The sequence below is a fragment of the Rhamphochromis sp. 'chilingali' genome (assembly GCF_963969265.1).
Source record: "Rhamphochromis sp. 'chilingali' genome assembly, chromosome: 20".
Lineage (NCBI taxonomy): Eukaryota > Metazoa > Chordata > Actinopteri > Cichliformes > Cichlidae > Rhamphochromis > Rhamphochromis sp. 'chilingali'.
In genome coordinates, this window is record NC_137947.1 from 23,562,199 (window position 1) to 23,706,377 (window position 144,179).

The 144,179-nt window shown below is 39.0% G+C and overlaps 5 protein-coding genes across 13 annotated transcripts in view; 3 read left to right on the forward strand and 2 right to left on the reverse strand.

Moving 5' to 3' along the window:
• Positions 1-9,470: 9,470 nt before the first annotated feature.
• LOC308388509 (inactive phospholipase D5-like) lies at positions 9,471-85,015 on the forward strand (the record flags this gene model as incomplete). Its single annotated transcript, XM_080869273.1, has 10 exons — positions 9,471-9,641; positions 61,045-61,181; positions 72,890-73,076; positions 76,536-76,635; positions 76,871-76,998; positions 78,729-78,926; positions 79,598-79,734; positions 79,868-80,033; positions 80,130-80,220; positions 82,083-85,015. The coding sequence occupies 10 exons, from the start codon at positions 9,471-9,473 to the stop codon at positions 82,628-82,630; spliced, it is 1,863 nt and encodes a 620-aa protein (XP_080725399.1). The 3' UTR covers positions 82,631-85,015.
• A 2,050-nt stretch (positions 85,016-87,065) lies between these two features.
• cfap36 (cilia and flagella associated protein 36) lies at positions 87,066-97,526 on the forward strand. 3 transcript variants are annotated; one of them, XM_080869421.1, is made up of 11 exons: positions 87,066-87,423; positions 87,783-87,847; positions 87,974-88,075; positions 90,032-90,146; positions 90,236-90,323; positions 92,290-92,449; positions 93,034-93,124; positions 93,418-93,599; positions 94,499-94,673; positions 95,076-95,195; positions 95,637-97,526. In XM_080869421.1, the coding sequence occupies exons 1-11, from the start codon at positions 87,318-87,320 to the stop codon at positions 95,648-95,650; spliced, it is 1,218 nt and encodes a 405-aa protein (XP_080725547.1). In that variant the 5' UTR covers positions 87,066-87,317; the 3' UTR covers positions 95,651-97,526. The 3 variants fall into 3 exon arrangements, with proteins under 3 accessions (XP_080725547.1, XP_080725546.1, XP_080725548.1); XM_080869420.1 differs by having other exon boundaries at positions 94,499-94,663; XM_080869422.1 differs by lacking the exon at positions 95,076-95,195 and having other exon boundaries at positions 87,067-87,423; positions 94,499-94,663.
• A 146-nt stretch (positions 97,527-97,672) lies between these two features.
• ppp4r3b (protein phosphatase 4, regulatory subunit 3B) lies at positions 97,673-109,229 on the reverse strand. The gene is made up of 16 exons (XM_080869419.1): positions 108,782-109,229; positions 108,197-108,252; positions 106,070-106,168; positions 105,241-105,864; positions 104,449-104,526; positions 104,100-104,216; positions 103,864-103,980; positions 103,166-103,297; positions 102,578-102,680; positions 102,455-102,496; positions 101,905-102,063; positions 101,559-101,728; positions 101,339-101,478; positions 100,906-101,051; positions 100,686-100,825; positions 97,673-100,374 (listed from the first exon to the last, which is right to left on the reverse strand). Exons 1-16 carry the CDS (start codon positions 108,921-108,923, stop codon positions 100,270-100,272), a joined length of 2,370 nt encoding a protein of 789 aa, XP_080725545.1. The 5' UTR covers positions 108,924-109,229; the 3' UTR covers positions 97,673-100,269.
• A 1,909-nt stretch (positions 109,230-111,138) lies between these two features.
• pnpt1 (polyribonucleotide nucleotidyltransferase 1) lies at positions 111,139-119,296 on the reverse strand. The gene is made up of 28 exons (XM_080869611.1): positions 119,095-119,296; positions 118,927-118,987; positions 118,379-118,453; positions 118,158-118,263; positions 117,996-118,045; positions 117,813-117,876; positions 117,665-117,712; positions 117,430-117,543; positions 116,831-117,017; positions 116,566-116,617; positions 116,412-116,469; positions 116,207-116,303; positions 116,011-116,113; positions 115,573-115,643; positions 115,038-115,074; positions 114,870-114,936; positions 114,686-114,775; positions 114,523-114,576; positions 114,216-114,325; positions 114,009-114,080; positions 113,604-113,667; positions 113,434-113,517; positions 113,251-113,334; positions 112,994-113,100; positions 112,504-112,559; positions 112,290-112,368; positions 112,153-112,200; positions 111,139-112,073 (listed from the first exon to the last, which is right to left on the reverse strand). Exons 1-28 carry the CDS (start codon positions 119,211-119,213, stop codon positions 111,918-111,920), a joined length of 2,313 nt encoding a protein of 770 aa, XP_080725737.1. The 5' UTR covers positions 119,214-119,296; the 3' UTR covers positions 111,139-111,917.
• A 12,443-nt stretch (positions 119,297-131,739) lies between these two features.
• ccdc88ab (coiled-coil domain containing 88Ab) overlaps positions 131,740-144,179 on the forward strand; it is a 63,125-nt gene continuing 50,685 nt past the window's right edge. For all 7 annotated transcript variants that reach the window (XR_013970090.1, XM_080869138.1, XM_080869143.1 and 4 more), the window contains exons 1-3: positions 131,740-132,392; positions 132,489-132,589; positions 143,157-143,265. Coding sequence is in view for 6 of the 7 variants with exons in the window: in XM_080869138.1 (XP_080725264.1) it covers positions 132,330-132,392; positions 132,489-132,589; positions 143,157-143,265 (273 nt within the window). In the remaining variant the exon portion in view is untranslated. The remainder of the gene's footprint in view (positions 132,393-132,488; positions 132,590-143,156; positions 143,266-144,179) is intronic.

Sequence of the window (144,179 nt, forward strand, 5' to 3'; positions counted from 1 at the left end):
CATGACAGCCACGGGAAGCCGACGGGTAAAGAGATCGGTTGTTATCGGATTACGTCGTTGAAGAGAAATTGTTCGAGCCATGTTTCCGAAGTAACAAAGACGCGACGGATGGCCTGGATTGCAGCCATTCAAAGACCAAATATAACGTCCCAGAACACTCCAGCTCACAGGTTAGTCTGCTCCAAGCATTTACACGAAGGTCAGTCTGCTGTTGTAGTTAATACGTCATTTTCATAACATAATTAGTGATATAGGTTACAAGCAAGTCTGGCGCTGAACAGAAATTGTCGCGCTATGCTCCTTTGTTTATTGTGCATAAATAGTGAATTGTCCTGACACAATATTGCGTTTCGCTTCTGTTATTATGGTACATTGACAAAAACATATACTTTTATTCACAGGATCAAACAGGTTTTTTGTATCACTAATTGCCCAGTACGATTACAGCATACAGTATTGTTGTCACTGCTACATTTCTGTGATGCTACCAGAAATTATTTCCACTGCTAATTAATTACCGTTGAGCTCAAAGGTCCTATTAATAAACGGTTAAGGAATGTGTATTTATGACGACGATTTGTGAGAGTGGTAAACTTATGATACGTACGATGGTCTTTACTTTCTACACGGTGCATTTCAAGGTCCTGCACCCATCCGTCGGTAAACTGTACCTGGGCTTGTTGCAGTGACCTGAAGTTACTAAACTTCATGAGTGTATGCACTCACTCCAAGAACCGTATGATTATAAATATGCATATAAATATGCTACGATGAGATAGCTGACTTCATCTAACTAGCAAATGTTGTCCAGGCTACGTTGGTGATACAGTTTTTTTTTAATATGTATGATATTTTTGTCATGCGATTTTAAAGCTGGTCCTACAACCGCATCCAAGAATGACATGCAGCTTATCTCAGAACTGTCGGTGAAAATTATTCTAGGAGCTAGGTTTAATTGAGCTGCATTTTAAAGAGGTGCAATTTCACAATTTGTGTATATTTTCTAAGTTCACTATTTTGTCATGTGTTGAGAAAAACACAGATTTAAAAATTACATGGTCTAATATTTACATTTAGCATAACTGCAACATTATTTTTTCGTTTTTGTTTTTTTTAAAGACTCGAAAGGACTTGAAATTCAAAGTTTCAGACTTGTGACTTGACTCGGACTTTTACACCAGTGACTTGAGACTCGACTCTGACTTGCCTGACATTACTTGAGACTTGACTTGAGACTTGAGGATAAAGACTTGAGACTTACTTGAGACTTGCAAAACAATGACTTGGTCCCACCTCTGGTATTTAAACATGCAGAACAGTTTGTACCCACCTCAAATGCCCCTGTCCTTAGTCTGTCTTCCACATTATAGTGAATTCACTCAAATATCTTTATTGAATTGTTATGTTATATATATATTTTTTATTTGTGCTGCCGTCTTGGGCAGATCTCTTTTGACAAAGAAGTTTTTAATTTCAATGAAACTTTTTTACCTGGATAAAAAAAAAAGCATTTATAACAGTCACTTTGACAGAACATGACTGCAACTTCTACCTTTTGACAGGAATGTTATTTCTGGCTCAAGATGACTTGATATCACCCGTGAAAGATATGTTTGAGATTTCTTGGGCAGATCATAGGCTAATAAGTCAATTACAGCAGTTTAAATACTGGCAATCATTTTTTGGGCAAATACCAGAACCCACTTTCTTCAGAATTTGTGACAGCCTGATAAGTTTCATTAAGGTGAAATACGAATAAAGGAAGCAATTAATTACCCTGCTATTTCTGATCATGCAAAAAAAAAAAAAAATAATAATAATAATGATATGCTATGTTTGAACACTGTGATAATTGGGGAGACTTCAAAAACAATTTAACCAAAACATAACTCACATGGTCACAATGGGCTCATTACTTTAATTGTCCTCTTTCATCTCTCACTCTGAAACCTCTTTAATTCCAAGTTCCAGTTTGGCTTTTGCAATGCAGAGCAGTCCCCCCCCCACCACCACACACACATTATGATGCTGAAATACTAATATAATATACTGATATAATAATATAATAGAACAGATCCAAATTATGGGAAAAATGAAAGTGAAAAGAAAATGAACAAGAGTTCAGATAAATAATTAGCTAGGCAAAGGGATAGAGGATCAGAGAAACAGAAACAGAGATGCTCATTATCTCTCATTTGTAATCATCAGTGCATCCCACAGAAGCAGGGAATAAACATTGTAGGGATAGTGCAAGATAAGTATTTTCCCATAGATGTATAACATTGAAGTCCAAGTCATTACATCAAGTGAATCGGATTTAAACCCTTGTGTGATTTATTTTTTTCTTGCTGAGAGCATGACTCCCCACAAGTGTGTCTTTCCAGAGACTGTGGAAGTGAGAGTGAATGGCAGAGCCCCGAGTCACAGGAGGTGAGAAAGAGATTGAGAAAGATGGCAAGAGAAAGCATTTAAGACCTACTAGAGAACTTGAGTTATTCCCATCTGATGTAGAGGCAAAAGGAGACAAAAAGGGCGAAACTGCAAAATGAAACTATTCATTTAAAAAGATTAATCTTGCCAAAACATAAATTTCTACTTTTTAGACGCTACTGGCTGGCTCCTTTTTGTTTCTCCGAAGGGGCTTATAGGTATTTAATCCTCATGCTCAGGCAGGACAGAGAGTCCATTAACTTTTCCTTGTTTTGGGTTATTGCAGGACCAACCTGATATGGACCACAGTATTTAATGGTCAGTTCAAGCTGGACATAACACAGTCTGCATAGTTTTGCATGAGATGAAAGACTGGCCTCGCACTCCCCTGGACTGCAGGTGTTTAAGACTTGGAAGGAGCGATGGAGGTAAGGCGTCTGTGATCTTCAGTGCTGTTGATGGTTCAGGGGGCGTATTGATTTTGGCTGAGGCATGTTTGGCTGACTAATCTTTGGACGCCTCTGTACTGGAAAGGTCACGGAAGCTTAGGGTGCAATCATTACAGAGATGAGCTTCAGGGAAATGTGTATTCATATACTGTACCACGAATATCAGGGACAGATCGTAGATTTATGTTTGAGTTATCATTTTTAGTTTAGGTAGTCATTGTAATGTCATGAGATGCAGCTCGCCCAAAATAACCTTTGAAACAGTAATAAATTTGCCTATTTTCCAACTAGAAAAAAACAATAAATAATTTGGACTTTTATAGCTTTGTGACTAAAGCTTCATTTATTATTCAACAAGCCCAGCGGAACATTTTCTCTTGCATAATGAATGTGGTTTGTGTTAATACTCCAAACAGCAATAGCATGGGTTGTTTGAGCAGATGTAGTTATTATAATTTAAAGGATGGAGAAGTAAGCCCTGCATACACTGGCTTTGAGATGTCGAGGCAGTCATTTTTTCCCCGATGTGATTAAAGAACTCATTTAAAATGTATTTTATAGTCAAAGCACTGTATGTGTTACTGTCTGTTAGTTATTTTCTTCATTGGGAATAAAGCAGGAAAACCCCAAGAAATGTTTACTCCATGATTTACTGAAACTTAATGAAGCAAATGGTTTTCATAAGCAATCTTGAGTAAATATGAGCTTCTCTGAAGGGCACATAAATTCTTTAATTTCAGAAGCTTCTTCACAGCAAATATGTGTTCCTCAAATGGGATGACATCTTCTGATAATCAGGGTATGAAATACTGTACGAGCTTCTAAAAGCATCTCTTTGGGATAACTTGCCAGCAGCATACCCTTTATGATTTATGTTTTTATTTGCTCCTTCATATCTTGTAAGTTGTTGTGTTGTTATGAAACAGGTACTCAGTGTGAATGTGGCAATATAAGGAATTGTTTCTTAGAAGAAATGTGCTTGAAACATTGAAAGTTTTATCACAGAGTGTATAAAACTCATCTCCTGCTGCTCCTTGTGTGAGGAGCACTGAGTTATGGTTTCACAACCTGAGCTCCGCTTCGAGAGTGTTATGGCTAAAGCAGCGTGGTACTGACTCTATGCTGCTTTTGCACTACCATGTTGGATGTTATCAAGGATCACAGTGCATAAATTGGTTCTTTCTATTGTGCTGCACGGCACTATACAAAAGACAGAAAAAATGTACTTAACAAGCAAAGTTTTTCGGTTAATGCTTTGTGCTTTAACCTAGTCGCAGCCTGGGATCACTTTTGATCCACTTTAATAGAAATAAAGTGTTTCATCAGTCAGACACCTTTGTAGTGTAGCAGCTAATGTGATGCTTTTCCCCCAAGGCTAAAGCCTAAAAGCCTTTCAGCAAGGTGCAGTGGTTTTGTGGGCCCCTCTTCATCCGAGTTCCCTCATTAACCTCAGTGCTCAGTATTCAGCCCGCGTCTCCACTGATGGCTCCTAGCCGAGAAAAATGTGAGTGAAGGAAACAGAGCTGCAGAGGGACTGAGACTGCTTCACAAATATTCTTGACTCAGCATAAATGCAATGAGGTGTCACAAAAAAAATTATCAGCCTTGAAAATAACACAGAATGAGTTCAAAAATAACACAGAAATGAATGGAAGCTAGGTAGTATTAGCTTTTCATGTCTAGTAAGGGCGAGTTTTCTAAACCTTTGAGAAAACAGAAGAGAAGGTCAAACTTTATTGACTGTGAGGCTGTGTGATTTAATATACACTGATTTTTTTCAGGCTGCATGTCAACATTTGTGTGGACAGCCCAGGCTCCTTGCTGTAGCAACCACCAGGATGAGGTATAAGTCAAGTCAAAGTTTATTTCTATAGCACATTTTAAACAACCTCAGTTGACCAAAGTGCTGTAAAGTTTCAGGAAATATGCAATTATATGTGTAAGAGTCACCAAATCAAACAATAAAGATACACTAAAACTCAAATAAAACAAGGAAATAAGACTGTGTTTGCATAATAAAAGCCAGAATACTCTGCTCGACTAGTCAAAAAAGCAAGCGAGAAGAAATAGTGTTTTCTAAAGTGCTTAAAATGATTGAGAGACTGGGCAGCTCTTATGTAAAGAGTTACGTTGTTCCAAAGATTAAGAGCCACCACTCAAATCACTATCGCCTCTGTTTTCAAGCCTGGATCTAGGAATGTCCGAGAGGAGCTGTTTTGTAGAACTCAGTACTCTCTTAGGATTGCAGGGTTTTAAAGTTTCTATTAAGAAAGGGGTACCAAACCACTGAGACTCCTAAAAACAACTAATCAAATTTTAGACTGGATCCTGTGTAAGGAGGCCAGTATAGGTAGAAGAGTTTACACCATTTCTTTGGATAAAGGATAATCTTGATGATTGGATTGGCGGTATAAAGTAATCCATGTATGAAATGAGCCTGATAACTTTCTATACAGCAATGTAGAAAACTGAGTATTCTTCAAAAGCAAATTTTATAATACACTTACTAAGCCAACTGTACAGCTCTGACATATGGCTTGCTGTAAGTTCTTTTTTTCCAAAAAACACTGAATCTTAATTTTAATCTTTAATTATATCTCTATGGAGTGTCTGAGGAACATTATGCAGTGCATCTAAATAACAGATGATACAATGATGTCATTATTTTTTTTTTTATTCATGAAAGGTGTGGAAGTGCTTTTTCCCCAGATCGGCAGTAATAGTAACATTAGTTCTAACCGGGACTGAAAAATGAAAGAAACTCATAACATCCATCTGGACATTGGAATTTGGGGAGTCATCAAACCTCCACTGTGTTTGGACCTTTTTAATGGAAGTATCCAACAAATATTATGACCTGTTGTGTGATACAGACTGTCCAAGACGTTTGCAACAAAACAGCACTTGTGATGGTTACTAATGATCTTCTTACGGCATCTAACAGGGGATGTGTTTCTATACTTGCTCTGCTAGGCCTCCATCCACCATTTAATACCACTGCTCATAACATAAAACTGAGATAACAATGCACTGCTTGTATTCAATTAAATTAAATGAGTCGTATCTGTCTGTTAGATTTAATAGATTCCAGTTTATTCATCCAAATGGCTCTGTGCTGTGACCAATACTTTCTTTCCTTATCCAATATTATTAGAAGACATTACAAAAAAATTAACTGCTATTCAGATAGTACTCAACTACATTTGTCTATTAAGCCAGACGACAGAAAGTAAAGTACAGGCATGTCTTCAAAACAGGCCTGGCCTGTAACTTTCTTCTCCTAAATTTGGACAAACCTGAAGTTATTGTATTCTGTGCTAAAAATGTTAAAAATGTATTGTTTAATCTGGTACACTTTGATCAGCACATATGTGCGTCAATGGACACATTAAACACATATGTAGGACTGCTCTCTGCCATCTGCACAATATTTATAAATATCCTAGAAAGAAAATTAGAAACGTCCTGTCCTGCATTTCTTTATGTTGAGGCTGGAGTATTGTAATTCATTATTAGCTTCTCTTCTATGTCTTGAAAGCTCAGACAAAATCACATCTCATCTTTAAACCATATTGTCCCAATAGAACACTTAACTCTCAGACTGCAGGCTTACTTGTGGTTCCTAGAGTTTCTAAAAGTTGAATGAGAGCCAGGCTGCAGCTATCAGGTCCATCTCCTGTGGAACCAGCTCCTAGTTTGGATTCATGAGATAGAAATCTTCTTTTTTTTAAGGCTAGGCTTAAAACTTTCCTTTCTGAGAAAGATTAAAATTAGGGCTGGATCCATGAGACCCTAAATCATCCACTAGTTGTTCTGCAATTGTATTAGGCTGCTGGGGAACATCCCATGATACACTGAGCATTTTTGCTCCACTCCCATCGTTCCCCTCCATGTGTATATATTAAAAATCACCTGTGCATGTCATTGAATTTTGTGTTCTCCATCCTAGAGTTTGCTTTTTGACCTCTCTTTCTAAGCTTTTCTTTTCTTTGTTCTCTTTCCTTTCACTCTCCACCAGTCAAGGCAGATGGCTGTCCTTCCCTGAGCCTGTTTCTGCAGGAAGTTTTTTCCTGTCGAAAGGGAGTTCTTCCTTTCCACTGTTGCCAAGTGCTTGCTCATGAAAAGCCTCTGTTTGTTGGGGTTGTCTCTCTTACACTTTAGCTTACCATGAAAAAGAAAATGACATTTTGGAGCTGTTGCTTTGAGTTGGTGCTATGTAAACAAAAATGTATTAAAATGAGCTAATTGTTTTAGTGTGTGAAATTCTAGTCTTTTAGTCTGTGAGTTAGCACTTTGTAGCAGAATTGGTAGTTAGTTCATAACTTAGCACTCTGCCCTCTTACAAAAAAACTGACATAGCAGGGCCCAAAGGTTTAAAAAAATATGGAATCAAAAACCTAATGGTTGACTTCATGGTGGCAGAATCCATCTTTTATACAATCTTTGGCTCTGACTAAGGAATTGTATCAAATCTAGACTAAACCAGTACACATTTTCTTTGACAGCACCCTGAATTCCTCCCATGCACAAAATAAAAAAAATCCGAACACCCTCACAGCCTTATATATTTCTCGCTATTTTATTATTTATTTTTAAGTGGCACCCCAATCATATTTTTGTATAATAAGCAGAGACTGCATGTGTTGTCATTCTTTGGCAGACTCCCAGCATTAACACTAACCACAGAAATGGAAGTCAGTGCATGCAATTAAAATGAACTGTTTTTATTTCAGTGAAGCAAAGTGCTCTGGCTATCCACCACTAATCACTTCAATGTGTAGATGGTGTGTGAGACAGAACTTGCATTGCTTATATTATGGGGAGCTGCCTCCCCTTTTTTGGAACAAGAAAGCAAGTTTCTGTATTGCAGCTCATTAAATTTTAGGGTGAAGACATCTATAGATTAATGGAATATAGTATAGACTTAGGGATTCATGGTAAATGGCCTGTATTTATATAGCGCTTTACTAGTCCCTAAGGACCCCAAAGCGCTTTACATATCCAGTCATCCACCCATTCACACACTGGTGATGGCAAGCTACATTGTAGCCACAGCCACCCTGGGGCGCACTGACAGAAGCGAGGCTGCCGAACACTGGCACCACCGGACCCTCTGACCACCACCAGTAGGCAACGGGTGAAGTGTCTTGCCCAAGGACACAACGACCGAGACTGTCCAAGCCGGGGCTCGAACCGGCAACCTTCCAATTACAAGGCGAACTCCCAACTCTTGAGCCACAATCGCCCCGATCAGTACTAGCACACAGGAATAACTGAAAGGAAATTAATACAAGTGAGTGCAATGTCCTGTAACTGGAAGTAGAACCGATTGTGTGTGTCTGTGTGTGTGTCAGTACAGTATGCATGAGTTTACCCAGATGCCAATTAAAGTTTTTAAGCTCTGTTGCTTCTCTGGCACAATGACACAACCAAAGGTAAAGAAAGAGAGGTACTGCAGCCTCACTGCACCACTCTGCTGTGATGCACCAAGGGGGATGTTTGTGCGTGCGTATGTCTGCATGTTTTAGTGCAGTCAGAGGTACATGTGTCATAAATCAGTGGAAAGATAAACAACTGAAAAACCTGTAAATACTCAAGTGTGTGCGGTGGGAAGAAAATGAAGAAAGACAATGCAGAACTGGAGGTGTAGGCAGCAAAAGAGTGTGACACAAGTGGAGAGAGCTGACAGGTTAAAAGAAGAAAACACTGATATTTCATAGTGTGAGGCAATTGCCAAAACAAGTGGAAAGAGAAAGGATTGAAGGGATAAAAAGAGGTTTAAGATTAAGAAAAAGGCTGAATAATGTTTATTGGATAAACACAGATGTGTCTGTTCCTCCTGTCGTCAGAGTCTATTGATAACGGCGTATGCTTTACAGAGGGGTCTTTCCTCCCTCTATGACTATGAATCAGCTTCACCTCAACTCTGTCCATCCCCTCTCTTTCTACCTCTTTCAGTGTTCTTTTCAACCCCTCCTCTTCCCCTCCCTTCTCCTGTTCCTCACACTCACGCTCTCACACGGGGGATGCCTGAATCGGTGGAAGTCCTGATCAGTGTTGTCGGAGTCCCTCGTCTGCTGAGGGCAGAGCCCAAACCCAGTCTAACCCAGATCAGAAAATACTGAAGATCTCTGCAATATCATGAGAAGGAGAAGCACTTGAAAGAGGATTTCTTGCAGCCGATGGACATTTGTCAAAAGTGTTGAAGACAGGGACAGTCTCATTTTATAACCAGAGAGGTATGGTGAGAATGAAAGCTGTTTGTTGATTATTTTGAGGAATGCAAAGCTTCAAACTGGGATTTTGTGTTTAAGTCATTAAAGACACTGACAGAAGAGGATCCACCAGAGCGGAATATTTATAGCAAACCACATTGGAAGAAAAAAAAAACTCACATTTTTATAATTGCAGAGAAATAAGTGTATTTATTTTTCAGCATGTGCAAATTGAGTTAAAATTTGAGTGTACGGGATGCAGCTGAATTAAGAGTTGTTTTAACCTATTGGCTGAGGATCAACAAGCTAATTGATTTTTTTTTTTTTTTTTGGCAAGAGTGGAAGACCACTGAACCAGTTGCCCAACCAACTAGCCATGGAGTTACGAGGAATACGCGGGATAGTAGGTGGCCAGGACACAAAGTGTCAGGGGTTAGGTTTTGGCTATCCAGTCACCGGGATTCCAACCAGCTCCGTAATAACAGCCGTGCAGCAGCAGGACTACTCAGCCAGCGTCTGGCTTCGCAGGAGGGATAAACTGGAGCATGTAAGTTCTGATACTGGAGATGAGGTATTAGACACAGCTGAAAGAAGAGTGAAGTCTTAAGTAGAATTTAAGAATAGTTAAAAACATGTTGTGTTTTTCATATCCACTGGGACATGTTCTCACCCTCTGACCCTTGGTTAAGCCTTTCAGAACATGTAATTTCAAAAATGGGATAAAATGGAAGAGAAGAATTTTAACATATGAATGTCTTTTAGTGTTCAACTATTACAGACTGATAGAATGAGGGTGGTGTCACTAAATTATGATAATATTTGAGTGGAAACTGTTTCCTATGAATGCACACCCAGATTGTAGGGTGTGGGCTGGAGTGTTAACAAGAAGAGGCTGCTGTGGAGACTGGACAGAAAAATATCTATTTATATAAATCTGAAATAAAATGTTGAGACAGTGGACTGTTTGGTGGCCATAATGCAGAGACAAAATTCAGAATACAATGCAAAGCTGAAACACTAAATAATTAATTTATTGATGGAATTCGAATTATCTGGATAAGTGCAGCTCCTTATGTCTGATTAATAGAAATCTAAATTAAATTAATTACTTTGTTTTTTGTTATTAGCAACAAAAGGAATTTAAGTTAAGCAGAGGGAAAATTGATTGTTTATTATAAGGAAATGCTCATAATGAAAACATATATAGACCTGCTGTACGTTCATAAAATATTTGTCATGTCACATTTAAATTGTGTTGAGTAACTTCTTTTTTTGTTAACCATGCCCTCTTTCAGTACTGTAGGTTACAATGATCTACATTAAAATGTATCCTTATAGCAAATGTAAATTTGTGTAAAAACGAATACAGAAAAGGGTCTGATATTAATGAATCTGCTGAGCAACTTCAACTGTAAACTACTGCTTCTATAACACATCAACTTAAGTTTCTAAATTTTGCATGCTGAGGGGAATTTTGTGTTGTAAGTGAAGGAATAAGCTGAATTTTGCTTTATATGCAGCAACGCTTTTCTTTTATACCTTTGTGATGTTCAACAGTTACTTTTGTTTTCTATTAGAAAGGAGTTTCTATTAGAAACATCCTCAGGAGACTCGCTGCTCCGACGTAAACTGAATCAACATTCTGTGAAGGCCTTCCAGGTGTAGAGATTTAGCGTCAAGGAAAGGAATGGAAGAGGTGTGTGTGCTGAATATTTGATGCTGGAGGGGAACAGTGCCACGTCCAGAGAACTGCTGCTAAGTCTGTCTGCATAACTAACTAGAATGATGAAGCAGCCTGTCCCCTTTCTGCACACCCACACACATCTACAGAGGCACTGAATCACACAGATACATGCACACGCATGCTGTAAGTCTGTTTTTACAGGCCGACAGAGCACACACAAAAGCACTCAGAGGCCAGCAAGTTGGCCGTCAAGCCTGAAAACAGAAAAGACATTTTGCATTTTAATAAACTACCAAGCAGACATGCAGATAAACACACACTCATTCACTCTATGCATTATTCAAAACAAATTATAGCTTGAAGGACAAAAGCAAACTTTACAGTGTACAGTGATTTTATTTTCTGTAATTGCATAACATTAAGTCTGCCTCTTTCTATCTACATCTAATGTAAACGATGTGTTGGCAACATTTGACAGATATGATTTCTCATTCGAGTCGAGAACAAACCCGTTATTGTTTTATAATGAGATTTTCTTTAACTGATGGAGCTTGACTTTACATTTAAGAGCAAGAGTTTTCCTGCTGACAGCGATGACAAATGTGGTGTAAGTTCAAGGAGAGATAAGAAGTTGGATACTGAGAGCCTTAGGGACACAGAGTGCCAGTCACAGTGATGTGATTCAAGTCACATCTTTAGCATATTTTCAAACTCCAAGAAGGTTTTTTTACTCATTCCAAGTGAAGTCATCAATCTACGAAATCAAAGACTGATTACAGCCTCATGTTTTCACCTGGTCACGTTGTAACTTGGAATATGAATATTCTGCAGTTGTCCAAAAGTCCACTTAAAACATATACAAAAACTGAAATCTGTGAACATTTTGGCACGATCCTCAAAACAGCACGGATCAGTTCAGTATGTATGGTAAAATTTCATTCCTTGCTACGTTTTGAAAGTATGATAGTGCTGCATTTGGATTAAACATCATCTTCTGTCCTTATTTGACCAATCTCATGCAATTCATTGAACATATTTTACTGCTCATCCGAGCGCATCACCTTGCTCTTAGTTATTACTTGGTAGCTATGCATATGTGTTTTCTCTTACACTACTCTTTTCCTCTTGTCTGTGCTGAGTCATTGATTTTGTAACAGATGAGTTTGCTGCGGTTGCTTTCATTAAATTATGCAAGTTTAAAGAGTACATTACTAAAGATGGGATCTTGATATAGTACGCAGTGGAGCTACTTTTGCTTCTCATCCTGATGTAGTTTAATTTCTAACATTGCCAAACAAAATACAAATCATGCAAATAAACAAATCATTCAGCAAATAATCTGAATGATTATCAGCTGAAGAAGGTGCTTGGTGCTCTATCCAGCTTTCTGCTTTGTAGATCCTCTATTGTTTGTTGATTGACTACATGCATTTTTTCACGAGTACATAGAATTTCAGAATCATAGACTAAGTAGTTGAAAAATATCTTTTTTGTTTCTTGTTGTAGTAGACAGGTGTGGCTGTTCTGCACCTTGTAGTCACACTCATTCGTCTATCTGGTTTCAGGTGCACATCCCTGCACCTAGGGAGGTGAAATGCCATTTAAAGTTTCTCTTACAGCAGTTACTGGATCTTCTGTGTTCACTGTGTGCTCATAAGACAGTCTTAAAGAAGATGAATCAGCAGCTGAGAGCCAGGGCAGGAGGCTAACTGTGAATGAAAGATAGCCAAACCTCCAGGAGGAATTTTAAGAATTGGCAGCTGAAAGTACAGCTGGCTCCACACGCTGATTGCATTTTCAATTTCATAGTGGCAGTGCTGATGTATAGACCCATATCTGTGGTGTTATTGGTCAAACTATATGGGGCCTAGGGGACTTCTAGCCTCTTATGTAAGTTTATTTGTTATTGTTCTTGGCTGGTGACCCAGCGTTCTGTGTTTTGGACTTTTGAATCTTAGTATTAATCTTAGGCTACGTTCCCACTGCAGGTCTTAATGCTCAAATCCGATTTTTTTTGTCTGCTTGTTCACACTACAAATAAAATGTGATAGCAAACGCGCTCTAGTGTGAACCCTCAAAGCGGCCCGCATGTGCAAAAGAAGACGCTCTGTTTAGACCCAGACCAAACGGTATTGTTTGACTGATGGCCCTTAATATAAAGACTTGTTTTGGACTGTATATTTCCCAATTTAGCTTTAAGTTGTAAAGTTATTTTGTTATTTACATACAGTCTAATAATTGTTCTTATTGCTGTTTTAGAGAGGAGCGGTGCTTCAAAGGATAGTTGCAGATTTCTGTCAGAATCTGCAGATTATACAGTGCAAATAAAATGTTCACGTTTCTCCAACGCTGTCTTCCAAACAGCTTCACTGACATCTACAGTGGATGGCCAGGAAGCGTTCACGATGTCTTCTCGGGCGCTTCTCCGGCGCTGATAATTGGCGTATGTCTTGTGTCAGTGACGTAAAAGCCGGATTTAATGCGACATGACCGTTCAAACAGCAGTCGCTTTCTAAAACGTCAGATATGTATCGGATTCAGTACCACATACGAAAGTGACCCAGATCGGATTGGAAAATATCGGATTTGTGCCGTTCACACTGTCATACCGTGATCGGATATGGGTCACATAGGGTCAAAAAAGTCGGATTTGATGCGCTTTCGCCTGCAGTGTGAACGTAGCCTTAGAATATTAAGCTGATTTCTGGATGTTATTATGTTGGGTTTTCCTGTTTAGTCACTTTAGGGTCATCAGCTTATTGTCCCGTTTTCTTAGTCTTGTCACTGTGTTTCGTTCTTTAGTGTTCTCCTCCTGTGTTCTTACACTCACCTTTATGTTTTGTCCTTAGCGTTGTCCATGTTAGGTCTGCCATGTTTCCATGTTTGTTGCCCTCTGTGTCTCTCGCCCTCTCTTTTTTATCCCAGTCATGCCTCTGTGTTCTGTCTGTGTGTTCATCCTTGTCTCCCCTGTCTGTCATGCGCTCCCATGTTTGTTTATCCCCATCCTGGTGTCAAGCCATGTCCTTGTCTGAGTCTTGGTATGTGTGCTACTTGTCTCATGTGCATTGTGTTCAGTTTTGCTCTCCCTGTCTCGTTATGTGGAAATTTGTTCCTGCGGTGTTTCCATGTGTTTCCACTTCCCTCATCATCCCTCGGTGTCTATATTGTCTCTGTTTTCCTCCATCCTTTGCCAAAGCCCCTCTTCACCTACCCCTGTGTTTCCATGTTCCTACTTTTCCAGGCTTTCATGATTAATTCCTCATTCATTTTGGTTTTCTTATTTCGTTCTGTTTTGACAATCAGGCTGAATAAATGGCTCGCCTTTTGTTAAAGTTCATTGCTGCCTACGTTGTCTGCATTTGGGTCCTCACTCTCCGCTCCACACGGTCTGCTGCCTGCAGATTGTGACATTATTATGTTTATTTCTTTTTTTTTTCCCCTATCCCTCTCATTTGCTATTTTTGTGGGCTGGGCGAGTGAAGATGATGAAACTCAGGGAAAATATTTATTTGCCTCAAATGAATAAGAAAGTTGGATTGATTTCTCAGTGCACATTAGTCAAAGTATGAAATATTATTAGACATATATCTTATGAACTTTTTTATCTGGAAGTGATGAATGATGCTGTTAATCGGTTGAAGAATGAGGGGTAGGAAGATTACACTCAGGTTTTGACACGTCCATCTGTAACACAAGTTCACCCTGGAAGTGGGAAATGTAGATGTAGTGACAAGGTAGAAATATTTTTAGCTGTGTGAAAATTTCTGGAAATCAATTTGAGAAGCTGTCTATGAAGTGAATAACAACTTATGATTATTTATGATAAACCTCCAGATTTAATACATAATAAATAAAGTTATATATGTGAAACATTTATACTGCTTAACTAATTTATTAGACCACCACCCAGTGTAATGATCTGCCACAGCTGTTCTAAATCACCAATATTTTTAATTACCAAAAATCACTTTTACATTTTTATTTCATTTGTTTATTAAGATGCCAAATTACACTTACTTGCATGTCACTAACAGGAAAAAAAATGTTTTAATAGTTAAAACTTATGCTTGATCTGACTTCTTAGAGAGTCCAGAGTCCAGGCTCAAATTTGAGTATAAAAATGAGAATTCAGCAACTTTTAGTTTATGTAATTTTGTAATTTTAAAATGTAATTTGAAGTTTAGTCTTTTAGTTAAAGATGTTTTGACTCATTTTTTAAAACATTTGTATTTTCTTGTTCTTAAGAACGGTGTTCTAATACATTTATTTTAAGCACTTGAAGGAAACCAGAGTAAAACCTATTATTTCCATTGCCTTGCAAGGTGGAACTGTTTATATACATTTCAGATACTAAATGCAGAGACACTAAACCTGTGGTCAAAAATGAGGAGAATTAACTTTTTAAAAAAAAATATGATTAATTTAAAAGAAATAATAATCTTGGTGTATAAAACTGAGCATAATGTTAGTTCAAGCATGTCACAGAATCAAGCTCACCTGGAAGTCCTGTTGGGAAACATTTTACATTTGTACTGCTGCTTCAGCAAGCTGCTTTGCAACCCACCCTCCACACCAGCTCTTCTGTTTCATGCTATTTCTGACCCAATCAATGTCCGTTGTCATTTCCTACTGCTCAGTAATGGTGTATTGCTAAATTCTACAGCACCTTCTTTTTAAACAAAAACTTGTGCTTTAGAAACTGTTAGCAATTTATGTAACAGACATTAATACATTCACAAAAACACAGTAATGAATCATTAGGACACAGGAGCACATCTGCCTCCTTTAGGCGATCCTAAAAGATTTCTTGTCATCACTTTCAGTCCTTAACCACGCTCAGATAAAAGGTTGCTCTCCGTGGAGAAAGTGCAGCCTCATTAATGCTGTTGTCTCATGCGTTCATCCCCATTACTTGGTGATGACCTCGGGCAATTGTCTCTGCCTTCAAAGCAGTGAGACCTTACTTTTTCAGTTCGAGATGGACATGTTTTCAGAATTCTGGATTCCTTTTATTTTTAATTGGTGAGTTTTGTCTGACAGCAGGGGAAAAGACTCATCTTGAAGTTTGTGCTGAAACTGTTTCTTTGCGGTTCAAATTCAACCATGAAGCAGCCTCTTCATAATGCTGCTCGAAGGCTTTGATCTTTCAGTAAGATGTTCCAGTCTAATTGTTTACTCTTAAACAACAACAACAAAAAAATCACCAATCCATTTCCCCCCTGTCAAGCAGCCACATTACATTTTAAGTAAAAATGTTGACCGGTTGATTAAAGGTGTTTGATTATAGACAGAATACTCTCATTATGTAGTGGATGGAAGATAAACAGCAAAGAGAAGCCAATGAAATAAAAGACAACACATTTGAACTGCTGCAAGTGCTGATCAAAGTTAAGGAAGATTTACATTGGGATTATTTTCCTACCTAAAGATCAGCAGAAATGAAGGCAAGAAGACAGATGTCTTTATATCTGTGAGAGTTGTTGTTGTATTCAAACTTTATGTAGATACCTTTGGCCAGAAGCTTACTATCATCAATCACCAACACTCTTCACTGTGTTCAATACCCAGTACCAATTAAAATTGATGCTCGGGGTTCTTGGCTCCTTTTTAACAGCTTGGCATGAGTTCATCCTGATTTCACTTCAGCATCAACTTGACCTTGTGTGGAGGCTTCATGCTTAGTTAAAGTTTACCTCTTGCCTGTTTACAGCTAAACTGTATAAGGCTGCAACTACTGTATAAACATAACTGACACAACATAGTTCTATATAGTCCATAATTAAATTTGAGATGCTATCATAACAAACCTTGAAAGAAATTCAATTAAAGCTACTTTCAGCTGCTCCTATGCACAAGAGGTCAGCACAGTGGGTAGATCCACAGTAGATTTCTTGCATGTTAATCACTTCTACATTATAAAGTAGGTGTTTCTAGGAACTAGATATTTATTTTCCTAAACGGGTAGCATTCCTTGTTTACTTTGGTTGTGTTGATGGCTGGTTGTATTTCAGTGGTTTCTCTGTATTTAAACAAGCTATTTAAGGTATGTAAACAATAATTATCCCAAATTAAAACAATAATTTACTACCTATAATTGCTCATTCGCACTCTTTCATGAGTGGTTGAATTAACACAAATCTGGCTGGGTACACATACACACACACATTTATACACTCACACACGTATACCCTTAATTCACTATTCTGTCGTATAGTCCTGCCTTGTTCATTTAGTTTACTTCGACTGCTTTCTGATTGGATAGATGCTTATTTGATTTTCTTTGTGAATCACATGACTTTTGTATTTGCTGTTGATTTCTTTTCTTAACCCTTTAAATTAAATTTTGATCCTTAGTGATGCTGCGAGTTCTGGCATAGTTTGTAGCCTACAGGAACAGTAGGGGGAGCTATCACCCAATATGAAAACTTCATTGTGTAAATTGATGTAGATTTTTAATTCAAAGGATTGGAGCTATAACATTTTGGCCCACTGCATGCATCAGACTGTCAGTTTCCAGGTGTGTGATCTATATACTGCACCATGATAATGAATACCATCTGTTTCAATTCTAATTAATTAAACATCTCTTCAGGACCTGACAGTTTGAGGCATGCTGGCTGTCAGTTTTCTACATGTGAGCTTTAAATCTCCTTTAGTTTAACTAGCTTTCTTATTTTCATTCCTTTTTTATCTTTGTTTTATGGCATCTCAAAATTCAGCGTGTTTCCTCTTTCTCTTTAATCACAAAATTGACTCAGACTCTGATTGCTTTGAAATATAATTGGTTAATAAATACACATTACATCAAAATTTTTAATACATAAGATTTTTTCTCAACTTTGTAATACTGCAAAAAGACCTTCAGTATTTATAATGATATATGTTATATATTTAGGATTTACTGCTGAATCAATTCAGGCCTTGAATAATGTGATAGTGCACTCAGGGACATCATAAAAAAGATTTTGCCGTCTTCAAAGTCAGAAGAGGTCTTTTGAGGTCTTTGCCTGTTGTTATTCTTTGTTTGACAAACTGCCCTTGGCACAGACAATGGAGTGCATATCTGTGAAGGGGAAGTGACTGACTAAATTAGTAAATAAGTAAATCAATAGCATTCCTTATCATGGAAAAAAGGTTGTATAATTTATTTTTTCCCCAGATTTGAAAGATGGAAAGAATCTCTAACAAGATTACTAAAATCAAATTTGATGGTAATCTGGTTAGATGATTTACTTATGATTTTGTAATCTGAATACATAATCCCGGTTACATGTATGTTAGCCATTTTTGCCCAACCCTGTTACACATACACAACTACCCCCTCACAACCACCTGCCGAGACAGAGTAATGGGGAAGATACACTGGAAGCCATAATCATGCTTTTTCATGAATTGAACTAATTAGGCAATTAGCTGAAACTCATTAGACTCTGTTTCTGTACCACAAAGCTAAATTATTTCAGCTGTGAAAGTGTTACATGAGTACAGAGCCCTCACTGAATTGTGAAATCCACATTATCTTAAACGTCCAGAAGGATTTAAGCCTTCTATGAAACCTTTGTGCCATCATCTCTAGATCTCTTAAGAGAGAAGCTCTGCTGGTCTGTTGTAGCTCACAATGTAGATTTAAAAAGAAAGCTTTCATGTTGACATTTCATAATCTAATTTGATGCTCTTTTTATCCCCCTCGACTCCACTGATTTCTAGAAATGTTTTCTGTTTAATTTCACTGGCAAACACTTCATAGCTCTTATAGTTCAAATGCCGGAGGCTCAGTAAACTCTCATGCTTCAGGAAATTTCAATACAGCAGAGCAGAGATAAAAAGTTACAGCTCATGAAACTACTCAAGTGCAATATCTTTGTATATGCTAGAAGGGATTCGTTTATTGGATGCTTGCTTTGACTACACTGATAATAAAGAGATTCTTAGTGTTGGAGTAACAGAACTGCTGCTCGTGTTATATTCCAGCTTTAGAACTTTTCTTCTCATCAAAACTATGGTAAATGTATACCTGCAACCCTGCAAATTTGTTCAAAACATGAATGTATGGAGTGCATTAGGTCTGTGTGTTATTCACTTTCTTGATAATTCTTTGATTTATCTGAAATTCTGAGTTTTCAAACCTCCTCGGGCTATATATCTTCTTTTTTTTTTTAATCCAGTCCCACTTGGAGCTGTGTGTTATTTAAATTTTTATGTTGCCTGCAACAAATACAGTAAGCTACTGTTTATATTAATGTAACAAATCTTTTAAAAAGTTTTAGGGTTTTGCACACATTTAGATAATTAATCAATCAAAATAATACAACCGCACATTAATGTGCATAAGAGAGATGAACTGTCTATGGCCACATCTATAATTTTTAAAAACACAGACTGCATATAAATGATGGAAGCAGCTTCTAATAGCTTGCAAATATGCATAGAAAGATCAATGCACTAAGTAATTCTTTTCAGGTACGTTTATTGCCTCAAGAATTTCAAGTTTTATTAAACAAAACTTGAAAAAAAATGACTAGCGTAAGAAAAGCTGTTAGATATGCTTTAGTAATGATGATGAATGAAACTGTGCATTAAAATTGCATTAAAGTCGTGTAGTCGTGGCAACTTATGTTCCTTTGCTGATGAAATTCATGTTGACCTTATTTCTGAGTTGCTGTAAAGTGACTGCCCCCTGCTGGAATTTCTGTCATGTGTTCCTAATTTGTGGGACAGTGCCAGATCTAATTGCACTACTTGAGTATCACGTTTACGTGGTACTCAAGTAGTGGTCAGAGGGCTTGGTGGCGCCAGTGTCCGGCAGCCTCGCCTCTGTCAGTGTGCCCCAGGGTGGCTGTGGCTACACCATCACCAGTGTGTGAATGGGTAGATGACTGGTTGTGTAAAGCGCTTTGGGGTCCTTAGGGACTAGAAAAGCGCTATACAAATACAGGCCATTTTACCATTTCATATCAGAGTGCAGCTGTGATATACCAGCAATATATAGGAGAGTAGTGAGTGATAAAACCAATGCAGCAGCTTCCTCTTGCTGCACACGCAGCCGGCATCACATTGTCAGCTAGCTGACACTAACAAGAGAGACGCAACTTGACCTCTTCATGGAGTGTGGCAAAGGAAATCCGGAGCTGATACCGAAAGGCTGGATGTGAAATGACCTGAATCTGACATAAAACTGTCAATCTAGACAAAGCCAAACAAAGTCTCCCTTGATTTTTTTGTTGTGCGCAGTGCCAAGTCAGCTTGAAACTCACAGTTCTGCAGTGCATCCAAAACACAAAAACACACCAACTTCAGCAGATGGATGGCACCGCTGAGTGCTGATACTGCATCAGTGATGCTTGTGACAGATGCTCTAATTATTTTTGTGTGTGAAGAAAAACTGACAGATCCTGAAACTGTGAGAATGTATTTAATGGAACACGGATCAGCATTTCTATAACTATTGTGTCGTTAAAATATTGTTTAAGGTGTGCTTTGCTGCTGTGATGACCCCCTTTGAGATTAATATGTTCCTGCTGTGGAACACAAAGACACATATAGACATTTCAGAGGCAAGTAAAGCTACTGTTATACAGTACTATTGAAACATTTGGAAAACTGATCAACTACAGATTACATATCTTTTAGAGCTTCCAAACAGCACATGCATCCTTTATCCTGCAGAAGGGCAGATGAGGTAAATGCTTTATATCTGAGATTGGTTGCACTTCAGTGGTTTCTCTGTATTTAAACAACAATTATCCCAAATTAAACAATAATTTGCCACCTATAATTGCACATTCTCAGTCTTTCATAAGTGGTTGAATCTGAGAGTTTACGTCAAACAAGTTCTCGGTCATTTCCTCCAAGAAACACTTATTTTTGGTTTAGTCAAGAAGGCTGCCTGGATACAGAGGACAGGAAGCAGGAAACTAAAAACACCTAATTTGCTGCTTTTAAAAGACGTAAAGGCTTGTGCAAATAAACTTTCTCATGCTTCTTTATATGTGCTACAGTTACACTGTACGCTGACTAGTCATAAACAAGTGTTTAATTGATTTTCTCCTGGTTAAAAAAAAAAAAAAATAATCTGGAGTGATGTTGCACTTGCTGCCATTCGGGTCATTGTACTGTTTTTATACTTAAGACAAGGAATCTTATAAAAGTGACTTTATCATGCAAATACCATTTGAGGCAACATGAATATTGACCATAGGTGTGAACATGAGTGTGAGTGGGTGTCTCTCTGTGTGGACTGTGACTGAGTGGGTTCCCTCTGGGTAATCTGGATTGCTCCTACAGTCCAAAGGTATGCAGTTTGTAGGTTTAACTGGTTATACTAAAATGCCCACAGATGTGAATGTGAATGTGAATCATTGTCTGCGTAAGCCCTGCAGCAGACTGGCAGCCTTTCCTATGCCCTGCTTCAGCCCTGTGGCAGCTGGGGTAGACTCTAGCCCCACACAACTCTGAGTTGGATAAGCAGAGGAGAATGGATTGATGGATGGATACTCCTGAGGGGGAGATTATATGGGGTCCAATTGTAGTGCTGAAGAGCTATTGTCAGTGCAAGTTATTATAGCATATGGGTGGTTGGGTGGGGAGAAAAGCTGTTCCTTAGTCTGTTTGCATGAGTATTGTATTCATCTGTATCATCGGCCTGATGGCAAAAGTTGAAACAAAGGGTAACGGGGGTGTGACGTGTCTGAAATGATGCTGCTCGTCTACTTCCTCAGAAGAGTGGTGTAGACATCTTCCAGTTGTAGGAGCTCGTTTAGTATGCAATCTTCACCACACGGTGTAGGTCATCCGCTCGGCTGCTTTAGCAGCTTTAGTACCGCGTCATGATCATGTTTGTGAGGATGCTCTCGGTGATGGTTCTGTAGCAATTCAGCACCAGTCCCTGGGGGAGATGTGCTTGAAATACTACACTCGAACAGAAAGAGTCTTGAATGACTGTAGTGAATGATATGGTTTTTATCACCTTTGTAGGCACTCGATCAAAAAGGAATAAATATTGCTTGTCCGTCTAACAAATAACAGTTTCAGTGGGCTGTAGTCACTACGCAGGTAGCTTCCATTTCCTAGGGAAGAACTGTCCTTGTTGTTTGTTTGTTTTTTGACCAGGTTTGAGGACTGAAAGTCCATGTCAGGTGGCTGGACATGGTAAGTCCAACAAATTTTAATCTCTGCATACTCTCTGCTGCTTAATATACTGTTGGGATTTGTGCTGTGTTTACTTTTTATATGACTCTCAAGTCTTGTCATCTTCCATTTAAATAATCAAGAACATGTCTAATAATACGGATTTTAAGCTTTTATGAGTTTCAGCTAACGATCATCATTGTAGCCTTTCACAAGACTGGGTACTGTAACAGTGTTTTTTTATGGGCAGTAAAGCTATCGGATAGCTAGCTGCAGGTGGACCATAAAAGACACAAAGGTATTTGTAAGGGCTTTAACAAAGAAAAATTGACTCTAGTGTTTTCTGCTCCATTCTCTGCTGGTCTGTTCTCATTGTTTTAAAAATGGTTTCACATACCTTCCGACTGTTTGGCCATTTTCTTGTTTGTTTGTTTTTATTTCAGTCTATGGTAAGTTTAACAATTGATGTCTGATAGATTCTAGACCTTAAAATATATACTCCCATCTATCGCAGGAAAAATCCCAGAAATGTGAGCTGTTACTAAGGGGGGATAAGCAGGAAAGGAAGAAGAGGAGGAGAGCCTGATCATCTATTTATTGTTTAATCCTCCATCTATATGGCAGAGACAGAAACTGTCTGATCTTCTATTTAGCTCTAATCACAAAGCCCTGTTTCTCTTTGTCTCTTATTTTCTTATGCCTACTGCACTGCGATGATCGCCAACTTAAAAAGCGTACTAGCACCCCCTGTTGGCTTTTTTCTGTCAGCACACAGCTGCAGGGCAGACAGACTTTAAAAGATTTACTATCTATACCCTGCATCTGAACAGGATCTGCTCTGCATTACAATGTGCTGCCGATGTATTGCTTTTGCATACTAAGAAGTGTAAAATAGCATTACTTTGCCATATCTCTGCTTGCAGTCAATGAACTAAACTGCACTGAGATGTATTGAATCAATGCAATTCAGTTACATTGGCTGTGTTTCACTAGGCTCACTGCCTGCACTTTGTTTCATGCTGTGCCTCTGCAATTCCATCATGTATTGCAATTCTGTTTTAATATCTGAACAAACTGGATTAGTATTAAAATCAATAGACCTGAAAAATCAGATTAATCACAGAAAAGAAAAAGTGGAGGAGCTCACTATTGCAATAATGCAGGGTAAGGTGAGACAATATAAGCAGGAGAGGCAAGTGGATGTACAGTGAAAAGAGAGGAGAGTCCGAACATCTATTTATTCTCTATTACCTCCCTGTTTTGTGGGTCTGTATGGAAGAGTGGAGAAATTTGAGCTTTCTATTAGAGAGAGAGAGGGTGGTGAGACAGCGCAGGGGAGGGAGCGGGAGAGTGAGAAGGAGGTGAGCAAACATGCGATATGGTGGGATGAGAGGAGGAAAGGATAGAGAAAGAAAAGTGAAGAAGGAAGCTAGAAGACAGATAGCTCAACAGATAGATAGATCTATATATAGATAGACAGATAGAGGTGTGTCCTTTTATGTTTTCATTCATGCAGTTGTAGGAGAGGATAGGAGGAGCAGCGCTTTCCCTCTCTTTCATTCTCTTTCACACACATATGCACGTGCACTTACAAACGCCAACACATACATTTTCTCTGCCGAGAGGGATGGACTCTCCTCCCCTGTGACTCCCAGGGAAGAGAGGAAGCAGCGGATTTTGCAGCTCACACACACGGACACATACTCTTTCTGTCTCTTTCGTCTCGCACATCCGGAAGAGCACATGTGTTTCCGAGTGGACTAACAAACAGAGGGATGCGTCATGAAGGTGGGCTCTCTACTATAAAATTTGTTTAATCTAAGCAGGAGTGAGTGAGCGAGTGAGTGGTTCTATCTATCTATCTATCTGGTGCAACCTGTGTGCTGCATGAGAAAGTCATATGTCTCTTTGTTAGTGTCAAGTGCTCTGATTGTTCTTTGGCTGCAAGTGTTTTTTTCTGTTTTTTGTTTTCTTAGAGTGTGAAGATCAAGTCTTGAATATAGGGTGTAGCCATCAAGGATAGTGGTGCTGTGGGATATTGTACTTTGCCTTTACTTTATACTCTTCTCTGATCTTTGTTTATAGGAAGTAGGTCAGAAAATATCTTGAAATATTGCATGTAATGTGAAGTCATCCATGCTTTGGAACTGTGCATACTCATTCACACTTAGACCTAGATACAAGGTGCTGTATTGACTTGGTCTTGTGACTATTTTATCCACTGCTGTCTTTGGCAATCAGTGGAAAATGGGTTTATAAGTGTCTTTCATTACTTTATCCATAAAGTCAATGTGATTTTCTGCATTTCTCTGTTATTCTTTATACGAATCTTATTATATTTTGAGGCAAATCTGTGTACGGTCATCCATGTCACGGTAGTCTTTGGGTTCAGAAATATAAAGAAGTCCTGTTGCCTTCTTTTCAAGCACTGGAGATTTTGAGGTAACAAGGTGGGCTTTTGTAGGTGCATTCATACTGAGTGGATGGTGATGATGCAGTAAAAACAAAATGTGGTTAAAAAAAAGAAAAAAGAAAAGAAAAATGTTTTAACCCTGTATATTAGGACGCTTTCACATTTTTTCTCTCATGCCTAATTAGAATCACAGAAAGTAATTGATGTATTTTTTATATACATACAATTTTTAGGTCAGTTGGATGATAAGATTAGCCCTCATTTAGCTACAGCTACAAAGCTACAGGACTACATTCACAATTGTATTGCCTGGCACATAAACTAATAATAAAAACACACACAATGACATTACTCAATGCCAACGAATGTTTTTTGATCTGCATATTAATTTTGCATGCATTATGACTCATTATGACTCATGACATCTATGTATTAGAAAATATTGCTAATGGAATGCTTATGAATTCAGATTATAATACTGGCTATAAATGTAGCGATTTACAATTATTTGTTTATGGGAAATAGTTATTAGTCGATATTGTGGGACATACTTAATTTATTATTAACAGGCTTACAGTAAATGCTGGCAGACAGTTGTGCTGAATATTTCTTTTTTTTTTAACATGCATTAACATAAAAATGTTTGTTAATGTTTGTTTTTTTAAATATTTTTTACATTGTTAGCATTTAGTGTACAATAAGGTTATCTTTTATTATGTCTCAGACCTCAGTTATGGGTAGCCTATTAAAGTGACTCTCCAACAAAAGTCAGCAGGTAAAGCATCCAGTAGAAACCCTGATACATAATAACACCGTTCCCTAAACATCAAAATATCCTGTTTACTGAATACACAAGTTTGAATTACAAAGCAGATTTCATCACAGTGCAAATAAAATCAAAGAATGCTGGAGGAGGACAGCCAGACTAATCTTGTCCAGGCTTACCTCACTGCTGGTCAGCTCTCACTGGCCGTGATTCACTGATTAGCGCACAGAGCATGACTCAGACCCATACAGATATCAGGCTGTCCTCTTTTTGTGGTTTACTGAAATTTTATATCATGTGTGTGAACCTTTGACAACTATAAATTCTCCCAGGATCTTTATAGGAATGTTCTATACCAGTACTCTATGTCCCTGATCCTTCCTCTCTATCTCTGTTTCTCTTTGTCTCCTGGTGCCATCAGTCTTTCAGCCTGGGTACACATAGCACAGGCTGACAAGTGGGCTGCTGGGCCAAATTGGACTGGCCAAGTCTGGCCTACTACACTCTGTATATATCTATGGGGGGGGAAGAAGAAGAAGAAGAAGAAGAAGAAGGGTGGTGATGGCAAAGGAGGGCAGGGGGGGAAAATGAGAAGAGAAGAGGAAAATATGATTACAGAAATAAATGCGCCATGAAAAGAAAAAAAAATTAATTCTGCTCACAGACAGCATCAATATGCTGGATACACAGACACACATTCACAGGGACTCATACAAACAGACCCAGAAGCCATCAGACCATGGTGTACAAAGCACCAACAGACAGTAGAGCCCTCAAACACCTGAACTGGTATCCATGGCAACCAAACTACTACCTCCTGAATTCTAGCCAAAACAGAACAGCCAGTGATTTATCTGTGAGTGATATCTCTACAAAGACAGGTCAGTCTGGCCTGATCTCATTTTGTGAAGAAGAATGTGTCCATTAAAGGTTAGAGGTTCGATTAGTCGTACTTCAGGATTAAAGCGGTCTGATTTACTGCATTTTGCCTGCGCGCAGTCTTCCCCTCTCTGGCAATACGTGTTGCGATTGTCAGTGAGAAACAGTAATTGGTAGATCTAGCTAACAAGGTGCACACTACTACTAAAAAGTCAGATTAATACTCTCTCTACATAAAGAAGGATTTTTCTGGAACAACTGTGGCAAAGGAAGTGGGGTAGGCTTCAGTCTAGAAATGCTGTATGCATTATTGGGATAATGAAACAACATAGTTATGCTATGTATGCATTTAGTACATCTAACTGTAATTTCTGTCACAGTCAATATATGAATAGCATCCTTATTTGGACTGTTGTAACCTTGCTTCTCTGTCCTCATGCTGCAGTATCCTCAGTGTCAGTGAGTTCAGTTCAAAACCATGGTTACCTCAAGAAAGAAAAACTATAAGAAATTGGAAAATGATCTTTCCATCAGTTTCTTATTCTTAGTTATTTTGTTCTAATTGTTAAAAAGATAGAATAAAGCAGTTCGTATACATACTGTAAATGTTTCTTTGTTAGAAAACCAGTCAATATTATATCATCTGGGCAAGCTCTCATAATGCTTCAAGCATTTTCTGTTACTGAATTAATGTCACATATTTAGCACTATGCACTCTCAGAGTGGTTATTCTGTTGCAGTTAATTGGGATAATGAACACGTTTAGTATTGTAGAGGCGTAAGTGTGGAGAACACGCGTGAATAGATTAATGAATCTCGTTCTAATATGATGTCTCTTCTGCAGATGTCACCTTAGGACAGCCCTGAGGTTGCTACCTGCATACTGAGTACGCTTAGTTGATTATATAATCGCAGATGGAATAAAAAGGATAAAAAGCTGAAAAAATAAAACTGCAGAAGATGCCTATAGAGCTACAGTTTGTGGTGTCTTCACTATTCATTCTTAAGCCCTTTTAAAGTAATTTAGCATCAGTTTCATCAGTAGACAGACCTGCATGACTTATTACTTCAATACTAGTGTGAATAGCGTGAAAGGGGATTTGATTTTCGGGTTGTTTGTAGAGATTTTTCTTTCCTTGTTTTCTAATTTTGGGTTGACATTGTTCTCATTTGACAAAAAATCTTTTTGTGGGTGGGTTTATTTTTTTTTCCTTTTAGACTAAACTGTGCTTTTAGTAATTTTAAATATCCATCCATATTTTTTTGCTTATTTGGGGCTGGGTCGTAGGGGCAGCAGCCTAAGCAGAGAAGCCCACACCTCCCTCTCCCCAGCCACCTCCTCCAGCTTGTCCGGAGGAACACCAAGGCGTTCCCAGGCCAGCCGAGAGATATAATCTCTCCAGTGTGTCCTGGGTCTGCCCCGGGGCCTCCTCCATGTGGGACATGCCCGGAACACCTCACCCAGGAGGTTCCAAGGAGGCATCCTTGTCAGATGCCTGAACCACCTCAACTGGCTCCCTTTGATGTGGAGGCGCAGCGGCTCTACTCTGAGCCCCGCCTGGATGGCCAACCTTCTCACCCTACCTCTAAGGGAGAGGCCAGCCCATTTCTGCCGCTTGTATCCTCAATCTCATTCTAATTTTAAATATAATTTTTCTTTTTTCTGCATAAGGTCTAATTAATTTTTTTGGTTTCTGTTATGATTTTTGGCAGGGTTGCATTCCTCAAACAATTTGTTAGCCTTTGCCATTTCAAAGCTACATTTCTGCTTTAAAAGCTACATTTTGAAATGTCATATTGATATACTCAGTAACCTTGTTTGCACCACCTCTGGTACAGATAGATGGATTTTAGTTGTATAGAGTTGAAAGCTGTCTGAGACTTGTCCGTAAGACGATTTAAATCCCCTGTTTTGTGTCAATCATTTCCCCTAGGAGTTGAAAGAAGACTTTCATTTAGTTGTGTATGAAAAGGTGGATTGCTATCTAACAGTAATGCACTGATATAAAGCATGATCTACACTAGACCACATTATTAAGGAGTTGGCCTGTGTAGCTCTACCTACTGAATCCCCTTTAAAACTACAGCTGGCTCTGCACAAGTTTACAGTGTCGCACCCACTTTAATTTATTTCAGATTCAAGGTTGTTCTGAAGGGTTGGTGGTATGTGTGGTAATCAGGGGAGGATGACCAAATTCATGGTGTTGGCCTTGTGGGTTGACAACATCAGGTCCCCTCACTTCTGCCCTTCACTGATTTTGATTGACACATCATTCATCACTAACCCTGCACTAACAAGGGTTTAACAAGACAAAGCATATAACACCTCTTAGAACATTACAAGATCTTGTCAGAGAGAAAGAGAAAATGAGATTTAACAAACCATTAATAATGAATGAACCTGGAGGAGAGGAGAGGACGCTGACTCTTTGTTTCATATATTTACATTTCTGCGCCCTGCTGTTTTTATAAATTGGTACATTGTTACAGTATTAATTCATTACATAGCTTAGAGGAAAATGTAATCCAGATTAAATTTCACTAAAGTAATAATACAACAGCATTTTGTGTGTTTATTCACTGCTCCTACGTGCAGTCACTACCCGCACTTTGTCCTTGATTTGTCTAAGACAGTCCAGTTGTGGAAACCCATCTATTTCACAGGTGACACAGTTAGTCTGCATTAGTTCTCATTAAGTTCCTGTCACTACTTCACTTCAGTCAACTAAGGGTGACACAGCCTGCAGAGGGATGATCAATTTGTTAAAGAAGATGTGTTCTTTTCGTGCACCTATCGAAGAGTATGGATTTTTTTAAGTCTTTAATGGGTCTAACTTGCTTGCCTTTTTCCTCAAATGATAAAAAGAGAAAAATGAACATGGCATTAGCATGATGAAGTTAAAATTACAGTCAGGTGAGTGTTTGAGGAAGTCCCTTTTCAGTGCTGTTATTCTTTTTCTTCTTAAAAAATACTAAGGGGGGACTTATATTAGCCCCTCTTAGCTACTGCTACCCAGAGCTAGTGAAACTTTAGCTGAAGTTGATATATCCCTGTTGGACTGTTGCATAGTGAATAAACTCTCATATGATTTTAGAATGAAATTCTAAAGGAAAACGAGCAACCAAAACTCCAAATAACTTTCATGTTCAAAAAGGAGCAGAAAGAAGCATAAGCATATTAGGCTACGTTCACACTGCAGGCAAAAGCGCATCCAATCCGATTTTTTTGACCCTATGCGACCCATATCCGATCATGGTATGACAGTGTGAACAGCACAAATCCGATATTTTCAAATCCGATCTGGGTCACTTTCGTATGTTGTACTGAATCCGATACATATCTGACGTTTTAGAAAGCGACTGCTGTTTGAACGGTCATGTCGCATTAAATCCGTCTTTTACGTCAATGACACAAGACAGACGCTAATTATTAGCACCGGAGAAGCGCCCGAGAAGACATCGCGAACGCTTCCTGGCCATCCGGTGAAACTGCTGGGAAGACAACGTTGGAGAAACGTTAACATTTTATTTGTACTGTATAATCTGCAGATTCTGACAGAAATCTGCAACTATCCTTTGAAGCACCGCTCCTCTCTAAAACAGCAATAAGGATAAATATTAGGTTATCTACATTATTATGTAAATAACAAAATAACTTAAAGCAAAAATTGGGAAACGTGAATTCCGAAGTCTTTATATTAAGGGCCATCAGTCAAACAATATTGTTTGCTCTGGGTCTAAACAGAGCGCGTTGTGTGTGACATCTTCTTTTCCGCATGCGGGCCGCTTTGAGCGTTCACACTAGAGCGCGTTTGCTGTCGCATTTTATTTGTAGTGTGAACGAGCAGACAAAAAAATCGGATTTGATCAAAAAATCGGAATTGAGCATTAAGACCTGCAGTGTGAACGTAGCCTAAATTCCAGATTCAAGACCCTTAACCTCTAACCCAAACTGTTTATATGAGGGAAAGTATTATTTTTAGGACACTTGAACCTAACATTAGTAGTGGCATAATGTTAGCTTAAAACCAGATGTTGCTGTTTAGCCAGCAGTTTGTAGGCTGTTCGGAGATTGGAGGTCTGCATGTCTAATCTGCTTGCAATAAGTAACTGCGATAATATCAAGAATAAATAAGCATGCCAATGCACAATTTCATGTGTTAGAGCCCTGACTTCAGTTCAGGAGATGAGGCTTGAGGTGAAGAGGAAAAGGATGACATTTTATCAAGATGCTGGTTGTTTTGGTCTTTTTGCGTTGCATATTCGCTTCTTTGTTAAAAGGGACCCCTTGTCAGATGATAATACACAGGTATGAGCCTTCATATCTTGAGTCAGAAAGTTTAGAAATAGATGAAAATTTGCTTGCACAGCAGGCAAATGCCTAAGAGTTCCCTTCTCCTCAACCTTTGGCATACAAAGTATGCAGCCAGTCTCTAGCCACACACATAAAATGCAATTAGACAAAAAGCACCATGTTCAAGGTGGCGGGGAAACATGGGAGCTTCCACAAACCGGTGCCCTAAGTTAATGAATTCATTAAAAAACTAATGCATTAGTTTGGCAAAATATTTAAATACACACTATTTAATCTATATTCATAAGTAAAATATTCTTTATATTATATTCTAATCTCAAAAAATTACTAATCGCACCTTTGAATGTTTGTAAGTGTTATTGCTGGGTTCAAATGTACTAAGTAGCAGGGGCTTTTCTGTGTATAATTTCCATTTTTCTCCATGTACTGGAGTTTTCTCAAAATAATCCTCCCACAGTCCAAAGACATGCATGGCAGGTTAAATGGTTATTCTAAATTGGCTGAAGCTGTGAGTGTAGCTGTCAGTCTCTCTCTTGGAAGACCCTATCATTCAAATATTGCAGCATAAATCAACATTTTTCAATCTTGTGTTGTTCAGTAGGTGTAGATTGAAGTGTCCCAAATAAAGTAGTCATTGAACATATAGTATCCATATATAGACAGAAATATACAGGTAGGGAAAAAAGTGACTTACCACCACCTCCAGTCAACCAGTGTTCATCATTTAGCACCATCTAGCTCTAGTTTCAATCGTCTTGCTCACCTGATGTAAAGAAAAAAGAAAATCATCATAATCATAACCATTACCTTCATGTGCAAGAGAGAGAGCGGTTTAACTCAACATGATCTAATGGCCAGATCTGAATAGGCCACAGCAGGAGTGCAGATGATGTACAGTAGGTATGGTTTATTGTGACAGTGTTATTAACAGTGCAAAAAAAAAGTGTAGACTCAGTGATTTTAAAGTTAGCTCCCTGTCCTGGAGTTAAATCTGCCACTAAACTTCTTGATGTGTTGGCTCATTACTCTGAGCATCAGCATCCCTGGGGCTTGCAAGAGGGCTCGAAGGCCGGAGAAGGAGAAGGCTGGGAGACTGTCAAGGCCATACGTATAATAAAATTGCTGTCACAAACTTTGCTCCAAGTAAAATAGTGGCAGACAAAAAAAATTGTGTCAAACACCACAGAGTCCTCTACATCATAAGATAGACAGGCAGCAATGGCAATTTTATCGATTTTTCTCACTGGGGTGCCCAAACATATTTAAGAAGCCAAAACGTTGATAAACTAATATGTTTGTGTAAAGAATGAAAGGACCATAAAATCTAATGATGGTTTAGCCAATCCTGTGCGATAAGAAGTGGGATACTGTGGAGGTATTGTACAGACGATACAGGAGCTGTAACTTTCCATTCCGACTTTATTCATCTCCAAACTACAACCCCAGCAGAACCCCTCCTCCCGACCTGGGTGTGAGTGAAGCCCTCTGGTGGCCACCCTAGCCACCTAGCCTAGCCACCTGTGTCATCAACCGCCTTACTGAAATACCTCTTCACCTTTAAAAGTTATGAAAAGATAAATTAGCTACAAAGTCAAAAACCTGATTATTTCTGTTGTTAAATTTGGTATTTTTCCTGTAGGACACCTTGTAGGAGACATTAAATTGTTAAAGTTGATTTGGAGCCAGCTTTAACTAGAAATTAAAATTCTTTTTTGCTGAGATATTTCTTTATGGACTAAAAAATTACGCTGAAATTGTGAATCCTGCAGACATCCTGGAAGTGTGGAGAGAAGGTTCAATACCAAGTCTTCTGTAGAACTAAACAGCGATGATGACTTTTAAAATAAAACATTTCTGTTATTGAAAGTAATTGAAGACTAATTAGCTAAAGAGTCAAACATCTCTGTCCTTTAACACACCTATACAAACGCTTCACATCATACTTACTTAGCTTAATTTCCTGAAGATTTACACTGCCTCTACTTGTCAAACCCTGAGCTAAGCTATTTATATCTAAATTAAATGCTATGGACAGTCACACTCACAGAACTGATAGTCTGACAGCATAGCACGGACACCCAGACATATAATCCACTCACACCAGAGACTAATAAACGCTCACACGTGTTGTTCCTGTTAAATGACACTTTGTCACAGAGCTGCTACTTATTCATTTATTATAATTACAAATACACTGACACAAGCGCTCAAAGCCCAAATGCAAATAGTGCCGCACTCTAAGGTTATGTGCATTGTCAAATGTTGTGGTCATTACAAATCTCTGAAAAAGGTCATGGTGCACTGCAGATATAGCACCCAAGCCCCTTTTGTGGGGCAGATCATCTCTCTGTCCCCAAGGTGATCACATTACTCAAGCTAGGAAGAAAAAAAAGTTGCAGCACTGAATTGAGTTCAATCAACAGAGTTTAATGGCTAATTCAATCCATGTGTAATTTGTGGATAAATTTGCATGAAAAGTTTATGTTATCACAGAAAAAAAGGTCTTCAGCTTTCATAATCTTATCATTTCCTAAAAGTTTAAACATGATATTACTTTGCTCGTTGTTTGGCTGCTATCCCATTTCTAAAGCTCAAAGGTCCAGATAATTATTTTTTTTTAAAGAGTGCACAGAGAGATGAGCCCTTATTGTGAATCAATTCATGAAGCTCACTCTTTCAGTGCTCCCTTTTTGTTCCCTGCCATCGTTGTACTTTAGCCTAGGCCTGTGACTTGTCAGGGGATCGTGCCCAAGCAGCTCTACTGGCAGATCTTTAATGAAACACTTTGGTGCACAAAGCATGTGAGTGCTTCAGTGGATATGTGTGTGTATGGGTAGTCATAAACCATTCTCTGTGTCTGTATACACCAGCTGAGCCAGTGTAATTTAACATCCTGCTGATTCCACCACAGACACATGGAGTCACAAACACATGCACAAACAGTGAAGTGCGGTGGTATGACCAGTGGCAATAGGATACATTTGCTATTAAAGATATGCAGGAAAGTCAGGAAATGCCGTTTGGATGGTCGGAAATGTGGAGAAAAATGCAGTGGTATGCAAAACATCTGCTTTTTAGTAAGATGAGAGCACCGTCGTGGTAGCTTTAGTACTATAGTCAACAAAAACATACAGTATATCGCTTGTATTGCTACACCAGCAGCAGCGTATTGCAAGTGTGATTTTGTGGATTGCTTATGTTTAGAAGTTCTTATGTGTGTCTGTGTGTGAGAAGGAGGCAATGAGGGCAGTGTCTTTCTTTCTGGACAGTAATTGTAATGCGAATGTAAGAGGAATAATAAGACATGTGGGTAATAAAATGGTGTTAAAAGTAGATAGAATATCAGTTATTCAAAGCGGTTTTCTTATTAAACACTGTAAGAGAGTGTGGTGGAGCAGCTATGCTGGAGAGTCTACTCTGCAGAAAGCTAATAGTACAACTTATAAATATGGTATAACACAATGCAGTTTGATTCACATGCAGGCGCTGAGTGGAAACTGTCTTGCATTGGGTTGGACTGAATCCATTGAACTACACATTTGCAAAAATGACTTAGAAAGCAACGTTGCGGTTATTTATAAATTCAAAAAAATATTAATTCGTTCAACATGTGAGACATTTACACCTTCAACAATTACCATATGTATAAATAATTAAATATCAATGCATCACCAGATTTACAGACAACACAGCAAGTCCAGATGAAAACAAGCCATACAGAAGATTCAGAACAGCATGTCCATCAAAGAAAGCAATGTGTCTTATCAAAGCTTCTATTAGATTTTTTAATAGAAAATATTAATTCCATTATGAAATGAGTCACTTGCAACGAAGGCCCCTATTCAAATTAATGTCTGACTGCAGCTTCTTTTATAATGTGTTTAAGTTCAGGTTAGAAAAGATTCAAAGGAGAGAAGACAGTGATTACTGGATTTAATGTTGCTTTGTGACTGCTGGCAGTCAAAAATCAACATCTGTTTACTAATGAGTTTGCCACAAATTGCCACATCACATTAGAAAGAATAGCCATTGTTTCGTTCACGACTTGTTTCTGCCTAAAATCACCCCTCCTCCCATCATGACCGCCACCCCCACCACACACACTTCAAAACAAAAACAGAGAAATTAAGAAATTAAGAAAATTCCTGATATCAACAATCATATGTGTGTTTTTGGTTTCCCAAATTTAGCACATTTCTTTGAAATACAAAGAGATGAACAAAAGTGCACGCTCTTTGAATATAATTAAGTTTCACAGTGAACAGTAAGAAGAAACAAAGATGATAAAGTCCTAGCACTTTCTGCTGAACCAGCAAAAAGCATACAGCCCTTACAGTCTGTGCTAAACAACCAACTGCTCCTAGCTGACTGGATAAAAGCTGATTAAATGAACAACTGAGCGCTGAGTGGGTGGGTCAACAGTGGACTCAAGTCTCATCACGGTCAGCAGGGTTCTTATGTCATTTTAACAGGACTGCGGATGACTTATTGATTTTGATAACACAGGTGGTATGAATGGACACAGGCACTTTGCAAGAGAAGGAGGCATGAAGGGAAAGTGTGAGCGAAAGTAGATTGAGTGCATGATTGTGGTAGATGTGAAATGTTTAAATGTGATAACCTCTTATTAGTCAAGGCGAAAACAAGTGTCCAGAACATGTCTGCAAACAGACTATATGAATTACAACAGTATATAACACTTTGCATCTTCAAGTCCTTCCTGGTCATGTTTCTTCTTCTCTATGAATCAAAATGATTTCTCTGTCTTCTACAGCTTATACAAAGATGCACAAAGACAGACATTTAGAAGTGTACATCATCATTTGCAGGTCAGCTTCAAGGCCAATGCTGACTTTTGTTATCAGAGATTGACAACGACCTCTGTCTGTCAAGGAAGAGGTCCGCTGAAAGCTTTGCTCAGAGAGAGACAGACTGCGTTGCCTCACCTGCCTGACCTTTAAAAGATGATGCATATAGATGCATATTCAAGACATAGTTTGGTCTTAAACTTTTCTCTGAAGTGTAGGACTCTGAACACCAAAAATAATTTATTTGCATTTTCCATGACGACAATGACACAAACAGATGAATGTAGATAAATGTAAGTTATAACTAGACCAACAAAGAGTTTAAAACCTACCCACCACTTAGGACTGGTGAAGGGTTTACCATCCACCATTCCCAAGACACATCCAACCAGTAGCAGTAGGTGCAGAAACCAGTCCGTTTTAGTGTTTTAAGGACAGAAAGCTGCATCAGTCACAGTTGCTGTTGTATTTCATCCCCTCACATCCCCACATGCACTCTCAGGTTCAAACTGTCAGCATGGATACATGCTGCAATCTGTTTGCTCCAAATGAAACCGTAAAATATGTTTTTCTTCACAAAACCCTTTTTTATACAAAGTGCACAGCATCTGAAGACGTGACACTGTGGATTAAACTGGATGATGGATCGTTTCAGAAGGCCTGAACAACACAAAATGTGCTAACCTTCAACCTTAAGAAGGAATCGAGGACTAGAGATAGAACAAGCAAATTGAGAAATAGCAGCACAGTTCCCTGCTGAGCGGGAATTGATGAGATTTTTTACCGAGTTTAGGTATGAAGGTTCAAGACTGTCAGAGTAAATCTGGGGAAGAATGGAGCTGCTGGGACTGTCTACCTCTCTAGCTCCTTTCATTCCCAGACTTTCTTTAGAAGTGATGGATGGGCTTGCTCCAGTGTTGCAAACGGAAACAGAAACGATTCAATTTAGAGCGACTGATGAAAAGTTTTGTGTACTTATAAAGTCGTTTGTCATAGAAATTAAATCAGGGAACACAAAGTGACATGAAGAAATGGGATAAGACACTTCATGTGTCTCAGTAGCTTTGCAAGCATCTGCCTTTTTTATTGTCACCCCACAGAAATTGAATCAGTGTATATAGGCTACAGAATTTTTTCAGTTAGTTTTTTCTCTGTGCAATTTGTGCAATATGTTCAGAAAATTACACATTTAATATGTTATTGTAGTTTAAAGGCTCTTTTGGAAGGTTCTGCTAAAAGAATCACACAGAAAACTAGTAATTTTCATCCATCAGAAAATAAACAAGTTGTTGTCAAGGCAAGCTGCTTTTTGAACCAATCCCATTCAGATAGTGATCCGAGACTGAACTGCGTGACTTCAGGATAATTCTCTCTCCAATGTTACCACACCATGTCTCACCATCTGTATACCAGTTTCTAGGAGAAGTGCAAATATTGAACAGAGGAAGCTACTGTAACAGCAAAGGGCCAGAAAGATGGAGCTAACAGCGTTTCGTTGTATGTTTCCAATAGTTTTTCATTTAACTGTTCTTCAGTGAGATGAAAAAAACAAAACTTTCCATTTAGGTTTCTGGTAACACTTTAAAATACGACCTGAGAATAAGGCACAAATACCCTGTACTTTCTGGGGCAAGGGTCATGTTATGGAGTGACTAAGGCGCAACTATCCTGTACTTACCTGCAATTTGCAGGTAACAAGTCAGGTTTTTGCAGGAAACAATGAAACAAGTATATTGTAAGTACACTGTACTTTCTGGGGCAAGGGTCGTGTCATTGGGTGAAACTACAGGGTACATAAGATGTAAGATGAGGAAATATTGTTTGTTTTCTGGTATTTACCATGAAATAATCCAGTTCTTAAAATTGCTTAATTAAATTTTATGTTATTATTTTATTGTTTCCAGTAAAAAACAACAACAACAACAACAAAATTACACGTAATTACAGAGACTTGTGCCTTAGTCGCGGGTGCTACAGTGTAATTGTTTCATTGTTTCGTGGGTCTTGCAAGTGACGCATAATATGGCTTGCATTTCATAAAGTACAGGGTACTTACAGTGTAATTGTTCCATAGTTTCTTGCAAAACCTGCCTGCAAAATGCACATAAGTACAGGGTACTTGCGCGTCATTCGCGGGTTGTGTTATAAAGTGTTACCAGGTTTCCCTATGTCTAATTTTTATATTAGATTTGACACTTGTTTGTACATTTTTATTGCTCTCAGAATAACATGTGATGAATGACATCGTGTTAAACACAACTCGTTAATGAGGCGCATCATGTCTGCTCTGCTCTATGTGAGAGAAGTTATAAAGAAAGGAGAAACTGGTGTAACCAAAGATAACAGCCCTTCTCAGCAGGAAAAGCTGAAGCTGAAAAAAGATTATTATTTAACTACTAAATGTTAATTCAGTAATTCATGCATTTTATTCAGCAGAATTTAAGTCAGATCTTATCTTATGCATTAAAGCATGATTCCCAGTCTCTTCTACAGAGTGAGGAATAAAAAAATTGTGAAACTCTAATTACTACGGTCTATATTTATATATTGTAGTTAAATAACCTCTAGCTGCTGTGTGAATAAGTGGATGTAAAATGTGTCTGATGTTTTCAATTTTAGATTAAATGAAATACACTCTGTTAACCTAAAAGATATACAGTATAACATGTGAAGTGATTCCATTAAACCCCAAACATAAGCTTTTCCTAAAAGAAGGTTTTAGCTAGTTTATGTGACAAAACACTGAACAAAAACAAAGTAAAAAGTAACTAAGAGTGGGGGGCGACCGTGGCTCAGGGGGTTGGGAAGCGTATCTGTAACCGGAAGGTCGCCGGTTCGATCCCCGGGCTCTCTGTCCTGGTCGTTGTGTCCTTGGGCAAGACACTTTACCCTACTGCCTACTGGTGTTGGCCAGAGGGGCCGATGGCGCGATATGGCAGCCTCGCTTCTGTCAGTCTGCCCCAGGGCAACTGTGGCTACAACCGTAGCTTGCCTCCACCAGTGTATGAATGTGAGAGCATTGTAAAGCGCTTTGGGTGCCTTGAAAAGCGCTATATAAATCCAATCCATTATTATTATTATATAAAAATGGTCATAGATGAAGTAGATGAGACTCATACTACTGTCAAAATCCCTTTACTTGACTCTTTTAAAGCATAGACATTCCTATTTGCGTACATGGGTCATTTTTAGGCAGAAGGAACAAACTACTGACAAATAAATTGACCTTCCGCTACCTGAAAACATTTAGCACATCATGAAAAATATAAGAAAGAAGACCAAACTCCAGCAGCTGGTTTCCTCAGTGCCCATTTAAAGACTGTTGTTATATGGCGTTATTTTTGTGCCTCTATTTTGAACACATGTAAATAAGAAGTACAAGTGTTGCATTTTGAGGAGAGAATGATTTTGAGTGAAGAAAAGCTTAATTAGACCGAACAAAATTCATTGCTGCATGCAAGAAATGTATTTCAGTGTTTGCTATTATCCATATACACACACAATGACTCTCGCTAAGTTGTTGGCATTTGCTCTAGCTCAGACCTCTGCTCTGTGTTCTGACAGAGATCTGAGGACCTGCTCCCAGTGTGTCGCTCCGCTCTCAACATCTATGCTCAACTCTTCCTGTACACCGTTATAGATGTGCCACAAAACCACCCAATCACAGACTTGGATGCAAAAATTCTAATTGGCTGTTTTGTTCTCCAATCAGCTCGCTAGCTGCGTTCTGGAAACGCTGTCCAAAATGTAGCTAAATCCAGTGGAGTGGTTTGGGTTAGAGTAGATTAAAACCAACAATGGCCTTAAAAAAGTATATATTTTAAAATAAAATAATTAAACATACTAACCTAAAATGGGTTTAGCTAAATTTTGGACAGTGTTTCCAGAATGTAGTACCTAGCAAGCCTATTTGGGTTTATCAAATTTGCAAATCATTACATTTACTTTTTAAACTGTGAACCAAACTTTTTGGAATTAGGGTTGTAGATGTTTTTTTGTGGTTTGACTAGAAAGTTTTCTCTCTTTACTTGTCCCTCCAGCTTTCAGTGAATGTAAAATGCATAATGAGTTCATTTATGTGGTTCATGGTAGCACTGAGCAGCAGCTGAGTGTACAACAGTGGTTTCATTACGACTTCTTATTCAGAACAAAGTGAAAATGCATTACTGAAGTTTAATTGCCCTCATAGATTTATAACTGTACTTTAATGGGTGTACTTTAATGCATGTGTTTCATTAAACTACTTTATGTTTCATTAAAATATTTTTTGGCCTCCCGTCCACACTGAGATGGCGTTTTCACTCATGGAAAACGCTCTCGAAAACGCAGACATTTAAAAACGGTGCTTTCGCGTCACAGTGTGGACAGCGAAAACGCAGACTTTCTAAAACGATGAAGCATGTCAGTCATATGATGTAGGCATGTGACCAATTAAACTAAGATAGCAATTAAACTAAGATAGCAAAGGGTATTATACAGCAGTTGTTTTGTGTGCTCTCTATTTTTACAGCCCTATTAAAGATTAATATCACTTTGTACATGCTCCAGATAGCTTTTCTTCAAATTCTTTAACTCTCACTCGCTTTTGCAACTTTGTATTTTTGTGTTACTCGCAGCAACAGCTCCACCCCATTGTTAGTCCATTTTAAAAACTTGGTGCTTTTCCTCAACATTTTGCTGCAACATTTCAAATACCCGGAAAGTAAATAAGCGGCAGACAGAAATGAGGCAGGTAGAATCTTCTTGCGTTTCACGCATGCGCAGTACTGGAACGTAATAGTTTTCAATGTGGACACGCAACTCTGTGACAACGACTAAAAAAGCTAGTGTGGATGCGGAGCATTTTCAGACGAAAACGCAGTTTTCAAATCTATCCGGGCTAGTGCGGCTGTAGCCTTTGTGCTTTAATGAAACAAATGCAACTGCAAACCAAATGGAAGAAAGGAACAACGTGGCCATTTTTCTGCCAGAAATGAGCCAAATATGCCTCTACTGCTTAGCCTTTAAATACTGTAGCTACAAATCACAGCTATTCTTCACATTATAAATGCTTCAAGCAGTTCTTCATTCTGTTAGAGTAGAAAATTAGATTTGAGAATTGTGACCCTGTTGCTTTAGCTGAAATATTAAGGTGAAATTTAACTGTTGCTCTGCCCACTTTGTATTCCAGAGCATACTCTTGTCCTGTGTGTGTACCTGCCTTAAAGATGGATGATGTTCCTCTTCTATTGATTGGCCCCAGTGATGGATTCAGGCTGAAAGTGAAAGAGACATAAGTTGGCATTAAGCCAGGCCCTCTTACTGTTAGCACAACCAAAAACAAAAATGAATATGTGCGGCTGTACAGAGGCAGAAAGACAGAGGAAAATAATGGTGCGATGATATCTTTATTCCAGTATTTATTTACTTAAGATGTATTTAAAGCGCACCATAGGTCATTGACCAAAACATGCATCTCCTGCCAAAAAGCTATAAGAGTAAAAAAAATAAAAATCCCATCATCCATTTTTATGCTATGTGTGCATAAGGCCATCGGGACTCTTGGGTGCACCACAGTGATTTTTAGTCACATCTGAGCTGGCAGGATCAAAAAGCAGCAACATAGCATGACACAGTTTGTAATTACCATATAGAAAGGCAACGCAGTAACAGAGGCACAATGACGGGACATGCGACATCGAGTGATTATCATAACAAATGCAGAGCAGAGCACTCATATGTTGTGGTCTCTACAATCCCCACAGCTCTGTTATTATTGTTGTTCCTGTTACTTTGAGTTTGACAGAGCCAGCCTAGCAGTTTCAGCTCACTTTTCTCCTTCCCACAGACACGGAGTGATATTGATCGTCACATGTAACTCTCAGCAGGAAAGCAAATGAGCATATTTCCCAAAATGTCAAGCTGTTTGGATGAACATTATGACACAGTCTGTTTGACCTGCTCCCCTCAGGCAGGAGGCTCCGGTCCATTCGCACCAGAACCTCTCGCCATAAGAACAGTTTCTTCCCCTCTGCTGTTGGACACATGAACAGTGGCCATGTGACTGTTCCCGCTACTAACACATGACCCTGCGCTGTGTTCACTGCATCATTCCATGATTGGCACTGATCACCACCTGCACTCATGTATATATCTTTCAACGTAGCACTCTTGATTCTTATTCTCATGTATATATCTCATGTATAGCTCATGCACATATCTTTCTACGTAGCACTTTTAATTCTTATCCCTACTTTTATTTTTTCATGTCTATTTAAGTGCTATTTATGACACTATGTTTGCACTGAAGCACCGCAGCAATTTCCTAATGTTGTAAACCTGCTCAACATTTGGCAATAAACCCCTTTCTGATTCTGATTCTGATCTGAATGAATCATGTTTGCAACTCAGTATAGCCAAAAAAAAAAAGACTTCAAAAGAACAATGGCATTTCCAGTGAAACAGTAAATTATGTGTGTTTTTCTTATTACAGTACCTGAGAGGCTCAGCAGCTTTTTTTTTTTTCTTTCTTGTTGACATGAATTAACTTTAATAAGATTACATAAAAGATTTATGTACTAAAATGGGGTACAGTGGTATAGCGGTTACCACTATCATCTTACAACAAGATGGTTTGGGGTTTGAACCTGTACTACCAGTACTAAGAAGCAACTGCAACATTTCAGTAAGGAGAGATGGTGTTGAAGAACTGAACGTAATTTACTGAGACACAGAATTCAATGAAGCTATTAGACTGATGACCCACCATGACAGAACAGAATCCCAGTGGTGGTAGGAATTAGGACCAGTCCACCCTAGTTTAGACACTGAAGATGAAGATGGAAGCTTGGATGGGTTTTTGCTTTGAAGCACACAGAATGGAGGCCGATTGGCTCAGAGAATGCAGGTGTGAAAGTGATTGGACTAGAGCAATGGACAGCAGGCAAATGAGTGATCTTCCCCTCTGAACTTATGCAGTTTCATAATCATTCATAATCTTCTTCTTACTTGGATAAGTAGTTGCATGTATATGGTTATCAACCCAGAGATTCCCATTGAATTAAGATGATGTTCAGTTGAAAGTGGAGCAGTGGCAGCATATATCCCATCACAAACATGGACAGATAGAGCAAGTTATAATAGAATGATGTCTTGTTTTGTTTTTTAGAAGTCTGTTCTTGAATCAGTTTTAGCATTTTCCACTATTGCCTGGTTTGGCAATGTTAAAACCTAGGGACTGCATAAACTTGAAAAAGTTGTGAGGGCAGCCAAAAATGTATTAGGTCTCCCACAGTCACCGTAACTTGCTGTATATGAGCAGCAAGTATTGCGAAAGGTCTGAGCTATTGTGGAGAGCTAGAAACACGCGTGGCATAGAGAATTTCAACTGCTTCCTTCAGGCTTCAGGTACAAAACATCAAAAGTGTGTAATAGAACCAAAATCAGTCTGTGATGTTTGTACCTTACCTTACACCATTTTAGTTTTATTTAAATATATTTTAGCAATATTTCTCTTTTTTTTTCTTCATGTTTGTTTGATTATGTCTTGTGATTTTGTATGTTTGGTTTATTTTGGACGTGAATTTAAGTTTTAGTGCATTATTGTAGTTGTTTCAATGATAAACAACAAAAATGGATAAGCTGTACCAAAAATAAGTAGCACCACCTAACAGCTGCAGGAGATGTTTAATTGTAAAGGAAAAAATAGTGCAGTGGTTAACATGTGTGATGGCTGCACTTACAGCCACACAGTGGTAATACCCACCATGTTAGTATAGCTTATAAGTAACATTGCATTCACATGTCTTTCTTTAAATATAGGAATTAATTTACAGGACAATAAATAACTGGTTTTGGTTTAGAGTTAATTCACATATCCACATAACACTGCATTCTAAAATAAGTGCGCACATTTTAGTTTACACTGTTATGTATGATTAATCTTTTGTTTTCTGAGTTACCTTAGCTGCAGCTGTTCCAGTCCCTTGATTAAGGAGCCAAGAGGTGGAAAAGGGGCGGAGCGAGCTTTAAAGGAAGACTGCAAATTGGTTCATGCCATAACTCGGGACCATGGGGGGGAATTGGAGTTCATTATGTTTGTTTTACCCCTTCTCCTGTTTTTGTGGGCTGATCAGCCACTATTTAAGTTTCCCCTTTGTCTCATTAAGTTAGGTCAGTTTGGTTGAGTTAGCAGTTGTGTTGTCAACTTTGAGTAGAGTTTTGTTATTTTGACCTCTTTTATGGGCCCAAGATTTTGATTCTTTTTGCATGAGTTAACCAATTATGTTTTTTGGGTTAAATAAAAAATCTTTTTTTTTTGGACTTTAACCTGTGCCTAAGTTTCCTTCACTGCTCAGTCCATCACAACATGTTTGCCTAACCCAATAAATTCTAGTAAATCTAGTTTGAGACCAGGAAGAGACACAAATCCCTGGGTGGGGTTTTTCAGGAACCTTTGTAAAAGGTCTATGCCAAATCAAATATGTGGTTCCATCTGCTGTGGCAATCCCTTATGAGTAAGAGGGTAGCTTACAGAAGCTTTTATAAATGAAATAAAATGTTATGTAACTACAATAAGCCCAAAGCTTAAGATATTATTGTTATATGAAGGCTCATAGAAAATATAAAATTCCTTGTAGCTATAGGGTCAAAAAAAGCAAGTTATAAAGTTCTTATTTAAGCACCAAATCCTGCTTCATAGTACAGGCTTCAAATTGGCTGAGACCTCTCTGCGTTGAGTTGTATCCTCTCGTGCATCTCCAGTATGTGGATTTCCTCCAGGTGCTCCAGTTTTCTCTCACAGTAGAAGCATCTTCTTGCCAGATTAATTGAAGACACAAAACTAGCTGAAGGTGTTGATGTAAGAGTGTGTAGTTGTCTCTCTGTGTTTGGCTGTAATGGACCGTCAGTGTGTCCAGGATTTACAACACCTTTTTTGCCTGTTGTCAGCTGGAATATGCTCTTCTTTTAAAAACAACAGTCTACAGGCAAATTAACATCTTACAGTCAAATAAGAATTTAGTGGCCACATATTTAAACAACACAGATGCGCTTACAGGTATTTTTTAGGATTCCTGTAGGCAGATTGGTCCAAATATTATCTGATATAAGGCTTCTACTGCTTCATTTAATTCCAACGTCCTTGATAGGGTTGAGGGGCACATCATCTGTTGCAGGACTCTTGTAAAATAATAACTCTTTAAGACAGTGGCTGTTTGGTTGGGATCACTGTCAAAATGCAAAATGAGTTCAGTGCCGATGATGTCCTGCTTTTATTGTGTGGTGTGGAAAAAATGTAAACATCTTTAGTGTCCAAAAACCTTTGCATATGACTGCATATGTATGGCTTACGTCTCACCATTTAAATTCATTAAAGCGAGAAGTGTTTCTAAGAACAGTTCCTGCTCCACAAACATTAACACGAATGAGAGAAAATCCATACATGCACAAGACTTGACAGAGCAGTCAAACAGAGTGATAGTGGAAAATCTTCAAAGACATGTAGCCCCTGGTCTTCCAGCCATTACAGAACAAGAGCCAAGAATCTCGTCATCCATTCCTTTCTTTTATTTGACTAAAGGTGTCAAGCTGAGGCGATCACTCCTTTTTTAAATTGAACAGATATGGAAAAAAGGCTCTCAGCCAACCGGCTACTGCACTCTTTAATAAAGTTAACTCAATTTACTCTGTGCTCTTGAAGATATTTCCTGCTCTGGCTTTATGGTTAGTTCTTTAAAACTGTTTCCAACTTTGCACAGCATGGCCTGGTGCATTTCTCTTATTCAAACACCTAGACAACAAGAGAGCTTCATAATAATAATGGATTGGATGTATATAGCGCTTTACAATGCCACTATTCATTCACTCTCACATTCACACACTGGTGGAGGCAAGCTACGGTTGTAGCCACAGCTGCCCTGGGGCAGACTGACAGAAGCGAGGCTGCCATATCACGCCATCGGCCCCTCTGGCCAACACCAGTAGGCAAGTAGGGTAAAGTGTCTTGCCCACGGACACAACGACCAGGACAGAGAGCCCAGGGATCGAACCGGCGACCTTCCGGTTACAGATACGCTTCCCAACCCCCTGAGCCACGGTCGCTGTCATTATGGAATAACATCTTTAGAAAGCTTCTGTGGTTGTGCTTCACTAAAGGCAGAACTGTTTCACTACTCATCCAGCTGGCACTTTGAGCTCTTGGTTCACTCCAGGGACCAGAGCAGACAGTCTCTAACAACACTCAGTCTCCCAAGAGAGGAGCACTTGATGTCACTTTCCAAAAGGCAGGAGCAGGCAACAGCTCAGAGGTGAAAACTGTGGCAGCAGGATTGAAGGAAAGCACTCGTTTTTTGATAGAAAATCTGATTAATTATGTTGCTTCTCTGACTTTTTCCTCAGTCTTGCTAAAGGAAAAAAAAACAAAGTATGGTCTAATATTAAATAATCTTAGCTGACAAAGAGCTCCAAGGACATATTAACTACCTACAATAAAGTAACAACAAACAGGTGTTTAATTTCACCAAGAAAACTGCTAGTTGTCTACCTTAACACCTTTTACCACATGCAACAGACAAAAACGGACCATAAATGGATCCGTATAAGCCAGTGGATTTTATCCAGATAGACACATTTTCAGTTCACTGACAGCTTGGGGCAATCATGCTAATCACAGATCTCTATTAGTACATTGCGATAGCCTTGAGTCGCCCAAAATTTCCATTGCCATTGTTAAAATGGTGTTGAGCAGCAATTCTCCAGGTTTTCTGAAGATCTATCAAAAATGTTCTATGGACATTTTTTAAGTATAAAAAGCATAAAAATACACTTAACTCAAAGGGTAAACCAGTATTTTGTCCACACTTGAATTTGCAACAAAAACTATTTTATCTTGTAACAAGGCATTTTTACTAGCAGCCTGTTACAAAGGCATAGTTTGCCACTTACCATTTCTTGAATCTATAAACAATTCCAAAGATAACGTAAAAAAAAAAAATTTCAAGTACCAAAATCCCAAGGTGATTCTCAGAGAGCCATTAGCCCAAAACGTGCCATTTTTCGGCATCCTGTGCAATGTGTCCTTTTAGGAAACTGGACAAGTAGAGGACAACGAAAGAAAATCCTAAAAATATCTACAGCAGATAAACAGTATCTGAACTTCAAGTCACTGGAGTGATAAACTAAATTTAAAGTTATTTGCTCAAATCATCTTCAGTCTGTACAGATGAGATCAGGCGAGCGGTACAACTGTGTCTACAGCCATTAGTTCTGTCATGGTTTGGTGTTGTATTTAAATCAGTGTTGTTGGGGATCTGGTCACAACTGATGCAATTATGAATGCAGAAAAGTACCAGTATCAGATTTTCATCCACCATTTGGATCCCATCTGGAAACAATTTCACTGGCAACACCTTCATTTTTCAGTATTATAATAATCCCAAACACACTGCCAGTGCAGTAAAAGCATGCCTGATTAGAAAAAAACACACAATGGAACAATATCAGTCATTGATTGGCCTCTCAGAGCCCAAACCGAACATTACTGAAGTAGTGTTGGATCAGCTTGACACAGAACAGAACAAAAGCAACCAGCATCCAAAAAAGAGCTTTGAATGTCTTTAAGAAGCCCGGAGAACTCTTCCTGAAAAATGTTTAAAGAAATTACCACAAGGCATGCCCAAGACATGCCTTTCAGCTAACCTTTTAACTGTGTCTGCTGCAATCCCTGTTAGAGGGAATACACATTTTAGTTTTGAAATGTAGCTTTTAGTAAACTATTCCTTACATTATGCTGCGATGTTCATCACGAATATTCAGTTAAATTGCTTCTTGTCTCACACTCGCGTTATATTTGTTTGTTTATTAAGGAACTCTATGAATGCATGCTAGAGGAGTGTGCATACGGACTTTCAGAAATGCTGATCATGTTGTGCACCAAAGTCCATTTTAGCTGTCACTGCCTTGTCAGTTTGCGTTCCTTTCTATGTCTGTCTTCTATGTGCATGCCCAGCTTTTCAAAAGCAACATCAGTAAAACATCAGCATATCTCCTGAATGTTGCTCAGTCTTTCAATTTGAACCTGAATGTTTTTCTAAATGTGTAAATATTTCCACTATTCTTACACAGAAAGCTGACTTTGAGCATTACTTCAGAAGGGTTTTTTCAGCTTTGATAAATTTCCATCATCTCATAAAGTAATACATTGCTGTCACCTTGAGCACAGACCAGTAAAAAGACTTATTGCACTCATGAAGACAGACAGCCTCCTAAAAATGAAGCATAAAATCATCCAGCGTTGCCTCTGAACAGAATTCCTTCATATACTGACCAAATTGCAGCACAGACAAATGGATTATCTGCTAATAAATGCAAGCAGCACTTTGTGGCAGAGTCAAGAGCACAGTTAGAATCACCAGCACTCCACACTCCCTAGCAGATCATTACATGGAGAAACCTTTGGAATGCAAGCATGCTGATCCACACAGGTATGCACACATGGGTATTCACAGACGCGGACTAAAGCTTTCTTGGCTGCTGCCTCAAAGCACACTGTGCGCTGTCTATCTTGCGTGCTGCACAATATCGTTTATTATTTAGTAAATATTGATATCTATGACTAGCTAGTTTATTGTGATGGTGCTTTGTTTTCTCTATTATTATGTTGCTCTTTGTTGTTTGCTGTCTCCTCTGTTTGTTTTTTTTGTTTTTTGTTTTTTTTTTCTCCATACAGGTGACCCAGGAGTTCTTTTTTTTTTCTCTCTCTCTTCCCCCCCCTTCTCACCGTCTCTTCTCCCCTTTGGTTTTCTTTCTTTCTCTCCCCCTCTTTCTCTCATTCATTCCCCCTGTCCTATTTATTAAAAAAAAAAAAAAAAAAAAAAAAAAAAAGAGTCTCCAACTCAAGACAAAACAACACAAAGACGTCGGCTATTTTTGGTGCATGTATAAACTGTCAGGCCTCAAACTGTTCTAAACACTGTGTTTCAGGCAGTTTGTTCTACTCTTGGCTCTGTATGATGTCACTGAGAATAAATATCTAATAACTAACATGGTTATTTAAACAACACTTCCTCTTCTCGTCTTACCTCTGGGTGTGCTGGAGTTGGGTCTGACAGAGTCCACTCCCCCACTGGTATTGCCACTCCCTTCCAGTGTCTCCTCCATCGTGTGCATTAGCAGTCTCCGTTTGACCTTGGACACCCCTCCCTGACCGTCACTGCCACTCTGTGGGGTCAGATGCTTTTCTTGCTCAGGATGACCTTGTGACCCTGATCTTTCAGTGAACCACAGGCCAGACGGTGTGTCCACATCATATGACTGATTTAGAGATGGTGAGTGGGTGGAGTTGTGACCTTCTAGGGCCAATTCTTTCCTTCTTTCAACAAGGTGTTTACTGTTATCTGAAGGCACTGAGATGTAACTCCGAAAAGGAGGATCAGATGGAACATTTCGGAAAACATCGGGAATGCGCATCTGCTGAGCCACAGAAAGGATGCATTTACCAGGTGGCTGCTGCTTTCCGCAATCTCCAGGCTGTGCAGAACTCCCGGTTAGTGCTTCTCTGCTCACTTTTTTCCAACTTTCTCTCTCTGCAGATAAGGTTTTGATCAATTTGCGCTCGCTAAAATCACAGAGCTCATCCCCGTTCTCCTTAACTGTGAGGGGAACATCATCTGTGTCACTGACAGTCGCTTCCGGAACTAAGTCTCCATGCATGTTTCTGTAATTGTTATATAACTGTCTGCTCGACCACTTCCTGTACTCTGCATCACTGCTATTATCACCATGAGCTCTCTGCTTGTCCTCCCAATAATCACTTTTTATTTGCTCATTTGTCATACCCTTAAAACTTAACTCACTTTGCAGGCTGCTCTCAGCTTGGCTGTGACTGTCTTCTTTCAAGTTTTCTTTCACCGTTGACTCAAGATCTGTGATCAGAACCTTAAGACTGGACAGGTCTGACTCCAACTGATCCATGTGCTGTGAACTCTCAGTTAAAATGCTTGTTACTTCCCCTTCAACTGTGAGATTCACTCCGGGAGGACCCACTATAGGACTGTTTTGATGACCTGGATTAACTTCTTCAGAATTGTGATGGTCTTTCAAACCAGTACCAACCTCAAGTTTCCCCTTTGAGGTCTCCTCCACATCAACCTTTTGTCCACTTTTTCTTTTGTAGTGAACAGGGCTCCTGCAGAAGCTAGGGGCTGGGACTGTGCGATATTTCCCTGCTCCTTTAAAAAAAGCTGGAGGATCTTTAACAAGGGAAGTTTCTAATGGCTGTTGCTGGATGAAGGCACTGAATTGTTTTGGCTTTATTAAGACCTCCTGTGAACTGTTCAGCCTATTACTTATGATGATTGTTTCTTCATCAACACTAGTCATTTCCTTATTATCTCCATCTCCTGTTAAATGTGTCATATTTTTCCCAGAGAGTTCACTTTCAATCATCCGCTCATTCTCATAGGATTTCTTTAACGAAGTTTCCAAAAAAAAAAGAAAAAAAAAAAAAAAAAAAAAAGAATCACCAGCACTCACCGACTAACCAGAAAAACAGGTATTTGAGACAGAAATAAGTATGGTCATGTATTAGTATATTCTGTTACAGACAGTTACTTGATAATAATAAATACTAAGTACCCCAACCCGTTGTGGCAGATAGCTGCCCCTCCCTGAGCCTGGTTCTGTCTGAGGTTTCTTCCTGTTAAAAGGGAGTTTTTCCTCCCCACTGTCGCCAAAGTGCTTGCTCATAGGGGGTCATATAATTGTTAGGTTTTTCTCTATATGTATTATTGTAGGGTCTATCCTACAATATGAAGCGCCTTGAGGTAAATGTTGTTGTGATATGGCGCTATTCAATAAAACGGAATCGAATTAATAAGTTACTTTAACTTTTAAGTGTGTAAAGAAAAGTACAGGAATTAAGTTTAACCAAAAAGCAAAAACACAAGAGGAAAAAAACTGAAGACATGAGGAGGCAGAAGATACACCAGGAAAAGCAATCACCAAAATAAAGAAAGAAATGACTATAAATGAGACATGAGAAGGCTAACAGAGTAACAAATAGGACAAATACAACAGACACCAAGCTCCATGACAGTGTTGCGTTTAAATAAAGATAAGCATGAGTAGGGGACAGCCGGGATGTTTGGCACACCTTGTCTTTTGTGTTATCATTTCTGTCATGCAGTAATTTAGAATACTCCAACCAGCCTCAAATGAAAGATTTAGGTAAAGTCGTTTTGTGTTGTGCCAGCAGTTCTACAAAACAGCTGTTATAGAGTAAAATGTTGAGAGTTAAATAACAAATGTAAGTAATAAAAGCTTTTTGTTCACACCAGAAACAGAGAATGTACACATTAAACCAGGTTTATGCATATTTTGACCAAATAACAGTTTGTATGGGTGGTCTGTATATGTGAGTGTGTGTGCTCAAACCCTCGCCTCAGCACTCTGTGTGCATAAACGGCTGTGATAATGTCAAGTAGGCAAGCAATTTGATATTAGATTTCTATGGCCATACCCTTTTAATTGCCTGTATAATAAATGAGTGCCAGCCAGCCTGTGTCGCTGGTGATGCTGTCCTGCTCATCTAACTCTCCATCAGAAAGCACATTTAAATCTGTCAAATGTTCTTTTTTTTTTTTTTTTTTTTTTTTTTTTGGCCTGTCCTGTTTGGCTCTTTTGCCATCAGAATTGTTGTCTAAAGGCAAAGAAAGATGCCCAACGGATTTACTTTACCAAACTGACCATCCCAGCCTTGCCGTAATGGTCCATTTGATTCACCTTTTATTGTTTATTTTATTTTCACTTACTGAATACGGGACAGACTTGACTGGGGGAAAGAAGGGGAGAAAGAAAGAGGGAAAGAGAAACAGCTGAGAAGAGGGATGGGGGAGAAGGGCAAAAGACAAATCTGTCAAATTTTCACTTTTAGCTCAACAAGAAAATGTCACAGTTTTTTCTCTTGTTTCTTTTTTTCCCCTGATAATTGGAAAGATAAAGTTAAAGATAGATGAATACACTGAAAAGAAGAAAGAGAAACAGAGCTCAAAATAGAGCCGACAGCACAGAAAAAGATACCAAGTCAGACTCTATACAACTAGAGTGATAACCTGACTTATCTCAACACACAGAGCCAAAAAAGAAGCAAGTAAAAGAGAGAGGAAGCACATAGGTGACTGGAAATGAACTGCACTCCCAGCATTTTGCTCACAGCTCCAAGACACACACAGAAACACACGATCATAATAAAAATTCACCCACTCAGCACTTACTTGGAGAGCATGGCAGTACACCGTCTGATATTATTTTTTCTTTACAGTCAGTCCCTGTGCAGCTCTAGCTTTCAAAAGCCACTGTACAAAATACACACATCATCACACAAACACATAAAGCTGCTGACTACGTGTTTGTGTGCAGAAATGTTGATCCTGGATTCACATTTCAGAGATAGACAGGTTATTTTTGTTGTTGTTGCTACTGTTTTATTTATCTGAACATTTTGCAAGACAGAGAAATAATTAAAGACAAAGACATTTAAAGTAGATTTCAGACTAGTGGTAAACACAGGATACAAGAAATTATTTAAAGGTTATAGAAAAAATTATAATTGAATATAAAAGCTTAAATGTGTTTTTCAGCGCTGAAATTTCACATGGCTTTCTCCTATATTTATGACGTCTGAAGGGCTGGAAGAAAAATTAATATGACTATATTAAAAAATATATTTTGGTACAGAAGGAATCGCTGCTTGAAGGTGAGCCTGATAAAAATGTTGTAAAGCTTAGACTTTTCATATGTCATAACTTGTTTTGATTAGTGGCCTATCAGACATGCAGTTTTTGAAGACTCTGTGTGTGGGTGTAAAACTGATTTGGTTGCAGTTTTTAGTGGCTTTCTCCTGTACTTATGAAATTTTGAAAGAAAAAAGTGAAAATAAGGTAACACTTTATACTACAGGGAAATACATGCAGACCTTCTTCCTCTATCACAGCACGATGACACTGGTGTTCACATTATGACGTCTAACACAGTTAAGCTTTCGTGCCACAAAATAATAAACTGTTTTTAAGAATTCATGAATTGTTTTCATACCTGTCAGCAAAAAAATACAAAAAAAGGTTAAAAAAAAAACACAATAGTGAGAGGTTTTTTTGTATATTGCGTGAATACTGTTAGCATGTGAAGTTATTGAATTTCCAGCCGCTGTGTGAACCATCTGCTTTCGCCTGAGGCATGAGCCTGAAGCACAACAGCTTTTTCCCCACTTAAGACAGTTGTTTCATCACAAATGTGATTACTAGATTCATCCATTATGGTGTAATGTGGAGAAAGCGGTGTTAGAGTGATGGAAAAGTACCAAAAATATGTTTCGATCATACAGAGACCATAGTGTCAGTGTTTGTTTGTTTATTTGTTTGTTTGTTTTTGTTTTGGGGAGTTAGATGACCATTATGAATATGCATTACTACTAAAATGGTATTTTCTCACATTTGTATTTCAAGCAGCTTGGCATGTTAAAATTTATGGCTACGTTGATTAAACTGAAGTTCTGTCTCAAAGTCTAGTACATGTGGACTCATTCATTAGGCTACCTAAGAGGTTGCTCAGAGGTTCTCATCAGGACCTCCATCGTGAACTTAAAGTCAGACACTTTAGAGCAGGGGTCCCCAACTCCAGGCCTCAAGGGCCAGTGTCCTGCAGGTTTTAGATCTCACCCTGGGTCATCACACCTGAATCAAATGATTAGTTCATTACCAGCCCTGGAGAACAGCAAGGCATGTTGAGGAGGTAATTTAGCCATTTGAATCAGCTTTGTTGGATCACATCTAAAAACTGCAGGACACTGGCCCTCGAGGCCTGGAGTTGAGGACCCCTGCTTTAGAGGATTGTGGGAATTTAACCAATGCATAGGCCTCAAAGACACACTCTGCATCGGCTGATGATTGCTTTAAAAGTTATCTTGAAGACGAAAGAGAAAATGCACGAGAAGCACAGACAATGGCTGCAGTGGACACTTGTCATCATTTCGCTCCTCAAAAAACTAACATATTTTTAAATTTTATATTTTATCACTAATTATTGGCTCCACAGTCTAGTGGTTTTCTTATTCGCCTACCAAGTGACAGAAAGACTTGAATAACAGGCCCCATCATGTCTTAAAGTTTCCAAAAGTAGAATGAGATGCAGACCCCCAGCTGTCAGGCCTCCTCCTGTGCAGCTCTAATTTCAGTTAAGACACCTTCACTACTTTAAAAATTATGCTTAAAACTATCCTTTTGGGTAAAGTATATAGTTTGGGCTGAATCAGGTGGCCCAGAACCATCCATCTCTTAGTTCTGCTGCTATAGGCACAGACTGCTGCAGGACTTTTCATGATGCAAGCAGCACTTCGCTCCCCATTTCATTTCTCATGTGCTTATATGCCACTACTGTATGTCATTCATTTTGCATACTTTTTTCCAGTAGTGTTTTATCCTGTTTTGTTTTCTCTCTGTGCTGCTCCCAGCTGGTCACCATAGATGTCTCAGATCATTGGGGTTCTCTCTCTAGGATTGCAGGGTCTTCACCTTGCCAACTGATGGCATATAAATAAAACTGAATTGAAGTGGATAAAAACATAACTGCACATCCTTTGAAATACGTCTGCAGGCTTGTGATGAGCTTTGACTTCTCCCTCCTAACATCCCCACGACATCTGCGGCACTCCAAGCGCTCATTAGACAAATTATACCAGGATTTGTTGTTGATAGCTTTCCCATATTTCTGTTGCAATGGTTTGTATGGTGTAAACTTATCTTCCCCTCTAAGCCACATGGCTCCTTCCTGTCCCCTTCCCTTGACAACAAGGAAACAGTCCTAAGAGGATAATTGGGCCCCTCAAACTTTTCTCTGGCTGTACTGTGGAGAAACTCATTCTGCTTCTCTGTAGGCGCACTTTAAGATTTCCTTAAATGTGCTTCCAAAGCCGCAGGGATCATATGCCTTCACAAACTGTCAGCTTGCTGCATATTTCTAGCGTCTTTCTGCTTTTCTTCAGCATACTATAGTGTGACACTGCAGTACAAAAAAAGTAGGACTTAAGAAAGATAGTGTCTACTTTAGATAACCCCCACACTTTAGTAAAGCTTTTTTTACAGCAGAGTTTTTAAAGGTTATAAGATGACTAGAATAAGCCAGTTTTTCAAAAGATAGAAAAGGGCAAACTATAAACAACTAAGAAGAGCTTTGGCAGATAGTTGCAGGGGGAAAGGACAGGCAGTTTTGTTTAAAACATCTGCCTCTGATCTGCACTTATAAACATCCACCTTCTCTGGCCTTTACTTCTGTGTCTGCATGTGTGTTTGTGCATTCAAAAAGCAGGCAAGGAGACAGTATGAGGTGTAGAGTGTGTTTGTTTTTGTGTGTAGTCTGGCACTGTGCCATCCACCTTGCACGGGCTTTTTTTAGATGGACTCAGGGGAGCTTTTTAAAACATCCAGCGAGCAATTTCATTAAATCATCTTATTTATGATTTTTTTCCCCCTCAGTCTCTCAAGGCTATCTTTGCTTCTGGTATAAGATTGGAATTTTTAAGCCACAAAAACCATCACTGTAAACAGCCAAAAAGCTTCTTGAAATCGATGACAGAAAAAAAGTCTGTATATTTTAGCTGGAAATTTTGTTTGTGGGATTCGTCTGTTTACAGTTATTGTTTTAGAGATGATACTGGCAGTGTCGGCGCTCAGTTTTCAGTGAAACGGCAATGTGGGAAGTATAGAACAGTGTTTTATCATCAGCTGCTAAATTAACCCGTTTAATCCCACCGGCAACGATTGTTGCCGTTTTAACCCCCTATTACATTAACGAAATTAAGCATATTGTGTGTAGGGGAAGTCTGAGGAGTAAAATGCATGCACTTATTTTGCAGGGAAATTGGGGATTAAATGGGAACCATAAAAATCTTTCCATATTTCACCAGGATTGGATTGCCAGACATTGCTACAGTAAATAGTGTCTGTACCCTGCCTCCCTCTCTGCTTGTTATTTTGTTGCAGATCTATGATGGATATCAATCAGCAGCACGTGTAACACCTGGGGCCAGGTCTGCCTTTAATGTCTTTATAGTTGGTTTGCAGCCACAGCTGCGGTGATGTGGACGCTGTACCAGTCTGTCCTGGTGAAGAGAAAGCTGAGAAGCAAAGTTGTTGAGTTACCGCTCGATGTATGTCGCTACCCTCACCTATGGTCACAAGCTTTGAGTAGTAACCGAAAGAACAAGACCAAAGATATAAGCAGTGGAAATGAGTTTTCTCCAAAGGGTGGCTGACTTCTTCCTTAGAGATAAGCGCTATTTTTAAATAAAATGTATTATTATTATTATTATTATTATTATTATAAGGTGAAGACTCCAGTCATTTGAGAATGACCCAGATAAAACCACTACTTCTCTACATTGAAAGGAGCCAGTTGAAGTTGCTTGGCACTCTGACTAGGATGCTTCCTAGGTTGGATGTTCTGGGCATGTCTTACCGAGAAGAGGCCCCGGTGACCCACAACATAAGTGGAGAGATTATATCTCTCGACTGTGTGGCCTGGTAACCCCTCAGCGTTGCCCTGGATAAGCTGGAGGACGTGGCTGGAGAGAAAGAGGTCTGAGGTCTTGTTTGCTGTGGAGGGTTTGTGACATAAATGTTAAAAATAATAAAGGAAATATGTAAAAGTAGGATGTACCCTCACTCTTTTTGAACTCCACATTTTGAGGCCATAAAGGTACAGTAAGCAATTTTAGGGGGTTGCTTAAAACAAAACAAGAATGTTGTGCTTATAAATAAGTACATTGATTAGTGTGTATTTGTGTCTTCCAACAAAATTACTGTGTTCTCAGGAACTATTAAAGCGTAAATCTATTAAAGATCCATAAGAGCAAGCACCAGTTTGTGAATCTGTCATGTTGCCCGGCATCCTGAATACAGGGAGTGCAGAATTATTAGGCAAATGAGTATTTTGTCCACATCATCCTCTTCATGCATGTTGTCTTACTCCAAGCTGTATAGGCTCGAAAGCCTACTACCAATTAAGCATATTAGGTGATGTGCATCTCTGTAATGAGAAGGGGTGTGGTCTAATGACATCAACACCCTATATCAGGTGTGCATAATTATTAGGCAACGTCCTTTCCTTTGGCAAAATGGGTCAAAAGAAGGACTTGACAGGCTCAGAAAAGTCAAAAATAGTGAGATATCTTGCAGAGGGATGCAGCAGTCTCAAAATTGCAAAGCTTCTGAAGCGTGATCATCGAACAATCAAGCGTTTCATTCAAAATAGTCAACAGGGTCGCAAGAAGCGTGTGGAAAAACCAAGGCACAAAATAACTGCCCATGAACTGAGAAAAGTCAAGCGTGCAGCTGCCAAGATGCCACTTGCCACCAGTTTGGCCATATTTCAGAGCTGCAACATCACTGGAGTGCCCAAAAGCACAAGGTGTGCAATACTCAGAGACATGGCCAAGGTAAGAAAGGCTGAAAGACGACCACCACTGAACAAGACACACAAGCTGAAACGTCAAGACTGGGCCAAGAAATATCTCAAGACTGATTTTTCTAAGGTTTTATGGACTGATGAAATGAGAGTGAGTCTTGATGGGCCAGATGGATGGGCCCGTGGCTGGATTGGTAAAGGGCAGAGAGCTCCAGTCCGACTCAGACGCCAGCAAGGTGGAGGTGGAGTACTGGTTTGGGCTGGTATCATCAAAGATGAGCTTGTGGGGCCTTTTCGGGTTGAGGATGGAGTCAAGCTCAACTCCCAGTCCTACTGCCAGTTTCTGGAAGACACCTTCTTCAAGCAGTGGTACAGGAAGAAGTCTGCATCCTTCACGAAAAACATGATTTTCATGCAGGACAATGCTCCATCACACGCGTCCAAGTACTCCACAGCGTGGCTGGCAAGAAAGGGTATAAAAGAAGAAAAACTAATGACATGGCCACCTTGTTCACCTGATCTGAACCCCATTGAGAACCTGTGGTCCATCATCAAATGTGAGATTTACAAGGAGGGAAAACAGTACACCTCTCTGAACAGTGTCTGGGAGGCTGTGGTTGCTGCTGCACGCAATGTTGATGGTGAACAGATCAAAACACTGACAGAATCCATGGATGGCAGGCTTTTGAGTGTCCTTGCAAAGAAAGGTGGCTATATTGGTCGCTGATTTGTTTTTGTTTTGTTTTTGAATGTCAGAAATGTATATTTGTGAATGTGGAGATGTTATATTGGTTTCACTGGTAAAAATAAATAATTGAAATGGGTATATATTTGTTTTTTGTTAAGTTGCCCAATAATTATGCACAGTAATAGTCACCTGCACACACAGATATCCCCCTAAAATAGCTAAAACTAAAAACAAACTAAAAACTACTTCCAAAAACATTCAGCTTTGATATTAATGAGTTTTTTGGGTTCATTGAGAACATGGTTGTTGTTCAATAATAAAATTATTCCTCAAAAATACAACTTGCCTAATAATTCTGCACTCCCTGTACAGTAGTTGAGATGAATTATGTATTTGAACTGATCGGATTCAGTTGACTGAAATCTGCAATTTACTGACATCTAGTGGTGAGATTTTACACACTGTACCTTTAATGTTAGTATTTTGGCAGTCACCATTGCCTTAGTGTTGGGACAGAAGTTATATTTAGACCAGAATATGGACTGCTAATGTTTTTGCTATTGCCGCTCCTAGACTCTGGAATAACCTCCCGGATGATGTCCATACCTCTGAATCTATTCAAGCATTTAAATCGCGCTTAAAAACCCACCTGTTTAATTTAGCCTTTGAAGCACATTAGTTTGACTGTCACCTGGCTTGCACTACACTATGTTATTGTCATTATAATTGTAATTGTACTATTTGTCCCTTGTTTCTGCCTACATTGCGGTTATATTGTGAAGCAATTTGATGTACATTGGGCTTTTAAAATGTGCTATAGAAATAAATTTGATTTGATGATTTGATTTGATTCCATTAAGGATTGTTTAGTGAGCTGCATCCCAAAGACATAGATACAAGCTGATTAGTACTAAGTATCAGACTAATACTACTAACACTGCACTCACAAATTGAAGCACAAACTAGCAATTATTTTGTTCACATTTTTTGATAATTGCATTAAAGTTTTCTTTATTTGTCTAGCTAATGCTGCTACTTCCTATGATTTAAGGAGCACTGACTTCTAGCTGTGCTCCAGTGCCAGGTAACATGGTCCCTTGTGAGCACTAACGTGACCTTTTCATATCACTGCTATCAGGCACAAACACAACCAATCACATGTGATTGGAGGTTCAGCAATTAAGTTAATCTCCTTGCTTCATCTTCTTTGTCCGGTCAGTCTAAGATGTAAACTGATTGCATTATGGTTTAAATGGAACATGTACGGTGTAATATATCTCATCCACCAGTGGAAAACGCCATTCCTATGGCAGACATCAGCGCAGACAGATAGTTGTGTGAGAATGAGAGTGTGAAGCTGAATATCCCAGCTAGTGTGTCTTTGCTTCTCTGGGAATGCTCCATTGACTGGCTCAACGATTAATTTAATTCCCACATTGAGGACCTGTGGGCATTCATCTCTCTAGCTACAATAAACACACTACAGCAACCAAAGCTATGTGTTTGTGTGGCTCGCAGAGGTTGATGGTCTGTGATATAACATTTCTCTTTGTAGACAGAGAGTTTAGCTGACTGTGCTAGTGATCTGCTGTGCAAGTGTTCAAGGGTAATTAATTTGGGCTCTTCTGGCTGGTTTCTCGGAATCAGGATGCATTTATTATTATTTTACAAATAACTATGGCAGTTCTCTGTAAATGAGTCAGTACCTTGAGACTACAATAGAAACATAATGTCCCATTTACTGCTTGTTGGTTGTAAAGTTGATTAAAATCTTTAACATACTGATATAAATATTTGAATATTTTTTCTTCACTGACTAGTAGAGCGTTGTAATATGATTTCAAGCAAAAATCAATACAGTTCTATATTTCATTTTTGTATCGTGAATTATTTTCTTCAATATCACTAAAACTTTTACAGAGTTACACACTATAAGAAGTTGGAAACATGTACAGTATGCCTACTAGCCACATGATTACATATGTATCTCTAGACATCTATAGTCAAGTTTTTATAGGAATCTATGCAGGTTAAGCGGCATAGATATAAATGAGTGCACCCCTGTTGTTTCATTAGGAATTAAGGGGCTAAACAGCAGCAGTGGTGCTAATCAGTTGCACTTAATTAACTGATTATCAGCAGATGTGACCCCCAGCGCCGGTCGTTGCTGGAGGTTTGCTTATAAAGGCAAACATTTAGGCAGGTTGTTGGTCTGAACCATTCGGGTGTGTGTCAACACCATCTTCCCAGGGACGTCCCAGTAAATTCACCCTAAGCTCAGACCGTGCAATGATCAGAGAAATTGCAGAAACCCAAGAGCTCAGAGTCCACAAGCCTCAATTAGCATGTTAAATGTTAAAGTTTATAAAAATACATTTAGAAAAAGAATGAACAAGTATGGCTTGTTTGGAGGGGTCCCCGGGACCTCTTCTCTCTAGCATCCAAAGTGGATACTAAACGTTTTGCTAAAATCCACAGCACAGTTGTTATGCATTTGCTTTTTTGTTTAGTTTTGTTCTATTTTTTGAGGAGAAAAAAGAAACTTGAACCACCTTCAGCAGGTTTTTGAAAAACAAACAAACAAACAAACAAACAAAGGCTTAAGAAGACAGCAAATGAACGTGATGTAGGAACTTTTGAGCCGATATAGAAAACTACGTGTATGTTGACTACAACTATTGTATTTTACATATGTGTCATATTTAATTTCATTTCACTGGTCTGAAATGGTCTTAAAGGTCTTTTCTATTATCATTTTTTAAGCTTGTGCAATATTTGGCCTAAATAGTTTTCTTCTATAGATCCATCATAATCACCAGAACCACACGCATTTCTAAGTCATCTTGGCTTTCACTGCACGTTAAATGCAGAGGTGACATCGTATTTAATATGATGCTGTGAAAATGTGTTGAATTAAACAAAAATGCTTTGTGGCATATAAAGACACAAAATACAAGATACGTTTACCATGACCTCTGAGCTGGTACTATGTAATTTCCTCTACTTCCTGGGGGTCATGCAATTTTAGATCTTGTATGTATAATTAAACAACAGCAAATGGAACAAATCTGGTTATAATTATTTATACATTTTATCCCATTTCTGGTGTGTTTATCTTCAGGAGGTAAACAGAAAACTGTACAGTTATTTTGCTACTGCCGGGTCTTTCAAAGGTCGACAAATCCCCAAGGAAATATTCTTAGTAAGAAACTTTTCCTCCTCCTGTCAACAATAATGGATAGTGTTCTTTTTTCAGAGTAGATTTGCACCCAGAGGGGCTGTTTGGCTGATGAGGTAGAGATATTGCATTTCCTTTCACACTGTAATTGGTCAGCAATGCATGGGACAAAATTACATTTTGGCTTTGTGATTTCTCCAAAGGGCTGATTAATATTAACAAGCAAAACAGATTCTTTGATGTCAAACTTCATATTTGCATGTTGCACAGTTCAGGTGACCTTTATTTTCTTCTGAGTTATATCGGATGTTGAAATTCATGAGACCATAAATATTACCAAAAAGAAATTAAAAAAATTAGAGACAGCGAGAGAAACAAAACCACCTCCTTGTATATCTTTTGTTCTTTTCTTCTCATTCCTGTTTCTCGATTATATGAAAGTCAGAACTTCCGAGGTCATACTTCTTACATGTTGGTGTTCAATTCTCCTCTATCATCCAGTGACCCGCTGAGCTGGGCATTAAATCACTTCTGTCAGCCAGACGGCTAATAGGAGCCAAGGTTGAAGAACTTTGGCTGTGTTTCTGCAGTAGCGATGAAGAGCAGAAAATGTGCCTTTATAATTTAAGTGTTGTTGTTTTTTATTCTTTCTTGCAGTCTCAGCAGAAGTGCATTGTGATCTTTGCCTTGGTGTGCTGCTTTGCTGTATTGGTGGCCTTGATTTTCTCTGCCGTGGACATCTGGGGTGAAGACGAGGACGGGATCACAGAGGAGAACTGTAGCAAGGATTGCAGGTGAACACTGCTGATCTGTAAACACACAGCTGTAGAACACCCAGAGTGGTTTCCAAACTTTCTGCCTCATCACAAGTTAAAAGCTAAAGCTGATTTTTTTTTTTCTTTATTAGAATTGCAAGAAAATTATTTGCAAGAGGTCTGAAAAATTGGAGAAACTAAAAAAAAATTAGGCTGAGAAACACTGCATTCTTTTATGTTGTGAATTATATCAGTAGTTTTTCATAATTATCACATTTTGACCCTTTTGACTTTTTGTCATAAGACCTTCAAGCATTTTTCCTTTCGCCTGTACTTCTCATTGTGTTTGTTCTATTGTATTACATTTCCCATTAGTCAATTATAATGGAAATCTGGTTTAAATTGATAATAAATAGATTTACAGAATTTAAAAGTTACATCAGTTTCCAATGTTTCCACTGATATCTATCTGTGCTGCATCAGCAAGGGTATAGATATCATAGTCGGGAAGTTTATTTATGTTTTAAAATTCAGTATGTGCACTGTTGACAGCATTGTAAGGTCACAGGATCTACAGTGAGCTCACAAATCAGGAATAAAGGCTTGCTGCAGCAAGTCCTACAGCCCTGAAATGACGTAGCATTTTTCACTTGTGATTCCCTCATCACAGAGTCAACAGGTTTTTAGGGTTGGGGTTCTAATTTTTTAAGGGCTTTTGATTGGATGCCTGAAACGAGCTCTGTATTTACACAAGCTTCAGAAAGATTAAAAAACAAACAAACAAACAAACATCTGCAACAAAACACAAAAGTAAATGCCGCTCTCCTGAACTTTGAAGCTTTTATGATATTTGGTAACAAGTAACTAAACAAGTCAACAGAAGTCAAGGACGTGGTCCAGGCTATTCAAAGCATCATGCCAAACACAGAAGTTTAGTGGTGGAGATCAAATTAAATCAATTAAAACATTTTATGATGATCATCAAAAAATGTAAACGTGGCATTTTTGTTTATTTCCCACTGAGCTTATTTTCTGATGTAGTCAAGGCGACTTACAAATTAGCATTTGAAATCAAATAAAAAGTAATATAAAAATAATACAATAAAATAAAAATCCCTGTGACATTCTACGCTGATATCACCAGGTGGCAGATGGAAATAACACACACAAAAAGAAACCTCAGAGCTGAATAAAATTTAACAAGCTGTAGTTTGAAAATGAGACATACAGTGATTCCTCTGTTTTTACAGGGTTTAATGTGGATAGCACCAAAATGCTGTACACTGCAGGCAGACTTTCAAACTAAAGAAGCATCAAAATCAAAAGTATCAAAATGGTCAATAGAAGTTTAACGAGACAAATGTGAAGACAACTGGAGGGAGACAAACAGCAAGCAAAACTAACACCGGACAAAATGAAACAAGAAATACAGACATTAATACTAACACTTAACAAGTAGGAGACAAGCGAATCCAAAGGAAAAATACTGAACATGGGTTCAAGAAGACTCATGAAGACAAAAAAAGACAAGACCAAAGAAGAAACAGATGGAGGATGAGTGAAGGAACTTCAGCTACTAATAACAGAAACAAAGCCATGAAGCAAAACAGGAATGAAATCATCCAAGATGGCACGGGAATTAAAAATAATAAATAAATGGAATAAATAAATAAATAAATAAATAAATAATACAAATCAAAGCTCCAAACACCTGGAAATCAAAACCCAAGCAGCAGCTGAGACTCAAATAAGTAAGTGATTCAAAACTAGAGATCACTGAGATGTTTAGATGCAAGTAGACGTGCGAGATATAAGAAGAAGCAGTTAAGTACAACAAAGGAGCGAAGCATTTACTAAGAAATGAATATCTTTTGAGACTTCGGTTGACATGAGTTAAGTAGCTTCTCTTTTGCTTGTCTGGGCCTTGGCAACTGTAATAACCAACTGTCTGGAATTGTTTGCATTATAAGTGAGTTGACTGTTGCCTAAAGCACCAGAACATAACAAATGTCTATTCACTCCCCCACGGGTGTGAAATGATGACCAGGCTGTGCCTACAGTTAATTTAAACCAGACTTTAGCAAGTTTCTACAGTCTGTTCCAAGTTTTAAGATTATAGATCCCTAGACAAAAAAAGTGTAAAAGCCACTGCAGCACATCCTTGTAGTCCAGAGTAAAAATGGCTGATCAGCAGGCATCCAGCTGATACAGCAGTCCTTTTCTCCTGCTCGCCACTTCGTACTGGTTCCTCTCCATTAAACTCTTATTATTCAATTTAACATTCAGTCTTGAATTACTTCCTTCTTCTCTCTTTAAGTCTGTGTCCATTTACTCTCTCCCTCCTCTTCCTCCAATCAGCTATTAACAAGCCTTTAGAGAACTCTATCGGGCATCTATCTCTTCCACTCAAGGCTGAAAGTGTAGTCCCAACTTGTAAAGACAAATTGGACTCCCCTTCTCCTCTGAAGGGCCCCTAAAGCTAGTGGGTAGAATGAGAGATAAATATAAGGCCAGTGCAATGATTGAGGGACGGTGATCCAGGTGGAGGGAGAAAAAGAAAAAGTTATCAGGGTAGACTTGGAGCTTGAATCAGTGAGACACGAACAGATGTTGTTTGCTTGGCAGGCAAATTCCAGAAATGTGTGCTGTCAGACTTCTACGCGTGCACTGTTATTCACTTTGCATGAGCTTAGCGATGACGCTTTGACTGTGACATGCATCATTTTAAAGGACTACGAGATGTAATTAATGATTTCATAAAGCGATTTGCTCAAAGCAAGTCCCAATGCAAGGTCTGAAACATGATAAATCACTGTGAGTTTGACACATTCGTAATGGGGTTGCGGTGAGATTTGCTCATGCAAGCCCTTTACATTTCTAAAGCGAATTCATCAAAGCAAATGCATCTACGGCTCATACTTGCATGTCTTATATGGAAGGTTCACACTCTGAAAACGATCTAGTGATTAACTTAAAAAATGAAACTACTGAACAATCGAACAGAGCCAGGCAACCTCGATGCTGTGTAGCCATTACTCTCCTTTAACTAAAAACCCCCTTTGAGCTTCCAAATAACATGTCAGCAGCTTTTATTTGTGATGTTGTAATTTTGACTTGTCAGTTGTTTGTTTTGTTATGTAGATTTCCTTTTAATCTGCTTTGGCCTCCATCATGAATGATGCTAATTCTTGCATCCAAAGAACAGGGTGGGATGAGATGGGAGTTGCTGCCACTCTGTGTCCTCGCTGACGCAGATAGTTGCTTCATGTTTTCCTGGCAGTATAATCAAACACATAATTAATTTGATTTATACTACCTCTTCCGATGATAAACAGTGTAATCTACAACTGCACTGAAGCTTGAAGCCTCTTAGGTATACAACAATGTGCACGTGTGTTGCTTTGTTGTTGGAACAAAGTGGGAGCATTAATTTTCCTCTCATCTCATCGCATCCAAATGCGGGTCTGATCCATCCCTGGTGTACGTCTATAATTGCTTCACGTAAGACAGCTAATAAGGAGGTTAGTATTGATCCATCAGCTACTGTGGAAATGCAGAAAGTACGCTTGAAGAACCACGCTTGCCTCATCCCTAAAATCAGACGCGTTTCAGATATCATTTACAGATAATCTGAATATGATGTATGGATCTAACAACATGGCATCGCCCATTGGTTTGAGGAGAGGACTAACACTTTTTTAGCTAAGGCTCTCAGGCTCGGTTAGCCATAAACTGTACTATAAATGCAATTCACAAAATCAAAATCATCTGTACTAAAGTTGTTATGAAGATAGAAACTACCCATAGAGGCCAAAAACATTTTGTACCTTACTAAAAACACAGTTTTCAAAACGTGCCATTTTAACATCAGAGTCTGTGGGGACTGACTCACTTTGAGACAGCCTCAAGCAGCCATGAGAATAAGTGTAACTTTCGGCATTTCCACACTGGCTTCATATTTCAAACCTCTCTGAAATATGAAGCCTTGAACAGACAAAGATTAAAAAGGTCACCATGAAGACAGATTAAATGGTGCATCATGGTGTGTAAAGGAGTACATCATATAGATCTCGTTTAAAGTTCATATATTGCAAACTGCTTAAAAGTTAATTAATTAAAAGTTTATTAATATAAATAAAAAATACATTTAAAATTCATTACTAAATGGAATCAGCTCAGTTTTAATTTCTTTTTAAAGTCCATGTCTAAGTTCTTAAATAAGCTGATTTAATGAATTTGAGAATTGGCATGCTCAAGCAACATCAAGTCCACAAAGTCTTGGTTTTAGCATGAAGTCTTTCAAGTCTGCTAGTTTCTATATCTCAATGCAACTGCCTCTAAAGTAGCTGCTGTCCAAACAACTAATTATTTGGGACTTTGGGAAAGTTAAATAGCGTGTACTTTCTGTGCACAGGAAAACTGTGAGTAACCATTTGAAACAATGGCAGATATACTGCCAATATACCGGTATATGGATATCCATTTTCAATTGGATCAGATTGGCTACTGTGATTGTTAATGTTAAGAAAACAGAGGAAAGCTCACTGGAAGCATCTTGGCAGCTGGGTTTCAGGTAGTAGGTTGAGTTGTCTACAAATCAAAGATTTGACTTGTCATGAAGTGCAGTTTGCAGATGTACATACAGCCTTCTTAGACCAAGACAACAGGGACACAGGAAGTAAAATGAGGCTCTAAATAGACATGGGAGGTAATCGGGGAGAGTGGAAACAACCTGTTAACAGAGCACAGAAGAAACTAATTAAGATAATAACTGAAAACTACTGACAAGGCACCAGAAATAGAGGACTAACAAAATAAAACAGGAAATAAAAGCAAGACACCCTAACAAGATGCTAGAGAGAATAAAACTCCCCAAAATAACATTAAAACCGACAGATCGTGACATGATGGTAAACGTAGCTATCAAGTCAGCACAGAAAGGAACACTCAGGGTTTGTGGGTCACTGACTTACTAGTTTGAGGTAAAAATAAGAGGGGAGCAATTTATTGTTACCTGCTGACAATTCCTGACATGACCCAAACCATTAAAACACTTCAGATTTCCCTCTGGGCAAAGCTGGAAGAGGATGCAGTGAACCACGCAAAAGAGATGTAGAGCAGCAAGACAGAAAACTGATAAAAAATATAAGCTATTTTGTTTTCATTTCTTGTGCCACACATACTATACTATTTACCAAAGACATTAGCATCCATTTTAATTAAAATGTACACCAGAATAAAGAGTTTCAAGTATCATGTCCACTTTATCATTGCAAAGTCTTATCAGTTAAACACTAGCAAGCAAGCAACTTGTATTTAATTGGTGTTGCTATTTAGTATATAACAATATAAGAGGCAGTTTGTGTTGTGTGGCTTAATCGAGTGAAAACTGAATGATAACCTTTTTCAGCTCAAACCAGATTACGTTTAAACTTTCAGTGCTGCTCCTGCCTCCAGGGCACAAAATGCAGCGCTCAGCACAAATGGATTATCAGACATCAAAAACCTTAAATAGACCCTCGTCCCCAAAAATGAAAGGCTGAGCTAATTAAAAAATTACCTGAACCAATCAGCAACCAGTATCTGAAACACACAGGTATAAAATAAAGCTAGGTAGTAATTAGGCCAAACTGGCAATCAGTCCAGATCATTTTAGGTATGAAAAAGCATTTACTTTGTTTGTCTTTTTATTTTTTATTTTTTGCACATTTATCACACTTATGTTTCAGGTCATCAAACAAATGTTAATACTAGACAAATATACCACAAATAAATTCAAAATGCAGTTTTAAAATTATTATTTAATATTTAAAGTCTATCCAAACTTTTCTAGCCCTGTGTAAAAAATAAAAGTAATTGAACGTAATAACTGGTTGTGCCACCAAGTTTTTGTAATAACTGGGAATGAGTCTTTCAACATCTCTGCCAAGAACATTTAGCTCACTCCTCTTCGCAGCATTGTTTTAATTCATCCACACTGCAGGGTTTTTGAATATGAATAGTCTGTTTAAGGTCACACCAAAGCAAGTCAATACGATTTCATCCCAGACTTTGACTAGACCATTCCAAAACCTTCATTTTGTTTTGTTTTTTAGCCATTTGGGGATGGGTTTACTGGTATGTTTTGGATCATTGTCTTGCTGCATAAACCAAGTGAGCTTGAGCTTCAGGGCACAAACTAATGGCCCAAAAATGTCCTTCAGGATTTTCTGGTAGAGAACAAAATTCATCCATCAGTCAAACAAATCATTCAGGTCCTGAAGCAGCAAAGCGTCCCCAGGTCTGGCTGTAATCCGGCCTGTGTGTGGTTAATGAAATTGAACTCTGTTTTCCAAAAAATTGGATTAATCACAGTTAATTCATGATTTAACAAGGGGGACAATTACTTGGGGTAGAAGCAGGTTTGGATAACTTTTTTCTTTTAATAAAGTAATTCATCATTTAAAAAGGGTGTTTTGTATTTACTTGGCTTATCTTGTATAATATTAGAAAAACATTAACATGTAAACTTGTTAGTGTGACAAAAAAAACAACTAAGAAATCAGGAAGGGAGCACTGTAAATTTAAATAAACATCCTAGCTGTGTTTACTGTGACAGGAGCGCTTTGGTTGTACCTGGTGAAAATAAAATGAACATCATGCAGGGAGCAGAGCAGCAGCAGCAGCTTCTGTGATACCCATATTAATGTCCTCGCTGCTGTGCACCCACTGCTCAGGGCAGCTCGTGAGAGGGTGGATAATTTATATCAGATGTCAGGAATGACTCGGGCACACTGAGGTATATCAACATGCTCTTACTATAGGTGTGGATCAGCGGGCGCCTGCTGATAAAAGCATTTGCATGTAACAGATTTTATTACATACATTATGCCGACGTACGATGTATCCACTTTTTACTGTGCTGTATCTTTAACATGTGAAGATGCCAGTCTCAGCTCTGGCAGCCCTGTAACAGTGTGAAATGTATTCTTATGTTCAGCCCTTGTGGAGGAAAACATCGGGAAGGAGAGCATAATTTTAAGAGAATACGTTTTAGTGATCTAACTGCTCTCGCTTACAGCACTGAAACTGGAAATCCATTATCATTCAGAGTGTGAGATTTTACATTCAGACACCCTCGTTCTTCTTTCTGTGTCACTGCCTCGTGTATGCACACACACACTGTGAAGTTTACACCACTTAGGTATTGGCTGCTTGAGCTGAATCACACTCACAAGTGCACAGATGGGTAACAAAGGAGGGAACCAGCCGTGGACAACACAGACTGCATAAATCAATGAATCCTCTGCCAGAAGACACAACCGCTGCCTCTCTGCTTCCCTCACTTTTAATACCAAATCCTGTCTCGTTGTTTAAACTGGTCAGAGTGATTATTCATCATATCTCACAGCCACTAAAGTGGACTGAGAGGATTCCTTTCAGAATGAGATTACCCCTGTTCTTCCTCAATCTGTTTTCCTATCCATCTTTGTTTTCCTCATTGTGAGGTGTTTACTGCAGCTGTCCTAGTTTTTGCTGTCAATTTAGGACAAAGAGGGATACTCTACGTACACTGCGAGGTGCAACGCTGTATAATTTAATCACAGTTCCCTATATTCCTTTTCCAGTTCACTCACTCTCAGTGTCGAGTCCTCGAGCTCCGTGCATGGCAGAGCACAGAATACACATCGAATTAAATCCCTCAAAAGAAACTCAGCAAGTGCCACTGGTGTTGCTCTGCTTTATTAAACATTAACAGTTTTTCTCCATGTGGTGATATCAGCATGTCGAGGGAACGAATCCTACTGTTTGACCACTGTCAACTTTCCAAAACCCTGACTTTGTTTTATTTTAGCCAGGAATACATTTTCAAGCTGTGAACTGCAAACTGGCCTCTCGGTGTGATGCCACTACATTATCACCTGCAGCTCATACTCCCACCAGCATGCCCTTGAGTCCAGCTCCCGAGCTGTCACTTTTTTGCTGACCCTGTGTTCTGACTACTCTACATGCAGGCAGACATTTGAAAAACAAAAAGGTTAAATTAGGCTTTAACAGAACAAATGATCGCGAATGGACAGGGAAACAATAATTAACTTTATCTGCTACAGTCCAAAATGAAACTAGATGAATGTAAATATGGAAAAGAGCAATAGTGATCTTTTATTTAATATTGCTGTTAGTGATTCTTTACATTCTACAGTTTTAAAAATATGTAGCCTATAAACGAACTAATTTTAAAAATATATATATATTTCCACAGTTAAAATGTATCCATTTGGCATGAATTAGATTAATTTACACAAATACAGGTAAGAGTGAAAGTGGCGACTTAGCTTCAGGTACTCAAAGTAGGTCTATGTATACTAATCAGTTTGTTTTTCTGCACTTTGCATTGTTGGTTAGTAGAAATAATCTGAAAAGGTGAATAGCTTTTCATTTTGTAATTCTGTAATAATAAATGCAATACAAACAATGCTACAAAAACTTTGCATGTCAATAATAAAGTGTTACTCTAATGAAATGCAAAGTATTAGATACTCAGAGATTACTGCAGAGTCGTGTATTATATTACAGCATTACATCATTACAATATATTATTTACATCCTCTTAGTAATATTGATAAGCTGGTTTATACTTAATATTCGGCTTCACCTTTATTATAAAGCTTATACAGATGTTTTTTGTGTAATAATCACTCAAAAACAGCAACCTTTATTATCACACATTCTTTTTGAGTCACAAGTCACTGTATTCTATTTTAAACCATTCTGCTCCGCTCTAATAACCCTGTTCCACCAGTGCCAGCGCTCAATCTACAGCCGATTTCATGCATTTCCACTCAAAAAAGACTGGTAGCTGTGATGAAAAGCTTGTAACATCAAGGCGACACCAAACTGCCAGACCCAACCACTCACAGTTGCTCTGGGAAAGACTACCATAAGAAATTTACCAATGATTGGCACATGCACCACATAGTAACAGTACATAACAACTGGTATTAAAAACTAGCAAAAATGTGGGTTGTTTGTCAAAAGGCAGAAAAGCAAAACTGGCTTTGCAGCATTAGTGGATAGAAGGTGCAACAATTAGCCTAAAATAAAACAGTCAAACAAAAAAAGGAAGAAATTTCTTATCTTGCCCAAAATAAAACGAATCAATAAATGTGTCATTAATGTTAATCTTTTCCTTCCATCAACCTTTTCATGAGAGAATAGAGATAAAGCTCTGCACTCGTTTTAAATGTTTACAGTTTTGTTGTTGTTGTTCTTTTTACCAGCAAATGTGCTACTTTTAAATTCCACTACACCACTTTTCAGGATACACTGTATGTCATATGAGCTTTTATCATGTTATTTTACTCAAAGGAGCAAAGAAAAGCGTCTGGACTTCTTTAAGTTACTTGAAGACGTTTCACCTCTCATCCGAGAAGCTTCTTCAGTTCTAAGGTCAAATGGTGGAGAGTCCCAGATATAAACCTAGTGGGAGTGACCCCCCACAGAGGGGCAAAAGGACCCCCTGATGATCCTCTAATCGCCTGAGCCAAGGTGTGAAACTGGGTGTGGGACCCAATCAGCCAGAGTTTCGGGTGAGTTCATTGTGAAACCTGGCCCCACCTTATCATGCGAATTCCTGAGGTCAGATGGCCCAGGATGTGAGTGGGCGTTAAGGCGTCTGGGAAGGGATCTCAAAACTGGATTATAGATGGCAGACAGTTGGTGTGGTAAACCACCGCCTCTGTTCAAAGACGGTCGCTCACAGTGGACATAGATGGCTTCTTTCACTCCTCTTTCAAACCATCTGTCCTCTCTGTCCAAAATGTGAACATTGGCATCCTCGAAAGAGTGTCCTTTGACCTTTAGATGCAGATGGACTGCTGAGTCTTGTCCTGTGGCGGTGGTTCTTCTGTGTTGTGCCATGCGCTTGTGAAGTGGCTGTTTGGTCTCTCCAATGTAGAGGTCTGGGCATTCCTCGCTGCACTGTACAGCGTACACCACATTGTTAAGTCGTGTTTTGGCGTTTTGTCTTTCGGGTGAACCAGTTTTTGTCTGAGCGTGTTGCTGGGTCTGAAATGCTGGATGTCGTGCTTGGAGAAAACTCTCCTGAGTTTTTCTGATACACCGGCTACATAGGGGATGACAATGTTGTTGCGTCTGTCCTTCTTATCCTCCCTCGCTGGTGTCTGATCAGACACAGTTGAAGATCAGACACACCCAGTTTCACACCTTGGCTCAGGCGATTAGAGGATCATCAGGGGGTCCTTTTACCCCTCTGTGGGGGGATACTCCCACTAGGTTTATATCTGGGACTCTCCACCATTTGACCTTTGAACTGAAGAAGCTTCTCGGATGAGAGGTGAAACGTCTTCAAGTAACTTAAAGAAGTCCAGACGCTTTTCTTTGCAAGCTCCTTTGACTACGATGACCTGGATGACTGAGAACCTTCACAGACATCATGTTATTTTACACTTTTCTGTTTCCACTGTGAATGGAGGCACTCATAAAAATAACAAGATTGGCATTGGTGCCTTAGAGAGTAGAGGAATTGTTTCTCAGCTGCAGTGTCAGCAGTTTGAGCCCTGGTCCTGGCCTCTGTGGTTATTGACTTCCTGTAATTTCCGGCATTTAATCACCCCCCTGGATAAACCACCAAAGTAATCAACAGTATATTTACCTTACAAATTCTTACTTTAATCCATTTTCTCACTTAAGTGCATAAAGGTCGTGTGCAGAAGTGGTTCTGCTAGCTTCCTGGACAACATTTATTTCATAGACTTAATCAACCTAGGTGCAGCCGAATTGATAGCTAAGCTGTTTACCCTCGAGGAAAATAGCCGCTCCCCCTCTTTGTATTTCCCTCTTTTGAAATCCAATTGTCATAAATCGATGTCTGCCTTTAAAGAAACGCAGAGAGAAAGTAGTGGAGCTTGGTAATGGCTTGGTTCCGAGTGGCTGCAGATCTAGGCCTGGCTTCCACAGCTAATTCAGTCTGTTTACTCCAGTGCTAATGCCTTTATTATTTTTGTCAGGATATCTGAAAATGACAACTGCTGAGTCACTGGATGATATATACAAAAGAAAAACACAATCACAGAGTACATTTTCCCCATCATTCAACTTTGTGCTAAGGGTTTACAAGAAAAGGAAATAACCTGGTGCCACTCAATCAGATCATTTAAAGGATGAATTGCCTCTGTACATGACATCATTATACATTCTGTTTGCTGTAGCTATAGTATGCAGTCTAACCCCAGACTGCTGATCTTTACATTAAATGCACCATGTGACCACACAGGGAGTAGTGTATAATAGAAACCACTGACAATACAGCAAAAAATGTCATTTTTCCCTGACTAGCTGTAATTGAATCTACATATCTGACAACTCTGCATATCAGCCTTCAATTATTCTCAACCCCTGCCAGAGGCAACCTGTACACAATTTAATGAAGCTTAATAGAATCTAAGGGGCCTGTGTAGTCTCAAAATCTTTCTCTCATTAAGCTAACGATCCAGAGAGAGGAAGAAGGCTGAAGTAAGCTAATTTGTCACAGAGAAGGAGTATAACCTTATTTCACTACCACAAGATCTCCCATTGATGTGCACCCATAATTGCTTTGTGAAAGAGCATAAGCCCCGCATTAATTTCACATCCATTTTCCCATTAACAGGGTTCTGTGACCATCCAAATGATGCTTTTGTGACTTTGTGCGTCTGTTATCAAGCAGTTCCTACATAAATATGTATGTTTTTCTTTCCATTTCACAGAGTCGTGCTCGTGGAGAACATCCCAGAAGACATTTCCTTCTTAAACAACAGCACGTCCCACCTCCCCCTCTCCATAGGGCTGTACAACCTACTGAACCAAGCTATCCGGGTCGTAGAGATAGTTTCCCCGCAGTGGCTCCTTAACTCCTCTGATAATGAATCCAGTTTCCAGCCTGCTGCCCGACAGGTAAAAATAGAGCAAATCAACAGGGATTTAATTCTGCAAGAGTAGTATTTACATTTTATGCCTGTGACGTTTTCTCTCTCTCTCTCTGTGTTAGTCTGTATAAACTGGTGAAAGACAAAGTTGGTTCCTTAAATACATTAAAGGTTCAATAAAATCAAGATCCTGATTTTAAACCTCATAAGTAAAAGGACATTTACACAGAGAAAAATGCTACTGTAAATTATATGTTATCCAAATCTGATAACATCAGATTTTATGCTTATAAGAGTTGATCAGCGAGCTTATTTTTACTACTTTACATGTACTCAGTCCGTTTTACATTTTTAAATTTAAGCAGATGACTGTGTTTATAATCTTGTGGGTTATTGAATAATTTGACTGTTTGGCCTTTTTAAACACTTGCATTGCTAAATACATTTACTGGATACATTTTCTTTAAAAAGAAAAATTCTTTCAGAAAACAAGATGATTACAAAGAAATGTTTTTTAATATTTTTCTGTGCTTTTTGTAAAACAGAATTTGATATTCAAGTATAACAACAATAATTATATTTTAGCATTAAACATATCATTTTGATTAAAGAGATTGTGCTTACTGATAGATTAACAAAATGTCCTAAGCATAACATGTAAAGGGTGTCAACCAAAAAACTTCTGTTTTGTAGGGGTGATGATAGAATATATCTTTATTATTAATCATTGTATTTGTTCTTTGTGCAACATTTATTTAAATTTATGGGCTTTAATCTATGTTTGTGCGTCTTTCAAAAATGTTACTGATGTTATTTTGCTTTTTATCCAACTCCCATTACTCCTAGAGTCACTCTGTGTTTATGCAGTTGGTGCTAATCAGCTGCTCTGATGCTCTGTTCTGTGAATCATCCTGTTGAACTGGAAGTGTAGCTTTATGCAATATCCATCCATCCATGTTCCTAACCACTTTTAGGAGGCTAGAACTTGTCCGCACTGACACTGGGTGAGAGATGGGAGTACCAGTCCATCACAGGGCTGACACACACAGGCAAACACATCTTATTTAGAATCACCACTTAACCTAGCATCAGCCATGTGTTTGGACTGTTACAGAAAGTGTGTTTGATAAACATTTACAAGTAAAACAGTAAATCAAATCATGAAAAAGTACAATATTTCCTGCTGATAATTACACATTCATATTGGACTGGGTGAATGTTATTGACCATCGTGTGTGTGTGTGTGTGTGTGTGTGTGTGTGTGTGTGTGTGTGTGTGTGTGTGTGTGTGTGTGTGTGTGTGTGTGTGTGTGTACAGCCTGGCAAAACACATGGTTCATAAAAAATTGAATATGTCAGAATTAATGAAACCCTGAGGCTGATGGTCAGAAACGGATTGCACCTTTCAGTCCCCTCAGGCCAGAGAGGAGCTAATGCTCTTTCAGTCTGCACCAACCTAAAAATTTTACAACATGTTCAATTAAAAATTGAACATGCTGTATATGAAATTTAAAATGTAATGTTCTGTAAAAGGGCAAGCTTCACTGCATGCAGGTGGAAGTGCTCTGCTTTCTTCTTCAAATTGTGAACATCTGTGTGGCTACAACAGGCATAAAGCTAATAATCCTGGAGACACAGTGTGGGTATTTACAAACCATCACTGAAAAGAATATCTGTCAGTCCTTCAAACAGGGTGCGAACCAATAGCTTATAGATTTTGAGCTAGAAAGCATTCTGTACCTGGATCCTTAGTTTGTCTCCCGTCTGTCTGATCCGTTTGATTATATTAGTACATATTTCCTGTCTGTCTACAATGCACTAAATCCCAGAAATAAAGTTAAGTCAAAAGAAATAGATTTTTAAGAGCCATCCACTTAATTTTCTTCCCCTTATCCAATTCAAGGTTGCGGTTGGGGGGTTGCATTTGGACCAGTCTGTTGTAGGGGTGACATAGATAACCATTTTTAAAACCAATCCTTAAAATTGAAAATTGGAAAATATTGCATTTATCTACCTTTTTCCACTACACTCTTGGCAAACATCTTTAAATCTCTGTGTCAGTATAGTGGTACGAGGTCACTTACACATTACAAGAGCTACTCGGCAAACAGAGCCCATGTCACGAAGCTCCCAGTGCACAGTTTTGTGCTGATGTTAATGCCAAAGTAGGTTAGGAACTTTGCAGGTATTGAGTCAGCAGAGCATTGGTGACTTTTAAACCCTACGCACCACCGATTTAACTTTACTTAGTGCCCCATTTTATGGCTCTGCTGTGTTGTTCCTAAATACTTCCACTTTGCAATAATTTCACTTACAGTTGATTGCAAATTATATGGCAGAGAAGAAATTTCACAGACTGATTTGCTGCAATTGTAGCACCCTATTATCAGTATCATACTTGAATTCAGTGAGCTCTTTAGGATAAACCCATTTTTAAGAATGTTTCTAAGTCATACTGTGTTTCTGAGGAGACCTGAATTCAAAGATTGAGAGGTGTGGCCCAATAATTTTGTCCATATAGTGTGATATGGAACATACATTTTCTAGCAAAAATGTGAACTTCCCAAACTCAAACTGATAAAGACACCATTGAACAGACTGAAAATAATCCTCTGGAGCCATAGAAGGTGTTATAATGTTGTTTTTAAAGCCTGGGCAGTACTCGATGTAATGCATTAACAGGGCTTAAAGTGTAAAATCAAATATGTCTCATTTAAATTGTAAAACACAGTTTTAATACATCGTGAAATAACAACTTCCCTAGTGTACATCAGGATCTGAGTGTAGAAATGGAGCCAAATTGACCAAATTTGCATCTCAACTGTAGCTTTTAGCTCTTATTTAAAATGCTCCTGTCTTCATTTGTGTCCTGTAATGTGTGTTCAGTGATCACTAAAGAGAAACTAATGAAGGATGAGTAATTTTCCTTGTATCACCAAAGGTACTTAATGAAAGGAGTCCCTCACAGTATCTTGTACTCTGGGTGGATTTCAGGTCGGTTTTATGAAGGAAAACTTCATGAAACTGGAAATTAATCTTCATATCAAGTGTAATATATTGTTAGTTTGCTCGTTTCTAAATGACATGAGATGAATGCATGTAAATTATGTCAAACAGGTTGCTTTTTATTTTGTGTTACAGCAATAACATGCATCGTTTGTGGGTTTGTAAAATTTGTGCTTCTAAATATGCACAGAAGGTTACATGTTTTTGGATAGTTACAGTGATCAGAGGTAGTCATCACTGGAAAACCATAAGAGGCATATAAATATTTTTCTAAATAAGACTCCAAAAGAAAAATAGAGATTACAGTAGCTGCCTGCAGACGAGTGCTTTGAAAAAAATGAATGGGACACAAATAGCACATTTATCACTTATGATAGTACTTGAATGTAAAAAATGTAAGCACTTAGTCTGAACTCTGTGTATCTGATTATACTGCATGGATTTCATGTAACAGTCTTGCTTTGCTGGTTTGTTTCCTCTAGGGCAGGGCTCTGCTGTCCAGCCTGCAGGGACTGAAAGCAAGAGGAATTCAGCTGAAAATCTCAACTGGAATAGCTAACTCAACTGAGCTCACTAAACTCAGTAATCACACCTAGCTCTTACTTTCATTGCTTTATATGTTATGACATAACACATAAGATGTTATGTTGTGTTTAGATCTGACTGTTCAGCCCTTTGCTCCCCCTGGTCACATTTTCAGTCTTTCAGTCTCTCACCATCTTTCCTATCCCCTGTCTCTATTTGTATGGCTTCTGGCAGATTTGTCTTTATCCTCCTCCATGTCTCACATGTAACTCCCTTTTCTCTCCATCTCTAGATGCTGAGGTTCACTATATTAACATGGCAGCTCTGACCAAAGGCAACCTTCACTCCTCCTTCTGGGTGGTCGACAGGAAACATTTCTACATCGGCAGTGCCAGCATGGACTGGAGATCTCTGGCCACCGTACTGCCACCATACTTTACAATACCCACAGAAATACTTACAGAGACTTTGGAGAAAAATCAACCAAATTTTACTTCTGTGATTTCTGAGGCAGGATAGTAACACAAATTATTGAAATTTGGTATTGTTAATGTAAAGTTCTCGTAATGATCTATTGGATCGAACTTTACATTTCGCAAGGTATGAGCCAGTATAGCTTAAAAACAGCATTGTTGACGAAACAAGAATATTCAGATTTAATGTATTTGTAGAGTGCTGTGCAAATATTATAGGCACCAAGAGGGAAGCTAGAATGTTTTTTAATGAATACACAAATAGTTTTATTCGTCTAACTGTACACAAATTCATTCTGTTCAATTTTATTTATATTGCATCGACTCACGCCACCAGTTGCCTCAATGCAGGAATTAGAAAGAAATACTGAATCATACCAACATTTAGTGTGAAAACTCTTAAGTTCTTTTAGAACTTAAACACCTAAAACATTTTGAAAGTGCTGTATATACACTCACCAGGCACTTCATTATGTACACTTTCTTAACTGTTTGTTACTGCAGCCAATCACATGGCAGCTACCCAGTGCGTTTAGGCATGTAGATAAGATCAAGACAACCTGCTGAAGTTCGAGCCGCTCTGCGATGTCGATATAGAATAAGAGGAATGAAGAATCCTTCCACAGTCTTGCTGAATCTGTGCCACAAAGAACTAAAGCAACTGTTGAAGGCAAAAGGGGGTTCAACTATATCTGTGTAGATGTTTCTGTAGGTCCAAGCGTTACTAGCAAAGTGTACCTAACAGAGAACAATAGTTAGCACACAGTCAGTTTATATCTGTGTATATGTTTTTGTGAGCGCAGGAGGTGGCGTCCAAAAATAGAGAATCCAGAATCTTTCATCTGTTTTTCAAAGGTAGACAGCTCATTAAAGTGTGAGACCGTTTGTTAGTGAGGGCCTTAATTTAGGAAGATGAACTGCAAGGAGCACAAGGTAACTATTCAAAAGTATTTGTCAGGTCAGCATGTTTGATGCATTCTCAGCCAGGCTTATATTGATGCTACATTGTATTTAAATTAGACCACAAAACAAACAGACTGACATTGTTCTTTTCCTTCCTTATTTCTGTAGATATCTATGAAAATAGGTTATGGACTAGATTTTTAGTCTATTGAGGAGTGCATATATTCGCGTTTTTTTTTAAAAAGACAATGGCAAGAGTTTAGTAACACATGAGCTGCAAGAGAAGAATTTATTAGAAATGCTTTACTCATATGAACACTGCTGGGTTGTGTAGAATGACAGAAAGAAAAGGTGACTCCAAGAACTGCATGGTGAGAATCAAAAAAATGACAAGTGCCACTTTGAAATGGTACTGAGAGCAAAAAAGAAGATCAGGAACAGAAAGGCTCACTGCGGCATATTTACATTCCCTGCTGTTTTTGTCAGGATAGACTAAGGCTTGGAATTGAATTAGGCATGCGGACAATATGGCCTGACGTGGAAATATCAGAGAAATGTGTGTGTATGTAGATGAATGCATAAAAGTGTTAAAACAGTAAAACAGGTTAATATTAGTTGGAAGGTAAATGTTGATGGAGATGATAGGCAAAGGCTGATTCAAATAACTAAAGGCAAAAATGAAGATATACATCTTTAATTATGTAAATGCTGCCGGTTTCAATTGTTGTTTTGCTCTACAAAATGTGTTTGTTTATTTTTTTGTTTGTTTTTTAGAGGAAGGAGCTGGGTGTGTTGGTGTACAACTGCAGCTGTCTGGCTCTGGACCTCCACAAAGTGTTCAGTCTCTACTGGGGTCTCCAGTATAAAGACTTTATTCCCTCCTTCTGGTCCAAGCGCCTATTTGCTGTATCCAACAGAGACACGCCACTGAATCTCACAATCAATGGCACAAAAGCCTTGGCCTATGTTTCTGTAAGTAACATTTAAAGTATTAGTTTGCATTATAAATGAATTAATTCATTGGTTCATGTAGCAAACACACACTTTTTGGAGTCCAAAACCCCAACTTTTGGTAAATTACAATACATATTTGCTGAAATTAGACATAAATATAAGTGCGTGCAGTACACATTAGTGTAAAAGCTGCCTGCAGTGGTGGCGACAGCTTAGGAGAGGGAACGTTAATTTTTCATAGAGTCCTCTGCAGGATGCTGTGTCTTTCAGTGTCCTTATCTTCTTGGACAAGAGTGATGGTGATCCAGCAGAAAAAAAATGTTGATTCGGCTAAGCTGTCCATTTCAGTAATATTAAAATGAACACAAAAAGCACACTCAAGCACACACTCTGAGTTAATCATTCATAGGGTACAGTGCCTGTCAGCAAGGAAGTTAAAACTGAAACTTTAATCCTCTCTTATTCACACAACGAGAAACCCTGATGCTCATTTACAATGATAATAACGAGAAAAGCTCAGTCAGTTATTATGATTATAACAGCTTTAATGATCACAGTGGCAACTCTGTAGTTTACGAAGATTCCTGTGGTAATAATTATCTGTTTACACAATGCTCTTGTGATCACTGTTGTGTGTATCTTTAAAGAGGAGTACGCAACACCAACATTCCCTAATTCTCTGTTGACAGAGCTCACCGGATGTTTTCATTCCCAAACATCGCAGCAGTGATCTGGAAGCTATTGCCAGGGTCATCCAAGAAGCCAACCATTTCATATATATCTCCATTACTGATTACCTGCCCCTCATCGGCAGAAACACCAGCAGGTTAGAGCAAATATGCTGCCGCACAGTGACTTGGCAGGCATTTATCACCAGTGGCTTGAGTGCAGTGTTTAAACTGCGTATGTGCCGGACCAGCTGCATGCCTAATTCTGCGTGTATTTGTATCCGTGCCAAGGTACTGGTCGCGTATCGACAGCCTTATAAGAGAGGCTCTGATCCTGAGGAATGTACGAGTCCGTCTGCTGATAAGTTGCTCGGAAAAGACTCATCCGCTAACTTTCAACTTCATCTGGTCCCTGAGGAGTCTGTGCATGGAGCAGGCCAACTGCTCACTAGAAGCTGTAAGTTCAGGGCCAATATGCACTATTTTCATCTCTACAGATACTCTTTATCAAAGCTCACTGCATAACTGTGCATGTGTGTGTACGTGTGTGCAGAAATTCTTCAACCCCAGGGGCCAGAGGGATGTCAGTCTCGAAGGAATAAACCACAACAGGTTTATGGTTACAGACAGAGCCATTTATTTAGGTGAGCTCATCGACTAGACTTTATGACTGTGGCCTATATGTCTGCTCACTTTATGCCTATGACCTATTTTTAGTGGACCTAAAGGAATACTTCCTCTTTTGTTTTCTTTCTGACAGTGAGAATAAAAGATCAATATGATGAGGAAATTTGCCTAACACAGATGAAAAAAATATACAAGGGGAAATGACTGTACTGGCACTCTAAGGTCAAAAACACTATAATCAGATGTTCAGAGGTTAATTATATGTGTGCTTCATTTGTTTAAGCTTTATCACTAACCAGGAAAACAACCCTAAATACAAATTAAAATAATTTAGTGATAATGAAGCAACAAGCTAGGCCAGACACTGTGATTTGGGGAAAGCCTCGCTGAGGATCTGCTGCATCTCGTAACCCTGGCAAGTTCACCTGATACCTTTGCTAGAGGCAGGAGGGAGGGTGTTGCACAAAACTAGAGCAAATGTACGTATGGTGCAAGTATGAACAGTGTTTGAGGCATGTGGTCCAGTCTCTGAAATTCAGCTAAATCATCTCCAAAATCTGGATGTTGATCCATTTTTATGGAAAACAATAACCAGACAGTGAGCATCCGAGACAGGAAAGTCCGTGGCACCCATCGACTGAATATAAAAACCTAATGTAGCCACTGTATCATCAACAAAATTGATTTGTGTAGTCCTGTTTTGAACTCTCGACTTGAGTGTTTTGACCATCACCATACTGGTAACCAAACTTAGCGAAGATTATCCTGCTTTGCTGCCTGTTCTACTTACTACGGGAGCACACGTTACAAAATGAACAACCTTTTCTTTGAGATGCTCCCTTTAGTGGTCACCACTGCCGCCATCTCACCCTATCCCTACCATCCTCTTCTATCGCTCCAGCCCTCTGCATGTCCTCCTTCACCACATCCATGAACCTCCTGTGTGGTCTTCCTCTTTTCCTCCTGCCTGGCAGCTCCATCTTCAGCATCCTTTCTCTAGTATATTCACTATCACTCTTCTGCACTATACAAATCATCTCAACCTTGCCTCCCTAACTTCCCTCTGATAAGTATAAAAATAAGAATAACTTTTTTGATCCAAGAGGGAAATTCATGTCTGACATAGCTCATCTGCTATTTGTATAAGAACTGAAAAGCCTGACGGATGTTTTTTTGTTCCATAAAGATTTTATAATGTAGGTGCTCAGAGTTGTTCAGGATGGCTTCTAACATCTTTAGTGTGTATCCTTCCTCCACCTCCTTCAGCATGTCCAGTCTGGCTCCAATAACAGAGCCAGCTTTCCTCCAGCCTTCTTGCCTCCTTGTTCCTGATGCTGCCTCACCAGCAGGCTGCAGCACAGAACAGCACACTTGCCACCACAGACTGATAGAACATCTGCAGCATTGTACTAAAGATGCAGTTTTCTTAACAAAAAGAGGTGACTTTGCCCCTTTGCAAATTAGACTCTTCCCTATTCAGGGAAGTGTCTAATTTGTTGTCTAGGTGATGTACTCATTTCTAATCTTTTGCCTCCTGCCTTTTTATTTGTGCCACTCTCTTCAAACTATAGCAGTTCTCACTACTGCTATGTAAACCTTCCTTTACCTTACCCTCATGCTGCTCCTGTCACATATCACCCCACTCAAGGAGACTCTCCCTGCTGGAAAGTGAAGAGAATGCAGGTTGAATATACAGACCTAAAACCCACAAGTTATATCAATCATCACTGTCCGGTTGCAAATGAGTTCATCGTACAATTTCCACTTTGATTTACAATCTATAAACTCAGATATGCTTTTCAGTTCTTCAGTTCCATCTACAAGTTACCCAAAACTGCGATGTCATTTGTGTTTCTCACTGTGGTCTATTTCCTGACAGGTAATCTTGACTGGGAGGGGGATGAGTTTACCTTTAATGCAGGAGCAGGCCTTGTGATCAGTAAGCTAGAAGATATCGACGACAGGAACTTCACCGTCGTGGAGCAGTTACAGGCTGCGTTTGAGCGGGACTGGTTTTCACACTACACCATCCCCCTGCAGGCTAATAAATTCCTGGTTTGCAACAAGCACCAGATCAAACCAATGGTGTTACTCAAAGCCAGCCAGCTACGCAATGGACCACTGCCTATTCAGAAAGGGCAGCATAATAAAGGATCTATACTACCAAGAAATCATCACAAAGTTGTTGGACAGACACCGGACGAAACAAGGCACCGTAACGACAGACTGAGCAAACTTACTCGACAAGGCACTGCTAGTGGGTTAGTGCCAGTTATGGACAACTACCAAGAGAGGAGTCAAATGAAAATGAGTCGCTTTGACCAAAAACAGGTAGAAATAAAAGGTAACGGCGACAATCCAATGGAAGTACCCAGTCAGTCTGCTGAGAGCAGTGGTGGCAGAGAGATCGCCAATGGATTTGTGTGACCACAAAAATCATGTTTGAAGAACTTCTTTCCTCCAGTGGCATTGGACTTCCAACACTGGGTCTTTGTAGCAGTTTATTATTGTGATTTTATAGAAAGACACTTTTCAAATTTAGGTATCTGGTTTGCAGGACTTGATAAAAGGAAGAACTCAGGAAGGAAAGTAAATGCTCCACAGCAGGCTGGCACTTTTGATTCTTTACAAATGAAACCAAATCATTTTGGTTTAGAATTCTGATTAATAGGCTAATAATATTTTACAACCTTACAACTTATATATTATTTTTTGTCCTTGTTTAGATCTCCCAGGAAAGGAAATAAATTGCACTGATTGCCTAAATATTGTATGTCACTTAAGCTAACATTCATAATTAATCACCCTTTAAAAGGAGGGATAACAGCTGCATGTGAAGAGGCAGGAGGCACGTTAGCATATGTAGCTACAGTCGCTACATCTGGCATTCAGAATTCACCACACACAGGTTACCACACACCTTAAGCTGTTGCAGATCTCTAACTGCCTCTGTGCTCTCAATGGTCTTGAATATGTTAGCCTAAAGTAAACAGGTTTATGCTTTTCCCATAGTATTCACTCACACCAGAACATTATTTAAATTGCAAAATTCTTAAAAACAACAATTAAGCAGAGACTGAAATAAAAGTTTAATCGGCTTCCTGGAAACAAACAGCTTCATGTGGCTGAGCCAAGTAATGTATTGATCTCTAATTGTAAGCATTAGTTGTTTTAGAAAAAAAAGCTGATGAAGTGGGCCTTTTAAGGGATTGCTCAAACCATGTCCACCATGTTTTATTTCCATTTCCAGAAGTATGAATATGGGTGCATTGTTCCACTGCATGACTGAATTAGATGATGCATTTGATGGCTTAGCATCCTCCATCAGCCACTACTTTCAATAAAGCAAGCTGTGGTTTTTTATGGTGGAAGGAGGGGGAGCTAATGATCCAGAAGGGTCTTAAAAGATCATTATCGATAACCATAAACAAATCCTGGGATTAGAGGTGGATTGCATGGATATCTGTAGTATCCTTTCAAACCCAGCATTGTGACTTATTGAACACATACTGAAGTAGCGTTAAGACGAAAGGGGCCAGAGGGTCTCTGCTGTCAACCAAATCAATACAATGAATTTTTAACAGAGCTTGACAGAGGCAGTTGCTGTATTTTAACCTCAAGGACATGTTGGCCTGTAATGTCATGCCTGTGACAGAATATATATTCCCTTTATCTTGTGGAGATAGAGCTACAAATCTAGCATCTTTAGTTTATACTTGACTGAAAGCTTGAAGCAACATTTATTTGCATTTCGAATGATTGCATGTTTACACACTCTTTGCTACAAGTGTAACCTTTAGAAATGATTCTTGTGGGATTTATAATAATACAGAAGGTTTTTTTTTTCAACTTTCAAAGCCATTAACTGAGTAAAGTCAAAAACACCACCAGAGAGAAAATCGTAGGGATGTCTGTGTCTAAAATGTATATATGTGTTGCTATGGAGTGTTTAACATGACAGCGCCACATGCGTCATCAGTGTTACGTCTGATTTCAGGAGAGAATTAATTGACAAGTCTTCTGATAATGTATTAATTACATAAACAGTAATTTTCTATCATTAATATATGAGGTGACGTTTCTTGATCCAACTAATAAAGATATTAGCAATTTAATCAGCAATGAAAACAAAACATTAGTTCCATCCCTAAAACAATATCTCGGGTTTGGTAATTTTTCAGGCTGTGTACCATTTGAAAAACGAATCTCTGTCGAGGTTCTCAGTCATCCACGCCGTGGTAGTCCTAAGCATGTTACGTGAAGGCAGCTGGATCTTTTTAAATTGGCACATGGATCAAAAGGAAGTCCAGTTTTCTTCATTTCAGGGGCTTGGGATTTCAAATGTTTGTTGGCCAATATCGAGTCAGTTGAAACTTGGGTAGCTGTTGCCATCTAGTGGATGTCACGAGGCAAGTTACTTGCTTTCACTTAAAAGTTGCTATTAAATGTTAAATGAAAAATTCAGCCTTGATCAAGCAACATGTTGGTTCACAGCTGCTGATTTTATGCACGTGTAACATGCATAACAGGCAGTTCCATGAGCATGTGTGTGTTTTATCAGATAACACTTAACTGACTCTATCCTGAGAGCGATTCTTTCACACCAGAATGTATAAACTATAAACAATAATAATACCATTTAAAAAATTATTTCATTCTGAAAAGCAAAAAACTTTTTTTTACTACTTATGTGTACCCTAAGAACCTATACCTTTCTGTGCAAGACACAGCCACGTATCTATCTATAATAATTACTTCATAAAAGTATCCTTAAATGACAAACACAGTCGTTTTTTATTTGTAGCATAACTTCTCCATACCAAGTGAGTAGACTTTGAGATTATGACAATAATAATATCTATGTGTAAAGCACTGTCACCACACTGTAATGCTTATCTGCCAGCTGACCTGGAGTCAGATTCACTACTATACGCTGCTATAATCTATGATTGTCATATGGGGAGGGCGGTAACGCTGGTACTGCATTCTGCCCAGGTTTTTATGGTTTTTGTGTTTTGTAACTATTCTGTTTTGGAAAACAAATCTTTTTCCAGTTACAGTGGGGATTATTTCAGCTCTGTACACAGTACAGAGTACACAGATGCCAAGATTTAAGTGGTTTAAAATCTGCTACATGCAACTTATAGAGTCAGAGCAAAATTTTAAAAAAACAAAAAAACAAACTGGAATGTTTCTGAATTGTGTGTTGTCTGCCTGTCCATTGCTCCAGCGAAATGTTCATTTTTTAGTGAAAACTCTGTAACAGATCATATTTTTCTTGTACACAGAAGGGCAGAACTGCTTATTTTAGCAAAACAAAGCACTATTACCGAGAGATACATTTCAAATACTGCCTGTAAAGCTTTTTAAATGTTGCCTACCTTTAGTATGTTTTTTCGGCATGACTGCTGCTTGCATGCCTTGCCTTTATGAGCTGTGCACAGTAGCTATGAGCCTTTCTTGAGATGATGCTAATAATGAAATCTTGTACCTTTTAAAGATACAGAAGGAATGTATATTTATTGAATATCCTTGTCAATGCGCACTACTAAATTATGTGATCACTCGATTTTTACTATTAATAAAAAATAAGCATCTTAGCTTATGTTTCTCTGTGCGTTTGTGTGTGTATGTGTGTCTGTTTAGTGATCTGGCTTTCGTTAAGTAAAGTGGTTTACCTCAGAAGTTAATCCTTAGTACATCGCTGCACATTCAGGTTACACAGACAAGGCCCTGTGTAACCAGAATGGACAATCAAAGAAGCCTTACCACAGGATGGCGAATAACAATAATCATCATAATCATATTTAATAATTGCAATCATATTTACCATAATACCATAATAATTAGATTTGCCACAGGATGACGCTAATGTGAGATTAAAATTAGTACCACGGCCAACTTAAAACATAATCTACGTACAGTAATGTGCAAAAGTCTTGAGTCAACTCTCATTTCTTTATATTTTGCTTCCAAGGAGCCAGACATTCGTCTAATTGTTAAAGTGGTCTTGAGTCATAGTTCTTCTTTTTGCACTGGCTTTTTTTTCTCACTCGTTTCAAATTCTTGTACCCGATTATTTTCAAAGGAACATTTTTGTCATTGTTGTTGTTGTTTCTTAAGCCACTTAAACCTCTGTTGTAGACAGACAACATACAAAGAACCAATTTAAGTTGTTTTGTTACCACTAGCCTGTTGCAAAGGTTCATCATTTGTTCCCATTTCTTTAAATCTATGAAAATTCCCAAAGATAACATAGTTTGATCAACACAAAAGAGTATTTTTTGGATGATCAATGTATTTCCCAAACTGCTAGTGGCTGAAAACATGACATAAGTTGGCAAAATGTGCAAGAGAACAGGAGGACAAATTAATTCCATCATCAGACCTTCAAAAAAAGAGAATAGTAAAGGCTGATTCCCAGCATAATATAAAGAAATGAGGGGTTACTCGAGATTTCTGCATAGTAATATTTTTAAATATTTAACACTCATACTATTTATTTCATTTTAACTTATATTTCTACTATATGTAATTTCATTTTTATGTGAAGCATAAAAACAACAAATAAAGGGAGTAGAATCTGAAAACGTTTGGTTCACCATACATTGCTTTTTGAGATAGCACACGCTAAATGGTAACAAAAAGTACAAACAAAAGACTCAGTAATCTATATACAATGAGCGAACGATGCAGAATTAACTTTTGTTTTATCTTGTTTTTGTGATATTTCCAGCAACTGCAGGTTTGGGACTGTGGGGAGTTTTTAATGCTTACTTTAGCGGCTTCTCCGTCTCGGTGCCAGTGGAGGGCTCTACTTCGTCCAGGCAGAAGGAGCAGCTGACTGACGTAATGGTTACCTTAGCAACCAATTAGGCGTCACCACTCACCATTCTCAAATTCATGACTGCGCATTTCTCACCTTGTCCAGAACGGAAAAAGCAGCCTCCGAGACTCATGCGGACTAGTTAATGAGGGACGATAAACCAGATGTGTTTTCCCATCTGTGTGAGCTGTGCTGCACGCGCCGACCTGAAGAACAACACTGTGTCAGGGCTGCCGCTGCTGCCTTTGTTGTTGTTGCTGCTGCTTACGCCCGCCAGCTACGACCAACATGGCTGAGGACGACAGTGAATGGGTTTTAGAAAGCATCGTTGGCTACCTTGGAAGTCCCGAATGGGTCGTTCCTGTAACGGACTTTTTGGAAAACAAATGCACAGGTAAAAACAGGTTATGAGGTGATTTTAGTCTGAGACTAAGCCTCTCTGGAGCTGTGCACCGTTAGCGCTGCGGCTAAGCTAACGCTAACGTGTAACAGCGATGCTGTCTGATAGTCTATCCACTCAAGTTTAGTACTAGACTTTCTCCTCCTGTACATTTACATATGATACGAGCGGAAACAGCGACAGCAAATCTTACGACACCAAATACAACAAACATCTGCATATAAGCGGACCTATAAACAGGTTTTACATGTTTAACTTTTCTGCGTGCTAAAGTCAGTGCATCTAGCTAAGTCTATAAAATATTTCCGTGGACACAATTCATTTCTGTCAACTGTGTGTTTTCAATATTTCAGTTTTTGACGACGAAGATGAGAATAAGTTGGCATACACAGAAATCCACGAGCAGTATAAGAAATTGGTGAGTTCAATTGTGATTACTACAATCTGGCTAATGTCGTGCATTGCCTCATCAGCATCAGTCAGTAGTAGTTTCATATTGCTGACTCGTCAGAATGGACTGGTGTGAGCTGCTTTGCTTTCGTAGGTGGAGAAGCTGTTGGAGAATTACATGCAGGAGGTTGGCATCAACGAGCAGCAGTTTTTGGATGCGTGTACTTCTCCCTTTGCCAAGTCTAAAGCTCTGGAGGTACTCTAAGCTTCCTGCTTGCACACCACTGTCATCCTGCCAGCTAACCTGAATTGAGAATCAGGGATAGGATTTGCTTACATAAGCCCAGTGTTGCTGGCATCAAGCCCACTGCTTGATGCCAACAACACGTTTTTAAAAAATGAGTTTGGAGGGGTTTCCATTTAAGTTGAAACATTCACAGTCTTGCGTTATACAACATTCCAGCTGTCTAAGGCCGTCTTTGCTGTGTTTTTTGCTGCATAGTTCATCAGATGTTTTCAATAGCTGACAGGTCTTGACATGTCAGGTACTTACTACTTTTCAGATGCTGAGTTTGGTTGACATTGTCTTACTGAAATAAGCAAAGCCTGTATATATATTGTGCTTTTACAGATGCAAACTCATTCACCCCTACACCACCATGGATACTGGCGATTGAACTGTGCACTAAGTTAAATGATTCTTTCTCTTTTGGCTGAAGGCATAGCATCTATACATACATCTATACATCTATAAATTCCAAAACGAACTTCAAAACCCAGAGGGCAGTGTTTTTGTTTTTTTGTTTTTTTTATTGTCCCCTAGTTTACCTTAAATGAGCTTAGCATCCAGATAAGTGTTTCTGGATTTGTGTAGGTACATTTTGTCTTTGCATGATAATTTTAAGCTGCATTTATCAATGCAAGTTGTGATCTGACAGTGTTTGTTTTGGAATTATTCCTGATCCCATGCTGATATTCCCTCCTGAAATCCTGAAATCATGGTCATTTTCCAGATTTTCTGAATCTTTAGCCGTTTTAAATATCAAAATGATGAAAACTCTTTGCAAATGTATTTCTGAACATTTGCTCTAGCCCTTTTATACAGACTGCAGAATCTCTGCAGTCATTACTTCTAAAAGATTTGGTATCACTAATGCACTGTTTTTATACTCATTCTGTTACTTATCCTGTTGCCAAATAACCTAATTAGTTTGAGATGTTTGTCTTTTGTTTCTGCTTTTTTATCTGTTGCTGTAAACATAGTCAAACTGAGCTTTTTCCTCAGAAAACACATTTCTTAGTTCTGAATTGAGCCATCAATTAAGGAAGGGTTAAACGGTTGTTTCCATTTTATCACATTAGTTTAGATTAATGTAAGTCCTCTGTAAATACTACAACCTTAGCACCATGAAGTGTTATACTGTGTCTGAATGTTTATTACACAAAGCAGACCTATCAAAAGAAATCATCTTCAAGCTGCACTTCATTAGGAGTCACTGTGTTTTCAGTCTTCCTCTGTGTTTAGTTATTGAGTCAAATACTTCACAATATAGTTGTTGTTTTTTTTTGTGTTTATGAGAGACTGAAACTGTTTTGGTGAAACTGATGAGTTGCCAGAACTAAAGCAAAAATGTCCAAAAATATAGACCATGTTCATGGATTACCACTGGCAGTGATCAGTTGGACGACATTGGAATTGTGAAGAAAAAAAAAAGTCTAATTGAATAGATTTTGATGCAGAATATAATTTGAATTTTACAGTTGTGTCTCTTCTATAAGCACACACTCAGTCTTCATTATCATGTGATATGAACACAAACTTTTTACATAGTTTTTATTGGACTGAAGGCCCAGTAAGGTTTGTCCATGATCAACAGGACACGCTACTCTTCCATGGCAGTATTTAATAAACTAAACTTGCACAAAGTGATCACCTGATGAGCCTTCACCCAAATTATGTTTAAGGTCAGGGTGATATTGGTTGTTTTATGGAAAATTTTCATTTTCACAAGAATTGCTTCTCCTCCTGCATTGTTCAGAGTTTAAATTCGTCTTGGATATGACATTGACATTGCCTCATTGTCTTCTCAATACATAATAATTCTCAGTAGTTTGTTCAATAAAGCCAGTCAATGAAAACAACAACTATTTCACACATTACTACAACCTGTGAACGGACTACGTCACTGATGTTGGTTTTTTTGTTCTTCAGGCAGTATTCCAGCCAGTTCTGGCTACAGATGACTTCCAGATCTTTCGCTCATTGATGGTTCACAAGAATATGGAGCTGCAGCTCCAAGCCCTCAGGGTCATTAAAGAAAGGAACGGTAGGCTGGATTAACATGTAAAGCAAATCCAAACACACACTTGCAGAGCCAAACGCTCAGCTGTAGGTTAAATGTCTTCGTGTGTGTAGGGGCCCTCCCAGAGTGTCTGACTGATGGTGTGGACGTCATGACAGAGTTGCAACAGCAAGAGATGAAAATCCTGCAGGAGGTTCTTAAGTAAGTCGCTCTGTCATTCTTGTGGTATCTGACTCCTTCAGTGTTTGACATAACATTTACTGGTGTCCCAAAAATAAACTTTTAGTTGTTGTGTAAAGCTATTCGAATGGCCGATTTGAAGATTTAGGATTGTTGATATTTCAATATGTGACTGTAAGAAAACCTTTAGTGAGTGTCTGGTTCAGTTAGTTTGTTTCACAGGTGAATCAATCAGTGAACGCCAAAACGAGCCAGTACCTGCTCAACTATCTTTCCCCACATAGTTTTTTACTGACTGTGGACCATCACTAGTTCTGTTGAACCTGACATCTCATTCACCCTTTCTTAGAAACATCCTCACAGTTCACTGTGCCACCTTAGTTAAGAGCACTCTAATGTTTTTTTTTAAATGCTGTGGCTCTTCGTGTTTTTATGGCACATCTGTTGAAAGGATATTTTAGAAGTCCTATGAGCCAGATTTTGAACAGTCTCTGACGGGAATTTCATGGAAACAGTTTTTGATCATTTCTACAACAGAATAAAAAAGTGCTGCTCTATTTATTTGTATTCCAAGTTAACATTAATTAGGAATGTATTTGCTTAACAACTCTGACGGGAAGTTAAATCCCCATTTTTTTCTCAATTATTCCTAACTGAATAGATTCTTTTTCTTTGTATTTAGGCTGAAATTTCACATTTACATTAGTCAGTAGGTGTTTACTAATTTTACTTTTCAGGTAATTCAGTTAATTTTATAGTACATATGAGGCTTTTGTTCCTCACTATACCATTAAGAAATTTCCACATTTTCTTTATGCATCCATTGCACTTCCTGAAGGCTTCCCAAAGCTCCTATCACTCTTCTCTAATGGGATTTTGCTATTGAGTGCCTGGCCAAGTAGAACACACCGAGTCTAATGGGACCACAGTTAAGCTCCTTAGGATCCAGCTAATTTAGGTTGGAGGGATTGACACTAAACAAGCAGCTGAGAAAAACGATGGTTTCATCCCTTTTGTCATACCAGGGAACCTTATCAGCGGTCCACTATGCTGCCCCTACTCCTCTCCAGGTTATCAATAGTTTCTTCTATATAAGTGGCATCATAAAGGAATTGTTTTACGTAATCTCTGATTGGAACTGCATCACTGAAGCTGACGCTTATTTTGATGACGGGTCTTAAACTAGTATTAATTCTGCAAGTTTATGTTTAATTGTTTTATCCTCAACAGTTCAAATGTATCTATGTTCTGTCAATATCAACCTATAAAAATCCTCACAGGATTTATGACTAGGCACAGTTCCAGTCACAGTATCTCTGTGTTTCCATACACCTACTTGTAAATGCTTTGCAGCAGTCTCCACTGAGACAATTTAGGCTATTAAATAAATCTAATTAAAGGATCTGGCTGTGATTCCCGGGTGATGCCTGGGAGCTGGTTGGGTCAAAACGGGGTTACCACATGGAAATCCCTGTCGCGGCTGTCTTTTTCTAGTTTCTACTGGTGCTGTCAGCCAAGGGCTAACTGGACAATAGAACAGGCTTACCTCTAAATTGTCAATGCTCTTATCAATCCAATCCAATCCAATTTTATTTATAAAGCACTTTAAAATACCCAGCACAGGAACAAAGTGCTGTACAGAAAATAAGTTAAAACAATAGAATAACAAAAAACAGCAAATTAAATAAATAAAACACATAAGACATAAAATTAAAACAGCCCTATGTTAAAGCAAAAACAAGATAAAACAGCATCGAATCACCTAAAAACAAGTAAAATAAAAATAAAAAACCAACATCTCACGTGGTGTCAAAGGCCAAGGTTATCACACCAAAACTACTGAACATACTGTGAACCCCTTCGAGAGGGCTCTTGACCAAAGGCTTTGCAACAGGGCTGAAATAGTGAAGTTTAAACAGTTAGTTGGTCCTAGGCTTATGTTGAACTCTTTCTTTCTTTTTTTTCTCTCCTGCTTATTCCTGTGTAGAAAGTCAAAAGAGGAGTATGATGAGGAAATGTCCAGGAGGCTGCTATTAGAGAAAGAGGTTGGTTCCACCTCCAGTGGCTGCTCTAGTAAGCTAATGGCAGAGTGTGATGAAGCCAAGAATACCTCCTCCGCCCTCAGCCAACACATCAGCCCTGCCAAGGTGAGGCATCATGAGCACTATGAGTTAAATAAGACCTGTGAACCAGCCAAATAGTGCATCTTAGTGAGGCTTCTTGTGCATGCCAGTGTTACCTTTTGTTGGACTTTATCTCACATAATCTCACTAACTACTTTTCCATTGAGTGCCTGAGCTCAATTCTTATTGTGAAGTCCCCTTTAACTTTGAAATCACTTTTTTATTAATGTGCTATTTAAATTTCACCAAGGTGAAAGCATGGGTTAATGATCAGCACACCACACTGGTAACTGGAAAAACACAGTATAAAGTTGAACCATCCATGCAGTAAGATTTTAATCAGGGATGTATTAATAAGTACACTGCAGTTTACTAACTAGAAATACAGTAATGCCAGTCCAGCTGTGTCTGTGATAGCTAACAGAGAGAAAATGCTGGTAAAACTAAAATGCACAGTAGACCTCTGCTCTTAACAGATATAAATACCAGCCTAATTATTGGATCATTAAGCAGCTTTGAAGTGTTTGTGCTTTGTGGATTTTGCACATTATTTGGAGACAGTTTAAATGTTCATTCATTCTTTCCATCACCCATATCCCCACCTGTAGGTCAACAGTAACCCAGTTAGAAAAGAAGGGAGCAAGACAGCTGCTACAGGAGGTGGTGCTGAGAGGAGTAGCTCCTCTAAACCCACAACAGGTAAGTTAGAAGAGAAGACAAACACTTTGCGACCAACTGAACTCTTTCTTTCTTCTTGTTATATAAAATTACCCCACTATACCACATTATTCTTGATCTCCTGAGCTACAGACAACCCACATAGTCAGATGAGAAACATTTTTATTACTGGAAATCATGTAAACGAGCAGCATCAGTAGTATTACTAATGTTGCAGATAACATGTGAAGCTTTTTAATCTTTTGTTTTATTTTAAACACACAACCAACACGAGAGTGGCAGCTCATCAAAGTCATTTGTGTATGTGCCCACAGATCGTGGTAGTGATGCTGTGGGATCCCGAGTTCTGCCAGCTGTGAGAGCTCCTGTGAAGTCTGGTGAGCCCTCCATCAGCAGCAGTCCTCATGCCGGGGAGCAGAGCAACAGCAGCCAGACTACAAGCGAGGCGTGGCTGGAGGAAGCACACAGGGAGGCTGGCTTCTCTAAGCCATATACTGTGAGTCTGTGAGACTGCTGACGTACCCCATAGATTACAGGAAATCTGCGCATAACATAAAAAGCGATTTGCCTCATCCTCACTCTGAAGGAAAGATCAGTGCCAAAGCACAATTGCACTCTAAACAGAAGGGTTTAATATTTCCTTTTAGGTAGACAACAATTATTTAGTTTTAAACAACTGAATTACCTATTACTGAAAGAAAACAAAATAAAATACAGATATTTTTTTTACTTCCCTACCTAACATAAATATGTACAATAGATACAGATACAGATAATCACAATACAATACAAATTATGACCTGCATTAATTTAAGGGAGGAACACCAATGCATAGACTGTATATAAAAGACAGACAGGTGTTGTCGGTGATTTCACCAATGCTTTGTAAGGTCTTGTTGTGAATGTGACCACCAATCTTCAGATTAGTAGGTGACCTGCGTTATCTCCTGAGCTACAGCCAACCCACATAGTCAGATGAGATACATTTTTAATGCTGGAAGTCATGTAAACGAGCAGCATCAGTAGTATTACTAATGTTGCAGATTACATGTTTTGATTTTTGGTGTTTTTAAAAAGGACTCAACAAACATGCAGTGGGTGTAACTAAGAGTTTGAAAGAAATGTAGAGACTTGACAATAACAAGTTTACATGCCCTTATGCCTCATGTGTGAGAGATTGCCAGTTTGAAACTAGGAGGAGACTAAAGCTCCGCATGCTAGAATGACTAGTAACAGTCCCAAGCCTGGATAAATGTGAGGATTGTGTCAGGAGGTGTAAAAGTCTGTGCCAAATCAAATGTGCAGATGTACTGTGGAAGCAGTTTGGGAGATAGGAGAGCAGCTGTAATTGCTGTTGAAATATAATAATTGAGCTTCACCTGCGTTTCTCTGCAGGAGTTATCAGTATCACAGCAGGAGCAGCTCCAGCAGAGGGCGGCATATCTGCGTCAGCAGAGGGACAAGCTGCACGCGCTCCGAAAAGAGCAGCAGAAAACCAAGCAATCGTCCTTGCCGGAGGAGGCACCCAGCAGTCCCACACCAGCACCCAGCACTACCCCGGTAAATGCAGGTCCTCGCCTCCTTCTCCATACCTCACTTCATAAAGTTGCTCATCCAACTGCTGCAGGCAGTTTGGCACAAATTCTATCTGTTGAAACAGGGATTTGCAGTAGTTGTGTTGAAGTGAATACATTGTTTTTGATTAGACACACATTCATGCATTAATACTCATAGTGGCTTATTAAAGTTCTTCAAAGTTATCTTTAGAGATTAGAAATTTAAGTTTGACGCTGGTTATGAATTATGCCTCACCCAGGACCAGTTATCCAAATTTCGCCTGATTTTCTTAAACCTACATTTAATTTTTTTGTCTTCTTGTTTTTTCCCCTTCCAACTTGTTTTATTTGCTTCTTTTTCTTGTTCTTCATTTCCACCCACTTCCACTTGTGTCTGCTCTGGACTGGCCTGTTAGGAGGCAGTGGGTCAGTCCCAGAGAAATGGGGCCTGTTCCCCTCCTCATCCTCCTTCTTCTCCTCCTCCTCCACCTACTCCTCACTGTGCTTCTCCAGCACAGCACTCCTCCAGTCAGAAGGTGATCCATCAGCTGCCTCTGATGTTAACAACTGTACTTGTTCATGTCTTGTGTTCATCTGCTTTTGCTTTGTAGTAATCATTCCCTTCATTATCACCAACTAAAGGTCTGCATCTTTTTCCCCCCTAAATTAATAATTTTATTGCCACAAACTGAAGAGAATCAGATCTTGATTTGTGTTGACTGAAATCATCGATCTTGACTCAGTTCCTATTCCTTATTAGATGCGATTCTCTGTCAGCACCTTGTTTACCTCAAAGTTACAGGATTACTATGCCAATGTTTCCAGTACTAGCTGCCTGTGTTTAGTTTTCTTGCTTGTGTACTGTATGTAGACACATGTGCTTGGTTGTATTTTAGTCGCCTTTCTCGCTGCTTTTTCCACTTTCCCTATTTTGCTGGTGAGTATTGACTGCTTCCTGGTCTGGTCTCTTCTCACAGGAGATATCTGCTGAGGAAAGAAAGAGGCTGAAGAAGAGAAAGCACCTTGCCGACAAGCTGAAAGAGGAAGTGATCAAGAAATGACTTCCCCTCAAAATGCAATATTCTCCCTTATATCTTATCTATTTACTCTGGCAATCAAACACATGGCTTCCTTTACACTGCTGCATATTTCGTAATGCAAATCTTTTCTCTTTTCTTTCTAAAGACAAAAATTATGGGCTCTTCCATCTTCTGAGTTCTTTTCTGTGTAGCAAAAAGAGCATCTTTGTTTTTAAATGACACTCATTACTCTTAACAGACCACTGCAGTATTTAAAGGTCTGATAGCTACTTTCTGTATTGGACTAATTTCAGAAAATGTTAATTGAGCTAAAGCACAAGGGGCTGTGTGCTTCTGTATATCAAGCGATATCCTGACAGACTTTAATTATACTGTGGGGATCGTGGGTTCAGGAGAAGAGTAGGTTGCCCCTAATTGCAGGTTTGGTGGTGCGGCCACAACCCCACCACATGCCAAAGTGTGTTTAGTGAGCAGAACGATGAACCCCAGTTTCTTCTTGATGGCAAGGCAGCACCTTACTTGGCAGCTCCACCTGCACTGGTGTGTGAATGCATGACTGAGTATAGCTTCAAAGCACTACTACTTAAAATGTGCTGTATAACTGCTACATTTGTAGACCATTGGTTGAAAAAGTGGAATAAAAATGTTTTTTCAGTCTGTACACTACTTTTTAGAAATGTCTAGCCGTTGGACAACAAATCAATCCAAACAGGTATTAATTATTTTTGTCATAATTTGACATTTTTAAGCAAAATTGTGAAGATTTGAATATTTCTTTTGTCACATACCAAGGTAAAGAGGATATTTAGACATTTTGTACTTTTCAAATAAAAGGGTGTATAGTTGTATTTTTTTTCCTCGGTTTTCTAAAATTGAAGGACAATTAAGAAAATAAGCAGAAGATATGCAACACTATGCTCGTCAGTAATGGTACAAAATCTTGCTTCACAGTTTCTGAAACCCATTTTGCTACTTTGAAACTAGTCAATATGTTTGGAGTGCTGGATTTGGATTCAGACACTGGCTGATTTCCTTCTAGCAACAGTTAACAGTAACTGGCCATGACGTGATGAATCAGTGAGTACAGATTTGGGAGGACTCTACGCTGAGGTAAAGGCAGTATTAGTTGGATCCAGTGCACAGATTGTTTTCCACTGTTAGCACTCCCACAAGGAAGCTGGTACGTCGTTGGCAGTTAAGAGAGCTGTGCAAGTTGTCAAGATGACCAATCACATGTTCATACAGGGGCCAAGAGAACAGTGCGCTGCTTTCTACGAGTGCTGTATTTATCTGCAAACCAATCAAGAGTCTTCACTTCAATCAACCATAATGCACCAGTTTATTTGTAATGTTGTTATTGTGTATGCTGTTTAATAAAAAATATATTTTTTAGAAACAACCTGCAGTCTAGACTTGAATGTATATATATAAAAACCTACCCACTTCAGTAGTTAGACCTTTTAAGTACTAGGTTGGACCCCCCTTTTGTTTTCATAACTGCCCTAATTATTGCGGCAAAGTTTGTCCAATTTTTTAAACCTGTGCAAACAGTAGCCTGTTTTCTGTTCTCAGCTGATATATGATCTTCTACTGCTGCAGCAAGATTCAGTGTGTTACACATTTTTCCTGTTACCAGTGTAACAAAGCAGCCTGGCTACTCTGACATTGACAAGGCATTTTCATCCAGAGAACTGCTGCTCACTTCTCTTTTTCAGACCATTCTCCATGAGGGCCAATAGCGCAGGCTTTTTGTTCTCCTGCTCTTATCTCTGTAACTTTCCATGCAATTCAGCCAACTGATATACAGTGCATAGTAAAAGAAAGCACATATAACTTTTCAGATGTTAAACCCCATTTTCTTAATATTTTCTGGCCTCAAGCAAGCAATCAAAATGCCTAACATAAAATCTAGGACACTTGCAGCTCCAATTGCCAATTGGTACAAAGTTGGTAAACAAAGCTAGATTCACAAGTTCAATGTCAGGGTCACATTTAATTTCAAAACTTATCAAATAAATTCATACAAATGTTAAGAATGGATGGTGGTAGTAAATGCACTTGGTACAAATTCATCAAGGGAGAGCAGAAACAGTCATTGTTGGATGGAACCAACATAGAGGAGGAAAGACAATTCACTGCAGGTGCTGCTCCTGAAAAGCACATTGGCAATAATTCTCTCATTTCCTACCTCCTGCTTTTGTTGTTGTACATGAACAACTGATCTAGCTATTTTTTTTACCCAGTTTAGATTCCCTTCATCTTCCTATGTGCTTGTGTTGGGACCATGAGAGAAGAAGCAATGAAAGAAATGTTCCAACCCGACAGAATTATCCCGCTTCATCACACCGGTGTGTTGTCAGAAATAATACGCACAAGAACCACTGTTTGATTCAAAAACTTCACTGCATTGACTGCGGGGTAAATCATATTTATCATACCTAATAAAAACAGATCATCCATTCAGTCAATGAAAACTTTTTTTTTTAAAAGGACTTAAACTAACTTTTGATCTGTAGGGTTTATTTTTCTTCTTTTTTGTGTTTTTTTTTTTTTTTAAACAGAAAATGAAAAAAACAAAACAAAAAAACTTGAAATAGGCTTTAAATTTTGGGAGTAAGAAGATCTCAACCAGAGCAGAACGACATTTTGAACCCTCAAAATGAAAACAAAAGCCCCCTTTAGCACCTCAATCTCATTAGAAGAAGTCTCCACAGTATATGTAATATCTGATTATTCACCATCTAGTAGTGTTACTCTGGCCAGACCATAGTATAAAAGATGGACACAGCTTCCAGGACTGAAAAGTGAAACCAGTGTGGATGGGGCCAACTCTGGTTGCAAAAAAAAATTGAAGTTTATGGGAAACCGGCCCTCAACTTGCTTGCCCTATGACCTCAGTACACTTTGTTTATGGCTTCATGGTTTCAATCACTAGTTTCAGGTAATACTGAATAAAACATGAAGCTCACTTTTGTAAATTGCAGTCATTATTAGAATCCGAAAAGAGGATTAGTCAGGGTAGGATCCAGTGTGTGATATCCTTGTTCACAGCAAGATCATCTCCCCCCTTCTCACATCTGGTTTTAAAACTACAAGAGGCTAAGCTCAAGGCTTCATAACAGGACTTCACAAACCAGTGGGTGACGCCACTGGCTACATCCATCTTTTATACCAGCTGTGCCACAACAAGGTGGGCAGCTTTTTGTTTCTGATGCAAGTTAAACTCTGAACCTGAGATCTGTCTGGGAGAAGGATGAACGACTCAGGTTTGCCACCCTTTTAAAACACAAACTGGGCTGATGATGTGCACACTGTAACGAGGACGCCAAGTTTGACTTAAGTACAAAATTCCAGACATCCTCGAAATGTTGACTGAAAAAAAGAAACTTTACTGCAAGTTTTTTTGTTATTTTTAAACCAGCATTTAGGACTTCTCTGTATTTGTACACTGAATCAAATGAACTGTACTAAAGGGTGAACAGTGACCCCACCTTTTTGTGCGACAACAAAAAGAACACAGGCAGGTAGGGGTCTTGCTCCCCTTTCAAAAATCACGTCAGGGGCAAAAGATTAAAAAGAGGAACAAAAAGATCTGTACAGTACTTTTTAACAAAGTCATGAAATACAGGACTTCCTGGCTAACACAGTCTTGTATGTGCGTGTATCATCGTGTGTGTGTGTGTTTGTGTGTGTGCCTCGACCAAACTGACAACATGGCTTTTGAAGGTTTGAGTCCTGCTCCTCTCGCTCTTAGTCTTCATCCCAGTCTCACTGGTCAGCTCCCTTGTCTTAAGAATTTGGGGATTTTTCTATGATGTCCCTCTATCCATGACTAAAGTAAGTAGTTCTCTGGGAGGGCGGCACACACAGCTTCAGCCAGTCAAGCTTTCTATTACTATGACGGCTAGTCCTGCTAGCCTGACTGACCTGCTGTCAAGTTCATACACTGGCTGGTTGTGATCTGACTTCCTCTCTCTCTGGAGCTCATCGATTTGGATTTGAGAAGTATGGAAGGGCTTTTTATTTTTATTTATTTTTTTTAAATAAGAGGTGACAGGCGCAGTGGGGCTCTTGTTGGACTGCAGCTTCCTTAGCCCTGTAGAGCTGGGAACTGCTGTGCCACCAATTCAAACTTCAATGTCTTGTTGGTGTTTAGGGTTGTGGGTGAGGAGGAATAAGTGAGAGCAGGAAAGGAGAGCAGGAAGGAGTGAAAGAGGGGAGAGATGAATTCTCAAAGGGTCAATGAGGTTCTCAGGTGGAAGAAAAGAGATTTGGGAATCTCCCTGAAGAGGTTGTTGAAAAGGAAGAGGTAAACAGGCTGAGACACAGATTGATCCTTCTTTCTTTAAAAAAACAAAAACAAAACAAAACAAAAGCAACTCTTCATCTCCTTTTGCCGAGGGAGAAGCTGGAGCAGCAATCAGAAGGGACTGAGAGAGGTGGGAGCTCATCTTTGTCCATTTCTTCAGTGAGACAGGTGGCACAGGCAGGCAGCCAATGAGACAACCAGAGGAGGGGATTTCAAAGGGACTCAATGTCCGTCCACCATGACCAAAGAGGACAATTCGCCTTAGGAGCTCAAACGAGGCCGCTTCCTTGGAGACTGGTCTTCTTCCTCATCATCTTCCTCTTCATCTTCATCGTCAGGGTAGTCCACCAAACCAACCAGAGCAGTCTAAGACAACAACAAGAGTGACTGTTTCATTTCAACATGTACTTTTGCAGGAGCGCAGGACAGCTATTAGTGCTGAAACATAGTGTTCTAAATTTCACTCACATTTTACTTATTCTGACCAGTGAAGTCAAACAACAAGTAACTTGTGTAACTTTTATCTGCATTCATGTTGTGATACCACTCGAAACATATTGTGCAACACAGAAAATTAAAGACTGTCCTGTGTTATACTGTCCCAAAATTGGACAAAGGATTAGGATAGGACAGGATAGGAATTCAAGTCTTTCTCAGAATGCAACATGAAATATTACCTTGACTACTGGTGTGGCAGGAAGAGGAACAGTTTTGACAGAAGAAGCTGAACTGTTGTTTGGAGTGACGGCTGGTGAGGCAGGTGGGAGGGCAGCAGCTTTCCCATTGTTATTGGCACCATTGGCTCCGTTGGCAGCTCCTACAACACAAACTAGGATCATGCAACAATCTGGGAAAAACTATCCAGCAACATTCATACAGTAAGAGAATATAGCTTACCTTTTTTGGCTTCCATGTACTTGCCGTAGCTATCAGAGAAGTCATCCCCCATTCTCTTCTCCACTGCCTCTCCATCGTCATCGTCATCATCGTCATTGAACCACAACTCTTCATCCTCATCCAAAGGCCGCGCATCTCTTCGATATCTACAGTTGAGAAAACTGCTTCATGAGGTACAGGTGTCTACACAAGGGGAAGTACTACGTTGTGGTAATAAGTCTCTGATTAAATATAAATGAAGGTTATGAAGCTGAACAATGATGACAAGCACTAGGGTTAACAGAGGTTGACTAAAACATGCAGAAATTCAGTAGGGGTGTGCACAAAATGGGAATAGAAAACTATGTAAAGTCGGCATATATACATGTAAATTTATGTGGTGGAGTGCATGAGTGATAAAGATCACAGTAACGGAATGACCCTTGCTTCTGACCTGTTGAGTCTCTGGCTCTGCCGGTCTTTTTCCTGTTCATATCGTCCTTTCAAGCCCTTGAATGTCTGGACATACTCAATGGATTCAAGTGCTTTGTAGAAGTTATCCACGATGTGAGCTATGAGTGATTTGATGTCCTCCTGGAAAGCAAAAGGTGGATCATTATATATTTAATGCAAAAACAAAGGCTTGTTAAAGTAGCCTTTGTGCTTTTACATACCACTTTAATAAACTCAAAGAGCTCTATGATGGCAGAGTTGAGGAGGTTGTATCGGGTCCCATTGTCCAGCAAGGCATTAATGACAGGCTCAAACAGGTTCCCTTTGATGATGTAGCGGTTGTAGTATTCGTCTTTTAGACCAATGATTCTGCGCATGAAACGCAGAGCACCTTGGACAAAAACAGAGCCACTTTGTAAAAAAACGAGGCACGATATGATTCAAAGTCTTATCTGTATTATTTCTGTGAGCTTGGATACAAACAGCAGTTACACAGCTCTGGTATGGTTATATCTGTATATGAGGTTCAACCACAATGTAGTCGCTATCAGAACACAGGGAACTTACAAAGAGCAAGGAACGTGTGCTTTGAGTTCATCAGCACCAGCACTCTTCTAAGCAGGTCTTTGTTCATGATGTAGGTCTTGATGTGATAGGTGTGGTGTTCCACACAAAAGGTCAGAAGCTCCAGGATCAGTGCCAGCAACTGAGCTGTCTGGAAGTTGTCTACACAAATAAAGACAAATCGTGTTAGGACATGCAGCACTGTCCAGGTACATTTCCAAATACAAGCCAGACAGCAAGTGTACAATCCTTTAATATATGGTTTTAAGAGTCATTCCAGATTTTGTGATCCTCAGCATCTTCCTTAATAATTTGAAGCTGTTCCCATAGTCTGGTGACTAGCTTAACATTTTATTTCTTATTCACGTCCTCTAAAAGAAAAAGAACCACACCCTTAGTAAGAGCTGCTGGTCATTTATTTTGGAAGGGTTCAGGTAAAAACAAATAATATAATGATGTTGTCTACTACAAGAGCAGTACTTTCAAGCCACTTCAAATGCACAAATTTCTAACTGTTGAGTAGTTCATGGTTGACAGTTTAAATAACACCCACCTGGGCACACTGGGTTGACCTTTGTTGATCCCTCCTGCAGATCTGAAATGTGATTACATAGATTAAACAGTGAAATTTCCTTTCTTCCAGTCTGTTGTACCCTAGTTTAACTTCCCAGCTCACCTTTTGAATTTTTGTCAAGTGCAGTGTTGGCCAGCAGAGGAGCAGTCAACACGTGCATGCAGTATTTGTAGAAGAAACTCAGAAACTCTGTCTTCTCAGTTTTCTAGCAGAAAAAACAAACACAAAAAAACTTTAATAAGTGTTTAAGGTTTCACTCAGGGGACACATATACTTAATCTAGCGGTGGTAACGGACATGTGGAGACACAGATGGGGGATTTTGTCAGATAACAATGAGGTAGGCACCATAAATGTGCTGCTTTACATCAGTGTTTCTTCAACTGTGAGGCAGGACTCACTGGCAGAGCCACTGCAGGTGGGTAAAAATAATGCGTGAAACTAAGTTGAATAAACTTGACTTTGTAGACTTTGTTTTTTTAAATACAGAAGACTCCACTGACCCTAATTTGACTAAATTGGATCCTTTCTTCATTGTTAATGACTAAAAAGTGTGGGGAAATGAGTCACACCAAATAAAAGTCTGAGAACAACTGATTTAAATGAAAAAGCAGAGTGATCAACATTGAGCAATGGCTGGAGAAAAAGGAAAGGGGAAGAAATCAACAAAAATCTGGTTGATTTTGCTTACGTTGGTGGAAGCCAACATATTCTCAGGGTCGATGAGTGTCCTGAGCAGACCCATCAGCTGGACAGCTCCCCCCAGCTCTGGGTCAGAGTCACAAATCATCTGCTTAATCACAACATTTATCAGGAGAACATCCTGAAACACAAATACACAAAGCAAACAAAGGAGAAGTTAACACAGTAGCGCGCTCAGATTAAAAATAAATTTTGTATGGCATGAAAAGAAAACTGTCTCTCTCAAAAAACAGGGCAAACACACAGTATTAAAACAAACAAAAAAAAGCCTTCTTGTACACAGAACAGAAGATCAACAGAGGACACTAAAGAAAGTTAATCAAACTTTGTCTCAGTAATTCTCTATAACAGTTCTGTGTTTTTATACTACTTTATCAAACATGTAAATTGTGTATCAGCTATAAAATGCCTTCAAATGTTATGGCTCTGTAGTAAAAATCGAGCACATCACGTGAGCCCCAACAGTGACAGGCTGTTGTCACAATACAAAACACCTCGTTTCCCTCATTGTTCATAAAGCAAACAGTTTTCCTTATTTAGATTTCACCTCAGTTATGGACTGTTCTACATGCCTGATGTGGTAATGAACTATTTGAAACTGAGAGAGCCTGGGCTGCCAAAACACTGCTTTCATTAAAGAGAAAGTTCTTTTTTTTTTTTTTAAAAAAATAATGATTAGATGCTTACATCATCTGTCTGCTGAGGTTCCTGCATGACAAATTCCCTAACCATGGAGGGGCTGAATTCCACCAGGTAAGAGAAGATATCAGTAGCTGCTGCCCTCACCTGCAAGTCATCCATTCCCTGAACAAAAAAAAAAAAAAAAAAAAAAAAGAAGTTAATTCAACTGAGCATTGACCAATCAAAAAAGACTTTTATTAAGACTACCTCAGATACACATTCATGCCAGAACTATAACGTACCATTACTATTTCAAGAGCAGGTAAAATGCCTAGATTTGCCAGAGTTTTGAAGAACGCATCCCTGTTTTGAGGCTGCAACGTTTGTGAAAACGCACAGAATTCTTTGACGAAGTTCACCTAAGGAGAGGAAGAAAAAAAAGGAGATAGATAAATGACAATATAAATGAGAAATGCAAAGATCAAAATAATTAAACCGGTCCCAAATAAAAATCACTGTGCCTACCGCCATTTCTGGGCTCATTTCTCAAACATGGTTATGAAAGGCAACTACTTTGAGGTTTCAACATATGTCCAAAAAAAAAACAAAAAAAAAAAACAACAAGAACAAAAAAAACTTCTTAAAACTTGCCAATTCTCTCCTTTTACTGTCCTCAGTCGCATCATCTGTGAGCTGTGCAAAGACCTCCGTTAGGAACTTCTCATCCTCCTGCGGCACATTTAAAGCCGGGTTAAAACATCAGAACAATAAAGAAACAGGTCTTAAAAATAAACAGAAAATCTAATCCTGACTTGCAATTTCAGCACAACAAGAATGAAAGGCAAATTATTCCAGCAATAAACCCATGAGTCCTAGAACCGTACAGAAAATTAAAATCAGTCACCTGACTGTGAAATGAAAGAATTCTAAGGTCCTGTTTGTTTACACCATGAAAATAATTGTGTGGTATAAAACTTATTGTTCAGAACATATGCCTCACATTTGCACCATATCACAATCCACATACAAGTGTTACAATGGGCCTAAACCTATTCACTCAAAGATTTTGAAAATGTTTTAATGTATAGTTTTAATTGGTCATCATCACAATACAAAACTTGACACACACATCTTACGCATACATTATTTGTACAGTCATTACAGGCTTATACATTTCCATCTGTTCACACTTATTATTTGAGCTTTCCCACTTGATTTAACATTTCACATGAGAATTAAATACATTTAAAGAAAAAATTTTAATTTGGTTTTAAGCATGAGTCATCTTGGTGGACTAATCTACAAGCAGGGTCATTTGTCAAACAAATTTTAATTAGTCACAACATGTACAGCAATACTGTATATGTACTGGCTAAACTACACAGTGGATTAAATAATTAACTCATAATGTTGTTTTATAAATAGCTTGGTTTGAATCCTTACCTGCAACATACTGACAATTTCCACCTTGTTGAAGAAGATGAAGGAGGTGAGTGTGGATAGGAAGTTCTCCTCAAAGACAGATGGTGTGGGCAGGATTATGTCCTGGATGTACTGAACTCTGTATGTCTGGTGGATCTTCTGCCGCAGTTCAGAGTCTGTGATAGGGATCACCTCCTTAAATTTCGCCGTCTTGGTCAAGAATTCCCGGTGGCGTTTAGGTTGAACCAATGCTGGGTCGTACTCCAGGCAGCCCACCACATCCATGATACAGTCGTCAGAGAACATCACCTCAAAGAGGGCTGCTTTATTGAGAAATAAGACGCCTCGGACAATCTCATAGAGGTGATGGAGGCCTTCCCTGTTGTCCACTTCCTCACATACTCTAAAGAGACCCAGGAGTTTCTTGATGTAGCCCTCAGTCATCAGGGCCAGGGCAAGCTTTTCCCTCCGGATGGGTGAAGAAAGGACAGAGGTAACCAAGTCGGCAATTTCCTCCAGTCTGCCTTGCTCACAAGGGGGGAGCTCAACTAAGTGGCTTGTCTCTGGAATCTCCTCAAAGCGCTCTTCCTCAGACTCATCAATGGGGTCCTGGGTGATGTCCAGAGCAGGGTCTCTACCTTGGACCTGAGTCACAAATAAAAGCTATTATTAAATGAACACAATTGATAGTATCATGTGTACAGTCACCTCTTTGCACAGGTTAACGTTTCTCAGTAATTTGTCCAGTACACAAACTATTAAATAGATCAACAGAGCTTGCCCATTGTGGTAGGCTCAATGGAATTTTAGCATCAGTGAAACAGCTGTATGTTCCTGGTTTGAGTTTTACCTGGCAAATTCTTTCCCAGATCTCATCACAGCCAGCCTTTTCCTGGAAACTGAGTGCAAGGTCATAGTTATCTGCTTCTGACCAGACAATCAATGTGTCCTGGAACAAAGACAAAGGATTATTAAACTTTACACACGGACACGCTTAACTCTTTCACGGCAGGCACTCACAGACACACACAGACACTTATTCAAGATACACTTCATTAAATTGTATGTTAACTGAACACATGCTTACAAATGTGTGCACACACACACACAGGCAGCAAAGGAAAATAAAAACGTCAACATTTAACTCCTGCAGACAGAGGATCTTGTGGCTCCGTTATGCCTTCTTGTACGTATTGCTGGCAGGATTTGGGTGCAAATCCTTAAAGTGTATCTGAAGGATAAAGTTTTCTATCCTGGTGGGAATGCACTCCTCTAGCATGACAGTGACTTATCCACAGAGTATGAAAATGATTTGAACAAAAGTCTACAACAGACAAAGCAAGCTAAACACATGCAGAATATCTTTTTTGTACCTAGCTTCACCAAGGTGGTTATCAAATAAGTCAAACAGGGGTTTTTCGATCTAGCTATGACCACATTCACATGAAAGAGGCAGCAATGGCAGCATGACCAACCAGAAACATGAACCGGTCTATTAGCAGCTGAGGGGCATAGTTTATGAATACTATCATGCTATAAAATTAGCATTATATAACATGAAGTAGGTAAACCGATAATACAGACTCGCTGCAACACAACTTCTGTAGCCAAAACAGCAGTGTCAGTCTGTGTGAGAAGAAAAGCGCTGTGTAATTTTAAAGTATTGTTATATATGTCTTAAAGTAATAATGATTAAAGTAAATAGTAAAGTGTGTACAAATTTTGATAATTTAAGGCAACAAACTTAATGTCAAAGATCTGGGAAGACCTCATTACTATATTACAATAAAAAGAAGCTAATGACGTTTAGATTTGCCGCTTCTTTCACTCAGTCTCCGCAATTTGAAATAGTCTAAGGGCAAGTAGAGACAAAATTTAACAAAATAAAAGATTTCAAACTGGTAAGTAGCCAACTTGCAAATGTTTCATGACGTCAGAAACGAAAAGGTTTAAATTGCCTGTTTTAGTATCATTTCAATGTATTACAGCCTATACAACAATAAAGTTGCTTTAATATTGTTTGCAGTCAACAGGAAAGAAGCAAGGAATAAAGTTGCCCTCAAGAATCTCTATTTCTTACCGATGCTGAGACAAACTTCAGATTTTCTTAATATCTGCACACTAAGCTCTAATTGATCTTTATGCATTATTTCATAGAAATAATTGTTCCATGGGACGCGATTTCAAACATGTTGATCTCTTGTCTCAAACATGCCCCATTCCTGAGGAGATTAGGCGAGTGTAAATTGCCACAGTAATGTACCCCATAAGAAGTAAACCAGCTCCAAAACACTGGAAATCCAGGATTAAACCTGAAGTTAGCCAGACCCTAATCATTAATAATTCTATAAATTTTTAGGTAATATAAAAGTGTCATATCACAATAACAGTGATACATAAAAAAAAACCCATGCAACACAACAACAACAAAAAAGAAAAAAAAAAAAAAACACGCCTCAACATGTCTGAGAACAAGAGCTGCTGTCAGCCTCCAATACCTAAAAAAAGGAAGTTATTCAACAACCTTCAACAAAGAGCAGTAATTTTAAAGACGTGCAAAAATATTTAGAAAAAGGTGGAAAATATTTTTCTTTATTTAGGAACTTGCAGAGTTACAAGGTTAAGGTTAAGTTGAATTAGTTAAATGTTTCATCAATTACAGCAGCTCACTGTTAAAGGAAGGTGGAAGTTGACTTTCAGACACTCAGCTATAAATGTGGGAAGACTTCATATTTATGCCATAATTCTAATGATACCTTGATTTACAAACCGGTGTGGTTCATATGTGGTAATTACTCACGGCATTACCCGATTATTACTCGATACCAAGTTTACAATTGCATCAGTCAGCCAATTTCTACTGTCTCGCCTAGATTACATTAACTATCCAGCAGCAGATCTCAAACCAGTGTTGGGATTATTTAAATATGTGTGCTATCTGTAGCTGAGCCAGACTCAGGTAATAATAAAAACTTACCTGTTGTTTTTGATATGCAGTATTTGGACTTATCTTCGATTCCAATAGCAGTGATCCTAAAGCACAGAGATATAGGTGACTAAATATTCAAACCAGTTAGAAAGCCGGTTCTTTAAAGACGAGGTTTGTTATTCTGCCTGGGAATAAACAGTCATGGCTATGCAAATACACACAAAAACAATCGAATTAAACTAAAATGCTTAAAAACAAAGGTAAAATAACTACAGCAGACCTTAGATTCTATTGTAATAACGTTATGTACTTTCTTTGTCACATACATGAACCACAAAGAGCAATAACAAGTTTATGCGTTCAGACTTTCAGGGGCACCATGCTATAGAGATCCCGTCGGACTAAACTAATAAGCATGCTAGCAACAGCTATTCAATAAATATTTGCCATTTATTGAGAGACGTGCCTAATATTAACAGTTCTGGCACTATGACGGCGAAGTCTGCCCCACATGTAGAAAAAAAGTCTAATAAGGTAATCTGGTGCCCACTGTGGGCAATCGAAGCGCTCTCTCCGAACAACCAGGAGTTAGCATGCTAACCACCGCAACAACTATGCTAACAGGGAACTTACCGTCCGATTCAGCCCGAACTAATAACGATATCCCCCTCAGTCGTTCGACAAATGTAGACGAAACGTGCCCGGTACCCCGATCATCCCATTGCCGATCTTCATTCAGCGTATATACCTTCACTCGCCGCCGAGTGTCCGACATGGTTTAAACGAGTCGGAGCTAGCAGGCTAGCTTTCTGCTAACAAGCTATCACCTCACCCGTCTAGTGTTTTCCTCGACCTGTTAACTTTGTTTCCAACCGCATGTTATAAAACATGCATGTTTAAATTTAGTTCCCAATAGCAACAAAATATATTAGTAGGTATTTCATAAACATATTACGACGTGAATCTACTTATTAAGGGGCCTAATATTAAACTGGAAAATTCTGAGAGAACACAACAACTCTAACGGCCTTCTTGCTAACGTCCACAGACCGCCATCTTGTAATCCGATCTTGTGTTCTTTTTCTTTTTCTACGTCAATCAAGCGCTAACTGCCGCGGGGTCTCCTCCCCCGGGCTGCATCGTCCAATGGCAGAACTGCGGCTCCTCCAGCTCACCGCGTCACCAACGGTAGAGAAAGGTAATAGCACCCATAGCCGTTTGCAGATGTTGGCATAATGTACAGATGTGATTTTGTTCAGCTTGTTTAATTCATAGAGGAAGCAGATACTTACTTAAGCAGAAGATTAACAGAGTTTTTCACGTTAATTAATCACAATCATAACTGACAAGTTTGTTTTTTTTTTACACAAACGAGGAATTTGTCTTGGAAAAAGCAACACTTCAAGCCATGATCTACAGAGAAAGAAAGGAATAAAAGCTTGATGGGTTTTTTTGGCATAAGTTTCTAGACTTCTTGGAAAATATTCCTCAGACAAAAGATTAACTTTTTGGTAAGTAAAACTAACATTTAATTAAAAGAATATCAAAGCAACAGTCAAACATGGTGACGGTAGTGTGATGGTCTGGGGCTGGTTTGCTGCTTTATGCAGCTGATGGAACCGTGAAGTCTGTCCTCTACCAGAAAATCATGAATGAGAATGTCCAGCCATCTGAAATTTTAGCAGACTTGGGTTATGCGGCAAGACAATGATCCAAAACACCAAAACTTCACTGAATGCCTCAAAAAAAACAAAAAAACAAAAACAAAACAAAGGTTTGGGATTGGTCTATTCAAAGTTGGGACCTAAATTAGACGCATGACCTTAAACAGGCCGTTCATGTTCACGAACCTCCCAACATGACTGAATTCAAACTATTCTGCAGAGAAAGTTGAGCCACAGAGGATCATCTGCCTCCATCTCAGTCCATCCTCCTCTGTCACATCAACCTTCCTCTGCATCCATCAATCTTCTCGGAGGTTATCCTCTTGTCCTCCTGTCTGGCAAGCTTCGTCTTCAACATCCTTTGTCCAATATATCCACAAATTACCTCGACAGCCACTCCACCCTGCCTATACTGTCTTGTGCACTGTCTGTTGTTTTGGATTGTAGCCCAGAGGTATTTAAGTCATACACATGTATTCTGCCTTGCTTCTACTGACTTTCATTCCTCCTCCCTCCAGATCTGTAGGCCCTTCCTGATGCAACCCTACACATTACTACTAACACTCTTAGATTAAGGCTGAACAGAGAAACACTTAATTCTTCTGTAAGACTCCAAAGAGTTATTAGATCTTTCCCTGTCCAATATTATGCAATAAATTGTTTTAAATAAATGTTGAAATTTTACAGCTCTCCTGTTATCATCTCCACCACTCAGTTTCTTTTAAGGACCCACTGGATGAACCTTTTCTATTGTGAAGCAACTGTCCATCCATCCATCCATCCATTCGCTTCCGCTTATCCTTTTCAGGGTCGCGGGGGGCGCTGGAGCCTATCCCAGCTGTCATAGGGCGAAAGGCGGGGTACACCCTGGACAGGTCGCCAGTCTGTCGCAGGGCTAACACATAGGGACAGACAACCATTCACACTCACATTCACACCTAGTGACAATTTGGATTAATCAATTAACCTATCCCCACAAGCTGCATGTCTTTGGACGGTGGGAGGAAGCCGGAGTACCCGGAGAGAACCCACGCAAACACGGGGAGAACATGCAAACTCCACACAGAAAGACCCCGGCCTGATGTTGGAATTGAACTCAGGTTGCTGTGCGGCAACAGTGCTAACCACCGTGCCGCCCTTGTGAAGCAGTTGCTTGTGAAGCAACTGTCTTTTTTAAAACACGCTGAAGCAGTACTTGTGTGCCTGCATGTGGCCACTGAAACATGCAATTAAATCAGCTTTTTATGAAGAAAATTTTACATGCATGCACTCAGTACATTCTGGCACGGTTGGAAGGTGTTTTGTTGACTTAAAGACATGAATAAAGAAATCATTAATGACTTTATTTACATATTACGTCTACATACTGCTACTCCTTTTAGTTGGGTTTGTAAACTCTCATTTACAAACCTTTCCTTCTCTCCTGCTTTCCTCTTTCTTTGTCTTTGCACAGCAGTTTCCACCAGCACCCTGCTGGTCAACAGCACCATTGGTAGTCGTTCATTCTTGATGATCCACATATTTGATTTGAAGATTTTACATCGGATCCCCTTCCTGACCTACTTATCCATGGTTGGTAACAGCACTAGGAGTACACTGGCATGTGGCCCACCTGTGGCTGATTTTTTATTTACATTTTATTACTCACATATAATATAAATGCAACACCATATAAAGATTAAGAAAACGCCTCTCTCTAACACATCACCCACTTGCCTTTCTTTTCTTTAGTGGACACGCTGCTACAACAGATACCAAATATGCCTCAAGAGGCAACATTATCACACATGTGAATGACAGAAGCACTGTTGTTGTGTAATGAAAGAAAAATCTTATGACTTTGATACAGTCAAACAACAGAGCATGAAAATGGGTAGACACTTGTATTTTTGAAAATGTTTGCCTCCTCGTCTTATCCGTTTGTTTGTGCAAATTCTCAGAGTCATGATGTCAGCAGCATTTTAGCCACATCCATGCTCTCAGCAGCGGAGTAACCTTCTTTATGTATAGTTCGTAACAAGATCTGTTGTTTGAAAAGGGAAAGTTGACTCAGTCCAAGTCTACTCTGACAGAAAAGCCAGAAGTTAGGCAGTCATGGGGGAGTGTCACGAATCTGTACTGGTCGTCTGCATGTCGCTTGAACCCATGGAGATGCTCTGTTTGTCATTCAGTCTCTTTACGACGCTTGCAGCAGTAGACTGGAGCACCTTCCGCGAAAGCCTCATTCTGCCATCTGTTGGGTCCCGTCCAAAATACTTGACCTGTTAGCAGAACACAGTTTAGATACAAGCATCCCAGACTGAAATACGCAATGCCTTGTCTGCAGTAACCGAGACGCACCTGTATCTCCTGTCCCACCTCTAAGCCCAAAGCACTCGGATGTTTGATCTAAAAGGAAAATAAAGGAAGTGACTTAAGTAGAAATCTTACCATCAGACTCAAAAGGAAAACCATTTTACGCAGACAAATTCACAAACCCGTTTGTGGTCCAGCTGGGAGTTGTGCAGCAGGACAGGAGTCATGTTGGGATAAAGTTTCACCATCACGCCAATGTCCCTAAAGCAGAGGAGCAGAAGAACAGATGAATGTATGAAGGCTGCAATACTTTATTTATACATAAATCAGTTTCCAAGTGTGGAGAAATAACTGTAAACAAACACTGTTGGTAAATAACGCATTGTTTTAGTTTACCTTATTTCTGTGATGGTGGCAGTGTAGATAGCACCAAACTCCAGCTGCTGTTCTTGCTGCAAAACAAAGAAATAGACCCATTTTCACCTACATACATTATGAATATGTGTAATATGTGTAAGCAGTTGTTCTTAATGTTTTGATTTGTTTATGCAGGTCATGTTTGCATTGTGATATAAAACAGCAATTGAGTTTATATATGTGCATAAAAGGGTGCAAAGAAACTATTAGAATATATAAATATAGATATATATATTTTATGTTTTATTAGAGCATGCTGAGAGCTTTCCTGTTTTTTTAAGTGTACTGATCAGGATTATTTCTCTTATTTCTTTGTTTAAATGCCATCTAGCTTAAGCTTTATACTATATTCCTCTTTTTTTAATCTGTTTCGGGTTCTCTGTAGAGCAAATTTTAACACAAATTTTGAAAGGCTCTGAATAAAGACAGACTGCTATTATAAAGGTAATTACAAGTGGGGGAGACTCACATCATCTTTGCAGATCTCGCTGATGAAGTGTTGGGCTTCGTTCATGGCTCCTGGTGTTGGAGCGAACACGGAAAAAGTCTCTTCGTCTACCTGACTTATCGTCACACCTAAAGGCAACGAAGAAAACGTGGTGACGTTTTTATATTCTGCACAACAGTTTCTATTATGAAAAAACAAATCTGTGTGCTGCTGGATTAGCATCACATCACCATCACATTCCAAGTTGCCTTTTTCAGACTTTATTACTTATACATTACCTGTTTGAGCTTGAAGCCTGCGGAGGTTGTAGCCTCCAGGGCCAACAAAGCGAGCTCGCCTTGAGACAGGTACCCGGACATTTTCTGAAGACAGAAAACATCACATATTGGAACAGATGACAGTAAAAACTGTCTATTAAATATTGCATCTTTCTATATATATAATATTCAGACATAACCTACCTACAACAGGTCCATTCTCTTTCCTGCTCTCTCTGGGTTTTGCTATGCATTTGTTCATAATGCCCAAGATCTCCCTCTTTGCCACTGAAACACAACAACAGGCAAATGCTGAAAAACAGCCATGCAAATAAAATTTTAATAAAGAGTATATTTCTCAGTTTTGGGGCTACCTGTGGCCTGTTGGATTGCCTCCATGACCACCTTCAGTGGCAACCCAGGAATCTTCACATCAGCCTGGAGGTAAAATAAAGAAAATTTAGTTAATACATTTCATCTGTATCAGAAAGGCCATTTATGTTTCACCACGCAGTCGTTTAAGCAGAACAACACTTTCACTAAGAAGAATCCTGCTTAACTTGCCATTACAGAGACAAGTTAGTGTTGTCTTATAATAAAAAGAGAATAAAATAAAGCTCTAACACTATACTGGTCTCTTCTTTAATATTTTACACATTGAGTACAGTTTATATTAAAACATTTCTATGAAAAAGTGATGTCCCTTCAGCTAGCTTTATTAAATTTTACTTCTAAAACATCTTTCTTAGACACTTATTACAAGTTACTCAATGCAGTACCTGTAAAGCAGTGATACCCTTGTTTGTTCCTGCCAGTTTGAAGTCCATATCTCCCAGGTAATCCTCTATTCCCTGTTTACGAAACAGTTAAGAGCTCATATTCAACACCTGTCATACCCAGGAACAACTGCAATAACATTTTGAGCATTCAACTATAATCTTTCTTCCACTTGTTAGTGATAATAACTGATCACAAACTGGACTTACCAGAATGTCTGTTAATAGTCTGTAGTTTTCTATCTCAGCAGGTTTTTCTGGGTTAGCCTTGGAGATGAGACCAATGGCTACACCTGCCACAGCAGAAGAGATGGGCACACCTGGCAACACAGATTTAGATATATTAGTTAATCATTATTATATGACATATTATCTGACTAGCATCGTATCCAGACACATGCAAAATTCAGGTCACTTTGAAAAAAAAAAGCTGATGTTTGCTGTCTGCACGTCTAAGGTCCAGAGAGCAATTTACAACTGGATTTTTCCTGGATTAACTAAAAAGTCAGAACAGTACCTGCATCCATAAGAGCGAGGCTGCCCCCACACGCTGAAGCCATAGAGGAGGATCCTGAGAGGACATGCAGAGATGGAAATATGTTGAAAAATAAGAGCAATGGACACATTTGTATTTGTGACTTTTTATATTACGACTTATAAAATTGCTTCCCCGCACTCACCATTTGACTCTAACACCTCAGCAGTGACCCTGATGGTGAAAGGGAAGTCTTTAGGAATGACTGGTCTCAGAGCCTTCTCGGCCAGAGCTCCTGCAAAAACACGAACAATGCACAAAAGATTCTTGATGGAAATGAGGGATTATTAGACTGAATACAAACAGAGGATGAAAAAAGTCAAACAAACCATGTCCAAGCTCTCGCCTGTTGAGGCCTCCCATCTTTCCAGTCTCATTGGTTGCATATGGGGGGAACTAAAAGAAAGGAAAGTTGACTTTACAGCTCTATTTGAAAACTAAAACAATTATATTTAATATCTGATAAACTATGTGACTTAAAAAATGATTTTACTTACTTCATAATGAAGCATAAAGTTTTTGTCTTTGATGCCACTGCAAAAAGAAATGCATGCATCACAGGAGTGCAGATGTTGGTAGACGCTGGCAGTATCTCCACAATTAATAACTAGCTTTTGAAATACATTCCTTGAAACTTCCTGAACAATGATCCTTTTCAATACTACATTAACATACTGCATATCTGTATATATAAAGTATATGAGGTGATACCGTTTTTTTAATCCATGATAAACAGTATCAGCATGAGCAACAAATATCCAGTTATGGTCATGCTCCCGTCTGAGCATCCATGTAAGGAAATTCCAAAAAGTTGATTCTGTTTATCTGGATGTAGCGTTTTCAGCGGGACAAATGTTTAGTCACTCATCAAAGTGACTTCTTCAGTCTCAGGATCTAAGGGGAAACCTGCAGGGGTCTGCAAGTGACTGAAGAAGTCACTTGGATGAGTAACGAAATTTTCTCTCCCGCTGAAAACGCTACTTCCAGATGAACAGAATCAACTTTTTGGGATATGTGTTCGGGTTGTTTTACCTTAAAGCTGTAGTGATAATATCTGTTTTGATGCTGGACTCCAGGGAATCAAATGTGACACTGCACAGCACCTACAGGGAGCAGAGGAGGACTTTGTTACAGGTAACATCCAAGTTTTTCCAGTTTAGAGGATTTTTTAAACACAGAATGGTACACTGGTAACACAGACTCATAGACGATACTTTATTTAAACTGATCATGCTTAAGTGTGTACCAAACAGGCCTACTCTGAGCCAGGAAAAAATCCTGTGTAACAGTCATTAAAGCGACATATCTCGACTACAGTTTCAGCGTTCCTGCTGTTGTATTCAAACCTGTCATACTTTTGCTTTCAAAACTGAAGAAACAGCCACAAACATCTTCAATCCCTTCAAAAAAAACCCAACTTATTTACCAAATGAACTACGACTTTTGTTGGCTCTTTGTGCTTTAGCATACCTGTGTTTGTCCTCTTTGAAACAGAGCCGAGCCATGCAGCGGTTTAAATAGATCTACATCACATGAAATGTTTCTTAAACCAGTCAGCTCTCTTCCATCACACCTAAAAACACAAAATGGGAAACACAATGTTTCCATTTTTCCACACCCAGATGATGTGACATTATAATATCCACCCACAACACAGAGTGCTTACCTCCTGTACTCATTGAGCACTAGATTACGGAAGATTTCCTTGCTCAAAGTGTTAAAGGATTCAATGACTTCAAAAGGCTCGGCCTGAGGGAATTTTTCTATGAATCGACGACATCAATTGACAGGGGTTAAAGATGGAAATACAGCAACACTGGAAACTCAACTGTAAATTCTTTCCATGCACCATAACTTTGAAGGCGTAATACCTTTAAGTTCCTCTTCAGTTTCCAGCCGAACTTTGTTGATTGCTTCATCTCTCGAAATCTAAAAAGATTATGATGAGATTATTACAGTTATTTAGGTAAACTTCCCTAATACATAAACTGAAGCAGAAAGCTGAATAAAGATGATAGATTTTACCTTGTCATGAGTATAATCGGTAAAAACAGCGTAGATCCTCTCAGAAGCTAATCTGCAACAGGAAAAGGAAAAGCAAGTCATTTCTGAGAGCTAGAACAATATAAATCCTATTTTTGTCCTATTTTTGGCCAAACCATTAAATGAAATCATTACCCTTGCCTCAAGATTATTTTGTTTTCTCGTTTATCAAAACATTTCAAAATACACTGCTTAATTCCCAGCATCCTTTGCCTTCATCTTCCTCAGTCTCAGGCTGTGTTCTTACCTCCGAACATGTTCCACCATGTCAGCCGGGGGTGAAAACATCTTGACCGGGGTGCGCTTAGTCACCTTCTGCTCTCGTGCCAGCTGCTGGATGGCATGTATGATTTGCTGGGTGTGTTTCACTCCCACCTTCACAGCATGGCAGAAGTCCTGCTGCAGCACGTTTTCAGCTGATGCCTCAATCATCACTGGCAGACACAGAGAAACATGAGTATGTGATGCTGTCTAAGACAGGCACAAGAAGCAGGAGTCAGGAAAATGTAGGATTCTCAGAAACTGAATTATTACAGAAAGCCACACATCCAGGCCACAAAAAGATTTAAAAAAAAGTCCAAGGTAACCTTTAGCAGAAATTGTCAAATTTAAAACACAAAATGCTATTATGAATAAATCCCCATAAAGGAAAAGCAATAAAAGACAATTTACATAAAGGTAAGTCTATAAATACAGGAAGTCAATACTTCTGCAGGCACTATCTCCTCAGCAAAGTGATTCCAAACACTTGATCAAGTGTTTGAATTCTAAACTTAGCAGCTTAACTACATGCCGCTATAAACACTAGATATTCTGCTGCTTATCACATACCAATTATTAACTTACCCACTTGACTGCTGGGAGCTCCAGCCACTATCAGGTTAAGACTGCTAGAAGCCATCTCTGCCCTCGTGGGGTTGACCAGCAACTCTCCATTTACCATACCCACACGCACAGCACCTGCACACACAATAACATAAGTAGCTCCAAGGTGGAGATAAACAATAATAACAATAATGTCCCAGGAACTGAAAGTGAAGTGAAAACCACCATTTCAGATCAATAAAACAATATTTCTCACCCACTGGTCCATGCCAGGGGATGTCAGACAGGGCCAGGGCAGCAGAAGCTTTAATGGAAGAATATAATGTTTTACTCGAGGATATAAAACAAACAAACAAAAAAAATCTGATTTGTGAAGAAATCTCTGTAGCTGAGATTTACCTCACCTGCATTAATAGCCAGCACATCTGGATCATTGGCGCCATCGACTGCTAGCAGGTTACAGAGGATCTTTAGGAGTGAACATACATTAAAACAGAATGGGAGGATTATCACCTTTGTGCAAGAAAACAAAAATGTGGCAACATAATCACCACATGACAGTGAAAATTCTTTAAAATTTAACTTACCTGAGTGTCATAGAAATAACCAGGAGGGAAAAGAGGTCTAATCGACCGATCTGAGCAAAACGAACGGGAAAGTTAGTCAGGTCACTCCAATTAAACAGGAAACCAAACCTCCACGACAATGTTATACACTCAGTAAGGACAGCGCTTATCTTATTAACTCACCAATAAGTCTGCTGGTGAGGATCTCATTGTCGGTGGTGCCCAGCTCTCGCCGCAGGTAGTTCGTGGGAATCCGACCAGCAGCTGCAGCTTTCTGTCTGTAGTCCACCTGTCAGTTGAAAAGGATATTAAATCAAAAGAACCCCACCAGATGTTTCCTTACATCGGGGATTCATAAAGTCAAATCCACTTAGAACACGGCTGTAACAAACATGGAGTCGTACCACAAGCGGCATGAACTGAGACGGAGAAGGTTTGGTTTTGCTCACAGCGGTCACCATCACAGAGGTGTCTCCGAGCTATGGGAAAAGGAAAAAGTGGTCACCATTTAAACCTGAAGAACAACATTTTTTAAAAAAAATCACAGGTCATCTTTGCTCTGTTTTAATAAGCAGCCACAGAGGTGAATTACAAGTTGAACATATGAACACGAACAATACAAGCCTCAGTATAGGTTCTGCTGTGCTGTGCTGACACGTCCTGGGTAAAACGGACATGGGACATAAAGCCAAACTAATAGACCGGCTGCTACCAGTTGAAAGGATTTTTTTCTTGGTGGGATTCCTGTGCATAAGTGACGATTCTCTGCATGCTGATGGCCCATGGTTTACTATTCTGCAATAAAGATCTTTTGCCAACAAAGTTATGCCTGGTGTTTAATGAATTACCACAACAGAAGGAGGATTAGTAGTAAACAGAATCAGAAATAGAAACAATACACAAAGAAGCAAAAAGAAAGGGCGAAGACAAATCAAAGAAGACTTTTTTGTACCTGTACTACAGCAGCTCCATCAGCAAATCTGGCAAACCTCCCTGAAGAGATTTCAAGTTTCCTACAAAAACAGCAAGAACACAACACGTGAAACTGCCAGTGACCCTGCACCGCTCGCTTTATTTCACAGTTCATGGAAGAGAATGGAAACTGGGAAAGACCACTCACTTCTCTCCGAGGTCCACTCCCACTCTACATGCCTTAGTATGGCGGCTGTAAACACTCTGGTGACATAACCGGACATGAAGGCGGGCGAACGAGCGCCCCAGCCGGAGCAAATACTTCATATTTAACCAGTAAACAACAAAAATATCCGCGCTCAGTTTGTCTTTACAGTTGGGATGTGAGCGAGGAGGCTACCATGACAGTTCGTCACATGTGCGGAATTACGTAGAGAAGCTGTCTCTTCTGATTGGACAGAGCGAGGAGAGTGTGTCACATCCACGGAGTTTCCTGCCATCCAGTAAACAACAGTTCCGCTTGATCTACTTTACATTTATCTATTTAAATAAATAAACAAACAGGTGTATTCAAATTGGCTTTTAGTAATCAATAAGGTTTTCATTTTACATATTTTACTTGATTCTCTATAATCTTAAAAAAGCTCAAAAGTATGGCATATTTTTCGATTGTTTGACGTATGTAATATATTTTTGTATTTATTTTCCTATAATCTCCTTGATGTCTAGTTACTTAAAAAATATCAGTGAGTTTAGAAAGCAATATAAGAAAAAAAGAGGAGTAAAACTTGCTAGAGGAAAGAGGAAATACAAAAGATGACACGATCATTCACTTAAGACCTCCATGAAATCTGATTGTAATGGTTTGATATATTTGACCCACTTATTCCACAAATTAAAAAAAAACACATTTTCTTAAGACCGAGTAAAAAGTTTAAGGGGAAAACAGTATTAAGTTTGCTTTAAAAAAAAAAAACCTCTTTCTTCACATTCCCAGAATATATGTCAGTGACTGATTTCTTAAAATCTAGATTGCATCTAACATTTGCTATATGCAAAATGTCTTAAGCAAACAAATAATCGTGATGTCTAAGATGCCCGTGGAAATTATCATGCTGTAAATGACAATTTGTGCATTTCTGTGGGAATTTGCATAGATCAGCCAGTTCTCATCTTATGAAAGACTACCCTCAGTTTTCTATTTTTATTTATATCTTTTCATTATTCTTCTTCTTCTTATTATTATTATTCTTATTCTTATTCTTATTCTTATTAGTAGTAGTAGTAGTATTAGTATTATTATTATTTACAATTTTTCAAGGCGATATTTATGTTTTTGCTGCGTCACTAAAATGCAATTTTAAATTCTCACCACTAGGTGTCAGGATTAAAAAGCTCATATAAGGCATATAGTTCTACCACAACGGTCAGACACTCTCCTTTTTCTCCATGGACGTCACTGTTGAAGTATAGATTTTTGTTTGTTTGTTTGTTTGTTTGTTTGTTTGTTTGTTTGTTTGTTTGTTTGTTTAAAAAGTTCTGCTGATATTTTCGTTTGCTCGACTTCCAGCCACTTTCATTAAAGTGGTGAGATTATTTCAACCCTATATAACAGCATATAAGGAAAAAAATGCTTGTGTTGCTATCTCATCCATATTCAGAAAGTTGCCTTTGTTCAGGAAGAGTAACGTTTTTGTATCAACTGTTATGATTTATCTTGAAACCTAGTATTAAACATTGCATGGACCCTGTCCAGTTATCAGTCAGTACATCTGGCAGTCAATCAGTGAACTTGCCTCCACATGAGACGATCAGTCCTGAAGTTTGTTTACAGCCTTCCAGTCAGTCAGTGAGCCAGCTCACTAACACTGAGCCTGGTGCAGTTGTTATGGCAACAGATGAAGTGTTAACAGCATCTCCAGGCATTACTTTCACGCATACACGCACGCGCACACACAGAAGCTAATTGCAGGGCTGAGCAGCAGGATTTCACACGGGCACACACACTGAAACACATAAGCTCTCATTCCCATTATTACTAAGGTTTCTACCAGTTTTATCTTGTTTCCGTGGCTCCAGGACACACTGAGATCTCATTTATACCACGCAGAGCCACAAACTATTACTGTGTAATGGACCACTCAGTGTTTTCCACAGGACTACATGGATCATATAAATAACTCAGTGGAAGATAATGTGTTGTTTGCCTTGAAGAGAAAATGTAAATGTCTAGAGACAAATACAAAAGTTTGATATATGTTAACGGACAGGCTGTATCAATCAGTCATTAAGTCATCTGGTCATCTAACAGAGACTCCTGTGGCCTTGATTTGATGATTTGAACTAACTGCATAATAATTAGAATTACCCAATTTCCTTCGGGGTCAACCTTCAGGATCAAAAATTTTTTATTGAATTGAATTGAATCCATTTGACTAATCAATGGTTACTCAAACAGGGAAGATTTAGGGGAAGTAAAGGGGAAGTAAAAGTATAATATCAGTTCCATCTTTCAAGAAAATTGGGACACCACTTTAAGCCATAGTGTCTGGTCTTCATGTAGGATGGTCGTGCAATTGATAAAAGTGCAAAAAGGTTTTTTGTTTATGTGTCTGGAGTGTGTTTGTCTCTCGATCACTTCAGGACACAAGAGGCTTACGTGGTTTAGTGATTTTCATGCTGTGTTGGATCAGGAGGGGGCAACAGAACAGCCTGCATTAACTCTGCACTGATTTTCTGTCACACACACATGAACACACAAATGCAGAATCAACAGGAGCTTTAGCGGGGGTGAGAAACGAGGCTTTTCTGGCTCCTTGGCGATCAGTTTGAGTCAGAGTGACTGATGCCCTCAGGGGTCGGTGCATTGGTGGTTCTTGGTGTCCAGGGCTGGGCGCTCAGGTATGTACCAGCTCACTCCCGGTGGCTACTTGGCAGGGCCTGGCGCCTGTTGCTCGGTCAGGCCTCCTCCGGGGTGCGGGGGGCCCTCAGGCCTCCGGCCTCTGGGCCTGCGGCTCGGTTCACTCTGGCACAGCTGGCTGACTGCAGAGCCGGCGGGCACGCCGGTGCAGCCCCCTCTAGCTTCTGCTCGGTGGCTACTGGGTGACGCCTCGTCTGGGGATCCTCAGCCCTTCCCATGAGGGTGGCACGGATGCCCCTCCGGTGGTCCTCCTTGGGCTCTCGCACTCTGGGGCCTCTGGATGTCTGGGGCCTGGATCTCCTCCATGCCTGCTTCATGCTCTGGGGGACAGGGCTATGGCTCTCTACATCCTCTTGCAGACCATTACATGTGGAAACCATTCGAATACAAGCGCACTGATCCACACAGATGTGCACACGGGTGTTCACTGTTCGTAGACTTAAATTACACCTTTCTTGGCTGCTACTTCAAAGCACATTGTGCGCTGTCTGTCCTGCGTGCTGCACAACAACATTGAATATTTAGTATTTACTGCTGTTTACACTTATCTAGATTAATGTGATGATGTTGTGTTTAGTATGTTGCTTTGTTTTTTTTTTGCTTGTTTTCTATTCTTTTTCTCTCAACAGGTGATCCAGGAGATTTTTTTTCCCCTTCTCCCCCCCCCCCCCCCCCCCCCCCCCCCCCTTCTCACTGTCCCTCTCCCCTTCTGTTATTCTTTTCCTTCCTCTTTCTTTCTCCCTTTCCTATCCCTCACTCATGTCTGTCCCGTCTGTAACAACTGAAAATAAAATAAATAATAAAAACAAAGGTCGATCAAATGGACCAATACGGCAATGCCACGATGATCCATTTGGCAAAATAAATCCATTGGGTATCCTTGTTGGTCTTCAGACAACAATTCTGACGGCTAAAGAACCAAATGGGACAGGCAAAAAAAAAACAAAACAAAACAAAAAAAACCTTCAATTGAGTACTGCTGTTTAATTTGTTTAATGATTTTATTTTTTACCAGAGAAGCGTTGGTTCCTTGTAGTCCTTACTTTATATTTTAAAAAACATCTCATCATTCCTTCTTTCTGTAAAGCGAAAGCTCAATAATTGATTTGACTGATATGGACACGCATAAGCTTGCAGCAGCCATGTATAGACAGCTTTTGGCTACTTGAGCTGACAAGGCATGATTTGCTTTGTCACAAGCGTGATAATTACATTATGGCACATGGCAAGGATCCACATAAGGAGCTCCCTCTCTGAGAACAAAGCAGGGCACAACTGTAGCTCATGGAAGGTTGTTGCTTCATGGCTGTGATTCATTTAGTCCACTGACTTAACAAAAGGTATGAATACCATGCTTGAAAAATACTTACATGTTAAATTTGAAAACAAAAAAAGAATAAATACATGTAAAAGCAAAAGTATTCAACACAGAAAACATACACCCTGTGAGTGTTAACCTATCCTAACTACCATAACCTATAACACTGATCGTTAATAATCATCAGCGTACAAATATGACTCATATATTACTGTTTTTAACTGCTCTCTCTCTCTCTCTCTCTCTCTCTCTCTCTCTCTATCTATATGAAAGAGAAAGACAAATAGAGAGAGAGAGTATTTATATATACTATATTTATATATAGAGAGTATCATAGGTATTTCACATTGACCTTTTGTGCAAATTTGTAATTGTTGTACATTATTATTATTATTTTGTAACATTGCAATTGCATTGCTGTTCCTTTTCCTACAAGACATTAACATGTACAGCAGCTGTGGGCAAATGATTCAATGATTTTGTATTATGAAAAATCCTTTATGGAGTTTAACACCTTGTCCAGTAAATGCCTTCCAAGGTGTTGCTGTACAGCAGCCAGGAAAACTCACCTTGTATGTATAAGGTCTAAAGAAGTGAATTTTGACTGATGCATACAGTTCACTGGCAGGCTAGCTTTGTCAGCATTATGGCTCCTAATTAATGAATCTTTTGGGATCAGTTTATTGATTAGATGCAGATTAGAACTCCACCCCCCTCCTCTCTCTCCTTTCTCTCTTCTCTCTATTTCTGTGTGTGTGTGTGTGTGTGTGTGTGTGTGTGTGTGTGTGTGTGTGTGTGTGTGTGTGTGTGTGTGTGTGTGTTTACTGGATATGAATGATGATTCAGAGAACACCGGGAAAAGTGTCCTCATGACACATGCACAACATGCTGATGTTGAGATGATCAGTCCAACCAGAGTGTGACATCAGCTGATCATCAGTTGCAGAGATTCATGACAACAGTGAACAACAGTTTTCATTATTATTATTATTATTTTTAATAATAATAATTGGTTGGAAACAATGAAGGAGTATTAGGGTCACATTAAGAAAAAATATATTGTTGATCGTTTTGGGAAAAAATTTGAAATGAGATTACCATTGTTGTTTCAAGACAAACTGCCACAGCTGCTATACCCTCTACAAATTACCTTGTTTAGATGAGTTAGTGAAACAAATTAACGAGCCGTATGGTAACACAACATGCATTCTCTTTATTGCATGAGTGTGTAACCATCGATAACCTTGCATATGACCATTACAATCCATTTCCTTCATTTCCTTCTCCACATTTGTGTGTTTTCCCGTCCAGATGCAGCTTTCTGCACCATCTTTCCAACGTCCTTATAATTATCACCACTCTGTGTTTATGTGCTAAAAGAGAAATCATTTCCTTTCTTGTTACTAAAACAGATTCTGAGCTCACTAACTCAGAGGGTACAGAAACTGTAGCAGTATGTCTTGAAACAACAACTGTAATCTCCACATTTTGACTTTTTTTCTTAAAATAGTATCATTTGGGTAGCACTGTTGTTCTCTCAGTGCTCGCACTGGCTCTTTTAGGATCTATAGTTTCTAATGACATCAAAAACATGGCAGGTGAATTTTCCTATTACTGTGCTGCAGGAAAAAGCCACTGGTTTACAGCAAATGTAGGTCTCCATGTGTTAAACAATGGCGACCCACCGCTCCCAAAGTCTAACATAAGCAAATGCTGTACAGAGATCAAAGAGCATATCTTTCTGTTATCTCTGTCTTACTATCTAAATTAGCAAAATCAATGTTTATTTATTTTTTGAAATAAAATTGAACCAAAATGTTGTGATTTAAATCGTGATCCTGCTTTCCTAAATATTGGCTTCCTGCAGATTACTCATTTCCAAAGCCTCTCAAACAGACATGTGACATAAAGCCAAGGGGCTGCAAAGAGCCGAATACTTTTTGATCTCCATCCTATTATGGCCAGTCATTAAGGCTCCTCATAACATCAGACTGTGCTGTTCCTATGGTAGGATAAATTATTCAGACAAAGCAATAAAAATCAACCAATATAAATCCAGTAGCTTTTTTCAAAATTAAACTGCCACCATGATGATGTAGTGGTACTCCAGTGTCTCAATAAAATAAAAATACTTAGTTTATCTGTGAGAGTTAAAGCATGCATCAGCATTTTACAACACATTTGCATGATGAAAGGGTTGGGGCATGCTCATCTTTATTAATGCAATGTTATGCAATTAGGCTTTCACTGTGCCACGGGGCTCTTAACAATTAACATTGGAGATTTAAGAGTTTTGCATTGATTTGTTGTGGCATTGATTCCTTGGTGGGATGGATACAGAGACAGGGCGGATGGTCAGAGTGACCTCCACTATAATGATAGAGGTTAAATCTTTAAATTACTTAATCTAGAAAGGCTGAGGTAATGTTGTAAGATATGCATTTTATTTTATGTTATATGTGTTCGTACACATTCCCACACCTTAATACTCTTATAATCTACTAAGCAGATTACCATTAAATTTGTTCTGAAAATTAATGATACCTGTAATCAGTCACTGGACACATTACCGGGTACACCTTGCTAGTATCGGGTTGGACCCCCTTTTCTTTCAGAACTGTGTCAATCCTTTGCAGAAAAAATAAGGGTTTGGAACATCTCTTAGAGATTTTGGTCCACGTTGACATGATAGATCACACCGTTGCTTCAGCAACCATCAGAAGATGGATACTCTGTAGTCATAAAGGGATGGTCATAATCAGTAACAATACTCAGCTAGACTGGGCTTTTTAAATGATGCTCACTTGGTACTAAGAGGCCCAAAGTGTGGCAAGAAAATATCCCCACACCACCGGCAGTCCAAAACATTTATACAAGGCAGGATGGATCCATTCTTTCATGTTGTTTATGCCTAATTCAGACCCTGCAGTTTTCTGGTATGTTGCTGCAGAAACTGAGATTCATCACACCAATTTTTCCATCTTCTATTGTCCAATTTATTTGAATTTTAGGCTCAATTTTCATTTCTTAGCCAAAAGGAGTGGTGCCTGAGTGGTCTTCTGCTCTTTCTGTGTAGTCTTCACTACCATCTTATTCAAGGTTTGGCATGTTGCATGTTTGGATATACTCTTCTGCACACCTTAGTTGTAACTGGTGGTTTTTAGAGTAACTCTTGTTGACTTCCTATCAGCTTGAAGCAGTTGTAGATCTCTGTCTTTAGCAAGACATGAACAATTCTCTGTAAACCTTAGAGATGCTTATGTGGGAAAATCCAAGTAAATCAGGAGTTAAATATTCAGACCAGCCCCCCTGATTTTAGTCCCATGCTCCATCATTGTGTGAATGTGAATTATGGAAAATGCTGGCCAGATTTCCATTTACTTTGGTATATTCCTGATGTTTCTTTTCTTTTTAAAAAAAATCTTGCATTTCAAATGATGGATTGCAAAATTTCTCTTAAAATGGCCCATTCTACCAGGATTTAATACTAAACTTTTCTCATTAATGACAAGTTAACTACACTTTCTCATTTTTGTAATAGTCATTTTATCTTTAGTTGAAGAAAGAGGAAATTCTGTGCAGCCTTAGTCATTCAAAGCTGCATCCAAGACCACAAGAGATGGGCCCAGCTCCAAATTAAAATGTTTGTGGCGTCTTGTAAATTCCTGTGGAATAACTAACAGGAAACTACAGTCGTCAAAGAGAACTTTCTTAGAGAGGAGCTGCCAGTGCGTCTTTTACGTCAGCTAGAGGAGAAGTTTCCATGTGGCTCTCTTTGGTAGGTTTCCACTGGGTCTTTTTCCCCACTTTCAGAGCTGAGTGTGTGAGAGAAGTGCTGTTAAATCACTGAGTCATTAGGTGGAGGTGGATGCCGCTTTGTGACAAAACTTCTTAAAAGCCTCATGAATAATAGATTTTAGTAAAACAGCCAGGAGCACACTGTTCAGTCTGAGGTTAACGAAGCCACGCTAATGGAAATAAATGCAAATACACAATCACAAACACATTGAGCTTTACAAAATATCCAAACCTCCACAGGTCTAATCCCCCACAGTAAATGAGTTTTGAAAAAAAAAGTATTCAGGCTGCTGTGTGAGTAAGCAGGCGGTACACGAACCGTGAAAGGTTTTCATTATCTGCGTCAGGCTTAATTGTCGGCTGAGGTGATAGGATTAGCAGAGATGTGTGTGGGCTGCCAAGGAAAAGAGCTGGGCTTGATTTGAAAAGAAGAAAAAAACATTTGCACAGACACTGAAGCAAATCCCCGTTCTCATTTGATTCAATTAAGAAAACAATGTCAATTAAACCAATTTTCTTATTATTAGTACGCTTCATTTATCAGTCTGTTAGAAATGACGAAAAACATGATCAATGAGAACAACATCTTCAGGAATAACATATTTTATACACTTTTTTCTACAATTTTACATTAAATTAGATCATTGAAAATCAATTAAATGTTGCTGTAAAATATTGTCAAATATAAAAACCATTAATACTCTATATAGAGACTAATAGAGAAGGCCTGCGAGTGATGTTTGATGAAGCACTCCAAAGAAATACAACAGGGACAAGGAACAGCAATGAGAAACAGGGAACATATTGTTAGAATATTTTGGTTTGAGGGAATGAGTAGAAATGCAGGAGGGGATAATGAAAGTTGACCCAAAGTTATATTTTTTCATTTTTTTAATAAGAAAAAAACACAAAAAACCTGAAACCTGCCATAATGGTGTCACCTAAAAAACAGAAAAACATTTTGTGTGTGATCAGTGATTCACTTGAACAGATCTGTGCACGTTTCACATCTTGATGTCCAAAATAACAGCACACTACAAAAAAGGACTGCATCGTTAGGTAGACTTTGCTACAAATATATATTTCTTGTTCTTATTACTCCACTTTGACCCTTGAGCCTCCAACAAATTCATGCAGCCAAAACAGTTATTTTCCAGCACTGAAGCTACTTCTTGCACCTTCTTTACAGCCCTGCAAAGGTGTGAGGGTAAATCTTGTGTCATACATTTCAACATCTGAAAAGCTGATTTGATTGATAACACTGAAAACCGTTAAAAAAGAACTTTATTATTTTTGAATATATGCTTGGATATTCAAAACAATGACTATCATACATTTTTTGTAGTGTAGTTGTTGCTACAAAAATTACAAATAATATCAAACTAAAACAACAACAAAAAACAAAACACAATACTGTGTTCTGACTTTGATTCATTGATTGACTCTTGAGTCTCTAATTTGGGAAAGTTTGCCAGCTTCCAGACTACTGTACTTTAAATGAATACAGTGTTGGTCAGAGTCTTTTGGGATAATTGTAGCAGCAGATGTAGTACACAGATCACGCCAAACATGACCGAGAAGTTCATCAGCAATTCTTGGGAGTCCTCCACAAAGTCACTTTGAATTATAACAGCCCAGAATGAATGAGAAATAGTCAGATGGTAAATTGATTAATGAAGTGGGCAGCACATTTGGTTTCTAGTAAGATCAGAGACTGATTTAATACAAAGTACAAAACAAGAATCCTGGCTTTCAGGATGCTTCTTAAAACATATTTGCCTAAACAAAACAAATTAGCATTTCCCTGCATGGACATATCACTGAACGTTAACTTATCTTTTATTTAACTAGTTCATGTCACTTACCTAACAATTACTTCTGGCCTTAAAAATAAGGCCTAAATAATTTAGTTAATAACATTGAATATTTATTGCAAAATATATCATATATATAACCATATCCACTTAGTCTTCATTAAAGAAATTCGATTGTAAGGTTAAAGATCAGAGCACAAAATGATCATATCTGAATCATCACCGAAGAAAGAATAGTATGTTCTTCCTTCCTCTCGTGTTTTACTGATACAGCTCAAGAAATGAAACGACATCTTCAGAGACTTTAAATACATTTGAATATAAAACAGGTGTGTTACCGAATTAGTGCTTCGGTATGCGTGATCTAGGATACAGAGGGATTTATTTCAAGCCTCCAAAAGGAACTTTTGCAGTTCAAATATAAGCAAAGACACAATCAGACATTACATGTTGAAACATGTCAGACTTTTACCAGTTTCTGCTTATATCTAATGAGCATTTTGTTGTACGCTAGACATAGCCCATCTGTTAGCAGCAGAGCGTCATTTAAATGGCTGATGCCCACATAAAGATGCAGACTTCCATGTAAAAGATAAATAGAGTCCTTTTTTGTTTTGTTTACATTGGATTATCCAGCTGAATATTGTGCTTTAAACAACTTACATCGCTTCAGCTAAACATGTTTTGCAGGAAACGAGAGACAGCCGGTCCTGTCATGAACACATACTGTATAGTCCCAAGCTAAAGCACCAACAACAGTGACCGTTAATCTAAATGCAAATTATAACTTCTGCTTATTCAAAACAGCTGGTGAAATGTGCTGAGTGAAGGTTTTAGGGGACTATATGTACAGTAAGCTATTCATTCATTCTTAAACCTGTTTCTTGGAGGTGATTCAGGTCTCTGGTTCTCAAACCAGTGATTGTGTTTTGATTGGCTATTTGGCCACATTGCCTTTGCTCCCTCTGCACATCATCAAAGCCATTCATCATTTGTTGATTAGGTGTCTTCAACCTCTATAGTGGACTTATCTCTAAGTCATCACCTTGCAAAATAAAAAAATTATTGTGTGCTTAAAACTGCTGGCTTCATTCAGCAAACTAACCAAGTCACATTTAGTCAAACACATTAGTCATTGTACTATTTGTTGCCAACAGTGAATTTATTGATTAGTTACTCACAGTCTTCCCAAACCAACCTAATACAATCAGTGTCCATGTTCTGTCCGGCCCACTCAGAAATTCAGTTTCCACTGCTATAAAACAGAGAAATGTTGGTGACAACTTGTTTTAAAAATTATTTGAATGATTCATTAATTATCTAAGCAGCAGATTCTTTTTCTGTCAAAATCTGACCTTGAGTAATCATTTGACCTTTCACTGAATAGTGTGAGTCACAAGTTATCTTAGAGCTTCAAAATTAGCCATTTATAGCTGTTCTGGCATTTAGTAAATCATCATCAGTAAGTCATTTTAAAAACACAACTATCAATAAAAATGACATAACCTCATTCTGTATCATTATGGATATTTTTAGTTTTATGGTCTTTAAAGCAGACCTGTCTATTTCTGTTAAATTTGTAATGTTACAATGGCGACTGCTCAACTAATGATAGAGGCATATCAGAATCAGACGAATATGTAGAAGTAATGAGCCAAAAGCTCAAGTTTCAGACTGCTCTAACTTGCTCCATTTCACATACTTTTTTTCCTACTCTTGAGTATGCATGATGTCACTGAGTCTAGATAATATTGTCATTACAGACCCATCCACCTGCTATTGAGCCTGTGTTTTTTATCAGGGATAGCCAATCAGAAGAATGTTGCGTTAAAGATGAGAACTAAAATACAGATGCTGGATGAAATGAGGGACTGTACCAAGGCCCAGTATAAGATTAATCGGGATTGTTTTGAAATAATAATAGACTAGAGTCCAAGAGTAGCAAGAAGATCTTGATAGATTGTACTGTGAATCTCTACATTTTATTAAAAATCCAAAGTCTCTGATAACTTACAAAAACCAATATTGGTTTATCTTTCTCTATGAAGCGATATTATTTAACACTATTGGACGCCTCTTTGTTGCCATATCAATAGTTACTAGCTATGATTGGCCTTTTTTGATGTGACTAGAGTTCTGACAGATGTGGGGACAACAGTGTTTTGTTAGACATGGAATTTACAGGAAGACCTTAAACTTAAACATGGCTATAGCTATTGGTGAATTTAAATCATCATATGGATTGCAGAAAAGGAGACATTTCATTATTTTTTTTAGAGGCCACTAATGTTTTATGTTATTTGTTTATTGCATATTAATTGTATGTATGTAGACCTTGTATTTTTTGTTGTATTTGTGGTATTTTGGGGATATATGTCTAAAAGTTGCATTGGCCAAATCTCCCTTGCAAAACAGATTTGATTTCAAAAGAACTTCCTAAATAATGCTAAATAAATAAATAAACAAACAACAGACTGCAGAAAGCTTATTTTAAATTTAAACGAATCATATGTTGCAAATTTGATGGAACAGTTTCTTTGATTGACAGATACTACACCTCCAGTCTTTACGTTACCCACCAGGTGTCAGTAGCCTACATGTCACTAATGTACTGCATGGTGCAAAAGCAGACAAAGAGTATACCTGGATCCCCACCATTTATACATGCCAGTGGATTAACTAAGCACAAACTGGAACCAAATGTGCCACAGCATGTTAGAAATTATAACGCTGAAGCTGCAGACAAACTGGTTCTCAATAAAAAAAAACAACATTTGCTTCTTTGATACTTAAAATGATCTTAAGACAGTTTAACTGCGCTAGATGACTAAGTGCTTTCTACGAAACATGACTAAGAGCATGAAGTAGTCTGAGCTGAAAGAGATGCTTTGATCAGTGCCCTACTTTTCTTGGGCTAAAGAGGCGATGAGGCGGAGGGAGATGCACGCGAGAGGCAGGGAGGGGGGCGGTCCTACGTGTCCTCCTCCCCAGTCTTGCGCTCAGTGGTGTGCAGCATTTGAACAGAGGCAGACAGGGGAAGCAGAATCAGTGGCTAGACATGACCTTAGAATAAATTTGAGGAGTAACCCGATGGTTTCAAACCACGGACCTTGAACATCTGGATTTCCCTTCGTATTGGATATTTAATTTAAAAGGAGGTGTTGGAGGAATATCTCCCCTCAGCGTTGGACTCTATCTACCAGTTCCTCAGCATAAAACCATACCTGGCGCAGGTCTCAGAGTCTCCTTAATCTTATTTGTAGATAGACAGCGAGCCCGGCTGGCGACACATTAGAGTATCTTTATTTAAAGCGCTTTAACAGAAAATGTGAATCCCTGCCTTCTCCGTGAGGGAGCCGAAACCCCGTCGTTGGCATCTGAAACAGCTGGCTTGTGTCTAGAAAATTGTGGATTAACGATTTTTTTTACCCCTTATCCAAAGGAACCTCGGACGTCTTTCAGTGGCCTGTAGCCACAATGAGCGTCGATTTAATTGAATTAACTACATGAGCGGTGTCAAAAGAAACGCGTTTCTCTCCGATTTAAAAAGGGAAAAAACCCATATCTGCTGAAATAAACGGCGCCAGGAAAATATGGAAAACGAGGTGTTCACTCCTTTGCTGGAGCAGTTCATGCTCACACCTCTGGTCTGCTGGGTAAGCTCCCTAATTAGCTATTCAGATGTGTCTTGAGCTCGCCAATTAATCACCCCATGCTGTTCTTTTATTGATTATCTATTGTCCCCTTTTCAGGTGAAGACGGTCGGACACTCGACGGTGACCGATGGCACCAAATTATCGGAATATATTGAATTAGTGGATGGGATTTACCTGAATGAGATAATGCTTGAGATGTAAGTAGTTTGCGGCACACATCCAGAAATATTACCCATCATTGCATTAACAAGGGTTACATGGTTAAACCGTACCCATTCTGTGTGGTTATATGTATGCTTTTTGGTCAGTAAACGGGGTCTGTGGGTGTGGAGGAAGGTCAAAGTGGTACTCACCCTGGGGTTTTTTCGTGGGGTCATCCCCTCATGAGCAAATTAAGCAACTGCAGCCTCTGTCCGGCGCTTAAAATGAATGTAGGCTAAACACAAAGGGACCTTGTATTGGGGTCAATGATGGGTCGCACTGTCAGAAATCTTTGCAGACAGTTATTGTCAGGGGTTCTTTAGAGCTCCGCAGATTGTCTGCAGGCATGTTTGCTGCAAAGATGCGTGCGTGTTTTCTTTTAAGTCATCCTACACTGTCATCTGCAGCCGACTGGAAGACACCCCGCCCCTGGAAGCTGCAGCTTCACGTTTCCTGCTGTGCTGTAAATTAAACTAGAAATAGTAGCCCTAAGAGGAATCCCTGGTAGCAGCACAGAATCTGGATGTTGACTGCACTGCAATGCAGCAGGCCAACATTTGGTTTACATTCAGCTGAAAGGGAAAGACTGCTTATGTATTGGGAGTTCTGTTGATAGTGAGAGAGGTTGGATGTTTGATAAGGCAAAGGAATTTCATGTTCAGTTTGTCTCTTTCCAGTCATAAATATATAAAACATGGCAGAACACCGCTTTCCATTCCTTTGTCTGGCTCCTGGCTGGTACTTCCTGCTAGCAGGACAATTTTTCATATTTTCTGCTAATGCTACACTCCACACTGTCAGCATTTATCCCCCCGCCTGCCTGTCTAAGCACCATTCAACCCAGCCTGCTCCCACTGGAATTGATTTTCACCTCTCAAGAGATTATGTGTTGCATTTTCATGTGACAACTTCTTGCCACATCAGTAGCTCAGGGAAATGTATGGATATTCTAATCTGTCTTTCCATTGTTTTGTGTACAGATTTATGTTAGTAACAAGTGTGTAGTGTTTCAGAAGGATAAATGTGTGGCTGCATTGCATGAGGAGCTGATTAACCCCCCACACGGTTTCCTCTCTTTGGATGGTTTCCTCTTCCTCCTGTCCTGCCTTCTTATAATGTCCTTGACCTCTTGCTGTTCGCCCATCACTCTAAGCTGCCTATCTTGAGGTTTCAACTATCTCTTCCAGCTCTTTTTCCCATGCTTGTTTTCCTCCTCCAGGCTTTTTCTACATGCTGATGTATTCTCCAAATGGCAAGGCCGTCTTTCCTCTTCCACACATAGCTTCATCAAACAAGTCTGCTATATTTTTAGTGCATTTTCCCCCTTATGGGACACACTATGGTGGAAAAAGAAACAGGAAGGATATGGGGGGAAGGGAAGGGTCAGAGGACCAAGGAAGGCAGAAAATGATTTGCCAAAAAGCCAGAGATGAAAAAAAACAAACAACTTTGACATGACAGGAAAGATTTGCAAAAATTGAGCAAGCATTTAACACACAAAAGACAAATTCACATCCCTGGTTTGCTGAGCCACAATGGCAATTCCTCAGTTCTACATATTAACACAAAGGTGTGTGGCCATGTAATTGGTAGGATTTCAGTGTGCAGTAAAATGGAAAGAGCCAGAAGGAAATTTCCTGTGGATGGTTGAGAGCTCTATGCTAAAATGAACCGTGACTGCCTTAGTGATCGCCTGACAGGATACTGGGAATATTCAGTCACAGCCCGCACAGTGTGTTTATGTTTGTGTGTGTCTGCATGCTTTTCTGCAGGGCTTCTGTCTCTGTGTGGGAGTTTGTGTATCTGTGTTTTTTTTTTTTTTTTTCTCTTTTCCCTGTGTATTTGGTTTTGGACTGAGGCAGCTGTTGGTAGTCATCTTGTTCAGCCACCCTCCCACTCAAAGGGCTACAGTATTGGTCAGATTTAGTGTTGGTGAGACTGCTCTTTGTCTGCCTCTCCTGCTTTACAGGCACTGCAGGATTAACTTCAGCTAACTGAAATATCATAAACTCAACTGTATATTACACCTCATGGTTGTAAACTTTGCAGCTGCTGCAGAGCCCTTTGAATAATTGCTATATCATTTTTTTCATTGTCATCCTTTTGTAAATGTAACATGAGCTTATTCAGTATTAAGACCATAAATGTGGTTGAAAGCAATGCGTGGTGTGTGGTTATACTTCCTTCGGCTCCATCTCTCATTAAAAGTAGCTTAGAAACTTCTCCGAATACCTGTAGGTGATAATTAACAGGGCTCCCACTAGAACACTCTTACTCACACATTTAGTTTTTTCCTTTTCTCCTCTGTTGTGACAGCTTGAAACATATTGTAGTGAGTGTTATTGCCTTGCTTGAAATTGATCCAGCTGCACTAAAAAGCTGTACTCTACTGGTGTTACCCTCCAGCTGCTGTTTACATTAAAAACCAGCAACAAAAAAACACCCACTAGCGTTCAGCACAGTTAGCACTGCATTTAGAAGAGTCAATGATATAACTACAAAACTTACATAAATGAGTGGATGGAAGTCGGCATACTTTTATGTTAAAATAAAACATTAATAAATATTGTGTGATCACTTCACATGCATGCCTAATTACACACCTTTGTGGTATTTTATTGGCAACATCAGCTGTTGTAGAGCAAGCTTTAGTATTGCTGTGCGCATGTCTCTATCTAGCACAAAGCAGGAGACATGGCAGACCGGCTGGCAGCAGTTGTCATGAGGACAGCATGGGAGAGCACAGAAAGAGCTGAGAGACCCCAGGATTATCTAACGGTTTGCTGACAGACACCCAGATGGCACCGTGTCCCCTCCCCCTGCCCTCGTGTGACTGACATTACCTAGCCAATTACATCGCCTCCGTAGTGCTGTCGAACCAATTAGTTTTCCCGCCCAGCAAGAAAGCGCCAATTAAATTTTTGTCAGAGTGACAACTGTCCATTTGAATTCTTGGCTTTTTTGCAAAGTCTGTAGACTCGTGCTGGCTCCTTGGCCTGTTCGGTCAACCGGTCAGTCCGTCCTTTTACAGGCTGCAGTTACCTGATTTATTTGAGTGAGACAGACAGTTGATGGAAATCGGGTGCACAACATTTGTCATGTTGGATGTCAGTGCTTTTCTAGCATTGCAAAGCTGTGAGCTTTGCAATGCTAACTTTGCAATGCTAACAACTTTAAACTAGAAAAGATGTTCAAAAAACTGGCTGCTAATTTTACTGAAGTAGCTACAAGTGTAAAGTAGTAAAGCATATGTGAGAAATGGAAAGAATGCGGTTCCACATGTTCTGTGGTCAGTACTTCTGTTTATTATTCAGACAGATCAGTGCATGTCTGTAAGTCTGTCTGAATGGGTGCACATATGGGAAAGAGAATGTGAGAAAATTGAGCGTAACTACCAGCTGTCAGAATTTTCATCTGCATATTTTTTTCTCAGTGTATTTCAGTACACTTTGTTTGTACTGTTGTAACAGCCATTGAGGTCTGCCGTAGATAATCAACTTAAAATTACAATTTAAATGGATGTAAATTCCAGCATTGGCTGGGTTTTACTGTGTGAAGTCATATGTGCACCAATCTAATACTTTACTTGAAACAAAGCTCTGTTGCATGTTGATACATGTCTTTTGTTTTTTTGTCATATTTGTCTTTACAATTTTTACTCAGGAATCACACCCAGGTATTATTGCACCTCTGCTCTTCTCTAGTTTTTTTTTTTTTTTTTTTTTTTTAGCAAACTAGAACAGCTAAGAAAAAATACTACAAGTCATGCAATACCAATAGGTCTCAGAGGGGTAAATATTTCAATAGGGTCAAATCTTATGTTCTTTTTCTTCTGCTGTCTCTCTTCATCATTTACCAACACTTACAGATCCTGCACCACATGCTCTTAGTCTGTTTCTCCCGTCTTTCCTCCAGCTGGCATCTCCATCTCTCCACTTCCTTTTCTGTCCACACCTCAGCACTCCTCTCACTCTCATTTCTCTCTCCTGTTTTCTTTTGAGCAGCACGTTGAAGCCTTTGTTAGCTTTCTCTGGGGCTAGTTACAGCAGACATAGTTGAAATTCCTGCTGGATTGGAGAATGGAGGCAGACAAATGTGCTGCTGGGTTGTTAAACTGTTTGATTTCCCTCCTGCTCCTGGCTGGAGTGTGGGCTCCATCCTTCAACATCAAAGTGTTCGCCTTGGATCTCAACTCTCATAATCATCATTGTGTCATTCTCTCTGTGCCCGGCGAGCAGGGGGATGTGTATCATATCAGGAAGGAAACGGCAGCTGTGACCTTGGGAGGACAAAACTTTAACAAGGCTGTGTTAATATGAGGCACTCCAAACCTCGGAAACAAGGACGTTTAACCCCAAAGGAATCATCGTAGAAATTTAATCGCAGAGTTTTTCACTCTAGCAGTGCAGAGTCATTTGACTTACAATTACCCGACTCTTAAAGTATAGTATTTAAGTTTGCTGCTGCATAGCATTTAGCATGACTATGAATAAATTGCTGCCCATCACAATTTAATACTGAACTTTTGAATTCCACTACCGATGCTATTTGCCACCATTTCAAATGTTCATTTTGGCAGCTTTATATCAGATTTTTATTAAAGGTAGCTGTTAATTTGCTGGTGCTGCTATTTGCAATTAATGCAAACTCAACATTTCCTCCATCTGTTACTTATTTCTATCCCTTCAGCGGCTCAGGGATATAATCCCTTCTGTTCAATGAAAGACTTATGGGGTGAAACATCTGCAGGAATTGTTGAGTTTCATTAACAGCAGCTTAACACTGAGAATTAACAGCAAAGTAAAATTAATCATCGACCAGGTAAAACAATTTCTGTTCCAAAGAGTGACCCATAGCAGAATGATTGAAGTGTGATTTATGTTAGAAAGATTCATTCTCTATATTGACAGTGGATGTGTCTAAATAAGGTGCGAACCCTTCTCAAATGAATTAATAATTAATCTTATTTAAAAGTTTCTCTTTTGCAAATGTGTGTTTGCAAAAAAGTACTTTTTATACTTTTTGACAGATAGTGTGTAGTCCTGCGGCAGAACTCCACCTTCACTATCGTCGACTGAAAGTAGCAACACTAGACCTTACTTTGCTCTGAGGCCTTGAGGAACCAGTGCTTCACCTCCTACACATTTCCAGTTTGAGCAGTTAGTCCTTCATTATGCAGATAAACTGCAAGATAGATGACTAACCTTGGAAGGACTTTCCTCAGCACCTCCAATCCAGATTGGTAGGAATGAGTTCAGCTACAATCCTTGTGGGTACACGGAAGACAGGAAGAGGCCCTGTGGTAACAGAAAGACAAAGACGGAAAAGAAACGACTCCATGAAAAACCAGGACAAGGAAATGGGGCGATGAGAACTCGGTGTGTTTAAGCACTACAGTTTCCGTGAGAAAAGGTGAAGAATGAGAGAAGAGGATGCAGTCCACATCTGTAAAGAGTGGTGGATGTTACTTTGTTCCCAGCATCTTGCACTCCCAGTATTCTAATGGGGTAAAGTAATATAATCTGCATTGCAGCCCAAGTTAAAAATAACCTAATGGTGCAGTGACATATGATGCTCTAGAATCACCGTCTGATTCCTCACTAATTTGAGATTAATTGGATTTATAAGAGTATGTGTTACCTCCTGCCTGTGCTTACTGTACTTCAAAGCTTCTGTTTGGAAGTGCAGTCAGTGTAATGATGCACTCCAAAATCTAAAAGATAAGTGCTGATTTCCTCATTTTATAGCTGACTTGTTAGTATGGATCATTGTTAATAACTTTCTTTGCTTTCATAGTAAGTGTGATGTTTTAATGAAGGTATCCTATTTATTTACTATTCATTAATCAATTCCCTAATATTTGACCGATATTCCTACATGTCCACAAATATTGGATTAGTGTCCGACAGAATGAAGTCTTGACTATGCTCCATTGTGGACGTGGACAGCTGGAGACCCAACAAGCATGCAATGATTCCTGTTATCCTCCTTGGAAATGCGCTGCCTGGGGCGGATGCGTCGTCGGTGCATTGTAATGTAAATTCCCTGCGGACAAAAAACAGGCAGGCACCTGGGTGTGCACAAAATTTACGCCGTTCAGATTCAGGTGGATTCGTGTTTACTCACAGACAAGGAAAGTCGAGGCTTCAGATCACAGAAATACAAGTGGTAAATATGAGCTTCCTCCAAAGGGTATTTGGACTCGGGAGGAGCTCAGTAATTTTGGAGTGTCTCAAAGTAGTACTTATACTCCCTCGCACTGAAAGTAGCCGGGATAAATGGTAGAAAAGAGTATCATTTTCTATCAGCCTGTTGGTTAACAGTTCTACAAGCCATATAAGGTCTAGATCTGTGTTACTGGGTTGGTTGCATGCCCTCAGTGGTATTTGAACCAACTGGTTTAAAATTTTGACATCTTAAAGGCTTCTGCTGTTTCTTTGTGCTTCTGAGTGGTGGAAAAAACAAACCGAGGGCGTGTCAGACAGCCTTAATTCTTTACACCGACCTGAAATTATCCTGAACCAAACCGTCAGCCTTAACACGGCTGCTAATAAGAGCTCATCCCCCAGATTTCTTTCACTGGCCTCCTGTGTATGTTTGTCTTCTCTCTCACATGGAGGCACAAACACACCCCTCCTGCTGTGTTTGGACAGTACAGCTCACAATCTCCATCTCCAGCACGTGGCCAAATGGGGCCTGGGCTTTGTGTGTGCGCGCATTTAGGCTGCTTTCTGTATTGGTGTGTGTACGGGCATGTGCCTGGCTGCCCACGTTGACTCTAATGTAGCCTGTCATATATAGGCTAACACTACTCTCTAACCTACCCAGCCAATCAAAGCTTGCAGATGAGAGGAGGAAGCCCAGTGGCCGCCTGCTCTGCATAAGGCTGCAGTGCCTATCGACGGCAACCATGAACCGACTTATTGACTGGCCGTCTGGCTGACTTGCTGACTAGTTGTCTGTGTTGCTGCCTCTTGAGCTGGCTTTGCCTGTTCATCCTTAATCTGTTTGTCTATTTAAAGTCTTAGGTTTATTGTATCAGCAGGAACAGGGAGGGGGAGGCAATAAGTTGGATTTTCTTTTCTTTTTTTTTTTTTTTTAACTGCTGTTAAGCCCCCGTATTTAGTCGCCCGCTGATCCACAGGGGTGTCAGCCTGTCCCAGACTAGTAACATCAGAGATTGTGCAGGAGAAATGAGTAGTGGATTGCATGTTATTGTCATGAGATGGTGACTGCCATGTTGTCAGCTGAGCGTGATGATGATGATGGAATGCATGAATAGTAACAACATTTTTTTTTCTCTTCCTTTTCCCCTTCTCCAAGTATTTCTCACACACCTCGTTCACCACATTACCCTCCTCGCACTGATAGGATTACAGCTTCCTCTGTGCTTTTTAATTAATGGGTTAAATAGACCCCCTACTATGGACCTCGAAAGGGGCTGTGTGTGCATGTGGAGGGGAGAGATGGCAAGGTCATGTGACTTCGTTTAGCACGGTATTAAAAAGAGCCGTGTGTGTGTGTGTGTGTGTGTGTGAGTATTTCAGGGTGGAGGCTGTTGAAAAGCCGAATTAACACATCCACACTGCAGCCATTTGAGAGAGAGACTTTTCATATAAACCCAAGACTTCTAAATAAATTCATAAATGGGTCTAAATTGATAACTGGAGTCTTTATATTACTGTGTATTAAGCAAGTATGCTTTGTTTTGTTTCTATTAGAGGTATATTTAATGGTGCTCAGTGCAAGGAGAATGTAATGGTGGTAAAACAAGAAAAGGATTTAACCAGTCACCAATGAATGAATGTTGCTGAAGATAAATACAACCCTTGACATTCAGCGTCTTCTTCTAAACAGGAAAAATAAATCTTGATTATATCTTTGTAATCAAATTATGAGCTGTGCAGATAGACATTCCTTTGCGATTCTTGGGTGTTTCAGAAGCAGTCATGCACACACATGCATGACGACACATGTGCTGCACACTACATGCATGCATGCATACATTTATAAGCAGTCAGGATCCTTCTCAGGCGCAAGGCAGCCATGTTGACCCTCATAAATAGGTCATGGAGCATACACACTGAGGTTTAAAGTGCATATCACGATAATCAGAGCTGCTCTCTGGCATTGTTGGTGTAAGGCATGATGGTAAGGAAAATACCACGACTTAATTACTTGGATATGTTTCCCTTATGGAGGATAGGAGGTATTTTACTTTATATAGCTATAACACATGGAAGCTGAATGGTGAAATGGTTCATCATTTTGATGGATCATCAAAATGTGTTGCCTCAAATATTGTTAAGTAAATTATTTCATTATTTTTATCTATAGGAACAGCAAAATTAATGTGTGGCAAGTTTGTTAAAATGAGTTAAGTTTAGTATAAAATGTAGCTGGTTAATTATCGGTTTAAAATTAAATTAGCATGAGTGTTAAATTGCATTTCACTTTAAAGTGACGTGTGTGTGTGTGTGTGTGTGTGTGTGTGTGTGTGTGTGTGAGTGAGATCTATTGGCCTTAGCGGATGTGGTTCTGTTTTACTTAGTCTTATGCAAAAAAAGTTTTCACGAGGCTCCTAAATACACCCTTACTGTTTCAATATGAATTAAGAAAGTAAGGAGCATCCAGGTGCTACTGATGTATTGCAATTAATAAACTGATCATTAGCAAGTGTGAACACCTTTTAATAAAGCAGATGATTTGGCAGTTCATTTGTCTATTCATCATTGAAGTTGTGAAGTTGTTAACACAATACCACAATCTTTTAAGGGATGGAAGATTGTCTGAGAAATTCACTCCAAGTTCAGACTGTGCAATGCACAGAGGAACCGCTAAAAATCCAGAGCTATGTCTCGGACACCACAAGCATTACTCATTAAGAAGGGTTGACAGAAAAACATGGCAGCACAGCTCAGGTTTGCATCAACAAACCACAATGTGTGGAACAATGACCTTTGGACAGATGTAATGCACAGTACCATGTTTGGTAAAATCAAGAACAGCATATCAGAAGCACGGTAGTGGAGGGGTGATGATTTGGCCTTGTTTTGCATCCACTGGCTCTGGCCAGCTTGCAGTGAATGACTTGACCGTGAACCGCTCTGTTTACCAAGTATTCTAGAGTTAAATGTGACATGTGTCCCAAAACTAAATGTTGGCCCAAATTGGGTCATGAAAAACAGGACAGTGATCCTGAGTATGCCGGCTAATGAGCTGTGCATAAAAGAAAGCCTACAGGCCTCAGTTGAGTAAACTGAAGTAATGCTGTGAAGAAGAACGAGCCAAAATTCCTTCACAAGAATGTGAGAGACTGATAAAGTCTTACAGAAAACAATTACTAAAGTTAAGGGTAATAAAATAAATAAATAAATAAAAAAGTAAAGATTTCTGCAAACCATTGACTCATCGGGTGGACTTTTAGTGGAACTTTTAGTGGGATTACTGAAGGAAATGCTGCCCATCTAAAGCTACACTCATTATGTAGAACAAATAAACTGTATGAAAAGTATTTGAGACAAATGTTACAGCAATATATAGATGCATTTGGCATTAGCAAATGTGAAATTAAGACTTTCTCTCTAGTTGCTCAAGGGCTGCCATTTTGTCATCGCCTCAGTTCTGTGACTCAAGGAAACTGGAATTTCCCTCAGGGGATCAGTAGATATCACATTAAATACACAAGACTTGTATAGTATCAATCTTTTTAACCTCTAACTAGCTGGTTGAACTTCTTTTTTCTCTCCCTCCAATCAGTGTCGTTTATCCTATCAAAGAACTTTATTGTTAAAACCTGGGAGATTATTAGCCATAAATGATGCAGACTCTGAGCTTGACAGCAGGTCAGCATGTCAGGCTTTCCAATGATGGGAGGATACAAGTTGCTAAGGATTTGTCTGATTAATTATCTTACCAGTAGACTTAATTGGTGAATGTTTGTAATTAGGCTTGGTAACATTCACAGATGTGCAAATTGTTTGGATTGCTATCAGTTACTATGTGAAATGGTTCTGTGTGGATGTGGAATGTTTGGCTCCTTAAAACGTGTTGACGCCTGTGATAATATAAGTTGTGATGCATGCGCCGTTTAACATCCCTTAGGCAACACTCACCGAGGGCACACAGCCTCTTGACTCTGCAGGCAGCATGAAGGCAATGATCACAGTTAAATGTCACAGAACTGCTGATATACAACGCCTCAGTGTAGCCTAGTGGGTATCAAATGTTTTCTGACATTCCCCAAATCGAAGTAAAACATGTAGTAAGCAAAAGGAAGCTCTTGTTTGTGCATTTTCCCTGAAAGTGATTATAAAATTAATTTTGCTTCAAACTTTGGTGCCACTAATGTTTTGTTGGTTGTGGTTTCTTTTAACATTGTTATGGCACTCTGTTTATTTAAGCAAGGGTCTACTGTCACTCTACGGCTTATATACAGAGCCATTCTATTACATAAAGCAATGATACAATGGCAATTCTTAGAAACAAAGAAATCTTCACCTGATATTTATCTTTGCTACAAACTTGGATTGTTGAATAACCCTTATTCCATTTCTCCTACAGAAATCCCAAAGCCACAGTGCAGCGCACCAACAAGAAAGTGAACAATGACTCCACACTGCGCATCCAGAACCTTTCTATTCTCATCAGGCAGATTAAATCCTACTATCAGGTAAGATTTTACTACTTTGCTTTATCAGAAGTTAAAAGTAGCCACACTGAAGTGATTGTTAGGAGCTATTTATTGCAGATATGTCATAAAAATGTGTGGATTTAGTGATAAGGGTCAAAATCCCTTAAATTTAGCTCTTCATACATACCCCATGTTCCTTTATGCCTAAAACAGGAGTTGGCTTTCACCACCTTTCACCACCAAAAATGTATCAGTTAACACACTCGTCAAGTTTAGCTCAGCATACACACAAGCTCATGCCACATAAAGAGTTGGCTGTATAAACGGAGATGTATTTGCAGATGTGTATGTGAGTGATGTGGTATCAGCCTCCATCCAGATGTCAAAAGTAGCCCAGTAAATTTAAAGAGACGTCAGGAATGTAAAACAGTGATGTGGTTACTCGTCTATAGTGTCTGCTATATATTTTTAACTTAAATCTGCTTATGTACCATTTCCGTCTTGAACAATTTTCTTAATTTTAGAGAGTTTCATCCGACAGTGAGAAAAATAAGGCAGTTGTCCTGATATTGATTCATTCTGTGTAAATGTCCTAGAAAAATGAGGAAATCTAACTTACTGCCTAAAAGATACTCTTATAAACTTTGGTCAGAGGTTTGAAGTTGATATAAGTAGACCAAGTTACGCATACTGAAGTAGATTACTGCTTAGCATGTTATCAGGTCTATATACGTTTCAGTTTCCGTTCATGGTTAATCATTACTTGTGAATCTACAGTCTTTGCAGTTGATCATATCAGTAAATAAAGGCTCACACTTATTAAAAATTTTATCAAATACTGCAACAGTATAGTATACTGCTGAGTTACTGTCTGCTGCTCGTCAAATACATTTCATTGCAGTGTTGACCCTGTGCTAACTTCCATATGACAAAACTGAAAACACGTGTGGTGA

What these genes read in the sequence shown, in the direction of transcription:
- cfap36 (XM_080869420.1), top strand. Translation starts at nt 87,318, where the DNA reads ATGGCTGAGGACGACAGTGAATGGGTTTTAGAAAGCATCGTTGGCTAC. An exon ending in CCAAGTCTAAAGCTCTGGAG is followed by an intron (nt 88,076 to 90,031) that starts GTACTCTAAGCT and finishes TTTGTTCTTCAG; the next exon opens with GCAGTATTCCAGCCAGTTCT. An exon ending in CAGCACCCAGCACTACCCCG is followed by an intron (nt 94,664 to 95,075) that starts GTAAATGCAGGT and finishes CTGGCCTGTTAG; the next exon opens with GAGGCAGTGGGTCAGTCCCA.
- ppp4r3b (XM_080869419.1), bottom strand. Translation starts at nt 108,923, where the DNA reads ATGTCGGACACTCGGCGGCGAGTGAAGGTATATACGCTGAATGAAGAT. An exon ending in CTGCTCTTGAAATAGTAATG is followed by an intron (nt 103,981 to 104,099) that starts GTACGTTATAGT and finishes TTTTTTGTTCAG; the next exon opens with GGAATGGATGACTTGCAGGT. An exon ending in ATATGTTGGCTTCCACCAAC is followed by an intron (nt 102,681 to 103,165) that starts GTAAGCAAAATC and finishes TTTTTCTGCTAG; the next exon opens with AAAACTGAGAAGACAGAGTT.
- pnpt1 (XM_080869611.1), bottom strand. Translation starts at nt 119,213, where the DNA reads ATGAAGTATTTGCTCCGGCTGGGGCGCTCGTTCGCCCGCCTTCATGTC. An exon ending in GGCAATCCAACAGGCCACAG is followed by an intron (nt 113,518 to 113,603) that starts GTAGCCCCAAAA and finishes GTTGTGTTTCAG; the next exon opens with TGGCAAAGAGGGAGATCTTG. An exon ending in GCGAGATCTGCAAAGATGAT is followed by an intron (nt 112,560 to 112,993) that starts GTGAGTCTCCCC and finishes TTTGTTTTGCAG; the next exon opens with CAAGAACAGCAGCTGGAGTT.